The sequence below is a fragment of the Argopecten irradians genome, chromosome 15 (genome assembly GCF_041381155.1).
Source record: "Argopecten irradians isolate NY chromosome 15, Ai_NY, whole genome shotgun sequence".
In the NCBI taxonomy this organism is placed as follows: Eukaryota; Metazoa; Mollusca; class Bivalvia; order Pectinida; family Pectinidae; genus Argopecten; species Argopecten irradians.
In genome coordinates this window covers 34,455,802-34,572,223 of record NC_091148.1, presented here as the reverse complement: position 1 = coordinate 34,572,223, position 116,422 = coordinate 34,455,802, and the positions used below count along the sequence as shown (strand labels likewise).

Genomic DNA, 116,422 nt, shown 5'->3' with positions numbered 1-116,422 from the left:
ATAGTGTTGTACCACTATCTACTGTATAGTGTTGTACCGCTATCTACTATATAGTGTTGTACCGCTATCTACTATATAGTGTTGTACCGCTATCTACTGTATAGTGTTGTACCGCTATCTACTGTATAGTGTTGTACCGCTATCTACTGTATAGTGTTGTACCGCTATCTACTGTATAGTGTTGTACCGCTATCTACTGTATAGTGTTGTACCGCTATCTACTGTATAGTGTTGTACTGCTATCTACTGTATAGTGTTGTACCGCTATCTACTGTATAGTGTTGTACCGCTATCTGCTGTATAGTGTTGTACCGCTATCTACTGTATAGTGTTGTGTACCACTATCTACTGTATAGTGTTGTACCACTATCTACTGTATAGTGTTGTACCGCTATCTACTGTATAGTGTTGTACCGCTATCTACTGTATAGTGTTGTACCGCTATCTACTGTATAGTGTTGTACCACTATCTACTGTATAGTGTTGTACCGCTATCTACTGTATAGTGTTGTACCACTATCTACTGTATAGTGTTGTACCACTATCTACTGTATAGTGTTGTACCGCTATCTACTGTATAGTGTTGTACCACTATCTACTGTATAGTGTTGTACCACTATCTACTGTATAGTGTTGTACCACTATCTACTGTATAGTGTTGTACCGCTATCTACTGTATAGTGTTGTACCGCTATCTACTGTATAGTGTTGTACCGCTATCTACTGTATAGTGTTGTACCGCTATCTACTGTATAGTGTTGTACCGCTATCTACTGTATAGTGTTGTACCACTATCTACTGTATAGTGTTGTACCACTATCTACTGTATAGTGTTGTACCACTATCTACTGTATAGTGTTGTACCACTATCTACTGTATAGTGTTGTACCACTATCTACTGTATAGTGTTGTACCACTATCTACTGTCTAATGTGAAATGTTCGTTTGTATATGTGGTTGAAAGCTTTCAAAGATGTGTAGAAATATATTATTGGCCGACTGCACAATGGTTTCAATAAAGCAAGTTTCATTTTTTAAATTTTCTTGGGTTCATTAGCAACCACAAAATTTATTATCACTACACAACAAACATTTCATATTAAACTGTATTCTGTACTTGATGGAAACAAAACAAAGGTCTCTGAGTAGGATCAACTTTTTATTACATGTTCCACAATATGAATACATCACAAATTACTGTATCATTCTAAAAGAAAGGTTGGATTTTCTTTGTGCCTTTAAACAATGTATTTATGTACAATGTACAACATTTCTATAGTGTTGAAAGTACACTACAAAAGGTTTTTTTTAATACAATGTTACACAATGTATATGAATATAATGTAGTGAAATAATAATGTTACACTGTACACTGTATTACAATGTTTTAAGTGTACTGTATTACACCAATAGAAAACATGAACACTAAATACATTGTATAGTAATTCTTTGTGTAAAACATTGTAGTAGAATACTTTGTATTACAATACTATGTATAACATTGTACTTAAATACATTGTATGACAGTACTATAGATTACTACTTATTTCACATGTAGGAGATGGGGAACTATCTTTGATTATACAATAATTATACACAGAAAGGCATGACAACATGTTGATTGACTTCATGAAATCTTTTCCTATCAAAATAAAAGTTTTGTTTTCTTTCAAATTGCTCTTTAGTTCAACACAATATTAATACCTTATATGTGTTTGGTGAATTTTTTTCTCTCCAAATGTAAATGATATTGAAATTAAAAGTTCAAATTTTCATATTTTTCCTTTGATTTTCACTAATTTTCAAGATAAAAATCCAGCTTATAGAGTAATTGAAGTATATTTAATACCTTTATTTCCTAGACTCAGTAAGCATGGAGTCTAGTGTAATATACTAGGTAGGTACACTTAGTCTTTATCGTTACAAAAATGGAATGAGAAAAAACAAGATTAAAAGAAAGAAATTGTCGAATTTTGAAATAATTTATCACATGTAAATCTACATGGAGCACAATTACATACATTTTTATTAATTACATTAAATCAAACAATTTATGGCTATTTCAAAGTACTGTTAAAAATAATGGTTAAATAAAACAAGAAACAGCGGAGTTGTCCAGAAACAATCTCAACTAACATATATTTACAAAACACCAATAAATAGATCATTTTGTCAACAAAATTCTTCATAAATAATCTTATTTTTCTCCCTATATTTACATTTCAAAACATATTCTTAATTCCCTGAGGTAGTTTTTATGCTTGAGGCAAGAATACATCGGTGTTGGTACCGATTATAATTATTTTAACATGATTGATAATAAATATCCTTACTTGTTTTTGATTGGGTTATATATCATACATCAACAAGTTTTCCAGTCAATATTTATTTTCAAAATGATAAATAATAGACGTTTATTTTGTCCCCAATCTGTGAGATCTTAAATGATAAAATCTGCAATAAGGGGATAAATCTCAACGACCAATGATCAAACAATAATTAAAAGTTAAATTTCTCTTCAGCCAAAAAAAAAAAAAAAAAAAAAAAATAGTCAAGATCATTAATTTCAACTTGGTGCAACAAATCTAGTTAAACAGAAATGATATGGAATGTCAAGAATTGATTTTTGAAAATCCATTGTAAAATTCAACAATAAACAAGATCAATTATAGTGATTGAAACAGATATTTTGATTAATTGATTATTATTTTAATAAATATGATATCGATTGAAACTTCAAATAGATAATTACAAAAATTAAAGTATTCAAAGTAACCTCCAAGACATTTTGATTATTTCATTGAATTTCAACAATAGTATGGCTCATTTTCTCAAAAATTATATTAATTTCACCAAAGAGAAAAAGAAAAAAATAACATGCAATTTTGCACAGTGCTTTAAATAGTTTAAATTCATGAGGTAATAGTTGTGTTTGCTAATGCCCTTAAGTATCTCCCTTTGTAAAGTTATTTCCCTTTGAAGCAAAGGCTAGCTCCACTTGTAGTAGTATCACCCTTTGGAGCCTAATTATCTCCCTTTATAACATTGATCTCCCTTTGGAGCACAGTAATCTCCCTTATTCTTGCAGGGAGAAACATACATTAATTTATATGAATTCTAATAACAGTAGTAAGTGACCATCAAACCCATTAGTTTAATAGCACTAACATCAAAGTACAATACAACATCAATAATTCTATAAGAACTGTTTTACGGTAAAACAAGAAAATCGGAAAACAAATTATTTCCTTACAGTTGATTATTAACATACATTGCAGTAGACAAATATCATTAAGAAAATGTTCAAATAAACATGTTTTTCCAAAATGCTGTATGAACCAATTTAGAGAAAACTCTACAAGAGGTTCAAGAGTGTCCAAATGTCCTTATCAGAGGTTAAAGGTCAAATACAACAGACAATGCAGCAATTTCTCTTGAGAAAAATATCTAGGTGAAAAAATAAAAGAACAAAATGAAAATATTTGTAGAAAATTAACTTTTAAGAAAAAAGCACCTATAAACAAAACTAAATGTTCTACGTCCATCAAATGTTGCATTCTTACTGTATTTCAGGTTTTGAATTTAAATGATATAGAAATACTAATTAAATGCTCTAATTACTGGACTATATAGTATATATCAACGTTACAAAATTTTAACGCATCAGTGACACGAGGTTTTGGGTTACTGGATGCCCTGCTACTTTTTTTTTTTTTTTTAATCACTGTTCATTTTTCCAAAATATGAATTTTACTTGTAACATCTCAAGTGATTATGTAGTCGTGAAATGCAGCCTTTGCCACAGCAATAAAGCAGGTAACCTTACCAACAAAGATTTCCATCAGCATAGCAACCATGGCTTCTGTTACCACAGTAACCAAGACGACGTGGATATAATTACTATAGACTTGGTCACAAGTCCAGTTAATGCAACATTTTGATGAAAGTAAACATTTAATGAAAAGCACCAGTTCTTTGCAAATCAATTGCAAGAACATAAAACAAAACAAAACATAATCCAACCAAACATTGTGAATACACTTGGATTAGCCAGAAGGATTGTGTAGAACATAATGAACCAGAAAAAAAGGATAAAATTTGCACCATTCGTATGTAAATGATTAAAATGGCAAAGATGTATGGGAGATGAATTTAGATTCTGATGTAGTAGTCCATGTAACAGTACATAAACCCCGCCCCGAGGCAGCATCTTGTACAAGTTGGTCATTCATAAAGAAAACGATGGCCGTTATAACTATGACAATATATAAACCCCGCCCAAAGGCAGCAACTTGTACAAGTTGGTCATTCATAAAGAAAATGATGGCCGTTATAACTATGACAATATATAAACCCCGCCCAAAGGCAGCAACTTGTACAAGTTGGTCATTCATAAAGAAAATGATGGCCGTTATAACTATGACAATATATAAACCCCGCCCAAAGGCAGCAACTTGTACAAGTTGGTCATTCATAAAGAAAATGATGGCCGTTATAGCTATGACAATATATAAACCCCGCCCAAAGGCAGCAACTTGTACAAGTTGGTCATTCCTATAGAAAATGATGACCGTAATGTTACTTAGTTACATGGATCTCGGCGAGGGGGTTACAATTGTATATATACAATAACATACAAATATATTACACTAATTATCAATATATTAATCAGGATAATGCGTACAGTGACGAATGACTAGTTGATTTAAAACATTAAACTAAATTACCGGGATATGGAACAAAAGCGGAAAAAAAAATTTATTGCATTTTAGTCTAAGCTATGATTACTAATTCCTACTACAAATGGTAGATTATAATTAATAATGTAACAACAAGGAGAGAAAATATAAACAATAATTTCAAACCTAAGTTTTAAAATGGAATCTTATCATTATTCATTAGATATATTCATTGCAAAAATAATCATGGAAATTTACATAATTTGGAAAAATTGTAAAAGTCGGTATTTAAAAAAAGAAGACTTAATTAAGATTTTTAACATTTATTTAAAAGAAACTGAAATATGTAAGTTTTTGGATTATATACTTAGTAAAATTAAAATGATATCTAAATATTTTCAGGGGAAGGGGGATAATTTTTTTTTTCAAAATTAACTTATAATTCAGTTTATAAGTAACATGATATTGAAAACATGAATAATATTAACCTTTAATGAAAAAAATAACTTGATTGAAAATATTATCATCAATTAACCCTTTGTTGTTTTCAAACATTGGTAGATTGTGCATGTGAATAATTGGTAAAATAACAGTCAATGATAGGGAAATATTTTTTAAAGATTCTACATATAGATATATATAAGTTATATGTACACGTGTATACACACACACCTATAAGGAGGATAGTTATCTACTCTATAGTATTACACAGGTGATTCAGAAATAATATAATCCATAAAATATGATATCTGTAGTCTGAGTTCAGTGTAGGAACATCCGTCCAATAGAATGACCCGTAGTATTGTGAGACATCCAATCAAATAACCCGTATTATCCATGGCCCCATCAGAAATATCATGTGTAACAAAATAATATCCAATAAAGATGATAAGATATTTTGACTAGCTGCCTTCAACAAAATGGTCAATGAGAAATGGAAGGGGGTACAACTCGATGCAGTGGGAGGATACATTTAGATCTCACTACACTAAAGTATTGCAGGATTGTGGTAATTTTCATGAGTTATCTCCCTTTCAACATGAAGTATTTCTTTTCTCCATTCTTCCTCAATAATGAAGTTTAAAAATCAAATAAGATATGACATCAATTGGGGAAAAATTATTTGAAGCTCCTGGAGGAATTCTTTATCCTATGGAATGGAGACGTAAAATATAGGCTATATACAAAATGATTAAATATGGATGATACACCCGTTTTAGATTTACAGCATGTGAATGTATTGCATTAAGTTACCACTGTGATAGACTAGGACAAATCTATGTCTGTAGGTAAAAGATATATATATATATAGTTAAAGATAATAATAAAAAAGAAATAAATAATTCAACAAAAATTTACAGTTATAAACAATGGTCACTTTTTACTCCCATGATGCACCTGTATCCTAGACCTTCATCTATTAGTCAAACATGAACACATGGCTTCAAAAAAGAAAAATAAACTTCCAAAGCATCACTCCTCAACAACTAATATAAGTCTGTCTTGAGGTGGGTCATATTTACTTGTAACAAGAATGCTGTATATACGACCAGGTTCAACAAAGTTATTTCCATTAGCAGAGTCAGTCAATTTTAACGGCAGCACTAAAAGTTTCATGGTGGAAAAAGTGACCAGTCGTCATTAGCAACAAATGTGCAGCCTTTGAGTTCAAAGGTTGGTTTCCATGGTTACACAACATCTGCACAATTCAGCAGTCAATTGTGAGCCTCACGAGCAATGTGCAGGAAAAAGTCCACTTTGTCACTGCAGGTCAAGCCACACATGTTACATTTGAATGGATTTCGGTAGCCATGGTAACCCATGTGCATGGTATACATAACACAGTTACGGAAAGATATCTCACAATAGCTACACTCGTATTTATCTACTTCTGGTCCGATCAATCCGGAACTCTTTGACTTCGGAGTACTAGTAATTAGAGGCATATGAGCATTGTCAGCAGAAAACCGGCCATGTAACATTTGTAAGTCTGGAGTTGACGGAAGGCTGTGACCGTTCAGGCCTCGAGGGAAGTAATGTGCTTTACTTGACTCGTTCCAAGCATGCATTGACATTTCCATTTCTCTCCTTCTTCCTGTTTCTTTCAGTTTTGTCTGTGCCATTTCCAGAGCTTTCTTGATATTCAAGTTCATCTGATCCGTTTGCTTTCCATTCTCTTCCATGTCCTTCACATCATCATCCTTTACCGATTCTCTTCTTTCCATTTCTTCCTTGTTTTCCTCATCAGGAAATTTACTGCACTTCCCGTTATTTAGAATGGCAAGATTTCTGTGAATGTCTTCAAAGTCATCAGTATGGATTTTCTCCTCTGGTTTATCTTCAGTATTATCCCCGTTACTGTTTTCTGTACCGTAGGGTTCCGATTCGCCATCTTGTTGAGCACTGATAGCCTCGTTTTCAACATACCCATCAGATCCGCTGTATGCATCCTCGACATCACTGTCCCCAGCTTTCTCCTGTAACTTCATACAAAGTGTGTCGAGTTTGAAAGCCTTGCCTTTCCTTGACCGTTTCTTTGGTGGCTCACTTTCGTATGTCTCCTGTGACTCAACATTCTCCATATCCTCTGTTGGTCTCTTCCTCTGCTGGTTGCTATCGTACATCTCGGCACCGACTGGCATACCATGTCTGTCCTGGAGAAGGTGTCTGTCTTGTGGGTGGTGGTTGTATCCCTCGGCTAGTGAAGGTGACATCGATGGGGACCTACGTTTGGTGAGATCTAGGGGTGCAGATTCACGGTTGACACGAGGACTTGTTGCTGGCATTCCTGATCCAAACTTGTCCATCATTTGTCTGATGATATCCTCCCCAGCAGGCGGGTCGGAAACCTTTAGTGGACTCTTCATACCATTTTTGTAGGAATCGTAGGACATCTTGCCCATATTTCCGTTAGGACTGTGTAGATACCTTGCTTTAGTTGGTGAGGCTCCCATGGGGTAGTCCTCTGGCCACGAAGGAGTGGTCGACTTGATGCTGTCTGGGGAAGGCTCACGTTTAATGTTCAATCCTGGATACTTCCCTTCTTCAGAGTGAATCTTGCTGCCTGGGCTGCCAAATTTATGCTTAAAGCGGTCCTCAAGAAAAGCTTCTGGTGATACTCCGATGATGGAAAAGAGATCTCTGTTTTCTGAAGCATGGACTTTCATGACGTGACGAAGAAGATCGTTTTTTATATCAGATGCGAAACTGCAGAATTTACATTTGAAGAGTGAGTTTGGTGACTGTTTGAGCGCTCCAGGACTGTGACCCATACTTGGTGTGGATGATAAGGGGAGGTTACGTTGAGCAAATTCCTGAGGTAGACTTCCTAGTGGGGAATTCATGGATACCGGGACGAGTGGAGGTGGAGCATGGAGGCCATTAGGGGGGAACTGGTTGAGCACAGGCCAATACGGGGACATCATACCACTGTTTATACCTGACGGCATACCGGGTAACCCTACGTGAGGCATGGTCAGAAACTGGTTTACAAACGGATCAAATTTGTCCTTCCTTGGTCCCCTTGGTCCTCTTGGTGGACCCCGTTTCTGCATCAGTGACAAACCGGATGCCTCCGCATCGATGCCCTGCGGCAGACTACCGTCCGAGTTCAATACTGTGGCAGGTTTGTGGTTGTATTTACGGAGATGAAGTTTGAGGCTGTGGCAGTACTTAGTGGCGTATGTACAATCAGCACATCTGTATTGGTAAACGTTGGTGTGGGATTTCATGTGACTGTTGAGCATGGATTTGTTCACGCATGAGTAGTTGCACTTGTTACACTTGAACGGCTTCGACCCGAAGTGATTACGGAGATGATACTCTAAGTGGTGTTTGTACTCAGTGACGAAGGGACAGCGTGGACATTGTAGAATCTTGTCTTCTTTGATGTGGCTTCGTGCGTGAGCCCAGAACTCCTCCTGGAATACATTTATGAAAATTGCGATGTATTAGAATGTTTCAATGGTTACATATCACTTGTGGCAAATGTGATTATTTCTATTGGGCAGAAAGACAATTAAATTGCTCAACTGCAATTCACACAAAAATTTTGTCAGAGAATACATAACGGTTATATGATTTATATATGTAAGTGATGTTGAGCAAAGTATCCCTCCCTTCATCTCATTACCAAATTTCCAAATTTTTGTCTTCCAGTTTTATATATCTTTGTTTAATGACAAAGTCATTAAATATAAAATGTCTTCATCATACATCAGTTTCCAGAAAACAAAGTGGATAAAGTATGTACGATTTAGCATCTATCAGTGACATCACAATCACTGTCAAACTTATCGAGAGTAAATCATACTACTAATATCATTTTGGTATCTCAAAACCTTATAATTGATGCTCATGACTTTGAAATATAAACTGTCATAGTTCAATGTCAGATTGAATTACGAAACTATATACTTTTGTCTTTTTTTTCTGAATTACTTTATCAATTGAATTACCTTCTCGACAGCAGAGAAATCACACTGCTTGCATCTGAAGACTTTTGGGCGACCCATGTTCCTTTTGGACCCAAATCCCTCGGGAGGATCCTCTGTGTGGAAATCTTTGATGTGACGCTTCAGACGTCCTTCTGTCCGTGATTTGTAGTCGCAATGAGGGCAGGTATGTTCAAAATGACAGGTCATGTGCTGTTCAAACTCTCCCTGGTTTCTACCTGTAATTACAAACATGATCACTCCATGAGTTTTAATTTAGAAATCATTATAATTATTTGGAATGTAAGCCATTCTTGCTATAGCAACAGTGCAGACCGGGCTGTTGCTCACATTCCTTGAAAACACAGTCTATGATGTTCATGAACATGATAAACTTCAATACTCAATATGATTAAGCTAATGCAGACCTTAGTTATCATTCTGACCATCTATTTGTATTCTATCGGGAAGTAAATTCTATTATAACATATTTTTTGTCTGCAAGCATTATGGTGGTAAGAAATACCAAGAAATGAAATTTGACATAGTTCATAATTTAACATGTAACCAGCCTTTCTCTACAAACAGTAAGATGATGGAGCACTTTTTCCTCTTTTATATAACTTTATAATACCAGTCCTGATTCAGGGTTTGACACATCAAGTGAAATTAAGCAGGATGCCAAATGTTTTGTTTATTTTTTTTTTCTAATCTTTTAGTTAAATTTATTTTTATAAATTTTGACGGTCACTATCAGTCTACCCATCAAGCGGAAGATGTTATTTATTTAAGATATTTGATAACCATCTACTTATTAAGCTGAAAAGATATCTATTTAATAATCCTATTTGGGCCATTTGTTTTGGCTATCAAAACAGGATATTAAATTATCCGCCTGTAAAGGACCTGTATGCTTTTGTCAGACCCAGAAAACTCACTCTCAAGTTTTCAAACTTTAGCATGATACCCTTGATTTATCAATATTTACTCAAGCAATGGGAGCGTTAAAAAATTTCACCATCCCTAGTTGTTTATTCCCTGTTAACCATTAGTCACAAACAATATACCATCCCTTCAATAAAACCTTCCACCATCTGTTTTTGTTTGCATTTTTTCTTTCAGGTTTGGAGATATTTACGTTTATTTGATTGTGTAATACAGTACAAGAAACTCTGATACAAGTACTAAAGATACTTCTGTTCTGTGTCTTAGATAAATGAATTATTTCCATATAAAGGCTTAAAACACAGGTATACAGAATTATACATTATTTCTACAGCTATCATCTATTTGTAATTTACCCCTAACTCTAGTTTTCTTGTAAGAATATCAAAATTACATTTTCTGTGTCTGGCATTAAACTGAAAAATATTTCTGTGTAGACTTTAAAGTGAATAGTCGGGAAAAGAAAACCAGTCTAAATGCAATCATTGGCTTTCCAAAAGTTCTCGCATATTAATTCGACGGCCAAGTTCTGCTTAGTTTCCCAGTTCTGACCATTAAAGTAAAGAAAAGTTGAAAGCATCGAAAGCGAGGCTGCGTGGGAATGTAACCACGGACATAGTGAGCCTGGAGGACGTTTTAGAATTTCCATACTTTAAATTAATTTCTTCGTACGCAGACAGATTTTGACTAGAGATTTCATTTTTCCATTTCATAAGAAATTATACTGGATACATTCACACCATTTTTACCGACTTTAGCCATCCTTGCCCGACTGTTCACTTTAAATGTACAAATGTTTTCTCTGTATACGCCCAAATGTCTTGTACGAATATCAGAATTAATAATAAGTTATTTATGAGAAAATAACACCAATAAAAAGTGTCAATTTATTTCACCTGTCGGGGTTAAGTACTTTATATGATGTTATACAACAGGTCCCCTCTTACCCCTAAACCACTCGAGTCGGAACAAAACAAAATTAAATCAATCCACCCCTGTTAAATTGGGATTAAATCAAGGATAAGTCTATCTCACACGTACATTTTGTGGCAGAAACTAGGCCACGTCAGTGATAAAAAGATCATAATTTATCAACAGAGTGTATTTTAGATAAGAATGTTTCTTAAACAAATACAGGTAAAGTTTTGTGCTTAAGGATTCAGGCAGGTTCAAAAAGCCAGGAGTGTCTTTTGAACGTAGGTAGAGTCGCGTGTTTTTGACATTTTTGTCGCGATAAGGTCACCACCTTTATATATTTACGTAGAACATTTATTTTTATCATGTTTTGCTGATAAGAAGAGTAAAAAGTTCAGCTGATTATATGTGGAAGTGAGGTCACAAACTTCCACCGAATTATCTCCCTTGATAAGATCACCTGACCTGGACTGATTGGCCAGATAAAGATAATAATACATTTTGAACAATAGATAATAATTATTACTTCCATTGTTTCGCCTATAATGTGAATGTGTATTGTTGTTTATTTTAGGGAAAGAAATTTATAACAATTACATATTGCGATACAACAATAAGGTCAAATAGTTTCAGATTCAATAATTGAAAAAGGTCGAATAGTTTCAGCCAATGCAGAGGACTAATTATAGACAATTAACCATAGCTAATGATTTCAACAACAAGAAGTTGTTCATTGACTGTATTGTCTTTAAATTTTACAGTTATCAGCCCTGAGATGAAGGTATTGTTTGGTGGTTTAATTGATATGTGAGAAAAACATTTTTGGCTACAACCCATACTAACCTACAATGAGAGGCAGATAACTCTGTAATATGCATGTAACAAATATCTTTGAGTAAAGTAAATGTTGTAAGTGTTCTATTCATGTATAAGATTCAAACATTTGCGTGACATTTCATTCAACTCACCTGAAAAACTACACAGATGACAGAAATAAACGCCTTCCTTATTTGGGACCAAATTGATGCTGTCTGTATCAAAACTGCTATTGTCGGAAATGTATGAAGTACTGTTAGGGTTAGGACTGTCATCATAGGGAGACACTACAGGGCTGGAACTATCCTCAAGGTCGTCTCTATGGTAACTAGTATTGTCAAGGTGATTGTCTTTATCCTGAATCTCATCGCCATGGTAACTAGAGTTGTTTAAATGATCATCCTCATTGACATGTTCCTCATACGATTTTTTCCAATCTTCCTGGTTTTCTATGAGGGTGTGATCCTCGGACATAACCTTGTCTACCCCATCAGCTATCTGAGGCGACACCGCATCCGCCCTGGAAAATACAAAAGTTTGTACACATTAGTCAATCAGTTTATCTACCTCATCATTGATTGTTCAGTTGCAGTACAGTGTCTGTCCCAAAACATTGAAAGCTTTTAGTGACGGAACAGCATCTGCCTCAAAAATACAAAGCTTTTAGTGACGGAACAGCATCCACCCCAAAAATACAAAGCTTTTAGTGACGGAACAGCATCCACCCCAAAAATACAAAGCTTTTAGTGACGGAACAGCATCCACCCCAAAAATACAAAGCTTTTAGTGACGGAACAGCATCCACCCCAAAAACACAGGCTTTTAGTGACAAAACAGCATCCACCCCAAAAATACAAAGAAATCAGTGGTAGAACAGCATCCGCCCCGAAAATACAAAGCTTATAGTGATGGAACAGCATCCACCCAAAATTACAAAGTCATCAGTGGTGGAACTGCATTCGTTCCAAAACATTAAAACTTTCAGTGATGGAAGAATATCCACCCTAAAATTACAAAATTTTCTTAGAAGTATTCATCCCATTTGGAGCAACTTCCCTAGAAGCTGCCCACATCCCGATCCCTTCATTCCCGACATATCAAAATGCGTAGAAATGCATCAATGTTACAATCCAATAAAGATCAATTTAAAAACAATGTACTTCTCACTAGAAAGTGAATCTAACATTCAGTCTTAATATCAAATCACTAAAAAATAGGTGTATCAAATAACCCACTTACCCCTGAGGATATATATGAAATCCTACAATTCTAAGGCTGGAACAGTTCATTGTGAAACTAGAGGGATGACTAAGTTAAGAATAAGATAAAAATCTCTGACAGAGAAATCACCTTCAATATCACACCCAATCAAAGTCTGATGGGACGACTGATCAGAAATTGTTTTTTTCATTGTGGTCCGTAAAAAATATTTGAAATTTATTCCTATTTTTTTTTAATCAAAAATCAATGAATTGAATCATCATTTATAAATACACGAGATTGAGCACAAAGTGCGGCATTAAATCCTAAGTAACTCAACTAATACAAATAAATTAAATCTATCTGTAAGAATTTCCCAAAAAGTTGTGATAAAAAGGTAGGAACACATTAATACATATGAAAGCAATGAAATGGTTGACGCCGTCAACGACATATCTGTCATAGGAAAATTTCATGAGAAGACACTCACAGTAACTATAAAACATTACAAATTCGAGACGACATGTTATCCAGATAAGAGTTTAATCCAATATCTTAAGTTAAAAACAAAAACAAGGAAAATTTATGCAGAAAAGCGTGACACCTTATCATGTTTACAAACATGCTAAAGATCAGGTGATTTTTTTAAAACTTGTATTATTTGTGAAGCTAAAGCATATATATAAATATAAGTAGTTTTTATTAAAACATGCTTAAGAACAAGTTGACAAATATCAATCAATTTTAATCTTTTCTATTACATCTTTAATCCCATTTAAACATTAATGATTCATTAAGATCCTACTAACTTTCAAACTTAAAAAAACTTTTACTCTTAGGGAAACTACAGCATTTTATATATAGAAGCCATATTTTTTTTATCAAAACCTGGTTTAGAACAAGTTGACATATACCAATAAATCTGAACCTTCCCTATTACAGCTTTAATCATTATCACACCTGAATCATTATGATATTATCCAAACCTTACACATTCTAGGTTCCATTTCCTCCTCTAGTACACAGTTTTCGTCCCCTCCTCCTTCGATTACAATCGTTAATATTAGTACTTTGACCTCCGACCTCGGAGACTGTTGGGCCAGCACCTTATCAGACTGTTATACAGGGTTTTTTACCTGACCTCTACTCACCTAACTGTGTTACAAATGTTTTATCAATATCTATCATTGTATACTGAATCTTCAAATCTAATATTTCAATTCAATCTAATACTAAAGCATTTATTTAAATTTGAATATCTAATTGATCAACATTAAAAAAAATATTTTATTGGTCAAAATTAAATAAAACTTCTTACCTGATTTCTTTGTATCAAATTTAAGATTTGAATTAGACTGATTATTCAGTTGAAGCAAAATGCCTGAATTTTCACTTTAAATGTAACTCATTAAAATGAAATTAATCATTCATTAATAATTACATGACGCACTATGCCCCAAAAGTGAGCAATCCAAAATCATTTGATAGTTTAATTGTCAGCCTAAAATTAGCAAATTCATTTTTCAAATTAAATATAAAATTATTAAGGGTGCAAGAAAAATTAACGATCAGAGTTATTTGATTTGATTTTAGCCAATATTGGCAGCGTTAATGAATACATTTGTAGATTTTGTAGCAATTTTGTGATTCATACACAAGGGATGGCCTCAATGTCCTCTTCTGATCAAATACAGACGTATCATTGACTTGATCAGATAAAACATTTAATCTGGGAATAAGAAGGAAATATAATGTGCTTTACTAACACTTATTATAGTACTCAGGATGTAGAACTGCCTTTTAATGCTTAAGTGATACATTCTGGTCAAATTATAAGTTTTATTTCGCTCAACTGATTCAATTTTTCACCAGAAGTTAATTGATAATTAAGTGATTGGAAATTAACGGTATTGTAGATTATCATTTGCACTATTAAATATTAGATACGTATAGGTCATGGAGTGATGTGAAGCGACCGGTAGTAATGTACTCTACCATCACTGAATTATCTAGATATTTTACCTGGTCAATGATTTATCTCTATTACTACAAAATCCACCATTAAGAAATGCAAGTCTGTAGCAACACTAGCTAGGTAAAAAGATAAGAGGAAAAATCTTACAAATTTACCTGTTTAGTCCTCAAACTCCAACAGGAAACAAGTTCATCCGTACTAATTAAGTCCAGGTGAAAAAAAAATTATTTCTGAGCATGTGCGATAGCATCAATGTTGTTCACCCTCCAGAATCAACAGTATCGGCTACACTATATCTTTTTTTTACAACCCTTGGTCCTCAGAGTTACCTGGCAGTATATGGATTTCGTGGTCATTTCTAACTGACCGTTATATCTGTCCAGCAACTTTAGGTGTATAGGGTTTCATGTCAATACCTGTTCTTACAAATATTTTATCCTGTTTTTTTATTATCCACTTTTTCCTCGACCCTGTGTCATAAAACCCTTTCAGCGAAGCCAATGATTGAATATAATCAATCTCACTTTTTTCCTTTAACCAATAAAATAAAACCCTTACTGACATAGAAAATGAAAGAAAAGCAACATCTGGGCTTCTCAATGGCTTTTTGTCCGAGTTGAAAAAATATTTACGATAGTGATTTGATGTTGTTGAAAGCGTAAATGAGATTTTTTTATCATCTCGATGAATACACTTGATATATAATCTTGGCAACATTTTGATAGTAAGCTTCTATAACAAAAAAGTTTTGGTATTGATTGCGTGGTAGCCATGTGTGACCTCTGTCAACAGGCCAGGATAACAGAAAACGCTATTCAATATTTTCTTTTCATCTAGTTTGTTTATTGAAAAACGCCAGCTTAAAAAACAGGCTTGGTCACTTTCAGCTGAGGCTTGACGTGTATATGTACATATACACAGGTTGATTACCAAGTGAGTGAAATCGAAATGAGAAATATCTGGAGATTTAAAATTCGGAAGACCTGGAGTGATTTATACATGTATTATGCTAAAATGATTTACTAGATCTGGTTAGATGAGAAATGCTTTGAATAGAAATCTTTGAGAAAAAAAATCACATTTGAATTTTTCCGTACCTTTGAATAAAGATCTTTGAGAAAAAAACCATTACATCTATGTCTTTCCACAATCTGTATTGAATTTTTTTCTTTAATTAAGTCCACAAAAAAGTGATGAATTTTACAAGTGATTATCTTATTATCGATATACTGACATTATGACACATCACTTTGGAGTACGGAATCAACATGGATAAGGAACTAGCACCAATCCAAAGTTTGGAAAAAATGTGAATTTGAGTATAATCATTTTTTTAAATAAATACACCATAGTGTGACATCCAAACTTATAAGGATTGACAGTTTGACAGAGCAACTGTCGATTCCTCGTCAAGTTATATGCTTTGTTGCTCTAAACATAAATATGACTTAGCTTGATTTATTTGTAGGAGTTCTGACAACTTTCTACAAGAGTTACTTCCCTTCCATTAACAAAATGTTTCTCCCTAGGTTAGTTGTACCTAAGATGCCTTCAGCAATGTCACTGAAGTCAAGTGAATTACTATGCATTCATGTTAATGAGTTGAATATCAAAAGCATGGATGTAATGTCATAACGTAAGTACATTATTGCTCAGAAAGAAAAAAATGCAGAAAAAAAAACCATGTAATTGTGGTTAAAAATAATTCTCACTTGTAATCTGGAATATTTTTATTTTTTTCTGAGTTTTTTTCTCTTTTGATCTTTTTCAAAATAACTGTTATCTGGAAAATTCATCAAAGAAATATATAAAACATTAATTTCACAATCAATGAAACAGCAGCAAAGTCTTACCTGTAGCCATATTAAAACGTCTGTTTCTCACAAAACACGATTTTTATATATAAACACCAATGTCTACTACAGTTTCAAGTGGACATTCGTCAGATATATTGGTGTGAACAACAATGTTCCAAGTTTATGGTTTTTTTCTAGAATCACACTTCCTGTTGTCCAGAAATAAGAATTAAGTTGAATACAGATCCCACCTTGTCCCTACTTTTCACTAAATAATTACGTTGAATACAGATCCCACCTTGTCCCCACTTTTCACTAACTGACAAATATGCCACAATACACATATCCTATATCTAGCTATTGTCAAAAAAATTGTTTCCGATATTTACAAACAAGGTAAAGTGGTCCCTTCCTGTATGGAAGTTATGGAGACTCCTAGTCCCAGTGGTAAACATGATCCGAGCGTTTGTTTAGGACTCATTTTTAATAGCTGAAAAACAATATACACCGCACCTACACTGTTTCACTATGCAGATTATATGATATCATCAAATTTGATGCAAATTTTGTTTGAATTTCGTCTAGATTAATTTTTGATATTATCCATGTTATTTTCGTAGTAACTTTGTATTCAAGGATGTCTGTTCAAGTTTAGATAATTTCTCTATTTTCCTTTATTCTTTCATTTTGTCATAGAACTTAACAAGTAACATTGGTTGATGTTTTTAAGGCACAATTTTCTCAACTAAAAGTATGTTTTTTGTTTGCTTTTGTTTTTCGTATTTTATCCCCTCAATTTCCAAATATTTTTTAATCAACTTTAAAATAACATTTTATACATTTATACCTTAATTAATTTCTTCAAAGACCTAACATTGGTTTTAAAAACTACTTACACAGCAATTTCACTCCAACATTCTTTATTTGTGCAATGTTAACAGTTTATGAATGTTTGGGAGTGAAAACGATTTATAGCTTTTCAAGAATACATTCAACAGCATAAGCATGTTTTTTTTCATATTTTGTAAATTTGTTTACATAAATAACTATGACTTTTGAAAATATTTTGTAAAATTGTTTATATGAAATAACAATGGCTTTTGTAATTATTTAACAAACAACAATGTTTCTTTGCTAGATGTTACTTATATTTTCAACAGCATAGCTAGGATGAATGACTTACCCTTGACCAAACAATCCCCTTTGGGGAGCCCCATCCCCATGGCCCATAAGTACATATATTTATGAGGGGTTTTTACTGATAGCAAAGCCCTGGGCAGCTGCCTGGGTATTTTTACACTGTTGGTTATGTAATACAATAACTAGGTCAAAAGCTAAGGCTGACCAACAAATAGATAAGAGGAGAAAAGTTAGTATGTACTGGTCAGTGATGTGTTAGCTTTAAATGACCCATTACTGGACACATTAGGTCACTCTAGTCCCACTTTAGGACCTCTATAAAAATAAAGCTTCACAAAAAGTGGAGATTTTACATCATCTGTACCAGCATTTAGAGTAAAACTTGGGAGTAATGAATTTTAGGGTCAAAAGAATGTTTAGAAAATAAGCTGGTCAAGTTTTAATGCTGGCAGTGGTCAGCAGGAATTGGAGTGGTCAGTAATAGAGAATTCCCTGATGGACAAGTCAGGCATGTCTTTACAGATAACCAAGTCAGAAAGGAACAACCCTACAAAAACACAGGGAACCCTGTCCAATTACTGACCACAGCAATACTGACCACAACATTACTGACCACAGCAATACTGACCACTACATTACTGCTCATTTACTCCAGCTCTTGTTAATTCCATTCCAATAATTAATATTCTAAAATGCTTCCATCAGTAGCCTTAATTTTTTGCCTATTTATAAGTTGGGTTTTTTTCAATTAAAGGGGGGGGGGAGTAAATGTGAATTCTGAGTCCATTCCAATAACTAGTATTCTAAAATGCCTCCATCAGTAGTCATAAATTTCTTTTCTGGACTTTTTTTTTCAACCAAAGAATACAAAAGAATTAAAAGTGATAGTATTTAAATTTATATATGGATTCTGTTATAAGAATGTAATGTCTGTATTAAAAGGCAAAAAGAATTTACTAGTTTTATAGAAACATCCAGTGTATCCGTTCAATATTCGTTTTACCCAACTTCTTTATCCCAAAAAATGTTGCTATTAATAAATCATAATTAAGTCATAAGGCTAAAATCATCTTCAGAATAAGGCACATACATGTGTGTCTAAATTGGTACACAAATTTAACTTTTAAAATTACAAAAAAAAAAAAAAAATATTGTTTCATCTTTGAAATTTGAAATCTTTGTGTTAATTAGTTCAGTTTAAAGAAATGATACAAAATAAAATTAACCCTTTTATTTCCTTATATGAATGAATATCCTATTTTGTAATTTTTATCATCACTGATTGACCCTTTCACAAAAAAATGATATACATCTCATCGATTGAATTCCCTTTTAAAAGTGTCTATGAACTTACCCCATATTATTAATAAGATTTGGACCAGGGCTTCCCTCCAACATGGTGAGTGGTCAATAGGTCTGGACAGTGGTCAGTTTATGTTTTATCCTGTAGATTAGGGGGTCAGTGACACTAAGCATTATGGGTTGTGATGTAGGTAGGGTGGCAGGTCTGAACCCAGTAGGGGTTGCTAACAGTGGGAGGGGTGTGTATACCTGTCATATACACAAGTGGAGCAGGGAGGGGGGCACAGACAAGTGGGAGGGTGTCGCCATAAATATATAGGGGAGGGGGATACACAGGGTGACATGTGTATACTGGAGAGGGGGGGGGGGTACAGAACAGGTAATACACAAGGTGTCACCATAGCAGGGTAGGACCCTTTGTGCTGTGGGTGGGAGGGGATGTCAGCATTACACTACACAAGCTGACCAGACAGTATTGTGTGATGGAGGTGTGACCCTTGGGGGGTTAGGGTAATATACACATAAGGTATGTGTCAATTGATAATAATTTTTTTAATGAAAAGATATGGTGAGCAAAGAACTTATTAATATGGGTGATTTTAATATAACAGACCATGATAATGAATCCCTTATTTTTTAACTGATATTAAAAAGATTTATCAGTCCATTTAGAAATTCTAGCCCCTATTGTTAACCCCTTCTATAACTTAAGAATTTTTAGCCCTTTTTATTAGCCCATACATGTTCAACCTCTGTGTCTCCTATTTTGATGTAATATAGCTCCCTCCCCTTGGATATTTAGGGTTTTCAATCCCTATCTATTAGCCTCTCTACATCCCATATTTTGAGGTATTTTAGCAGTTTTAGCCCCCTATTATTAGTCCTTTCACATCCCCTGTTTTGAGGTATATAAGGCCCTCCTCCCATTTCATATTTAGCAGTTTTAGCCCCCTATTATTAGTCCTTTCACATCCCCTGTTTTGAGGTATATAAGGCCCTCCTCCCATTTTATATTTAGCAGTTTTAGCCCCCTATTATTAGTCCTTTCACATCCCCTGTTTTGAGGTATATAAGGCCCTCCTCCCATTTCATATTTAGCAGTTTTAGCCCCCTATTATTAGCCCTTCTACATCTCCTATTTTGGGGGAGTGTACCCCATTTTGAGGTGATGAAAGCCCTGCTCTCATTTCATATTTAGGGGTTTCAGCCCCCAATCCTTCACCCCTCCCTCTATCTATCCTACTATACACTATCCCACATTTTTTCCTGTATACACATCATGCAATCTAGTTTACAAGCACCAAGCCACCTCCCACATTTTTACTATCATTGTGTTATTGAAAAACTGACCACAGGTCAGGCTGACCTTTGGCAGCTAGGCAATGGTGTATCTGGAGCACATGACTAAGATCACAGTACATGCCTAGTAATAAAATGAATAAATATTAAGTTACATAATGTCTGTTATCTCTAGTGGTCAAAGCTTTACTTCACATCCTTTGTGTGTAGTGGTCAGAACAATAAACCAGCTTTGATACACATATAAACTGACCACTGTCCAAGTTAGGTATAAATGTCTAATCAAATTATATTTATGAAATACATGAATGGATGAGTGTTTTAGCCAATGGCTGAATTAGGTTTTAACACATGATTTAAGATGAGATTTTTTTTGCAACTTTCTTCAAGTATTTATTTTTTTAACTATGTCATAATTATTGGATTTATATTCAAAATTTATGTTTATCTCTAAACTTTCATCTTTCTCTTACACCAGATAATGAAAGAAAATAAATAATATTACATGAAAAAGATTATTTTTTACTTAAATGACATTTTTCTTCATTTACTACACTATTGTTGTCAAAATGATCAAAACTATAACTTCATGTCTTTTTATATAGAAATTACAAATACAAAAAAAATCAACAACCCATATTTGTATGTATCAGTGTAAACAGAAATGCCTGATGTTTTACAACCTTCAATTTTTCTTTAATTACTTGTGTTCAGCAAAATTACACCAAACCTTTTAAAAAATTATTAGAATTCATTTTTATTTAATTTTTATCTTCAACGATTTTGCAATATTATGCAGTGAGTTTGTAAATGTGTACAAGTCAAACAGGGCACCTGTAAGATAATTATGAAGACATTCCTAAAACAATGAAGGTGTAAAAACAATGGATACCTGTGCTCCTCCTCCTGGCTCCAACGCTCACCACCTTCAGCATCTGTATCCATCATTTTCATATTTGTTAAAAACAGTCTAATGTCCAGTCCAACTTCCTATATAGGTCAACATTACAGAATCACACCAATAGGTCCATCCCTGTCAGCTTCACTACTGACCACTGACTACACAATGACCAATACTAACTGACCACTCTAATGTTGTGTATAGTGACTTATAGTACTGGTGGAGTAAAAACTGACCACACAACACTAGTACACACAGAACTTTTCTGGCTTGACCACTGTGTTGGTACTAACTGACCACTACACTAGTTTTGTTATCTTATCACACTACCTAGTCTGACTTTGAACAGAATGTGTACACTGTCCACATCATATCCAAATATGTATTTGAGAAAAAAGCCTGATGTCCAGCTAATTTTATCAATGGTCAGTGGGCGGTCACTCAGTATTACCTAATGGTTTCATGGCCAGAGCAAGCCATCATGGTCAAACCTTTTGTTGTACAAGACCCTCGGGCCAAAAAACATTAAACATTGAAACTTTGTTCTATTATAAACATGTAAAAATGTCTGTATTGTGGGCTTTTGTTGTTTGGTCAACATGTAAAACCCCAGTTTTCTGTCTTATTGTGTCAGAACCAGCGTATGGCCAGAGTAAACATTGTCAGTTTTTAAGTAAATATTAGGCAGGAATGTTTTCCTATAGCCATGATTGAAAGCTTTTAAACTGCCCCTGGATTGATAGGGTTATTAGATAGTGATATTGGATTCCATCTGGGAGGAACCACACAAACAATAAGAAAAGACCCTTTAATTATGTAATTAGTAATAACATCAAAGGGAACACGACTCAGACTCATATTTCCAAAGTCAATATTTTTATTTTGTTTTTAAATAGTTTTTGATCCAAAGTGTTTCTGTTTTTACAATTGATGATTTAGATTTCAAGATTTTCTTTGTCAGAAGTGTTAAACTACAGTATAGATCATAAGCTATTGTGTAAGGCTTTTAATCCTTATGTAATAATAATAAATCTATCAAGGGATCACCAGGCAGCATGAAGCCATGCCTCGCACATGAAACATGTATCTATTCAATGTTGGAGTAAATGTTGAAACTTACAAAATACAAAATACAAAATACAAAGTCATGTGTTGTTTAATTGACAGCTTGTAAACCGTCATTAATTGACAGCTTGCAAACCGTCAATTTTCATTGATGGTGTAATTCTAAATCGATAATGAATGTGAACATTTTTCTCACACATTTTTAATATCTTTAGCATATGATAAACCTTAACACGGAATTAATGAAAAAGTTAAACAATTTTTAGACTAATTTCTCCAAAAACGAATTAAGTTAATTATTAATCACCTATAGAAGTTGATAACATCATTAATTTGAAACTTTGTTAGACGGCATATCTTATACATAACCTGTTTTGTTACAACGTAAGTATAAAATGGCAATCAGGTAATTAATCTGGGGAAGCTGGATTGTTACATTTTTTTTTAACTTTAAGTGTTCAACTGCTTTATATTTACTGCAGTCACAGAGATTTTCATGTCACAGCTGACTTTAAAAGTGATTTGCTAAATATAAACTGTTACATTAAGTTTACTTATTGCCCAGATATTCCCAACGCCTTTTTGATAATTTTTGTCTATAAGGCCTATGTGATAAATCCACATGGGTTTTTGTGATAAATAGATAGGGTTTTTAATTTTTAAGTACACTATATCTCAGGTACATAAAACATGCCAATAAAATGTCAATTCCCTTATATGGACATAACTGTTAATTAGGAACTATTAATTAAGAGTTTAATCACGAACATATTTTATACAGTTTTTCCTACATCTCATGGAGAATACAAACTCATTATTTGTAGACGTAACACAATTCTTAAAATTTAAAGTAATTTTAATTCAGAGATCAATCTTTACATTTTTCTTCCTGAATTAATCTAAGATCACATTTTTCTTTCCCTTTTTTCTGATATTTTCTTCTAGAAAAGCATGTTTTGTCTTTAAAGAAGAAAAACAATAAGAGAATAGATTGAATCTATAATTAATATTTTAACATTGTTTCTGTCTTGATTACTCTTTTACACAGTTCCCATCACCGTTTTAAGCCTTATTTTCCACACTCTCAGACATCTTTGTGGATATCTTAACTTCCAATTCAACAACAAAAGCATAATTTTTTCACAGCAAATACGTTTTTTAATTTTTTTTTTAATTTGAACACCAAATATCTCCACTGTTTTGAACATGGGCTTACAAACATTTTTGCTTTGACAGATTTACCAGATTTATAGCTATGAATGTTTTTTTTTGGCAGCTAAAAATATTTTTTCAGCATTGTTTTTCTGTATATTTTCTCCTCTGTAACTTTCCTACAAATCCAATGATGAGCCTTCCCTTGTAATTGTTAAAAACTTGATGATGTTCATTTTGACAAATTGAAAGTTACATGGACTACAAAATACAAATCTGTACCATTTTGTGGCTGAAAATATAAATCAATTACATTTATTTTCAATAATTTTTTCCTCATTTTTTTTTCTCTTTGAGATTTTCAATGATCACTCCTAGATTTTGTACCTCGACATGTACGGATGTCCATTTTGACAAATATACTAGATTTACAAACATGAATAAAAAGATACAAGTAACATTTGTGTTATGCAACAAATTTATTTCTTTTCAGTGAATGATCTTTTCCATTTTTTTTGAGATAGATCTATAATGATCACTACTAAATTTGATACCTCAACATGTACAGCTTTTTGATGTTCATTTTGACCACTGTATTTACAGTTATATCCAAGTACCTTGAGGGAGAAAACCAAATTTAATCAGTGGGCAAGATTTCTTCTTTTGAATGTTACATCACTGGACATGTGTCAGACTGATGGTCATATTTGTCTGGTCACTTTATCTGACCAACATCTGGCCGTTCCCCTCGGGCCAACACTGGTCAACACGATTCTTATGCTTTTATATTCATTATCATTTACGCCGTAAAATTTCTTAATGGTGTCAAAGATAATGAATATAAAAGCTAAGAAACTAAAGGAAAAGTTTCTCATATTTTAAATTTATTATCATTTATGCTGTTAAATTTCTTATAATAACAAATATAAAAGCTTAAGAAACTTTAAAGTTTCAGACTCAAAACCACACTCGTCGTAATAGTAACATGGCACCCAAAGCATGGAAAGTTCTCTATGTTTTTATATTCAACATCATTTACACTGTTATGTTTCTTATTCTTTTATATTCATTTTATCATTTAAGCCATTCAATCTTTATGCTTTTTTATTTACTACAAATTCCAAATTGTTATTCTTTTCTATTCACTACTACTTATGCAATTCATTTCTTATGGTTTAATGTTAATTATCATTAAGTCATTATCTATGCACAATCTGAATGCAGCCTTTTTTTTAAGGAATTTTTGGATGGGGTTCAACTTCATGTTAAAACAATGGGATCCATTTGATAGCTTTTTTATGTGATACAAATGAAAAGAACTCATACCAAATAAATTGTGAATTGATCTTTGATTAATGCATGGTTTCTTTTTTCAGAGATGTTCCTTTCTGATATTCCAAACAGATACAAGATTATATGGAGAGAAGTCTGGCCACGGATGTCCAGCCTAATGACCAGTGTGATGACCAGTCCAGTATAAAGAATGGCTTGACCACTTTGGCCCTCCCTCCCCTTTACTTCCCTAACAAACATATTGGTTGGCTAGTATCCTTAATCTTGATCAAACCCACCCTATCATTATGTTAGATAAATGATCCCAGTGTTGTAGGGAAAAGATGGATTTTCCCCAAGGGTCGAATCCCTTCCACCTTTAGCCTTCTATAAACATTGTTTTCTTCATATTTTTCCACCAGAGTAACAACTAAAGAATGTGAATTGTGTTTGCGACCGGACATTTGATATCACGATGATGTAACAGCCTTCTAGCTACTAACCCTTTCAGCTTTACCTGTGTAAAATGGCCATAGGCCCATCAATAGCAATTTCTTTCAATTTTTATCTCACAAACGCCCCTGTGGTCACTTTAAAAACCTCAGTGGACGACAGAAACATTTTAAGACAGGAATGTACACATTGAAGATTTCCCATTATCATTTGGTCGAAACAGGCAGAAGGAAAGGCTGCCATGATATGTGAAATATGTTTATTTTTATTTGTTAAAACGCTGTTGACCAGTCCACTTTAATAGACAGATATAAAAGTAGATTTTTGTGGCCTGTCAAGATCAAATATCAGGTTGTGACATGTCTGTTACATTGTGTTTCCATGTTTGACTTCATACACATCATTACCTTAATCTTATATTCAATTGCTCCTCTTTGTAAGGAGTCTTATCACAAAATACATGATAAGGACTTAAAATTATGTTCTTAATATAAAAAGGATCCTAAAAAAAACACTTGAAGAGATAAACCGTAAAAACATGAGAAATTTAGAACATTCACAAAAAATACCAATTTTCACTAACTTAAACAATTTTCATCGCCTCAAAACTATTAGCAATCAAACAGAAATCTGCGAGAAAATATATTAAAGTATTACAATGACAAAAATGATTCTTTCTATGAACAAATGATCTTAACCTATTTTACAGCTTTAAATTGTATGACAGTTTTACTTGTCAAAAACAAGCCTTGTTTAATCTAGACCTCTGCCTATCCTGACATAATTGTATGCCACTTTCCTTCTTAATTTATAGAAATTACTAAAACCTGTGTAATCCAGAAACCTGGCTACATCAGTCACCTATACTGATCCCAGTTTAGACAGGTTACAATTTACTAAAGCAGTAACACAACAATAGATAAAGGTGACAAAGTCTGCATTAATATAAAACTGCCCCGTGTCTCTGCCATTTGGCATGCAGGGGCATGTTTCAGGCTATCTTATCCTGTAAAATGAGCCTAAAATACACCACTACCCACACTACATATAATACATAAATGTATATTTTATCACACATTTAATCTATGATTAATTCTGGCCATTAACTGACCCAAGGTCAGTATATAAAACAGCTGACACTCTGGCCACCACTGACTGACCATTAGTAATGAGTGGCCAGCATAAGTGACCAGCTGCTCTTGACCAATAGGATTTTTCTTTGTTTATTTGAAATTTGATACAGCCTCTCTCTGATGTAATGATATAAAGACTGCCATCATAAATTATGTAGAAGGCCCCAGGGGCCTGTTACTAATGAGTTATCTCCCCCTAGATTTTAATCACTTGAGCAAGTTTGGAGTGCTTTAGTGAGGTTTTTATTGTATTTACCTAGCCTGGGCTGTGGTGTCATAGCCAACAACAACAATAAAATCTAATTACCATGGAAACAGAAAATGACAAGATAGGAAAATGATTATACCAATGGTATTGTCCATGAAAAAGTGAAATTACAATTAAATGGCCATGAAAATGAGACTAATAGTAGAATGGCAGTTTCATGATCCAATTAAAAGGGGATATTTATCAAAGGATGAAAAGTACCTAAAATTCAATGTCAAAGAAAATATCAGATATTTTGTGGGGTTTTAAAGCATTAATTAATAGCTAAATAAAACAATTATTAGCAAAGAAAAATATACTTTGTGAAGGTTGTTTTTTCTTGTTCTTTTGTGTGGATTTTTAATGCATTAAATTAGCTAAATAAAACATTTACTAGCAATAAAAAATGATTTTTGTGAAGTTTTTTTTGTTGTTCTTTTAAAGTATCCAATTTCAACAAAACAACTTTTTTTTACCAAGAAAATATATTTCAAATTCTGTGTTTTCTAGCAAACATTTTATATTTACCACCATGGAAATAACAATTTTTGATCTAATTTTTTTAGTCTGAATTTTGGCTAAACACAGCATTTTATTACTACCAAATGAAATACAAGTTATTAATTCAATGATTTTTTTTAAATAGGTTTTAAACACTTTAACCTGCACTTATCCTCCCTCAAGTGATTATCAATCATTTTTAATATGTTTGGAAAAGAGGGAGAAAGCGCCTACATTTTTAATCATTATCTGTTTCAGAGATCTGTTAAACCTCTATAAGACTCTGATGCTTTAGATTGTATCTCAGTAATCTGGATCTTCACACTGTAGTTCTGTATAGCTGCTGTTTCTGGGTCTTGACCGTCAATCGGTCTTTTTACTGACCATTATCTTGTCTTTTACTGACCAATGATGAAGAACAATAAGCTTATTTATGTATTTTTCTTCTCTATTCCCCGGCCATTCATCATCTAAACCCGATTCTATATTTGCTAAAAGGGCCAACAAGTCACATTAGAATATAAAAGGCCAGCGACTTTCTTATAAGAACGTACAATATATCTATAATATATGGAGTGTTTTTATCCATAAAAAGGACTTTGAGTAATAAAACATGGATTCCTAAAAGCTTCTATAAATGAAGAGATACTGTCACAAACGGATTATTTATATCTCTACGATAGCGTCACTAAACTCCGCTCCGATTACCATAGAAATAGGATCCTGGAACCATTTTCAGATCACTATAATTCTGTTAGTAATGTATGAATGGGTATATTTAGGTATTTTGTTTTCAGATCACTACAATTCTGTAAGTAATGTATGAATGGGTATTTTTAGGTATTTATATTTATGACATATTTACTGTAAAACAGGAAAATTTTTGGTGTGAAAAAAACATTAATTATTTTTATGGATGCAAACCACAAACATCAGTATACAATAAATTGTTGCATAAATTACTTTTATTTTTTTTTCAGTTATAGATTTATTACTTTTTGTGCACGTATAAAGGAATAACGATTCACTACATGCAGGCATATATTCATTTTTCTTATCTTTCCAGGTATTAAATAATAGTTCAGTTCTTTATTCGATATTTAAGATAACTATGCTCCATTATCCCAGTGCAAATTCATTGCTTTACTTTTTCAGGTAATAGTTAGCAAATTTTATCTTTTTAACTTGATCACCTTTAAATGTATGAATTAATTATTCATTATCGTTACCTGTACAATAGGTATAAAGTAATTACATTATTGTTACCTGTACAATAGGTATAAAGTAATTACAATATTGTTACCTGTACACTAGGTATAAAGTAATTACATTATTGTTACCTGTACACTAGGTATAAAGTAATTACATTATTGTTACCTGTACAATAGGTATAAAGTAATTACATTATTGTAACCTGTACACTAGGTATAAAGTAATTACATTATCGTTACCTGTACAATAGGTATAAAGTAATTACATTATTGTTACCTGTACAATAGGTATAAAGTAATTACATTATTGTTACCTGTACAATAGGTATAAAGTAATTACATTATTGTTACCTGTACACTAGGTATAAAGTAATTACATTATTGTTACCTGTACAATAGGTATAAAGTAATTACATTATTGTTACCTGTACACTAGGTATAAAGTAATTACATTATTGTACCTGTACATAGGTATAAAGTAATTACATTATTGTTACCTGTACATAGGTATAAAGTAATTACATTATTGTTACCTGTACAATAGGTATAAAGTAATTACATTATTGTTACCTGTACACTAGGTATAAAGTTTGACATTATTGTTACCTGTACACTAGGTATAAAGTAATTACATTATTGTTACCTGTACAATAGGTATAAAGTAATTACAATATTGTTACCTGTACACTAGGTATAAAGTAATTACATTATTGTTACCTGTACACTAGGTATAAAGTAATTACATTATTGTAACCTGTACACTAGGTATAAAGTAATTACATTATCGTTACCTGTACAATAGGTATAAAGTAATTACATTATTGTTACCTGTACAATAGGTATAAAGTAATTACAATATTGTTACCTGTACACTAGGTATAAAGTAATTACATTATTGTTACCTGTATAAAGTAATTACATTATTGTTACCTGTACAATAGGTATAAAGTAATTACAGTATTGTTACCTGTACACTAGGTATAAAGTAATTACATTATTGTTACCTGTACACTAGGTATAAAGTAATTACATTATTGTTACCTGTACACTAGGTATAAAGTAATTACAATATTGTTACCTGTACACTAGATATAAAGTAATTACATTATTGTTACCTGTACAATAGGTATAAAGTAATTACATTATTGTTACCTGTACACTAGGTATAAAGTAATTACATTATTGTTACCTGTACACTAGGTATAAAGTAATTACATTATTGTAACCTGTACACTAGGTATAAAGTAATTACATTATCGTTACCTGTACAATAGGTATAAAGTAATTACATTATTGTTACCTGTACACTAGGTATAAAGTAATTACATTATTGTTACCTGTACAATAGGTATAAAGTAATTACATTATTGTTACCTGTACAATAGGTATAAAGTAATTACATTATTGTTACCTGTACACTAGGTATAAAGTAATTACATTATTGTTACCTGTACAATAGGTATAAAGTAATTACATTATTGTTACCTGTACAATAGGTATAAAGTAATTACATTATTGTTACCTGTACACTAGGTATAAAGTAATTACATTATTGTTACCTGTACAATAGGTATAAAGTAATTACATTATTGTTACCTGTACAATAGGTATAAAGTAATGAGATTGTTACCTGTATAAAGTAATTACATTATTGTTACCTGTACAATAGGTATAAAGTAATTACATTATTGTTACCTGTACAATAGGTATAAAGTTATGACATTATTGTTACCTGTACACTAGGTATAATGTAATTAGACAATATAGATAAGATAATTTATTAACGTCTCACCTTCAAAGATTTACAATCATATTAAAACATTTAATTGTACAAATCTTAAAAAAGCCACTTTAAAAAGAGTTATGAGAGACTACTCCTATTAAAAAGTCAATTTCAATCTTATTTACATAAAATATATTGTACTTTATTGTTACAATTACTCCTCCTTTTACACATATCAATTAACAACACATTGTACAGGGATGAATTAATAACCAAATTCCTTCTTGTTTTACCTGTCAGAACTGACCAACATGAGGTCTAGAATTGATGATGGTCCCCCAGCTGACAGTTAGCCATGTGTCACTGTCAAGGTAATGGTCAAACAGGTACTAGTGGACAGCACTAGTGGTCAGTAAATGACCAGCAAAGGTGACATACTACATAAAATAAACACCAAACACTAACAAATCTGACACGATATTAATTACTGGGGATAATAAGTAACAACACATATGTGTGTTTATAGCAGCACTGCCCAGTGGTCAGCCTGTCCCCTAAACTTGGGTTTTACTGACTTTGACCGTCCACCTCAACCACATAGACCCATCACATTGCCCAGTGGTTAGCCTGTCCCCTAAACTTGTGTTTTACTGATTTTGACTTCCAATCAATTAACTGAACAATGAACCTCTGCTTATTTTGGTTTAGTCCTTTAATGTCACACCGAGAAAAAACTACCAACCCGCAGTACCTTGAAATTGCCTTACATTGGTTTCAAAACTGCATCTCAAAGGTGGGGCTTATGTAACATTTTATTGGAACATCAGAACTACCAGTCACTGTGGTCAACATTTAGGTTAACGGGTAAATATGTACTGGGCCACCCAGTAACCAAGTACTTGGCCACCCGTTAACCAAGTACTGGGCCACCCGGTAACCAAGTACTTGGCCACCCGTTAACCAAGTACTGGGCCACCCCTTAACCAAGTACTGGGCCACCCCTTAACCAAGTACTGGGCCATCCGTTAACCAAGTACTGGGCCATCCGGTAACCAAGTACTTGGTCACCCGTTAACCAAGTACTGGGCCATCCGGTAACCAAGTACTGGGCCATCCGGTAACCAAGTACTGGGCCAACCGGCCATATCTTTGACTTGGTTCAGCCATCATTTAATGTTTTTATTGGATCCAGGGACCTTGAACTGGCGGTTTATGGCTCAAAACACATTCTGTCATGTTTCTGAACCATATATATATTTTAGATGGAGCGTGAAGAATAGGGTCATTTCTGGAGCTGTTGACAAACTCGTAAAGGCGACATTTGTAACAAACACAAAGCTATTTTGGAGGAGGGCCTCAGGGTATCATTTGTCCACACAAAATGGTGAATGAAGATATATTGTTATGTAAACAGGTGTGAGGGGACTGTAGCCCACCTGTCACCGATGTCATGGTAACAGAGTGGTCAGTGTGACAATTCTAGTGGTGGTCAGTAAAACATCTACACTATATATATCACGGTCAACAAGTACTGCATGTGATCTGGCTAAAACGTACAGTGTTGCTAGGCAACATTAGCACCTGAAACTGTTAACATCATGATGATGTTTCAGTAGTGATAATTAGTATCAGGATCAGGCATGATCTAACCTTTTTACACCTGCACCAAGTGATCTTTCAAATACAGCTTTCTTTCATAATCTACACAATGAAGCTCAGTGTTTAACGCTTCATTGGGTATGATAGGATGTTAGACATCACCAAACTCAGACATAGAGGGCTACTGGCATAATACAGCTTAACCACCCAGCCACCATTACCCAGAGGTGGAGGGCTACTGGCATAATACAGCTAACCACCAGTACAGGTAGAATATCAGACACCTTAACCACTCAGCCACCATTACCCAGAGGTGAAGGGCTAGTGGCAAAATATTAGACACCTTAACCACCCAGCCACCATTACCCAGAGTTGAAGGGCTAGTGGTAGAATGTCAGACACTTTAACCACTCAGTCACTGTGACCCAGAGGTGGAGGGCTAGTGGCAGAATGTTCGACACCTAACCACCAAGCCACCATTACCCAGATGGAGGACTGGTGGTAGAATGTCAGACACCTTAACCACCCAGCCACCATTACCAAGAGGTGGAGCTCGAGTGGTAGAAGATCATGACACCTTGACCACCCAGCCTCCAAAACCTAGAGTCACCAAGACTACTATTTTGGAGGGCTTGTTGAAGAATGTGTTTACCTCAATCTTTACCAGGCTTGTAAGGAATTGGATCCAGGCCAGATTATATCGAAAAACATTTACACAAATAAGTCCCTACTAGATTAGATATTTTTACTACTAGAACAGGTAAGTGTTGTAACCTTGTGCGTTAGCGAGCCTACGATAATCAATTATTAATCAAACAAACTGTTTTATGGTATGTATTCCGGACTCAAGGGTAAATGTACCTAATCTACCCGATCTATATATACATTTTACACAATTGTTTACCAAGTAAGACGTCAACATACATTTCATGTGTGAATAGACCAACAAGCAGACCCTTCACAGTGAATATCTAATGTCAAATTACCTCCCCTTAATTTAAACTTAAAAGACAGATTATCTCCCCTTCAATTGAGCTTAAAAACATATTATATCCCCTAAATTTGAACTTAAAAACAGATAATCTTCCCTGAACGTGGACTTAAAAGACTGGGCAACACACTCCATTGGCTTTCACTGATGATTCCTTATACAAGATTACCCCCCTTATGTGGAACTCAAAATGCTAGACAGAAGATTATCTCAGGTAATGTCAAATACTAGATTATCTCCCCTTATTTGGAACCTAAAATGCTAGACAGCAGATCTTCTCAGGTAATACTAGATTATCTCCCCTGATGTTTGAATCTAAAAGACTGTTCACCAGACTCAAGGACTTCATCAGAAGATCTGATACTTGATTATCTCCCCTAAGTGACTTATACTTGATTATCTCCCCTAAGTGACTTATACTTGATTATCTCCCCTAAGTGACTTATACTTGATTATCTCCCCTAAGTGATTGAACCAAAAAGACTAAGCACCAATAAATGTTAATTTTAATCTATTAAAAACAGGAGCAGGTGAATTAGTATTTTTCTTCAACAACAAAAGTTACTTACTTTTCACTAATAACATCATTGAAAAGTTTGAACTTTTTATCTTACTTCAATAAAGAAAAATTAAAATAATGAATTGCACCCTGAAAAAAACCATCCATGACACTTCCGCCCTATATGTACTGAGGTACTCATTGCACAACAACAAAAGCAATCATGTTACATATATTTTTGTGTCAATTAGACATATATACACTATTAATTATTATCTAAATGATAAAAATAATGAATTTTATGCTCTGTCTTTGGTGGGGCATCTTAATTCTGAAAATCTACCTTACTTGAGGTACCACCCATCACAACTATAAATGACCTTCATTAACAATTAAACCAATCGTTTGACCACTCAGGGCTGGTTAAATCAATCTGAACTGTTTTTAGAATGGTCATCGCTGACACAAATAGTTAGCTATGTCTCAGAACTGACCACAAAAATGACCAACCAGTGGCCAGAATACGAACAGAATCAATATAAGCAAGCCAAGTTCATAAAATACATCCACAAAGGACTGCCCTCAGCCAAGATTTTTACGAGGTCAATTTACACAATAGATTATCTATAAATTAAGTTTCAAAGGGAAGGTCAGGAGGTCAAGGATATGTATTCAATCGCTAATTACAAAATTTCTGAAAAATTGGATTAAATCTGGATAAAAGACCTACAAGTATTTTAACAATATTCTCTGTGAAAATAATTGGTGATATATTTGGTTTTATCGTTTCTAGATGAAAATTTCTACCGTCACTTCAGGATAAAAACTTTGAAGGTGGAGAAAAGCCAGAGTACCACTAGAAAAATCATTAACATATCGGCAATTTCCTGAAACTGTCTTATGTGGGTTAAATCTTGAGCAAACCACTAGGCCAAGGTGGTATTACTTAATTTTGTTTTCTATCCAAATAAGCCCCCTTTATGATATTTTTTTAAAAGCCAATTAAATAAATTAAACCTTTAATTAATTACTTCTCTCAAGTAAAAAATAAATTAGATAAATGAAAATCTGATTAAAAGCCAATTAAATAAATTAAACCTTTAATTAATTACTTCTCTCAAGTAAAAAATAAATTAGATAAATGAAAATCTGATATCAAAAGTATGAAACAAATCAACATTGACACAGTGGGAAAAAACAAACATCAGCATTCTTTACCAAGGGAGATAACTCAACAACGGCAATGAATGGGAAATTGTATCCATGAAGCGGATAGTAACAAGGTTACTCGCGTCAATATTGGAGACTGGCCGCGATTTGAACCTAAACTTTCTCCATGGTATGTCAGACTGCTTGCTAAAAACTATGATTCATATTAGATGTCCATGGCCACGCAAAATCAATATATATACCAATAACGCTCAGCCTATAAAACCCAAACTGCTGACCAGTGGTCAGGGTAGAGCCAAAAAACAGTCTAACGCACCAATTAGGAAAAAGGAAGTCAGCGAGTGGAGGAGGAAAGCAGCAATAAAACGGGCCGATAAAAAATTTACGCGCGGCAGTAATTTATATGCATGACGAGCTTTGAGTTAATACACTCCCTTACCTTGTAGGCTTGTCCAGCATTCTGCTTCCCACTGGATTTTTTCTATGGATTTTTGGGTTTTAATTTTTCATAATTTCCTGTATCCCCAAATTTTATTTCCTGATGTTCAATTATGTTTTAAGCTATCACAGATTTTTCTCTTTAGATTTTATTATCAAATGAAATTCTTCAAAGCTCCACCAATTTTTTTATTGATTTATTGATTTTTTTACAATCTTATTCTAATTTTTCATCATTTTGTTTCTTTTTTCGTTTCACTTTTATTTTTCATAATCTTATCTTTGACACTTTTCAAAATACAGATGAACATTTGATTCAACATGTTTAAATAAGCCCCCTCCAAACATAGCAACATCAAAGAACATTCATTTCAAATACCAGATTTTAATTGTCATTTTTAGAACATAACTGAAGAATAAAAGACTGCAGGAAACTAAAAGAATATACAGATCAAGCAAATTTAGAGATCAGAAAAAACATCTGCAACATATCTAAAATAGGCAAAAATTCCATAATGATATATTAATGAATATATCCAAAAAAAATCAAGCAAATTTAGATATCAGAAAAAAAAAATCTGCAACGAATCTTGAATAGGCAAAAACTTAATAATGATATATGATCGAAGCTATCCCATAAAGCTGCCATGCCGATCATTTGATTTTTGGCCAGGCGAGAGTGATTAGTCGGGGTTATATTTTAACACCCAGAGGATCGGCAAATGACATAGGTCATAGCCTTGTCTCAAATTGCCACACTACAGGTCATTTGACAAGTTTTGACAGTTCAAAATGTCTGTTACAAAGTCACCCCGGGGAAATTACCGTAGAGCCAACTACGATCCGAAAGAGAGCAGCGGTGATCGAGTTTTTCCCGAATTTAATAAAAAGGTCTGAAGGATTTGGCTAAATGAGAAATGAAGAGGAGCTTTGCAGACATTAGTTTTCTCCTTGATTTGATTTGTGACAATGTTTCATTTTCCATAATCTCGCGTTTCTTTCAGCAAGTACACTTTTGTGATTGTAGAATTGGTAGTGAATTACCGTGGTTCGACTCCTATTACTCTCCTAGCGACGCCACGACTGATATATAGACAATGGCTACGCTCGTAAATATATCGTAACTTTTATAGAAAATATCTCTACACGTGAAGAATTATCATCAAATCTCTCTTTCATATTTTGGTCTTTAAATTCCTACTCATGTAATTACTGTTTTAAAAAGAAAAAGAACTTTTTTGAAAGTGTTTAATAAATAGTAGTCTAACCTGTCTATAAAGACTACCCAAGAGATAAAGATAGGCAGACGACATTGTTCTTTTCCATTTGGGATCACATAAAAGAGGTCTTCTATAAAGGTCTTCTATAAGTAGGTGGTCTATATACTGAAGTGGTCACTAAGGCCAGTTTTGCTTTTATTCATTTCTAGTTTGACACTTTAGTTTCAAACATATCAGCTAATATTTATAAAAAAAATTTTTAAATGTACCACTCAATATGACACCAAATGAAATTGGCAAAGTCAAGAACTTTAAACAAATCATCTCAGAAGTTCTCCTTGTTTCTTTCTTATATTTATTCTAAAAATGATAAAAAATAAATTACCATGGTAACTAATACTTTGTATAAGATTTATTTAATGTCAATGTCATGTGTCAGAATTTTACTGAAATGAAAATGAATAATTCAATCATTCTTCATGTCTTGTCAATTTTTTAAGTATTATTTGTTTGTCTGCCTCCATAAAACATCACCTCTATTCAAATGGACATTGTTAAAAATGTATAACTCGTGTAGGAAACGCTGTCTTAAGTAGCATGATGGCCGCCACTCAATGTTTACACACTAAAATATCACTTAAAAAATCTGTTCTCGTCAAGAGGGTATCAATTTACTCTCAATCTGCTGTCAAATTCACTTCAACTACAAAACTTAAAACATTTCAGAAAAAGAAAAATGCCTCTTCATCAACTCTGCTTCTACATCTGCTGGATCCTCAACACATATGGAACTTCTTTCATATCCAAAATCAAAACACGATATCCTTTTGTGTGGACTCATGTCCAGAAGCATGTTTCCTATTGTTAAGAAAGTGATACAATATTTCTATTCTTTTTCATCTCATGTCGAAACCATACATGTTTTCTTTTCTTTATCTAAAAACAAATCTCCATGTCCGATGCTATTGACACTGCCATTTCTCCCCAGAAACTGCTGCCGTGGATGGTGGACGGGGAGGGGGGAGACGAGGAGCCTACACAAGCAATTGACATGCCGTTTATACAGTGATTAGAATATAATTGTTGAAATGGAAGTATTTGTTTGGCACGAGCCCGCTCCTTGGAGCATGCCAGAGTCCAATCAATGACTGTTTTGCTTGTTTATGTGCCCACACATCTGTTTTGTCGGCCATATAAATTTCACACCGCATGCTTTGACCACCGTGTAGACCTGCCTTCATGTCGAGGGGGCGTGATGTTGGCATGTGCTGAAGTTTATACTTAAATCAATTGGCCGTGAAATACTGTGATTTTATCTTCTTTTTTTCTGCTTGCCTCCCAAGCTGTTTTGGTATGCAGCGGAAATATGATAGTAATTTATCAGTCCTAATGTTTACAGTTAGGTATTTATGAAAATAGTCAAAATACCAGTCTTATAGTTTTAATATTATTTCAATTTAGTGGTAGTTTATTCCCACTTCATTAAGAATTTTTTTTTCTTGATTTAATTGTCCTATTTCAAACAATCATTTTTTTATGATTTCAGCTATTTATCCTTTTATTTTAGTTATTGGAAAAAATAACTTTATTTCATTAAGCGAAAATAGTTCTTTTTTTGCTTCATTGTTGGAAAATAGCTTTGGCAGCTAATGTTATTTCTATTTTCATGTTTCCTCTAACACAATAAATCCCTGAGTATGTTCTCAAAGACAAAGATTTCAACTTGTTGAAGGTCATTAACAAACATTCTTGGCAGTTCAAAGAACAGCTAGCTAACACAAATAGCTCTCCTTCAAAATAGAAATTCTTAAATTGGTCACTTCTTCATGATAAGACTAAGTTTTCCTGATAAGCCCTAGCCCCCTACCTAACTTTAGCATCCTCTCCTGGGACCTATAAGGGCCAGAAAACATGTGAAGCATGACAGAATAGATCAGTCTGTCCTCCCCTGGGTAAAGAGTAGCCTCCCCTGTGTACAGACATCCGATCCCCATCCTGTCAGTGTCAGACACAGCCAAAGTATTTTTCTTCAATTTGAAATTAATTGGGATACGGATGTGTTGATGACATGTTTGTGTACAGGTTAGGAGATGATATTCTCCTGGACAGCTCTGACAAGTGATTTGGTGTAGAGTAATTTTACCAAATTATTTCCACACACAAGTGACTTTTCATTGACATCTAGCTCCCCCTGGTGACCTTTGAATTGTACTACTTAGCTCCCTTTGGGACCCTTGAAGTTAATCAGGATGATTTCAAGCTCAATTTCAAGAGTACATTTTTGTACCTTATATCAGCAGATCATACTAATAACTCAGTCTTTATTTCCCAATGGTGGATCCTCTGTTTTGTTCCCTGGTGTGTCTAGGCCAAGTTTCAATAGTACTTTTTTGTTCCTGGCTTCAGTAAATTATACTTATAACTTATCCTTTATTCCCCTATAGATGCTTTCCTTCTAGTGTGGACTTTTTGCCCCAATCCCTCCCCTCCCTTTTCTTGTTTCTCCATGGATGTATAGACTTTTTTTTTTATTCTTTTAAGAGTTTTTGTTGTCACACTTTTGTGCCTTTTTTCTTCCTGTTCTCACAGATTTGGTTTTCCACCCTTTTGTGGCTCCCCCCCGATTACCTCCCCTGTTTTCACTCCCTTCCTGATGGCCTTGCCTCTCCTTTTTTATTCCCCTAATGGCATCCACTGTCACTGTAACATTTTGGTTCCCTCTACTGATCTCCCCATTACTATTCTGGCTTCCCCTAGTGGCCTCTCCATTACTATTTTGGCTCCCCCTGGTTGCCTCCGCATTACTATTTTGGCTCCCCCTGGTGGCCTCCCCAGTACTATTTTGGCTCCCCCTGGTGGCCTCCTCATTACTATTTTGGCTCCCCCTGGTGGCCTCCCCCTGCCAGATTCCATGCCTGTTACATAAGCTGCTGATCTGTTTTGCTGCCCATCACTGTCAGGGTCTGAGTGACCCACAGCAGCTGGCCTTGACTGGGAGGGATGCTGGTACACAGGAGGAGTAGGCAACGGAGCCACACAGCCTCACAACACAGGAGGAGTAGGCAACCGAGCCACACAGCCAAGTCACAGCCTCACAACACAGGAGGAGTAGGCAACCGAGCCACACAGCCAAGTCACTCACTTTCACATTTCTCATCTAATACAGTAAAACCTGCCAAAAAAACATCTGTCTATAAAGGATATATCATTACCTCTATATAAAGGACACCTGTCTATAAAGGACAATTTTAACCTATATATAAAGGATATCTGTCTATAAAGGACACCTGTCTATTAAGACACCTCTCTTTACTGACATTTTTGCTACCTCTAAAAAGGACACTTGTCTATAAAAGACACCTCTCTTTACTGACATTTTTGCTACCTCTAAAAAGGACACCTGTCTATCCAACAAAGCTAACATAATATACTCCTACTTCATGATAACCCTGTTTGAGAGACCACCTCACTATAGTGACCACCTGCTTAATATGACCACTTTCTTTGAGTCCTGATGTCCATTTTTAACAAAGTTTTACCTGTATATGAAGTTTAATTACATAATTTTTTTTCCTCTGTCTGTGTTGTTTTTACAAAAACTGAATGTCGTTTAAAAGGTCCTTTTTTCAGTATCAAAATTTTCTAGAATTACTGACTTTTTCAAATATTTTTTTTTTATAATTTTGTAGTACCATGAATATTGCATGTTTTGAAATTCAACCAGTGATTCATATAGATTTGCATTACTTTAAGAATAGATCTGTGCCATTCAGCTTTTACAAAAGTTTTATCACAACAAAACGTGTCTTGCTCTGTGTATAAAATCACCGTGGTACACTATCTGTTAGGGTGGGACTATCTTCCTATTTTGTACTCTTCTACAGGGTAAATACTACAGAAATATTTGTATTTTTCTTATCAATAGCTAGATAGGTCAACATTGGCTGGAGGCACTGACCACTGAACTGACCAAAACACACTGACCAGATGGCCACTTCCATGTAAACAATTAAAGCCACTTTTTTTATCTGACCCAGGGCAAACTGACCATTTAATTTGTCCATCAACCGAAACAATAAAACAGTTATCTGATTGGGTCTATTTCTGTAAGATATCCCACGATACACCCCTATGTCTGTTTACAATTGCTTGGTGAAAAAGCTACTGTGAAACCTGCCTAAGTGACCACCCCTGTATAAAGACCACCTGCTTAATTAGATCACTTTATTGGAATCCTGAATGGTCAATTTCAACACAATTCAACCTGAGTATGAAGACAATTTTCCATTGTTCCTTGGCTGGTCTTTAAAGAAATGTTTCACTTTTGATTTTATGATAAAAACCATAGTGTATTTTCAACAATAAATGATTATTATCTCAAGAAATAAACATGTTCTAGTATAATTATTTTATCCAATTCTAAGTCTTATTTTTATTCCCGTTTTCCTATATCTTTAGCTATATTTTCTTATTGTTTCAAATCACTTATTAGACATTGTATTTAATTATTATCCCACATTATTAGAATCCTTAGATTATTTCTTTAATTTAACCATTGTTAGAGAGAGAGAGAGAGAGAGAGGGGTCAAAAGGCCTTTTTATTTTTCTGAACTTCTACAAAAATATGACATAATTTCCAGCAAACACATGTTACAATACATTTGCCGGTTAATCATCTTTATATATGGCTTTTTGTTGTATTTAACCAGAAATATTTTCTGAAATAGTCAAGTATGTAGGTGGAATAGTGAATTGAGTTAATTCTGTGATTGTATTAATGAGGGACAACCAAGTCCTTATAGCAATCCCAGAATCCCTCAGTAAACCCCTGATAATGTAGACTTTGGACAACCAAGTCCTTATAGCAATCCCAGAATCCCTCAGTAAACCCCTGATAATGTAGACTTTGGACAACCAAGTCCTTATAGCAATCCCAGAATCCCTCAGTAAACCCCTGATAATGTAGACTTTGGACAACCAAGTCCTTATAGCAATCCCAGAATCCCTCAGTAAACCCCTGATAATGTAGACTTTGGACAACCAAGTCCTTATAGCAATCCCAGAATCCCTCAGTAAACCCCTGATAATGTAGACTTTGGACAACCAAGTCCTTATAGCAATCCCAGAATCCCTCAGTAAACCCCTGATAATGTAGACTTTGGACAACCAAGTCCTTATAGCAATCCCAGAATCCCTCAGTAAACCCCTGATAATGTAGACTTTGGACAACCAAGTCCTTATAGCAATCCCAGAATCCCTCAGTAAACCCCTGATAATGTAGACTTTGGACAACCAAGTCCTTATAGCAATCCCAGAATCCCTCAGTAAACCCCTGATAATGTAGCCTTTATCTTTTCTCCTAGTATTGATTAGTTAGCGTTAAGCAGATGATATCTTTTCATGTTATTCCAATGGTTGCTACAAAACATGGCATTGTCGATAATGATCTCATCCATGTTGGTCCAAACTGACCAGTGGTCACTCTAATCATATTTCAGGCCTTGCCAACTTAACTTTGTTACCACCGGACTCTTCATTATACCTCACTTCATACAAACCTTACGCGATAAAATCAGAATGCTCTCTTATTGCTGTTTTCGTAAAGACTTAACAGTTTTTTTACTTTAAGACATTAATCTTTTACAAACATTGATAATGTTTTAAATACTTGCTTGTTTTTTTTTTTTTTTTTTTTTTTTTTTGCAAGCTGACTAAAAGTTCAACAGCTGGGTCAAGTGCAATAGTGACCAGTGCCCATGGTCAAGCTGGCCAGAGTAATTTCCATTTTCGTTCTGATCGTCATGGAAACCGGAAAATATTCATTGCAATCAAGACTAGTTACTGGAATATAATAATTAACATTTCTAAAAAGGAAGAAATACTAAACCACAGATAATATTCGTGGTAATTACCATAGAAACGAGAGCCTAGATGGTCAGCAGCTTACCAACACTTTCCTTCAATGGTCAAGGATTTCAACGTTCATGAGATAAAATTGTGTTTACTGTTATTGAGGTTTTCACTGAAGCGTTGCAAAGATCAAAATCATTTTTTCAAAATCTTTGGTTCTGCTCCTATTAAAGCTTTTGTTTAATTTTTGCAAGGATTGGGTTTTTTTGTTTTTTTTTAATTCTTTGATTTTCCTGTTATTGAAGTTTTCATTTGAATATTGCAAGAAATAAAATTATTTTTCAACTATTTTAAATACTTTCAGAAAATGTTTTTATGGAAGGACAAATCATCAGAACTCCAAGATCAAAAATGTTTCTATGTATGAAAACTTTCAAAATTGAAAACTATATCATATCTCTCCTTTTAAAATCAACTGAATGAAAACAAGAAAAGGGAGTATTTAATAACGTTGAAAAAAGCCATCATAAACTTCTTTAACATATCTCTTGTTTATTCTGTAAATCTGCATATATTGTAAGTGGAATATTTCACTCATACATTTGTTCTCTCTGATACTAATTTTTTGGGGTATAACTGTCAGTTCTGAATACTTGACTTTTTTTCCAAAATCCACAGCCATCTACCCAGTAAAGGATATGATTAGAAATAGCCATTATTCATTTTCATATTTATCTCAATCAATCACAATCTGAATCAGTGAAATTTTATTATTTTATACGTAGAAATAAACACATTACTATCGCACAAACAATAATCTATAATGTGAATTGTTGCATTCAAGAAAAGCCTATTTCAATGAAAGACATTATCTTTAGTTCGATATTTCTGTACTAAATCAATTATTATACTAAAATGTTAACTAATATTAATTCAATATGAAATTAACATTTAAATTACATGTATAAAATTAATTAATTTCAATTTGGTACAATGACCGTGCTGCTAAATTAAGTCAGTTATCAGGATTGTTTAATATAAAATCAAGCCTAAAATTTCTTACCTTGTTTGTTTTAACAATACACAGGTTTTCTTTTGTTATAGATGAACTTTTGACATGTAAAGCTGGATGATAATCAAAATATATTGTATATTTCCTTCCTGTTTGTAGTGAAATAACATTGAACCTGCAGGGCCGGTAGTGTCATTGTTTTAATACACATCACTAGTCAACATAAATCACTATATAAAGCCTAAACTAAGCGCTATACGAGTACTGAAAAACATGTATTTAAGTGGTGATTTTATTTTGACCAATCAAGGGAATCATGCATACAAGTGCTTTAAAACCTTGTATTTTGGTGGACATCTTATTCTCATCAATGTGAAAAGTACTGTACAAACCTATATTTTAGTGGTGATATTGATTTTTTTTTAAATTTGCATATTACAAAGTTATCTGCCCCTGTTAGTAAGCATTAATTTCTATGTTTTTATGCACAGTGTCAAATAAAACCTAACATCATTCACAAATTAATAACAATTAATGACTATTAAAACTCACAAGGGCAGATAACTCCGTAATATTCAAAGAATAAAAAGAAGCTAATTTGTTACATATTTCAGATATATACACATAAAAATTCTTTACACAAATTATATTATGCTTTATGATTTTGTTTCTAGAAAATATGTCCAAAACTTCCAAATTCCCAAAGGGGAGATAATCTTTTCTCTAGAAATATCCAGCCCTCTTATCATAGCTGTTATGCACAAAGAGGAAGGGGAGACAATCTCATTCTGGATGACTAAAAAGTTCAAAGATCATGTATGGAGATCATTATAGAATCCATATCCTTTATATATCGAATCAGTCACTTTGCCTGCCATGTTGTTGGAATTCCATCTGGTTATAAATAATCTGTTCACTTTGATTTGTTGGTAAAATGATTAATGTGTGTTGATTGGTTAATTGTTGTTGATGATGTCATGTTTGTAAGGGGTGCCAGTGAGGAATTATTACAAACAAATTATCATTAGATAAGCCCTGAGAAGTCCAAAGGTGGGTTTTTTTTTTGGTAGTCGGGCATTATTCTCAGAAATTACAAAAGGCGGTGGCATAGCAGAAACCATAAGGCTAGAAAGCTGCAAATGTTTTGAAGGTGCTGTGATATTCATGGACTAGTATAAGCAATTTATATAAGTCTTCATATAAGGTGATATTCATGGAAGTGCATGAGCTAAAATGCAGTTTCTACTTCATCAATTTATCAAATTCAATTTAACAAGATTAAACTCAGATTTGTTTAACTTTTCTTTAATGAAGGGTATGTAGTCTCTCATCGACAAATGTAAATTAAATGTTTAAATGTCAAACCATATCTTTGTAGAATTTTTCTTTTGTTTTGTCATTGGGTTTCTACTTATTGTTATGGTAATTAGGTGATAACCCTGTTGTTAGTTACTTCTTACATTCTCTATAGATACCATCTACAGTTAGGTGGGCCACAAAATATTAACTCCCATTTTACATGTCCAGTTAGATAGGAACAACTGGTCCTAATGCACTTTCTCTGACCACTGTCCACTGGGAATTCATTTGACTGACCACTGGTCAAATTTCATGAAGATTGATAGCATATTCTTGCTGATCAAGTCCAGCACTAACAGCCCTATATGATTGAAAATTACATCCCTCTGGCCACAGGAAAAAATGGCTACTGTGGAAAACAGGACAGAGAACAAATAGGAAAAAAATTATGGAAAAATTAATATCTAAAATCCTTAATGGGATGATAATATCACATCCTACAGACAAATCTTCAAAAAAAAAAAAAAAAAAAATCTCAATCAACTTATTTAGCTCCAACTTAAAAAAATATTTTTTTTTTTAATTCCTTAGCCATGAAATAAGTGATTTTTTTCGCCATCCTTAATTCCTTAGCCATGAAATAAGTGAGTTTTTACTCGCCATCCTCTAATTTCTAACCATGTACAATAAAAAAAGTCTTCGCTCACTCACAATCTCCCTCCCATGGTCAGTGTTACAGTCTGAAATATTATCTTTTCTCCATTCACTATTTCATAGGGCACATAATCATAGCTCTGTTTATTTCCTACTCCTAAATCCCTGAATCAGATGAGAAAGCTTGGCTGACTAATACACATACAATCTACAAATTCCAAGGTCATGGCCAAATAGCCATGTTTTTATTTCCCTGAAAATGGAAATTAAGAAAATAAAATACTCAGGATTGACAGGACCTGACTAATTCAGTTTACACCCACTAAAAACGGAGCTTGGTCAAATTGAACTTTGACCTCTGGAAAAACTACCCGAAGGTTGGTATCTGTATATCTACACAAACATAGAGTGGTCAGCCCACATCTCTGTATGTTCTGTAGTGAGGTCATGTGGTACATTAATCACAGGTCAACAGATATACCAATCCCTAATAAAACACCTTTATTTTAATTCATTACGTAGAACACCTACTTCACATGCTGGGTTACGTATGTGTTTAGGGGCTTATCTCACCTATTGTTACATATCCTCTAAAATCAATAGGGTTTTTTTAATTAGTAATTTGAGTATATTTGTAACTTGATGGTTAAGACACTCTTGTGTAATTAACTGTTTGTCAAAACAATAAAGAGGTGAACTAGGTTCATCAATATTATTTAATTCAATTAATCTTATGTTACATCAATCATTACATGTAAATATATCCAGGTAAAAATTTGGCCTAATCTACATATCGTCAAAAATCAATGAGAGTACTTTAATATATCAGACCCTCCCCTGTGTATTATTTGTGTTACACATAGAAGGCAACATAACTTTGGTGTTTTGTACCCTTAGTTATTGGTCAAAATACTACTGAGGTTAACTAGGTTAAACTCAATTAAATACTTCCTTATTTATCAACTGGACATAGTACAGTACAATGCACAGTAGAACCTTGTTAGTCTGGACACTTTGGTTTGTGTGTACAGTAGAACCTTGTTAGTCTAGACACTTTGGTTTGGTTTGTGTACAGTAGAACCTTGTTAGTCTGGACACTTTGGTTTGAGTGTACAGTAGAACCTTGTTAGTCTGGACACTTTGGTTTGAGTGTACAGTAGAACCTTGTTAGTCTGGACACTTTGGTTTGAGTGTACAGTAGAACCTTGTTAGTCTGGACACTTTGGTTTGTGTGTACAGTAGAACCTTGTTAGTCTGGACACTTTGGTTTGTGTGTACAGTAGAACCTTGTTAGTCTGGACACTTTGGTTTGAGTGTACAGTAGAACCTTGTTAGTCTGGACACTTTGGTTTGAGTGTACAGTAGAACCTTGTTAGTCTGGACACTTTGGTTTGTGTGTACAGTAGAACCTTGTTAGTCTGGACACTTTGGTTTGTGTGTACAGTAGAACCTTGTTAGTCTGGACACTTTGGTTTGTGTGTACAGTAGAACCTTGTTAGTCTGGACACTTTGGTTTGAGTGTACAGTAGAACCTTGTTAGTCTGGACACTTTGGTTTGTGTGTACAGTAGAACCTTGTTAGTCTGGACACTTTGGTTTGCGTGTACAGTAGAACCTTGTAAGTTTGGACACTTTGGTTTGTGTATACAGTAGAACCTTGTTAGTCTGAACACTTTGGTTTGTGTGTACAACAAAACCTTGTAAGTCTGGAGACTTTGGTTTGTGTGTACAGTAGAACCTTGTTAGTCTGGACACTTTGGTTTGTGTGTACAGTAGAACCTTGTTAGTCTGGACACTTTGGTTTGAGTGTACAGTAGAACCTTGTTAGTCTGGACACTTCGGTTTGAGTGTGCAGTAGAACCTTTTTAGTCTGGACACTTTGGTTTGTGTGTACAGTAGAACCTTGTTAGTCTGGACACTTTGGTTTGTGTGTACAGTAGAACCTTTTTAGTCTGGACACCTTGGTTTGAGTGTACAGCAGAACCTTGTTAGTCTGGACACTTTGTGTGCAAAATATAACCTTGTTAGCTTTGAGACTTTCCATCTTTCCAGCGTCAGGTTTGATTGAAATCGTGCAAAATATCTTTTCTTTATGCTGTTTTCCTTCCCAACTGCATACCTTAATTGTGCAAATAATCTTATTTTCACAATATGATAAATTTGAACACCATGTCGGTCTTATCAACCATTCTCATCTCACAGATTTAAACAAACAATTTAGGGAACAAAGTCTCCTAATATTTAAGACAAGAAAATTTTTTTTTTTTTAAAAGTGCAAAAAATATATAAAACAAACAAATAAAAAACAAAATGAAAACATATAAAAAAAAAAATAGAAAAAAGATAGCAGAGAGATGAAGAGAGCTTTTTTCAAAAAAGATTTTGTAGATTATTTGTTGTACTTTTAAAGTTTTTTATTTATTTTTTTTTTTATTTTTCCCCTATAATTTGTGGCATATGTTCAATTCAAATCAAAATTCATTCTCTAGAAATATTTCTGCTTGACTATGTCAGCATCTTTCTTCCCTTAAATCTAAAACATATTCTTTTTATAAATTGTTCTGCTTGACCATGTCAGCATCTCTCTGGGAATGAATCTCTATTATTGACTCTAAACATTGCTTTGATTTTCCATGTTAACCTGTCATCACTCCATTTACCAGTGAAATCAACATTGTTATGGTGGACACAGAAAAATAGTAACATCATAGCCGCAAATAAGGATAATAACATATTCACGTTAATACTGGTACACAGTTCTTCTCCTAAAACATGTCAGCAAACATCACATACGGGGTATCAAAAGTAATGGTAAATGACTTAGACAAATTCTAGTGATGGGATAACAGAACACAAATTAAATGAAATCTAAATAATAATTGATAAGTTGATGGATAATTAAAAAAAAATAATTTAGTTAATTTCCAAAAAGATAAACAAATAAATAAAGAAATAAATAAATGGATGAAAATATAAAAGAAAAAAACAGATAAGCAAGAATTTAGGCTGAAAGTCAATCAGAGAACACCTAAAATATCATGTAACATTATGTAATAGATCAGAACTTGTAATTATGACAAACCTCTGTCCACTGTGCATTAGGCCCTGTCCGTTCTGCATCAAACCTTTCCCATCCGAATGCATCTTGAGGCTGGGTCAGTATAACACTGGTCACTACCGGTCAAGGGATTAAAATAGTCTGTTGTTGTTGTTACCATTCAGGAAAACTTACTAATACACATATTATTACTAGGTGTTTGTCCATCACAGACCATTCAGCTGTTTATAAACGTCCCAGAGAGAAAGCCAAGATACAAGGCTGGTCAAGCTTGGCCGGAGAAATGGTCAAGGTTTTTTTTAGATATAAGATGTTTCACTATGTAGAAACTTGATACTAGCAGTGGTAGTAGTAGTCTAGTGTGTATGTGTGTAGGCAATCATCACATCAACTTTATCTATTAGTATGGCTTATAGCGTAAACCAATGTTTTATCACAGGTTATGTAAACATGACTGCCCGTCGACTGACCAAGGACTGACCAAAACACAACACTGTCATATGTCCGTTCACCAGAACTCACTACCTGTTTAGTTACCAAGAAAACGCATCAAGTCTTATTTCCAGATATTTTCATGCAAACAATTATGTCTCTAGTGTCCAGTGGTCATTCAAAGGTTGGAGGTCAAGCTGAAGTGTGGCCGATAATATAGCTTGTCTGCCATTGGTCAGTAAGGGCGAGAGAAACACCTCCTCTAATATCATCGGCAGTCAATAGGACTGCAGTGACAGCTATACAGGAGGTGCTAACATCGTTAATATAGACAGCCAGTGAAATCTGTATCAGCTACAATTATTGTTTTATATTCCCTTTCACCAATCTTTTCTCACCTTGACTAAATCCTTTTCACATTGCCCTACCACTCCTTTTATTCTGGTAACAGAAACCCTATCATTATTTTATTCCACTATTTGTTTTACATACCTTAGATAATTATTCACTAGAAGTAGAACTGAAATAACTACACCGAATACTGCATTATAACTATTTTCCACATTTTTACCTGTTTTATAACGCTTTAAAACTGTCCCTTCAGTAATTTTTATTTAATATCTAAAGCAAACAGAAAACCTAATTAGTCATAAAAGACATTATCCTGTAATTAGCAGTCATTACTTGGCTATATTTCACCAATGACCTAGTTTTTCCTTTGGTTAACGAACCAACTTTTCTATATATGAGTTGTTATTATAGTCAACGTCTACAATTCTGATGAAAAATCAGAAAACAATATCAACGAAGAATTCCAAAGACGGGAGATCTCAGTGCAGGTAGATATCCACAGCATTATAGATCTAAAACTTCTTGCTTGAGCAGCAATTATATCATTAATCATTTTAAAAGCGGAAATAATGTTGCTTTCTAACAGAGATGAAAATGGAAAATCTTGAAAAAAGGTGATACATTGCATTTACCTTTTCGGAAAATAATATGAAATTACGTGAACCAGGAAGCTATATTCTGAAAGTCGATGAGGCTGAAATATTAGACAATCGAGTGAATATTTTCTTTTTTTTAATGAAAAAATTATTAAAACATATGTGGAGATAACTTTTTTTTATATATTCAATCAGTAGATAATTGTTTTATTTTAAATTATAGATCAATTGTTAGGTCTTTATATATCACAGAATTATCTGGTTTTCATTTTATACAGTTCACATCCTTTTTCCACAAAGTATGACATAATGCTAATGAAGAAATTATTATCAATATACTCTCACACAAGAACAAACAAATAAGTATAATGGTAAAACACTAAATAATTCTTTAAAATATCAAATCGCATTCTAAAAATAACCACTAAAATTCCATCCATGACAATTTATTTTAAAATATATATTTTTTTTTAAGTGGAAAAAAAAAGAAAGCTTTTTGATTCTGTTTTAATCAATTTAATTATGATCCATAAATGAACGAATATTTCCAATTATCTTAGTTGTCATTTCGGAAAGTGTGCTTCCTCATACCATTCAATGAGGACTTGTGCCAGACACCAAATTTTACAGCCAGTGCACACGAATATTTTTGAAGCATTATTATTAGATATTCTGGTTTATGGCTATTAGCCACTGCCGCCACAAATATTCTTGACCACTGCCCAGCGTGAAGTGACCACTGCCTCCCTTGAGTTGACCATCAGCCATTTGATGACGCTGTATTGGTCAGCGTGCTGAACAACAAAAGAGATAATTAAAGTTGACCCAGCGGTCACACGAGCCACCTTTATTTTTACAGACTGAATGTTAAAACACCTGTCATTTGACCTCCACACAGGCGTTTTACCTGACCACTGGTCAAGCCAGGTGACCCTTGTGGTCACTTTTACACAAAGTGACATGTGTTTCATTATGATTCTGTGTAGATATTAGCAGTTCTTGTCCGTTACGTTGTGGTGCCAGTCTCCTTTGTGTCAGTCGGCTGTTGGTTTTTTTTGCCCTTTGTACTTATCAAACGTGTTAAACAGTAGTTGAGTTCATGAAGGTTTTGTCATAAACATCATACATATTTATCATTTGTATTTCATACCTTAATTATCAATACCATGTATGTATAATGGAACTCATTGACCCCTGAAGACACATTTAGATTCTTCTAAATCAAAGCTTACACCAGTCCATTATGATATTTCAGTGATGGAGGAGATCATTTTGGCTCATATTTCTCAAATTTGTGATTTTTTTTTTTTTATCTAAGTTTGTTTTTCCTGAAAATTGTACTTTAACTCTTAAAGTAAAACAGAAAATGTTCATACCTCCATGTCTTTTTTTCATGAAAATATTTTTCAAAGAAGGTTACTGTGTATTTCCCAGGGCTTTTATGTATGTTTATGTTGTATATTAGTTGTATGCCAATGTTTTGTATTTCCCAGGACTTTTATGTATGTTTATGTTGTATAATAGTTGTATGCCAATGTTTTGTATTTCCCAGGGCTTTTATGTATGTTTATGTTGTATAATAGTTGTATGCCAATGTTTTGTATTTCCCAGGGCTTTTATGTATGTTTATGTTGTATAATAGTTGTATGCCAATGTTTTGTATTTCCCAGGGCTTTTATGTATGTTTATGTTGTATAATAGTTGTATGCCAATGTTTTGTATTTCCCAGGGCTTTTATGTATGTTTATGTTGTATAATAGTTGTATGCCAATGTTTTGTATTTCCCAGGGCTTTTATGTATGTTTATGTTGTATAATAGTTGTATGCCAATGTTTTGTATTTCCCAGGGCTTTTATGTATGTTTATGTTGTATAATAGTTGTATGCCAATGTTTTGTATTTCCCAGGGCTTTTATGTATGTTTATGTTGTATAATAGTTGTATGCCAATGTTTTGTATTTCCCAGGGCTTTTATGTATGTTTATGTTGTATAATAGTTGTATGCCAATGTTTTGTATTTCCCAGGGCTTTTATGTATGTTTATGTTGTATAATAGTTGTATGCCAATGTTTTATATTTCCCAGGGCTTTTATGTATGTTTATGTTGTATAATAGTTGTATGCCAATGTTTTGTATTTCCCAGGGCTTTTATGTATGTTTATGTTGTATAATAGTTGTATGCAATGTTTTGTATTCCAGGCTTTTATGTATGTTTTGTTGTATAATAGTTGTATGCCAATGTTTTGTATTTCCCAGGGCTTTTATGTATGTATGTTTATGTTGTATAATAGTTGTATGCCAATGTTTTGTATTTCCCAGGGCTTTTATGTATGTTTATGTTGTTTAATAGTTGTATGCCAATGTTTTGTATTTCCCAGGGCTTTTATGTATGTTTATGTTGTATAATAGTTGTATGCCAATGTTTTGTATTTCCCAGGGCTTTTATGTATGTTTATGTTGTATAATAGTTGTATGCCAATGTTTTGTATTTCCCAGGGCTTTTATGTATGTTTATGTTGTATAATAGTTGTATGCCAATGTTTTGTATTTCCCAGGGCTTTTATGTATGTTTATGTTGTATAATAGTTGTATGCCAATGTTTTATATTTCCCAGGACTTTTATGTATGTTTATGTTGTATAATAGTTGTATGCCAATGTTTTGTATTTCCCAGGACTTTTATGTATGTTTATGTTGTATAAATAGTTGTATGCCAATGTTACTGTGTATTTCCCAGGGCTTTTATGTATGTTTATGTTGTATAATAGTTGTATGCCAATGTTTTGTATTTCCCAGGGCTTTTATGTATGTTTATGTTGTATAATAGTTGTATGCCAATGTTTTGTATTTCCCAGGGCTTTTATGTATGTTTATGTTGTATAATAGTTGTATGCCAATGTTTTGTATTTCCCAGGACTTTTATGTATGTTTATGTTGTATAATAGTTGTATGCCAATGTTTTGTATTCCCAGGGCTTTTATGTATGTTTATGTTGTATAATAGTTGTATGCCAATGTTTTATATTTCCCAGGACTTTTATGTATGTTTATGTTGTATAATAGTTGTATGCCAATGTTTTGTATTTCCCAGGACTTTTATGTATGTTTATGTTGTATAATAGTTGTATGCCAATGTTTTGTATTTCCCAGGACTTTTATGTATGTTTAGGTTGTTTAATAGTTGTATGCCAATGTTTTATATTTCCCAGGACTTTTATGTATGTTTATGTTGTATATTAGTTGTATGCCAATGTTTTGTATTTCCCAGGACTTTTATGTATGTTTATGTTGTATAATAGTTGTATGCCAATGTTTTATATTTCCCAGGACTTTTATGTATGTTTATGTTGTATAATAGTTGTATGCCAATGTTTTGTATTTCCCAGGGCTTTTATGTATGTTTATGTTGTATAATAGTTGTATGCCAATGTTTTGTATTTCCCAGGGCTTTTATGTATGTTTATGTTGTATAATAGTTGTATGCCAATGTTTTGTATTTCCCAGGACTTTTATGTATGTTTATGTTGTATAATAGTTGTATGCCAATGTTTTGTATTTCCCAGGGCTTTTATGTATGTTTATGTTGTATAATAGTTGTATGCCAATGTTTTGTATTTCCCAGGGGTTTTGTATTTCCCAGGGCTTTTATGTATGTTTATGTTGTATAATAGTTGTATGCCAATGTTTTGTATTTCCCAGGGCTTTTATGTATGTTTATGTTGTATAATAGTTGTATGCCAATGTTTTGTATTTCCCAGGGCTTTTATGTATGTTTATGTTGTATAATAGTTGTATGCCAATGTTTTGTATTTCCCAGGGCTTTTATGTATGTTTATGTTGTATAATAGTTGTATGCCAATGTTTTGTATTTCCCAGGACTTTTATGTATGTTTATGTTGTATAATAGTTGTATGCCAATGTTTTGTCTTGTCATATCATGAAATATTTTTTATTTGCCCTTTAAAATGTATGTCTTAATATTGACATCTCATAAGAGTTTATCCTGTAAATATTGAACATTCATTCTATAAAATATTAAATAAATACACTGCAAGATGATGTTTTTTTGTATTCTGTGAAATTTCTTACTAAAACACTTAGTAAACCTTTGAACAGGATTTAATCTATTTTTTTCCATAGATTGTATAACCTGCATGATTTTATAAGACTTCAAAATTTATCTATATGTTAAAAGATCATTTATGTTCTATAGAAAGAACTATAGAACAACTCATATACTTACATGATAATTCTTTACTTTGAGATATGAATGACAATAAGGCTTTATTTTTGTTACATCAAAAACTTTTTTTATCTCGTAGATAAGAACTTTTTTTATCTCGTAGATAAGATATTTAGACTTCTATTTTTAAGAGATTATCAGCTGTTATTTCACACACCAGATGTGATGTTTCCTCAACCAAGTAAGGTTACATAAAGTGCTCTTTATAAATATAGGGTCAAAAGGTCAAGTAGTGCAATTTTTACCTTTTATAGAAAATCTAGGTCAAAATCAGAACTATCGAGTTGTTTCAACTTTCTTTTTTCTTATTTGGCTAAATTATTGTTAACGGCCAACTACTTTTCCGAAACTGCTTTTTATGTTTAAAATGGGAATGTAAAACGAGATTGATAATTTTGTAGAATCGTAAAAGTTACTACACGTATCATCACCTTCCGAATAATTTGATTAAAATAAATAAAATGTTAATTTTCCTCTCAAGGGTTATACTATGTTTCCCGCCGTCGTCCTAAATACAGCGTGGTAGTTTACTATCATTGGCAAGATGGCAAAACAGCAAAATGACTCTCCACTTTTATCATATATTACGCAGGAAATCTTACATATGGTATGGTTGGTGTTGTGACTTAGGCCATCAATATCTATTTTCTGATATAACTAATGTTTTTAAGAAACCTTTATGTTTTGCTCCAGAAAGGTAGTGGACCTTTAAGGACTTTTACAACATTAACAGTCATACTGTTATTTCAATTAATTCTGATTAAACTACAATAAAATCCCTATAACTCGAACAGCAAGAGACAAGATCATAGTTCCAAGAATACAGGGTATTTGACTCATCCCAGGTTATCATTGACAGTCAAAATGTCGGGTCTCAAAATATGACAAACAATGTATGACATTTTGATAACTGTGATTTTCAGCATTTTGGATTTTTATCTGAGTGGTTTTTTATAGCAATATCAAATTGGAAAAAAATGTAATACATAAAGTGACTTTTGAAAATTTCTCAAGGGACAAACACCTGTTCGACGAATACATGGTTAGATACATTTTTGTTCGAGGAAAAGGTGTATTCGATGAATAGCTGTTCAAGCTATCCAGGGTTTTGTTACATGAAACAAATATAGCCACAGTTCGGGAATCAGTTTGATGAATAGGGGGTATTTGAGGAATGCAGGTCCTAGAAGGGTTATACTGTAATAATCTTAATTGTATACATATTTATATCTATATATATTACATTAAGCAACCTTTATAAGAATATCTTTTTAAGTTGATTGAACTTCACATCTTTCCAGATTTAAAATCAAATTCAATTTTCACAAGCAATTATATCTGAAACGCTTATATAAGCGTTTAACTGACAAAAAAAAGCAAAATGACGTTAACCTGGAAATTTAGTCTGTCAGAATATTTTGTGATTTTAATTGCTAAAGGAATTAAATTTAAAAATTTCATAATCTGAATACAAGGGACATGTGACCGTAGCCATGTCCCAATAAAGCAAGAAAATATTATCAATGTGAACTGGCTACAGTATTTGATCCATGGAGAGAGGCTATATAAATGTGTTTAGTTTCTAGTTATATATTTTATTGTTTTTTTTTTCTATGTTTTTCTTGGTCTCCCTATTTTTATGTCATCTTCACCAAAACATTTTATTTTTGTTTTTTTCTTTTACCAGGTTAGATTTCCCAAATTTTTTGGTTTACAAATACGTATAAACATTTGCTGTTGTCTATCATTTTAACAGAATTAATCACAAAATGATGGAAAATGACTCCATTTATCTTTAAATGATACAGAAAAAAGCTTTCAAATTTACCAATTTAAGCTTATTTGAATATTATAAACAGGCGCAACATCGTTTTATTTGCACGAAGGAGAGTCACTACTTTTGCGATGATTAGTTTTCAGATTAGATACAAATTTTAATTCCGTTTCTTTGCTAAAACTCCACAAATGTCTATTAATTTTTTTTCATTTATTTCCCCATTCAATAGCAATGAAGCATCTAACAATGCTATCACATGCTTTTTGTATGGGTTGGTTTTTAATCACATTTTCCCCTTTGTGCTGGCCCCACCAGACATTTAAATTTGGTCATAAAACATGAACACAACACTTGATCTGGTGACCCCTACCTTTTTATTGCGCCTCCTAAATCGTGGATAGATTCGCTGCAATCTTCTGCTCCATTATAATCAGGCTCATCCCCCTGCATCTTCTCCCGACCTTTGACCTCACAAAACAGCTCCTGTGAATGGCCACTATCTGTTGGCGGGTCACAGTGACCGTTGGGGGTGTCATCCTCGACTGGAAATAAAAATGATGTACATAATTAGGGAGGCCTTTCATCAACTACAGATGTTTTTAAGTGAAGGTGATGGGCATTATCTTGATATGAGATATTCCTTCATTCTACTGGGAGGTCCCCAAAGGGGACTTTTTTTTTTAATATGATAAAAAAGGATTTTTTTTCTTCTTTTTTTCTTCTTCACATATCACATTAAAACAAGTAATTGTTGATTTTGTTGGAATTAATGAATTACTTTAAGAAATACATCTTTTATTTTCTTGTTGTTTATTTTCTTGTATTCATTATTTTTTTTTTATTTTTTTATTTTTTTTTTTTACATATCAATTTTTTGCCATGAAAAGCTAGGGCTATTTTCTTTCCTTTATTCTGTTAATATTATTATTGTTTTTGTAGAAATCAAGTCTGATTTGTTTTTTGTATATGTCCAGACATATAATAAAATCTACTCAACAGATGAAAAGAGACCTGTCCATTTTGTGTAATATCAAGCATGATTACAGCTTTGATGGTCGTTACCTGTACCTTAGCGCATTACGCTCATTGTTAAAACTGGCAATTTGACATGCAAATACATTATTCCTATAGAACTACCCGAGTGAAAAACCCGGAGTGCAAATGTCAAAATCCAATTATAAAAATCCCTGATAACAATGTTTGTCTCACGCAATCGGCTGAAAAGGAAAATGGTTTTCGTGTAACATGGAAAGTGTAATAATAGTGGGACAAATGGACACGAAAGAGACCAGTTGGTACACAATAGATTCCCTCACCTAATCCACCCACCGCTATTTCACTTAATCAGGGTCAGACCCGGGTTTGATGGCTTTTTATGTCAAGCCTTTTAGTCTCTAATGTGTTATTATGTCACCTGGTCAGCTGGTCATCAAAAACTGACCAGTGTCATCATTATACAGAAAACTGACCAGTGTCATCATTATACAGAAAACTGACCAGTGTCATCATTATACAGAATACTGACAAGTGTCATCATTATACAGAAAACTGACCAGTGTCATCATTATACAGAAAACTGACCAGTGTCATCATTATACAGAAAACTGACCAGTGTCATCATTATACAGAAAACTGACCAGTGTCATCATTATACAGAAAACTGACCAGTGTCATCATTATACAGAAAACTGACCAGTGTCATCATTATACAGAAAACTGACCAGTGTCATCATTATACAGAAAACTGACCAGTGTCATCATTATACAGAAAACTGACCAGTGTCATCATTATACAGAAACTGACCAGTGTCATCATTATACAGAAAACTGACCAGTGTCATCATTATACAGAAAACTGACCAGTGTCATCATTATACAGAAAACTGACCAGTGTCATCATTATACAGAAAACTGACCAGTGTCATCATTATACAGAAAACTGACCAGTGTCATCATTATACAGAAAACTGACCAGTGTCATCATTATACAGAAAACTGACCAGTGTCATCATTATACAGAAAACTGACCAGTGTCATCATTATACAGAAAACTGACCAGTGTCATCATTACAGAAAACTGCCATCATCATTATACAGAAAACTGACCAGTGTCATCATTATACAGAAAACTGACCAGTGTCATCATTATACAGAAAACTGACCAGTGTCATCATTATACAGAAAACTGACCAGTGTCATCATTATACAGAAAACTGACCAGTGTCATCATTATACAGAAAACTGACCAGTGTCATCATTATACAGAAAACTGACCATGTCATCATACGAATACCAGTGTCATCATTATACAGAAAACTGACCAGTGTCATCATTATACAGAAAACTGACCAGTGTCATCATTATACAGAAAACTGACCAGTGTCATCATTATACAGAAACTGACCATGCATCATATACAGAAAACTGACCAGTGTCATCATTATACAGAAAACTGACCAGTGTCATCATTATACAGAAAACTGACCAGTGTCATCATTATACAGAAAACTGACCAGTGTCATCATTATACAGAAAACTGACCAGTGTCATGAAAACTGACCAGTGTCATCATTATACAGAAAACTGACCAGTGTCATCATTATACAGAAAACTGACCAGTGTCATCATTATACAGAAAACTGACCAGTGTCATCATTATACAGAAAACTGACCAGTGTCATCATTATACAGAAAACTGACCAGTGTCATCATACATTGCATACAGAAAACTGACCAGTGTCATCATTATACAGAAAACTGACCAGTGTCATCATTATACAGAAAACTGACCAGTGTCATCATTATACAGAAAACTGACCAGTGCTCATCATTATACAGAAAACTGACCAGTGTCATCATTATACAGAAAACTGACCAGTGTCATCATTATACAGAAAACTGACCAGTGTCATCATTATACAGAAAACTGACCAGTGTCATCATTATACAGAAAACTGACCAGTGTCATCATTATACAGAAAACTGACCAGTGTCATCATTATATACAGAAAACTGACCAGTGTCATCATTATACAGAAAACTGACCAGTGTCATCATTATACAGAAAACTGACCAGTGTCATCATTATACAGAAAACTGACCAGTGTCATCATATACAGAAAACTGACCAGTGTCATCATTATACAGAAAACTGACCAGTGTCATCATAACAGAAAACTGACCATTTATACAGAAAACTGACCAGTGTCATCATTATACAGAAAACTGACCAGTGTCATCATTATACAGAAAACTGACCAGTGTCATCATTATACAGAAAACTGACCAGTGTCATCATTATACAGAAAACTGACCAGTGTCATCATTATACAGAAAACTGACAGTGTCATCATTATACAGAAAACTGACCAGTGTCATCATTATACAGAAAACTGACCAGTGTCATCATTATACAGAAAACTGACCAGTGTCATCATTATACAGAAAACTGACCAGTGTCATCATTATACAGAAAACTGACCAGTGTCATCATTATACAGAAAACTGACCAGTGTCATCATTATACAGAAAACTGACCAGTGTCATCATTATACAGAAAACTGACCAGTGTCATCATTATACAGAAAACTGACCAGTGTCATCATTATACAGAAAACTGACCAGTGTCATCATTATACAGAAAACTGACCAGTGTCATCATTATACAGAAAACTGACCAGTGTCATCATTATACAGAAAACTGACCATGTCATCATTATACAGAAAACTGACCAGTGTCATCATTATACAGAAAACTGACCAGTGTCATCATTATACAGAAAACTGACCAGTGTCATCATTATACAGAAAACTGACCAGTGTCATCATTATACAGAAAACTGACCAGTGTCATCATTATACAGAAAACTGACCAGTGTCATCATTATACAGAAAACTGACAGTGTCATCTTAAACTGACCAGTGTCATCATTATACAGAAAACTGACCAGTGTCATCATTATACAGAAAACTGACCAGTGTCATTTCATTATACAGAAAACTGACCAGTGTCATCATTATACAGAAAACTGACCAGTGTCATCATTATACAGAAAACTGACCAGTGTCATCATTATACAGAACTACAGTGACCAGTGTCATCATTATACAGAAAACTGACCAGTGTCATCATTATACAGAAAACTGACCAGTGTCATCATTATACAGAAAACTGACCAGTGTCATCATTATACAGAAAACTGACCAGTGTCATCATTATACAGAAAAACTGACCAGTGCCATCATTATACAGAAAACTGACCAGTGTCATCATTATACATAAATTGTACAGTGTCATCATTATACAAAAGTCTGACCAGTGTCATCATTATAAGAAAACTGACCAGTGTCATCATTATACATTAAAACTGACCATGTCATCATTATACAGAAAACTGTAACATGTCATCATTACAAATCTCCATGTCACATTATTAAGGTACAGTTCACACCCATAAGTCAGGTGCAAGTCACAGTAAGGTAACATACACCCTTAAGTCTGCATGTCAAAGTAAGGTAACATACACCCTTAAGTCTCCATGTCACAGTAAGGTAACATACACCCTTAAGTCTCCATGTCACTGTAAGGTAACACACACCCTTAAGTCTCCATGTCACATTAAGGTAACACACATCCTTAAGTCTCCATGTCACAGTAAGGTAACATACAACCCTTAAGTCTGACCATGTCACAGTAAGGTACACACACACCATGTCATTAAGTCTGAAGTCTCCATGTCACAGTAAGGTAACATACACCCTTAAGTCTCCATGTCACAGTAAGGTAACATACACCCTTAAGTCTCCATGTCACAGTAAGGTAACATACACCCTTAAGTCTCCATGTCACAGTAAGGTAACACACACCCTTAAGTCTCCATGTCACAGTAAGGTAACATACACCCTTAAGTCTGCATTTCACAGTAAGGTAACACACACCCTTAAGTCTCCATGTCACAGTAAGGTAACATACACCCTTAAGTCTCCATGTCACAGTAAGGTAACATACACCCTTAAGTCTCCATGTCACAGTAAGGTAACATACACCCTTAAGTCTCCATGTCACAGTAAGGTAACATACACCCTTAAGTCTCCATGTCACAGTAAGGTAACATACACCCTTAAGTCTGCATGTCACAGTGTAACAACACCCTTAAGTCTCCATGTTACGTAAGGTAACATACACCCTTAAGTCTCCATGTCACAGTAAGGTAACATACACCCTTAAGTCTCCATGTCACAGTAAGGTAACATACACCCTTAAGTCTGCATGTCACAGTAAGGTAACATACACCCTTAAGTCTGCATGTCACAGTAAGGTAACATACACCCTTAAGTCTCCATGTCACAGTAAGGTAACATACACCCTTAAGTCTCCATGTCACAGTAAGGTAACATACACCCTTAAGTCTCCATGTCACAGTAAGGTAACATACACCCTTAAGTCTGCATGTCACAGTAAGGTAACATACACCCTTAAGTCTGCATGTCACAGTAAGGTAACATACACCCTTAAGTCTCCATGTCACAGTAAGGTAACATACACCCTTAAGTCTGCATGTCACAGTAAGGTAACATACACCCTTAAGTCTGCATGTCACAGTAAGGTAACATACACCCTTAAGTCTCCATGTCACAGTAAGGTAACATACACCCTTAAGTCTGCATGTCACAGTAAGGTAACATACACCCTTAAGTCTGCATGTCACAGTAAGGTAACATACACACTTAAGTCTCCATGTCACAGTAAGGTAACATACACCCTTAAGTCTCCATGTCACAGTAAGGTAACATACACCCTTAAGTCTCCATGTCACAGTAAGGTAACATACACCCTTAAGTCTCCATGTCACAGTAAGGTAACATACACCCTTAAGTCTGCATGTCACAGTAAGGTAACATACACCCTTAAGTCTCCATGTCACAGTAAGGTAACATACACCCTTAAGTCTCCATGTCACAGTAAGGTAACATACACCCTTAAGTCTCCATGTCACAGTAAGGTAACATACACCCTTAAGTCTCCATGTCACAGTAAGGTAACATACACCCTTAAGTCTCCATGTCACAGTAAGGTAACATACACCCTTAAGTCTCCATGTCACAGTAAGGTAACATACACCCTTAAGTCTTCGTGTCACAGTAAGGTAACATACACCCTTAAGTCTCCATGTCACAGTAAGGTAACATACACCCTTAAGTCTCCATGTCACAGTAAGGTAACATACACCCTTAAGTCTGCATGTCACAGTAAGGTAACATACACCCTTAAGTCTCCATGTCACAGTAAGGTAACATACACCCTTAAGTCTCCATGTCACAGTAAGGTAACATACACCCTTAAGTCTGCATGTCACAGTAAGGTAACATACACCCTTAAGTCTGCATGTCACAGTAAGGTAACATACACCCTTAAGTCTCCATGTCACAGTAAGGTAACATACACCCTTAAGTCTCCATGTCACAGTAAGGTAACATACACCCTTAAGTCTCAATGTCACAGTAAGGTAACATACACCCTTAAGTCTCCATGTCACAGTAAGGTAACATACACCCTTAAGTCTCCATGTCACAGTAAGGTAACATACACCCTTAAGTCTCCATGTCACAGTAAGGTAACATACACCCTTAAGTCTCCATGTCACAGTAAGGTAACATACACCCTTAAGTCTCCATGTCACAGTAAGGTAACATACACCCTTAAGTCTCCATGTCACAGTAAGGTAACATACACCCTTAAGTCTGCATGTCACAGTAAGGTAACATACACCCTTAAGTCTCCATGTCACAGTAAGGTAACATACACCCTTAAGTCTGCATGTCACAGTAAGGTAGCATACACCCTTAAGTCTGCATGTCACAGTTAGGTAACATACACCCTTAAGTCTCCATGTCACAGTAAGGTAACATACACCCTTAAGTCTGCATGTCACAGTAAGGTAACATACACCCTTAAGTCTCCATGTCACAGTAAGGTAACATACACCCTTAAGTCTCCATGTCACAGTAAGGTAACATACACCCTTAAGTCTCCATGTCACAGTAAGGTAACATACACCCTTAAGTCTCCATGTCACAGTAAGGTAACATACACCCTTAAGTCTCCATGTCACAGTAAGGTAACATACACCCTTAAGTCTGCATGTCACAGTAAGGTAACATACACCCTTAAGTCTCCATGTCACAGTAAGGTAACATACACCCTTAAGTCTGCATGTCACAGTAAGGTAACATACACCCTTAAGTCTCCATGTCACAGTAAGTAACATACACCCTTAAGTCTCCATGTCACAGTAAGGTAACATACACCCTTAAGTCTCCATGTCACAGTAAGGTAACATACACCCTTAAGTCTGCATGTCACAGTAAGGTAACATACACCCTTAAGTCTCCATGTCACAGTAAGGTAACATACACCCTTAAGTCTGCATGTCACAGTAAGGTAACATACACCCTTAAGTCTCCATGTCACAGTAAGGTAACATACACCCTTAAGTCTGCATGTCACAGTAAGGTAACATACACCCTTAAGTCTCCATGTCACAGTAAGGTAACATACACCCTTAAGTCTCCATGTCACAGTAAGGTAACATACACCCTTAAGTCTCCATGTCACAGTAAGGTAACATACACCCTTAAGTCTGCATGTCACAGTAAGGTAACATACACCCTTAAGTCTCCATGTCACAGTAAGGTAACATACACCCTTAAGTCTGCATGTCACAGTAAGGTAACATACACCCTTAAGTCTCCATGTCACAGTAAGGTAACATACACCCTTAAGTCTCCATGTCACAGTAAGGTAACATACACCCTTAAGTCTCCATGTCACGGTAAGGTAACATACACCCTTAAGTCTGCATGTCACAGTAAGGTAACATACACCCTTAAGTCTCCATGTCACAGTAAGGTAACATACATCCTTAAGTCTGCATGTCACAGTAAGGTAACATACACCCTTAAGTCTCCATGTCACAGTACGGTAACATACACCCTTAAGTCTCCATGTCACAGTAAGGTAACATACACCCTTAAGTCTGCATGTCACAGTAAGGTAACATACACCCTTAAGTCTCCATGTCACAGTAAGGTAACATACACCCTTAAGTCTTCGTGTCACAGATAGGTAACATACACCCTTAAGTCTGCATGTCACAGTAAGGTAACATACACCCTTAAGTCTCCATGTCACAGTAAGGTAACATACACCCTTAAGTCTGCATGTCACAGTAATGTAACATACACCCTTAAGTCTCCATGTCACAGTAAGGTAACATACACCCTTAAGTCTCCATGTCACAGTAAGGTAACATACACCCTTAAGTCTCCATGTCACAGTAAGGTAATATACACCCTTAAGTCTGCATGTCACAGTAAGATAACATACACCCTTACTTCTGCATGTCACAGTTAGGTAACACACACCCTTAAGTCTGCATGTCACAGTAAGGTAACATACACCCTTAAGTCTCCATGTCACAGTAAGGTAACATACACCCTTAAGTCTCCATGTCACAGTAAGGTAACATACACCCTTAAGTCTCCATGTCACAGTAAGGTAACATACACCCTTAAGTCTCCATGTCACAGTAAGGTAACATACACCCTTAAGTCTCCATGTCACAGTAAGGTAACATACACCCTTAAGTCTCCATGTCACAGTAAGGTAACATACACCCTTAAGTCTCCATGTCACAGTAAGGTAACATACACCCTTAAGTCTCCATGTCACAGTAAGGTAACATACACCCTTAAGTCTTGCATGTCACAGTAAGGTAACATACACCCTTAAGTCTGCATGTCACAGTAAGGTAAACATACACCCTTAAGTCTCCATGTCACAGTAAGGTAACATACACCCTTAAGTCTGCCATGTCACAGTAAGGTAACATACACCCTTAAGTCTGCATGTCACAGTAAGGTAACATACACCCTTAAGTCTCCATGTCACAGTAAGGTAACATACACCCTTAAGTCTCCATGTCACTGTAAGGTAACACACACCCTTAAGTCTCCATGTCACATTAAGGTAACACACATCCTTAAGTCTCCATGTCACAGTAAGGTGACATACATCCTCAAGTCTCCATGTCACAGTAAGGTAACATACACCCTTAAGTCTCCATGTCACTGTAAGGTAATATACACTCTTAAGTCTGCATGTCACAGTAAGGTAACATACTGCATGTCACAGTAAGGTAACATACACCCTTAAGTCTTCGTGTCACAGATAGGTAACACACACCCTTAAGTCTGCAAGTCACAGTAAGGTAACATACACCCTTAAGTCTCCATGTCACGGTAAGGTAACATACACCCTTAAGTCCCCATGTCACAGTAAGGTAACATACACCCTTAAGTCTCCATGTCACAGTAAGTTAATAACACCCTTAAGTCTCAATGTCACAGTAAGGTAACATACATCCTTAAGTTTGCATGTCACAGTAAGGTAACATACACCCTTTAAGTCTTCGTGTCACAGATAGGTAACACACACACCCTTAAGTCTGCATGTCACAGTAAGGTAACATACACCCTTAAGTCTGCATGTCACAGTAAGGTAACATACACCCCTTAAGTCTTCATGTCACAGTAAGGTAACATACACCCTTAAGTCTCCATGTCACAGTAAGGTAACAACACCCTTAAGTCTCCATGTCACAGTAAGTAACATACACCCTTAAGTTTGCATGTCACAGTAAGGAAACATACACCTAAATCTTCGTGTCACAGATAGGTAACACACACCCTTATGTCTCCATGTACAGTAAGGTAACATACATCCTTAAGTTTGGCATGTCACAGTAAGAGTAACATACTTAAGTCTTCGTGTCACAGAAGGTAACACACACCTTTAAGTCTTTGTGTCACAGATAGGTAACATACACCCTTAAGTCTCCATGTCACAGTAAGGTAACATACACCCTTAAGTCTGCATTTCACAGTAAGGTAACCACACCCTGTCTGCATGTCACAGTAAGGTAACATACACCCTTAAGTCTCCATGTCACAGTAAGTCATACACCCTTAAGTCTGCATGTCACAGTAAGGTAACATACACCCTTAAGTCTGGTTACTTCTCCTGCTCGGGTACTCATGTACTCATAACAGCACTAGAATGACAATCTATTGTATTTTTAAAACAGTCTTACTCTGATTATGTGTTAAACAAACGACTACTTCCATACATTTTAAAAATTGATAGCCACCACATATTATGATAAGAGCATACTAAAGTACACAATGGACGAATGGTGTGAAACACATAGCTCGATGACTTTTATTCCCTTTTAACCTTTTGTAAAGATTTTTCGCTGCATTGTTGAACATATTTTGTTTCCTTTTCTAGGGAATGGTCTTAATCAATTGACAAGTCGATTGATTTCTCATGTCCGACAATGCTAAATGGCTGCTAGCCAATTATAGGAACAAGTCATTTTAGCTGTAACTGACCAATCGTTCTGGAGTCAGAAAGGTCAGGTGAAAAATGACTTGCTTTAAAATTCTCATCTGTTATGGGACAAAATCTTTTCTGTAATTTTCCATCTGAAATCCTTCCAACAATATATGGAAAAACGAGAATGATTTGAGTGATTTGAGTTTGTATAATTGTATCCCTGCCATGAGCTGCTGATTCAGATCCCCTAAACACTCTAACTAAACATCCTTCCTTTCTCTAAACTTCCTCCTCATCCTCTTCCCTTTCTTCACTAAACTTTCTCCCTCCTCCTTCTTCTACCTTTCTTCCCTCCTGTTCTCCCTCCCATCTTCCCTTTCCTTCTCTAAACTCTCCCTCCCTCTTCCCTTTCTTCTCTAAACTTTCTCCCGTCCTCTTCCCTTTCTTCACTAAACTTCCAATTCCCTCCCTTCTTTCCTCTCTATAAAATTTCTCCCTCCCTTCTTCTCTTTCTTCTCTAAACTTTCTCCCTCCTCTTCCCTTCTTCTCTAAACTTTCTCCCTCCCTCTTCCCTTCTCTTCTTCATCAATAAACTTTCTCCCTCCCTCTTCTTCTTTCTTCTTTTTCACTAAACTTTCTCCCTCCCTCTTCCCTTTCTTCTCTAAACTTTCTCCCTCCTTTTCTCTTTCTTCTCTAAAACTTTCTCCCTCCCTCTTCCCTTTCTTCTCTAAACTTCTCCTTCCCTCTTTTTCTTTCTTCTCTAAACTTTCTCCCTCCCTCTTCCCTTTCTTCTCTAAACTTTCTCCCTCCCTCTTCCCTTTCTTCTCTAAAACTTTCTCCCTCCCTCTTCCCCTTTCTTCTCTAAACTTTCTCCCTCCCCTCTTCCCTTTCTTCTCTAAACTTTCTCCCTCCCTCTTCCCTTTCTTCTCTAAACTTTCTCCCTCCCTCTTCCCTTTCTTCTCTAAACTTTCTCCCCTCCCTCTTCCTTTTCTTCTCTAAACTTTCTCCCTCCCTCTTCCCTTTCTTCTCTAAACTTTCTCCCTCCCTCTTCCATTTCTTCTCTAAACTTTCTCCCTCCCTCTTCCCTTTCTTCTCTAAACTTTCTCCCTCCCTCTTCCCTTTCTTCTCTAAACTTTCTCCCTCCCTCTTCCCTTTCTTCTCTAAACTTTCTCCCTCCCTCTTCCCTTTCTTCTCTAAACTTTCTCCCTCCCTCTTCCCTTTCTTCTCTAAACTTTCTCCCTCCCTCTTCCCTTTCTTCTCTAAACTTTCTCCCTCCCTCTTCCCTTTCTTCTCTAAACTTTCTCCCTCCCTCTTCCCTTTCTTCTCTAAACTTTCTCCCTCCCTCTTCCCTTTCTTCTCTAAACTTTCTCCCTCCCTCTTCCCTTTCTTCTCTAAACTTTCTCCCTCCCTCTTCCCTTTCTTCTCTAAACTTTCTCCCTCCCTCTTCCCTTTCTTCTCTTAACTTTCTCCCTCCCTCTTCCTTTCTTCTCTAAACTTTCTCCCTCCCTCTTCCCTTTCTTCTCTAAACTTTCTCCCTCCCTCTTCCCTTTCTTCTCTAAACTTTCTCCCTCCCTCTTCCCTTTCTTCTCTAAACTTTCTCCCTCCCTCTTCCCTTTCTTCTCTTAACTTTCTCCCTTCCTCTTCCCTTTCTTCTCTAAACTTTCTCCCTCCCTCTTCCCTTTCTTCTCTAAACTTTCTCCCTCCCTCTTCCCTTTCTTCTCTAAACTTTCTCCCTCCCTTTCCCTTTCTTCTCTAAACTTTCTCCCTCCCTCTTCCTTTTCTTCTCTAAACTTTCTCCCTCCCTCTTCCCTTTCTTCTCTAAACTTTCTCCCTCCCTCTTCCCTTTCTTCTCTAAACTTTCTCCCTCCCTCTTCCCTTTCTTCTCTAAACTTTCTCCCTCCCTTTTCCCTTTCTTCTCTAAACTTTCTCCCTCCCTCTTCCCTTTCTTCTCTAAACTTTCTCCCTCCCCCTTCCCTTTCTTCTCTAAACTTTCTCCCTCCCTCTTCCCTTTCTTCTCTAAACTTTCTCCCTCCCTCTTCCCTTTCTTCTCTAAACTTTCTCCCTCCCTCTTCCCTTTCTTCTCTAAACTTTCTCCCTCCCTCTTCCCTTTCTTCTCTAAACTTTCTCCCTCCCTCTTCCCTTTCTTCTCTTAACTTTCTCCCTTCCTCTTCCCTTTCTTCTCTTAACTTTCTCCCTCCCTCTTCCCTTTCTTCTCTAAACTTTCTCCCTCCCTCTTCCCTTTCTTCTCTAAACTTTCTCCCTCCCTCTTCCCTTTCTTCTCTAAACTTTCTCCCTCCCTCTTCCCTTTCTTCTCTTAACTTTCTCCCTTCCTCTTCCCTTTCTTCTCTAAACTTTCTCCCTCCCTCTTCCCTTTCTTCTCTTAACTTTCTCCCTCCCTCTTCCCTTTCTTCTCTAAACTTTCTCCCTCCCCTCTTCCCTTTCTTCTCTTCTTTCTCCCTCCTCCTCTTCCCTTTCTTCTCTAAACTTTCTCCTCCCTCTTCCCTTTCTTCTCTAAACTTTCTCCCTCCCTCTTCCCTTTCTTCTCTAAACTTTCTCCCTCCCTCTTCCTTTCTTCTCTTAACTTTCTCCCTCCCTCTTCCCTTTCTTCTCTAAACTTTCTCCCCTCCCTCTTCCCTTTCTTCTCTAAACTTTCTCCCTCCCTCTTCCCTTTCTTCTCTAAACTTTCTCCCTCCCTCTTCCCTTTCTTCTCTAAACTTTCTCCCTCCCTCTTCCCTTTCTTCTCTAAACTTTCTCCCTCCCTCTTCCCTTTCTTCTCTAAACTTTCTCCCTCCCTCTTCCCTTTCTTCTCTAAACTTTCTCCCTCCCTCTTCCCTTTCTTCTCTAAACTTTCTCCCTCCCTTCCCTTTCTTCTCTAAACTTTCTCCTCCCTCTTCCCTTTCTTCTCTAAACTTTCTCCCTCCCTCTTCCCTTTCTTCTCTAAACTTTCTCCTCCCTCTTCCCTTTCTTCTCTAAACTTTCTCCCTCCCTCTTCCCTTTCTTCTCTAAACTTTCTCCCTCCCTCTTCCTTTCTTCTCTAAACTTTCTCCCTCCCTCTTCCCTTTCTTCTCTAAACTTTCTCCCTCCCTCTTCCCTTTCTTCTCTAAACTTTCTCCCTCCCTCTTCCCTTTCTTCTCTAAACTTTCTCCCTCCCTCTTCCATTTCTTCTCTTAACTTTCTCCCTTCCTCTTCCCTTTCTTCTCCAAACTTTCTCCCTTCCTCTTCCCTTTCTTCTCTAAACTTTCTCCCTCCCTCTTCCCTTTCTTCTCTAAACTTTCTCCCTCCCTCTTCCCTTTCTTCTCTAAACTTTCTCCCTCCCTCTTCCCTTTCTTCTCTAACTTTCCTCTTCTCTAAACTTTCTCCTCCCTCCCTTCTTCTTTCTTCTCTTAACTTTCTCCCTCCCTCTTCCCTTTCTTCTCTAAACTTTCTCCCTCCCTCTTCCCTTTCTTCTCCAAACTTTCTCCCTCCCTCTTCCCTTTCTTCTCTAAACTTTCTCCCTCCCTCTTCCCTTTCTTCTCTAAACTTTCTCCCTCCCTCTTCCCTTTCTTCTCTAAACTTTCTCCCTCCCTTTTCTCTTTCTTCTCTAAACTTTCTCTCTCCCTCTTCCCTTTCTTCTCCAAACTTTCTCCCTCCCTCTTCCCTTTCTTCTCTAAACTTTCTCCCTCCCTCTTCCCTTTCTTCTCTTAACTTTCTCCCTCCCTCTTCCCTTTCTTCTCTTAACTTTCTCCCTCCCTCTTCCCTTTCTTCTCTAAACTTTCTCCCTCCCTCTTCCCTTTCTTCTCTAAACTTTCTCCCTTCCTCTTCCCTTTCTTCTCTAAACTTTCTCCCTCCCTCTTCCCTTTCTTCTCTAAACTTTCTCCCTCCCTCTTCCCTTTCTTCTCTAAACTTTCTCCCTCCCCCTTCCCTTTCTTCTCTTAACTTTCTCCCTCCCTCTTCCCTTTCTTCTCTAAACTTTCTCCCTCCCTCTTCCCTTTCTTCTCTAAACTTTCTCCCTCCCTATTTCCCTTCCTTTCTTTTCTTTTTTTACCCCTATGCTTCACTCTTTCATCTCCACAATGGTAATGGTAAATTTCTGTTATGACTATAATACCAACCAAGTTAGGTACTGGTTTTTCACCTTTTCTATAACAAACAAGACCCTGTTCACATAGTGTTGGTACCTCTACATGACTAACAATTGCAGGGCTTTGTCTTTTCGATAACAAACAAGACACCATTCACACAGGGAGTAAGTTTTTATAAATCAATAGCTAATGAGCTGACCAGTGGCTGATTGGTTTGATTCTAAGGTCGTTTATAAAGCCATATTCATTAATTATACATATATTGATCAGACCTTCACTGACCATCACCGTCAGATGTCCAGTAATTACTATTGGCCTTTTTCTATTATGTAACACTGCTCAGGACCAGATTGTGATCAGCATCTGGCCACTGGGCAGTCGAATGTTCAGTGATGGATCTTGGGTCCAGTCAATCATGTATCCAGTCATCACTATCTAAAGCATCTGTGTCAGTGGTCATTGAAATGCAGTGGTCAAGGTTTTAGTCATAACAACAGTCTTATTGGTCAATAAGGTTGTTCTTAATGCCTTTATTTTACATGTACAGCTGTTGTTAAGGAAAATTTAGGTTTTATTGTAGTGGCATTTTATTTTAGAGGTTGTCAAGGAAAATTTTTATTTTATTTTAGCGGTTCTTGAGGAAAATTTTGATTTTATTTTAGAGGTTGTGATGGAATTTTTTTTTTTTTTTAAGTAATTGAGGTTTTATTCTAAAAGATGCCAAGTGAATTTAGGGTTAATTTCAAAATTGAGGTTTTATACTTATGGTAACCAAGGAAAATTTTAGGGTTTATTCATAAATTTAGGTTTTATTCTAATAGTTGCCAAGGAAAATTTAGGTTTTATTTCAATGGTTGCCAAAGAAAATTAAGGTTTTATTTTAATGGTTGTCAAGAAAAATTAGATTGGCCAAACAAAATTGATTGGCTTGGCCTGATGTAAAAGCTACACTGAAATATTAGTTGTATTAAGGGGAGATAACTATCAAAGACAATTGATTGGCTTGGCCTGATAGGAAAAGCTCTTACTAGCTTGTTTACTATGATTGTTTTACATAACACTGACCAGAGGCCTTGACTGACCACAGAACTCTACAGCCATTCCCGCAGGAGGAAAACAGGACGATTGAAATAAAATCCTGGCCAGAGAAAGCACTCCTCGGACTACTGTTCTGGTCACTCAGGTCCGGAGAGGCTCGGTCAAAATGGATTAGTATTGACCACGAATGATAAGGCTAGATGTCTTGGGTATATTAATATTTTATTGATGGGTCAGTCTAGCTGACCAGGATGGACAGAGTTGGACAATAGGCCTAATTGCTTTTCAAATTAACACAGTAGAGGGTAACATGGTTTGTGATATGTATGTAGATGGTTACATGGCTGATTAATGCCGCAGCAGACTCGCGGACTTGGGGGTAGTGAATGGTCATAGGCTTGACCACTACAGAAAATATTCATAATCATGAGGGGGAAAAAGGTTCAGGTCCAATGAATATTCATTCTCATCTTAAAAAGTGACAAATTGTGACTTTTTGAACCAATCTATATTGGGTTTAATTCATTGATACAATTTTATCTATAAAGGCTATACAAGGGCCAAAATAACAGACTACTTTTCCATTTTTGTTTGAATATATCAAAAGTTATATATGCCATAACTCTGCGAAAATTTTGACGTGATATTTTTTCTTCAGTAATCTATTAAAAACCATCAGATTTTAAAATAAACTGTAAAAATCATTCAAATGGACATATGTATGCTGTCATTTTATAGATAACTTTAAATCAATAATGAAATGTCAAAATTTATTAAACTTGGCAATGGGGACATACAGCTTGAAAATGTGAAAATACCGAACGCATTTCAACATATTATAAAAGAAACTGTAGACTAAGTGTATTTGGAAAAAATGTCAAATAAAAATCTATCCTCTGTAAAAACAAACTTGGGGGTCATATGATCATAATTTACAAGACAGAATTTAAACACTTTGAAATCCATGTTTTAATGCTTTGTGTAGGTTTAGATGCAGCAGAAGTCACAATGATTTATCACATTGGAAAATTATTAAATGAAATGTAGACATGGTCTGACCGTATGTACTCATTCCACTGAATAAATATAATGATTTTTGGTAGTACTGCAGCTCTTTTTGATTTGTGAGTATAAAGCTTACGCCACAAATAACTTTAAACAATCATTGGGAAACGTGACATAAAGTCCACATAGAAGCAACACACTTCATTTGTCAAATTCAAAATGGGCACCATCGGCCATGTTGTGTTTGAATTTGTCCCAAAATGGATATTATACCATACAGACCCTACACAATTTGGTGAAGACCTCTTCAGTACTTTTCGAGTAAGATTTGAGACAGATTTCTTCAGTTCTTTTTGAGTATAAGATTTGAGAAAGATTCCTTCAGTACATTTTGAGTATAAGATTTGAGACAGATTCCTTCAGTACTTTTTGAGTATAAGATTTGAAACAGATTCCTTCAGTTATTTTTGAGTATAAGATTTGAGACAGATTCCTTCAGTGCTTTTTGAGTATAAGATTTGAGACAGATTCCTTCAGTACTTTTTGAGTATAAGATTTGAGACAGATTCCTTCAGTGCTTTTTGAGTATAAGATTTGAGACAGATTCCTTCAGTACATTTTGAGTATAAGATTTGAGACAGATTCCTTCAGTACTTTTTGAGTTAAAGATTTGAGACAGATTCCTTCAGTACTTTTTGAGTATAAGATTTGAGACAGATTCTTTCAGTTCTTTTTGAGTATAAGATTTGAGACAGATTCCTTCAATACTTTTTGAGTATAAGATTTGAGACAGATTCCTTCAGTACTTTTTGAGTATAAGATTTGAGACAGATTCTTTCAGTACTTTTTGAGTTAAAGTTTGAGACAGATTCCTTATTTTAGTACTTTTTGAGTATAAGATTTGAGACAGATTTTCTTCAGAACACACAATTTTTTTCCAGAAAAACAGTTTTAGCTAGTGATAGTTGGAACACTGACTTTTAATAATTAATCCTTTTTCAGATAGTTCGAATATGTTAAATTATGAATGTTAATGTAAGATTTTTGTTTGCAAATCAGCGAAATGGGGTCTCAAAAAATAGTGATATATTTTGCATATTGTAACAAAAATGTTTGGAATAAAGATTGTATAAATGATCATTATACAATGACCATATTGATGATTATGAATAAAAATGAACAAATTCAAAATTACTTATGCCGGTATATCGTACTCAAAACAGCAAGGCCAATAATCACTAAATGAGGCTACATATATTTGCACCTGATGACAGGGCTAATTTGTTTTCACTTTAACAATGCCTTTGTAAAACAATGAGCTTGGTGATGTATTCAATAAAAGGATGTTATTAACACCCAAATATGGCTGAGATCGTGTAACCATTAGCTCGTGTCACTTAAAGGTAAGTCCCCCCCATTACTTACGTAAATGATTTGCTTTTATACTTATACACACAACTACATAGCCTTGCAGACAAATTCTTGTATTAGATAATCTACCCTAGTATAAAACTCAGACTTATATTAGATTATCTCCCCTAATGTGAAACTCACACTCGGTCTTTTACTAGCTTTATCTCCCCTTTTAGCTCAAGGATTTATACTAGATTATCTCCCCTGGTGTGAAACTCAGACTGGGCCTAATACTAGAATATTTGCTCGGGACTGACACTATATAACATTACCAACCAAAAAGAAAATTGATGAGATCATAATTCTCCTATAACTCCCGTTGGTGTCATGATATGTATAACATGTATTGTGACGTATTGCACATTTTTTGTGCTTACTTGTGTGCTACCAGAATGAAAAATCCCAATTTGTTCTATGTTATTCGAAAAAATATTTGTACCGTATTTTCCCTATTAAGAGCAGCCTCATCTCTAATAAGGGCGCCCCCCTTGACGTTTTCGCTGAAAAAAATCAGCTAAATTTCATACAATTTTTGTGCCAGATTGTGGACGATTTGTCTTTGGCAGACGCTCTAATAAAATACTGTTTTCACATCAATCTGATGTGCTTAACAGATTATCCGATCAGCTATAAATGTATTGCACTGGGCAACTTTAGGACATCTTTTGGCCAAGTGGATTACACATAGAAACAGCAAAAAGGGGAAGAAAAAGAGAATTTCCATGTTTCAAATCACAAAAACGTGTCACTTGAATGCCCCACACAAAATCACGTGTATGGATGAAGACTAACTGGCAACAACATTTTTATTAGCGATGTCTATAAACAGTTATTTAAAGTGAATATTACACTATGTCTATGATAAAGTGTTACTTAGGTGTGATAACATTTAGACTATGAGCATTTGCCTCCGGATTCGAAAATAATGTTATTCGAAAATAACTATTATATTGTAGTTATGATTTTTTTTGACTTACTGGATGTTGATATTGTTCCTGTTCTCACTATCCGAAAAAATATACATAAATCCCTGTTTCCTATCCTAAGTTTCATTAAGCTTCGATCATATTCACACAAGATTCAAGATTCAATAATTAAAAATTAAAACCCTCTTCTCTTCCCATTCAGTCCACACAAACATTTAATCAACAAACATTTAATCAATCAAAAGAAACCTCTGTAAGTAACCTTTCTCTCCCTCTTTTAGGTTTTCCCAGAAAACATATTATCCTTCCTTATAAACAGAAGCCCCCTGTAGGTAACCCCTGATGTTCCCTCTCCATTTCCTTATAAACAGAAGCCCCTGTAGGTAACCCCTGATGTTCCCTCTTCCCCTATAAACAGAAGCCCCTGTAGGTAACCCCTGATGTTCCCTCTCCCCCTATAAACAAAAGTACCTGTAGGTAACCCCTGATGTTCCCTCTCCCCCTATAAACAGAAGCCCCTGTAGGTAACCCCTGATGTTCCCTCTCCCCCTATAAACAGAAGTCTATGTAGGTAACCCCTGATGTTCCCTCTCCCCTTATAAACAGAAGTCCCTGTAGGTAACCCCTGATGTTCCCTCTCCCCCTATAAACAGAAGTCCCTGTAGGTAACCCCTGATGTTCCCTCTCCCCTTATAAACAGAAGTCCCTGTAGGTAACCCCTGATGTTCCCTCTCCCCCTATAAACAGAAGTCCCTGTAGGTAACCCCTGATGTTCCCTCTCCCCTTATAAACAGAAGTCCCTGTAGATAACCCCTGATGTTCCCTCTCCCCCCTATAAACAGAAGTCCCTGTAGGTAACCCCTGATGTTCCCTCTCCCCCTATAAACAGAAGTCCCTGTAGGTAACCCCTGATGTTCCCTCTCCCCTTATAAACAGAAGTCCCTGTAGGTAACCCCTGATGTTCCCTCCCCCCCCCCCTTTAAACAGAAGCCCCTGTAGGTAACCCCTAATATCCCTCTCCCTTTCCTGATGACTGGATATCCCCTTATCATATCCAGAAGATAAACAGACATTTGGACAGTGGAGTAAAATAATGATGGTGTCAGTATTATGTTACCATACCATCACTGACCAGTGGTCATCAGTGGAATTCTTATAGAAATACTAATCAGAGAAGTCATGCTGTCAGAAAACATAATTATAGAGAGATAGGGCAGTGTATTATGTCATCAGAGTTAGGGAGGTGAGGGTGGAGAGGGGGGATACCAGAATCAGATCTGTAGATCTATAACTGGTCAACATGGTAAATGTAAATGCAGGTATCTTTGTCCTGCTGTCAGAAAACACAATATAGAGAGATAGGGCAGTGTATTATGTCATCAGAGTTAAGGAAGTGAGGGTGGAGAGGGGGGATACCAGAATCAGATCTGTAGATCTATAACTGGTCAACATGGTAAATGTAAATGCAGGTATCTTTGTCCTGCTGTCAGAAAACACAATATAGAGAGATAGGGCAGTGTATTATGTCATCAGAGTTAGGGAGGTGAGGGTGGAGAGGGGGGATACCAGAATCAGATCTGTAGATCTACTACTGACCAACAATGTAAATGTAACTAGGTAGTTTTGTTTGTCCTGCTACCAGAAAAGTTAATTAGAAATGTAAAGATATTCTACAAGACGTGATGGCAACACAGAGAGGAAGCTAGTGGAATGTGAGGACAAAATTACTCAACAAGTTTTGTGCATTTCTTGGCCATTAGAACTTATGTATTAGAATTCCTGTGATGTAGTCTATGTGGAAACTTTTCAGCTACAAATACTAAAGAGTTTTTATAGTAAGACATAAAATCGCATCACAGTGAAAAAGTAGCTATTAAGGTAGGAAAATACAAAAACAAGACACCATATCTTACATGTGTTCCTAACAAATAGAAAATGTAACAGCCAGACTGGCGCTCGAACCCAAGACCTCCGAACACTAGCCAGATGCTCTACCGATTCGAGCTACCTGGTCTCGATGATTGAACCAGTCCTATTACACATGTAATGCATTGCCATAGGAAACCAGTTTTAGGGGAAGGAAATTTTAAATAATGAGAGGAAAATATATATTATATAAAAATATGAGGTACCCTACGTGGATCCCCCCTAATAACAGAGATATAGGGAGGTGTTCTGCTGTCAGAAAACATAATTAGGGGGTACTCAGGGTTATATAATCCTACATACTGTAGAAAAGGAGAAAATATCACATAAAATATGAGGTACCCCATGTAGAGCCCCCCTAATAACACAGAGATATGGGGAGGTGTTCTGCTGTCAGAAAACATAATTAGGGGGGGGGGGGACTCCAGATTATATAATCCTAGATACTGTAGCTATGGTGAGGAAAAACACAGGCCAGAACCCAAACTCTTATATAACCCTGGACACTGGTCAGAGATAAAGCCACAGCTACACAGATATTTTATACTGACCATTAACTGACCAGTGGAGATAACAAAGTAATGAATTGACCATTTAAAAACTTTCAGCATGTGGCAATTTTGTTATTGATTTAATAATAGCATTGAGTGGGAGGAGGGGTCAAGCATGTCTACAAAAGTTGTCTTCAAGGGGATCATGATTTTAAAATGTCTTCAAGGGGATCATGATTTTACAATGTCTTCAAGGGGATCATGATTTTAAAATGTCTTCAAGGGGATCATGATTTTACAATGTCTTCAAGGGGATCATGATTTTAAAATGTCTTCAAGGGGATCATGATTTTACGTCTTCAAGGGGATCATGATTTTACAATGTCTTCAAGGGGATCATGATTTTACAATGTCTTCAAGGGGATCATGATTTTACAATGTCTTCAAGGGGATCATGATTTTACAATGTCTTCAAGGGGATCATGATTTTAAAATGTCTTCAAGGGGATCATGATTTTACAATGTCTTCAAGGGGATCATGATTTTATAATGTCTTCAAGGGGATCATGATTTTACAATGTCTTCAAGGGGATCATGATTTTAAAATGTCTTCAAGGGGATCATGATTTTACAATGTCTTCAAGGGGATCATGATTTTAAAATGTCTTCAAGGGGATCATGATTTTACAATGTCTTCAAGGGGATCATGATTTTAAAATGTCTTCAAGGGGATCATGATTTTACAATGTCTTCAAGGGGATCATGATTTTACAATGATCATCCTAAACACTTCCCTTTTAATGCTATATGTCATTAGTTTATTTTCTATTAAATACAAGTGAACCCTACCACAACAACCACCTCTGTATAAAGACCACCTGAGGGTTAAGATCACTTCTTTGGGTACCAAAGGCAATTTATAATACAATTTGACCTGTGTACAAAGATCACTTCTTTGGGTACCAAATGGCAATTTATAATACAATTTGACCTGTGTACAAAGATCACTTCTTTTGGGTACCAAATGGCAAATTTATAATACAATTTGACCTGTGTACAAAGATCACTTCTTGGGTACCAAATGGCAATTTATAATACAATTTGACCTGTGTACAAAGATCACTTCTTTGGGTACCAAATGGCAATTTATAATACAATTTGACCTGTGTACAAAGATCACTTCTTTGGGTACCAAATGGCAATTTATAATACAATTTGACCTGTGTACAAAGATCACTTCTTTGGGTACCAAATGGCAATTTATAATACAATTTGACCTGTGTACAAAGATCACTTCTTTGGGTACCAAATGGCAATTTATAATACAATTTGACCTGTGTACAAAGATCACTTCTTTGGGTACCAAATGGCAATTTATAATACAATTTGACCTGTGTACAAAGATCACTTCTTTGGGTACCAAATGGCAATTTATAATACAATTTGACCTGTGTACAAAGATCACTTCTTTGGGTACCAAATGGCAATTTATAATACAATTTGACCTGTGTACAAAGATCACTTCTTTGGGTACCAAATGGCAATTTATAATACAATTTGACCTGTGTACAAAGATCACTTCTTTGGGTACCAAATGGCAATTTATAATACAATTTGACCTGTGTACAAAGATCACTTCTTTGGGTACCAAATGGCAATTTATAATACAATTTGACCTGTGTACAAAGATCACTTCTTTGGGTACCAAATGGCAATTTATAATACAATTTGACCTGTGTACAAAGATCACTTCTTTGGGTACCAAATGGCAATTTATAATACAATTTGACCTGTGTACAAAGATCACTTCTTTGGGTACCAAATGGCAATTTATAATACAATTTGACCTGTGTACAAAGATCACTTCTTTGGGTACCAAATGGCAATTTATAATACAATTTGACCTGTGTACAAGACAAGTGAACCCTACCACAACAACCACCTCTGTATAAAGACCACCTGAGGGTTAAGATCACTTCTTTGGGTACCAAATGGCAATTTATAATACAATTTGACCTGTGTACAAAGACCACTTGGCTATAGAGATCACTTTCCTCTCGGGTGGTCTTTATAGACAGGTTTGAATGTACACAAAATTTCTAGACATGCGAGTTTTGTTCATGATTTTCGGTTCCGAATCCCGAGGGTATATAGGTTGATCGAGAAGGAATTCTTGTTTATGATTTCCAGGCTAAAAACTGGTGTATATAAGTATATTTCGTAGAAACCCATCCATCACTCTATCAACGAGGGTAGTCACATGTTTTTGACACAAACCCGACGTGACTTCCTACTACGGACATCAATCAACACTAACATGACACAGCTTCGTCTCGCTTTTTACTGTACTTTCAAAAATCCATCCGCAGAGTCACCTGGAAATTCACCCGGATGGTTAATGATAACGAAAATTCTTCCAGAGATTCCTAATGATAATGATCTTTGCAGTTTAAAAATTTCTGAAAAGTTTAAAGAAGACAGCTAAATATTATGGTTTTTTTTTCACCCAATCTTGATCCATTCCCAAGACTCACTTAAGGGAAAAAATACAATTATTGGTTTTAACAAATCTCTGAACGAAAAAGAAGAGCTTAATAATATCCTTAATACCCTATTTTGGGGAAATAAAAAAAAGACTACATTTTTGGAATTAAAACATCTTAGAGTGGAATAAAAGAACAAAATGCTGCCTTAAACATATTAAAGGTATAAATAAAGAAATAACAGTTAAGACCGAGGACAGTTGATTATGACTTCCTGTTTCACTCACGACTGAATCAACATCCGCGCCAATGCCAACATGACTTCATCACGAGGCCGTGCACTATAGACAATCAAAACCAATCTACATTTTAATTAACACTAAATATCTGGACATTATTGTTGTTGACTATTTTTCACAGTTTTTTCTGGAATCTTTGCCAGACCACAGGAATGGTCTATTACCTTACCCACACACCAATACCTTGACCACATGTATAGGTAAGATGGCCTCGGGCTAAAGTTGTAATGGACACCCGATGATTGACCACTTCCTAGAAAAAATTAATTCATTCACCCTTGAAAAACACATGTAGACTCTTCTAAATCAAAGACTAGACCAGTCCATTATAAATCAGAGGTGAATAACTTAAAATCATGGACTCTCCACTCATTATAATTAATTATAATATAAACTTTATTTATTTAACATCGATTAAGAAACAAGTTATACAACTTATGCAAATCACTTTCGATGTTCCCGGATGTAAGAGCATGAGGGATCTTAGTGTGGGAGGAAACCGGAGTGCCTGGAGAAAACCCACATGATTGGGCAGGTGACCCCTAACTTTTTCACATCTGTGCCGGGGATCGAACCCCGGCCGGCTAGGTGAAAGGCGAGTGGCTTAACCACTACACCACCCAATCACCCTGATAATTAACTAAGGTTCAAATCTTGATAATTATAATAAATTAATATCAATCAAAACAGTTGAACGAGGTTTTCTTGAAATCCTTTTACAGTCTATAAAGACAACACTAAAGACCATCAGCTTTAAATAGCTTTATAACACAGTGAATTTCAACTTGTAAACCTTATACAATATCCCAATGAAGTGTATTGCTTATATATAAATGTAAATCATAAATATAACTGTTTACAAGTAACATATATTCTTTCACTATTTGCACGAATTTAGCATGCATGTTATGATTTAATTGTTTATGTAATCTATTCTGTGTATGAAATCTTCACATTTTTGGAGGAAATCAACAGAATAGTAATAATAATAATAGAATAATAATAGTAATGTGATAAATAGAATCTTACATTTGTTACTAAATAACATGGAATTTATGAAACTTGTTCAAAAAAGATTTGTTTATATAGTTTGATATGCCATTCGCTTATAGGCGTGCGGCATATCAAATTATTGAACTTGTTAAATAAATTTCATATTAAATAGTCACTTGTGTAAGATTCTGTATTATTAAATAATTATGATGTCCTATCTGATGTAATACATACCCTCCATTGTGTGTGAAACTTCCTCTCCTAGTACCCTATATATCTCAACTCACAAACGCACCAGAGGTTTTTGACTTGAATTTTTGGTGGAACTGTCTTCCAAGAAATGTGTACACATAAAATTGAAGCCAATACACATTCTAAGTGAGACGTTTTTAGGATAAATTAACATCTATCCCGGTACTGACTAGCCTACAGCCATACCTGGCCAACATGATCATCTAAACTGCATATTGATATTACATACCTCAAATTACCATATACACCAGCACAGCATGCTGACCAATTTGAAAAAAATTATGTTATATATGAAAATAATTTTATCAAAATGAATAAATTAGAACATGTAGAAACAGTTAGAAAAACCTTTCTTTTTTTTTTTTTGTGGGGGGTTTTGTGGGGGGTTCTAATAATACGATCTTGCTTGTGACGAGCATTTTCATTGGCTTAAAAACATTATGTTATTGTCTCATAACATTAAATGTTGTCCTTTATATAATGCCTTCTCTGATTGGTTAATGGCACAATGATTTCATAGATTAAAAAAAGAGAGAAAGTATTTTCAAGACATACAGGAAAATATAAAGTATGTTTAACTCAAACACCCCTATAATTCTAAAATGGGCTATTCCAGACTTTAAACTAGAAGAATCTAAAAGCGTTTTCATAGGTGAATGGGTTAACGTACATAAGTACAAGATTAACATGTGCACACCTGAAATAATTGACCTGTGCATACCCCGGACAGTTTAACTGACAGGAAGTTTCAGGTAACAAAACAAATCATTCACACCGCTGACCAGTTGACATTTACGCGTGGACATTTCTATAAGTCAGCGACCAATCACATCGTTAGTATGTGCATATTGATTTAGATTTTTTGCTCCATTGGACTGTTAACACTAAATTGGATGTCCCTGTATCTTTATTTTACCCCTCTGTAAAACAAACTTTCGATGAGAAATCCAAGGTGCTTGACTGTCCACAAATGGTTTTTAGTTTTTATTAATAAAAAAAAATTACAAGAAAATTTGAGATTTTGTTATGTCACCTAAGCTTTAGATACTTTATATTTTTACCTTCTTTGAAAATTAAAAAAACCTGCCTTAGTGGCCACCTGTGTTTAAACTGCTTTAGGGACCACTTACTCAGGGTACAATGGTCAATTTCATCACAATTTGATATTCATCAGCATTGTCTTTGGCTGTACATATGCTCCAGTGAGATAGCACTATATTTACCAATTAAATGGCCACAATACACTCATACTGCAGCCTCCCAAAACACACAGACACTTCCACTGCACATGTTTCACATCTTAGAGAGCATATCCTTAAACGACTTCAGTTGTTCAAGCTGTGAAATCAACTTATTCACCTCTGAAAGTAGGCTCTTCTAAATCAAAGATTAAACCTTATATAATTTCAGGGGTGACTCAACTAAATTCTTATTTCTGTTATGAATTTTTGTCATTATTGGAATCATGCCATATAAAAAACAAAATTGAACTCAATATGTTGAAGCGAGGTTAGTAAGTGCTATCACAAGTAAAATCTATTTCGACACAAACGCCTTTTTTGATCTCAGTTTACATTGAAGACAATAGCGGGTGATTTTAGATCTCAGTTAACATTGAAGACAATAGCTGGTGATTTTAAATATTCTCAGTTTACATTGATGACAATAGCTGATGATTTTAGATCTCAGTTTACATTGATGACAATAGCTGATGATTTTAGATCTCAGTTTACATTGAAGACAATAGCTGATGATTTTAGATCTCAGTTTACATTGAAGACAATAGCTGATGATTTTAGATCTCAGTTTACATTGATGACAATAGCTGATGATTTTAGATCTCAGTTTACATTGAAGACAATAGCTGGTGATTTTAGATCTCAGTTTACATTGAAGACAATAGCTGGTGATTTTAGATCTCAGTTTACATTGATGACAATAGCTGGTGATTTTAGATCTCAGTTTACATTGAAGACAATAGCTGGTGATTTTAGATCTCAGTTTACATTGAAGACAATAGCTGATGATTTTAGATCTCAGTTTACATTGAAGACAATAGCTGATGATTTTAGATCTCAGTTTACATTGAAGACAATAGCTGATGATTTTAGATCTCAGTTTACATTGAAGACAATAGCTGATGATTTTAGATCTCAGTTTACATTGATGACAATAGCTGGTGATTTTAGATCTCAGTTTATATTGATGACAATAGCTGGTGATTTTAGATCTCAGTTTACATTGAAGACAATAGCTGATGATTTTAGATCTCAGTTTACATTGAAGACAATAGCTGGTGATTTTAGATCTCAGTTTACATTGATGACAATAGCTGGTGATTTTAGATCTCAGTTTACATTGAGACAATAGCTGGTGATTTTAGATCTCAGTTTACATTGAAGACAATAGCTGGTGATTTTAGATCTCAGTTTACATTGATGACAATAGCTGGTGATTTTAGATCTCAGTTTACATTGATGACAATAGCTGGTGATTTTAGATCTCAGTTTATATTGATGACAATAGCTGGTGATTTTAGATCTCAGTTTACATTGATGACAATAGCTGGTGATTTTAGATCTCAGTTTACATTGATGACAAAGCTGGTGATTTTAGATCAGTTTATGATTTTAGATCTCAGTTTACATTGATGACTATAGCTGGTGATTTTAGATCTCAGTTTACATTGATGACAATAGCTGGTTGATTTTAGATCTCAGTTTACATTGATGACATAGCTGGTGATTTTAGATCTCAGTTACATTGATGACTATAGCTGGTGATTTTAGATCTCAGTTTACATTGGAAGACAATAGCTGGTGATTTTAGATCAGTTTACATTGATGACAATAGCTGGTGATTTTAGATCTCAGTTTACATTGCTGACTATAGCTGGTGATTTTAGATCTCAGTTTACATTGATGACAATAGCTGGTGATTTTAGATCTCAGTTTACATTGATGACAATAGCTGGTGATTTTAGATCTCAGTTTACATTGAATGACAATAGCTGGTGATTTTAGATCTCAGTTTACATTGAAGACAATAGCTGGTGATTTTAGATCTCAGTTTACATTGAAGACAATAGCTGGTTATTTCAGATCTCAGTTCACATTGATGACAATAGCTGGTGACAACAGCTATGTAAACATTACATGTGATTACAAAACCAAAATACTTTATATAACATTAATTCGTGACAAGTGTTTAGTTTTTCTGTCATATGTGCAATAAACAATACAACCCGGAAGATGACCTCATTTTTCCACAAAATTACACTATATTAATTAACTGTACCCCGTGATCTAGGTTTTTTGGCCTAAATTGAATTTAGCCATAATTCCTATTCTATCTTTGCATTCAGAGTAAACCCCCGTTGTGGATCGGGATCAATAATGACATCAGTATTTTGTGAGAACAATTCAAATTGTTTTCTCTGAAAAGTATGACGTTCTGCTCACAAACACATGACGTCACAATCAATACCTACACACAAGAATACATAATTATGTAACATACAAATACAGAATAAATGGTTTATCCGATGGATACAGTAGAACCTTGCATACCTTACTAAAGAGCCAAGAACAGAGGTAGAAATTTAGCAAAGACCCAGTACGTTTCCAAAACAGCTGTTAATTTTTTAATGCTGTACTGTTAAACGAGGTTGATTAATTTTTTAAAGTTCTAAAAGTTATTAAGTATACTTTTTTTTTTATAATTATTTTATTTTTCCAAAGCATTTTTACAAATACAAAACAAAAGATTATCATCACTCATCATCTGCCACATCAGTTTCATTCACCATCATCATCATAATCTGATGCATCAACTTCATTCATCATCATCATCATCTTCATCATCATCATCACCATTCATCATCATCACTATCACCATTCATCATCATCACCATCACCATTCATCATCATCACCATCACCATTCATCATCATCATCATCACCATCACCATTCATCATCACCATCACCATTCATCGTCATCATCATAATCATCATCACCATCACCATTTATCATCATTATCACCATTCATCATCATCACCATTCATCACCATTCATCATCATCATCATCACCATTCATCATCACCATTATCATCTTCACTATCACCATCACCATTCATCATCATCATCATCATCTTCAGCAGCAACATTCATAATAGTCATCGTTATTACCATTCTTCATCATATTCATCATCACCATCATTATCATTTACAATCACAGTTTCATACACCATCATCATTGTCTGATGCATCAGCTTCATTCATCTACATCATTATTGTTCATCATCATTCATCATCATCTGCAGTAGCAGCTTCTTTTTACGAACATGGTCCTCACTCCCACATCCACACAGACACACATACGCCACACACGCCTACATACACCCCCTCGCACGCAAGTTCTTACACAAGCACTCTAAGGAAAAGGGTATGATACATATTAGAGAAGGAGAGAAAGAGGGAGGGAGATAGAGAGAGAGAGAGAGATAGAGAGAGAGAGAGAGATAGAGAGAGAGAGGACTAGAGGTCGAAACAAGATTTATGTGGTGTTATAAACTCCAGGAGCTCAATGAAGGATAACTAATTTATGTACATGGTAAAAAAGTTATAGTACATGATACATAGTTACATGTATATAACATAACATGACTATCATAGATTGTCGCATTAAATAAAGAAACATACAAATAGTTAACTAGTCAGCTAAATCAATAAGTTTTTCCCATTTTCTCCATTCATTTTCACATTTCTGCTGAGCACCTCCACCTTTACTATTGGCAATATGTTTTTGAGAAATGTAATGTTCTTTAATTAAGTTGAGTAGAGCATGTGGACTTAAAATTTTATGCAAACATCTGGTTTTGTATATGTAATACTTAATAATAATCAAAATTTCATTGTCTACTCTATTTATAGTATGATATCTATTTTGTAAAAACAAACCAAAAAGAAAGCTTTGTTTATTGTATTGAAAAGGGATATAGAGTGCATCCAGGAATGTTATTAAGTATACTTATCACATTCTGAATAATTTTAAACACAGATATGACTGTCTTATTTCTATATCGGTTCATTCTTAATTTGATATTAAATTAGTAAAACTCCAGACGTCTAAATCACAAAATTAAATCTCCATAGAAACATCCTTAAGTATAGAAACACAAATTAAGTCGCTGCGAAAATAATGTACAGAATATTATTGATGATGAGCTTATTTAATAACAAGTTAACTTGAAAGTTATAAAATACCTGATAGTTCAATCAACTACCTCTTATTACAATGTTTGTGTATTATTTGATTAACATAATTAACAGGCTTTTAACTTTCAGTATTATTCCTGTTTGTATCTCATTGTCAGGATCACATCTAATTCCTATAGAAAGGATTGACTTATTTCTACAGTGGATGCCAAATAAGCTTTATTTCTATATACAGAAAAGGTTGCCTATCGTACTTGTTAAAGCAGATTAACTCAAAATGAATCCTCACATATTATTAACAGAATCTAGTAAATAAGGGGATAGAAAGAACAGATCCTGATCATCTAAGAGATAATTGGATGAGGTAAAAGATTTATTTATAAATCTGGTCCACGTAATGAGGAAAAGAGATCTGAAGTCAAGGATAATAAGTAAACATCCTCACTCTACCAAATAATACCTTTAAACATTAAAATATTTCATAGATACCTTTAAACATTAATGAGATAATACAGTTAAAATATTGGCTTCCTGTTGCCTAATTTCTTTGTTTCTAAACTGCTATTTCTAAATTGTTTCTAAACTGCTATTTCTTTGTTTCTAAACTGCTATTTCTTTGTTTCTAAACTGCTATTTCTTTGTTTCTAAACTGCTATTTCTTTGTTTCTAAACTGCTATTTCTTTGTTTCTAAACTGCTATTTCTTTGTTTTTAAACTGCTATTTCTTTGTTTCTAAACTGCTATTTCTTTGTTTTTAAACTGCTATTTCTTTGTTTTTAAACTGCTATTTCTAAATTGTTTCTTAACTGCTATTCCTTTGTTTCTAAACTGCTATTTCTTTCAAGAAATCATGACTTATTTTAATTGTTAAACTTTAATATACATGTAATAGCAAGAGTATTTCTCACTCCTTCTGTCGCTGTTCAATAAAGGTGAAGGATTCATATTAGTTTTTAATTAAGCCACAATTTACTTAGAAGATAACAAGAATAAGCGATGACCCTGTACATCACACACTATAGCACCCTAAGTAACTACTTACTAAATGTTTCATTGCTAATTTTGGCTGACCAATCCCCACCGAGAAATTTTTCGTAATCTTATAAGCATGATCATCTCAATTTAAAAAAAATCTTTAAGGTCTTGGAAATATCAAAGTCACAGAATTTTACTATCTGTAATAATTTCTTCTTTAGAACCAGCTACAAAAAAAGGATGGTGGAGTTTCCGTGACGATCATGACATGAGGTGACACCAATTACACCCACCCATCTTGACATTCCCAGCGTGGACAATTGTCGGTCACTTAACACTGGTCACTACTTGTTTTTGCTCCACTAAATATAAAGATGACCTTTTAACACAACCATATAAAACAAGTACTTAAGCTTTTAAGTAGCAAACACACAAACAGGAATGTGGATATCGTGGGTTTCTGATACTGGGTTTATCATACAGTTGGGAGGGGCTATACTAACTGTACAATTTAACAAAATAATGGTTTAAACATTTTTGAAAATAGATAAGTACACTGTCAAGATGGTATGGGATGTTCACTTTCACATCCACTTAATTCAAGGTTTGATACTTGATAACAAGATGCAGAAAGGTACTTCTAAATATAGTAACGCTTTCTTCTTAAAAGTGCATCCATTTTATTTCCTTTGCTATGCAATTAACTTTTGCTGTACCCTGTTTCCTTTTCCAGAACCTACTGCTGTATCCATTTGTTCTTGTCAGCAATGACTGCTTGCCAACAGTTATTTCCTTGCCAACAAATATTGCTGTAACCTGTTTCCTTGCCAACAAATATTGCTGTAACCTGTTTCCTTGCAAACCAATTTTGCTGTAACCTATTTCCTTGCCAAGAGCTACTGCTGTACATCTGTTTCCTTGCCAAGAGCTACTGCTGTACATCTGTTTCCTTGCCAACAATTACTGCTTTGCAACTGTTTCCTTGCCAACAAATATTATTTCAACCTGTTCCCTTGACAACAACTATTTCAGTACTGTTTCTTTGTAAAAAGCTGTTTTCTTGTAAATGAGTATTGCCTTACTTAAAGTTATCTTGCCAAAAAAATTATTGTTGCCTTTGGTTTCTTCATCGTAATTTTAACTGCTGTACCCAATTTCCTTGACAACTAGTACCCAATTTCTACCTGATTTCCTTGACAACTAGTACCCAATTTCCTTGACAACGTCCGATTTCCTTGACAACTAGTACCTAATTTCCTTGACAACTAGTACCCGATTTCCTTGACAACTAGTACCTGATTTTCTTGACAACAAGTACCCAATTTCCTTGACAATTAGTACCCGATTTCCTTGACAACTAGTACCTGATTTCCTTGACAACTAGTACCCCATTTCCTTGACAACTAGTACCCGATTTCCCTGACAACTAGTGCCCCGATTTCCTTGTGCCCAATTTCCTTGACAACAATTACTGGATTTCCTTGACAACTAGTTATGACTAAATACATAAACATTTAAGAACACAAGTTTGTGTTATAATCAAACAGTGGTCCAAACATGTGTTTAGACCGGTTCAAGTGTCACGCTACGTTTGGCCGGCTGGTCCACTACGATAAGATGACCAGTTGACCAGAGTGGAGTCCGGAGGTCATTCTCAAGTGTTTTATTTTGCTGACCGTCACAGATAATACCCTTTACTTTTTGATCTGTTTTCTTGTCACACACGAGTTTGTATGGAGCTCCTGTGGACTGGACAATGGCTGACAGTGGGCAGTAGGCTGACCACATGAAATCCATCATAATTACCGACAATGAGCACGGTTGGGGTCAGCTTATGGAAGGCTGGTCAACTTTAGTCCTCAAAGAAAGTCTCTCATCCTGTACAGAGTATTCTTATTAAAGGTTTATATTTCTTAACTCTATTGATTTGATTAGTTTAAGGTTTTCTGTACATTAATAATTGTATCAGGCTAAGTTATGTGAAGGTCTGAATAAAGACAGTGCTATCGTACCTACATGTTTTCAATTCCAAACTTAGTGCAAGTCTTGATAAAGAAGGTGTAACAAACCATTTTCTCCTTTACACCGTACATAATGCTAAGGTGTAACAAACCATTCTCTCCTTTACACCGTACATAATGCTAAGGTGTAACAAACCATTCTCACCTTTACATCGTACATAATGCTAAGGTGTAACAAACCATTCTCTCCTTTACACCGTAGATAATGCTAAGGTGTAACAAACCATTCTCTCCTTTACACCGTACACCTACATAATGCTAAGGTGTAACAAACCATTCTCTCCTTTACACCGTACATAATGCTAAGGTGTAACAAACCATTCTCTCCTTTACACGTACATAATGCTAAGGTGTAACAAACCATTCTCTCCTTTACACCTATATAATGCTAAGGTGTAACAAACCATTCTCTCCTTTACACCTTATATAATGCTAAGGTGTAACAAACCATTCTCTCCTTTACACCATTACATAATGCTAAGGTGTAACAAACCATTCTCTCCTTTACATCGTACATATTGCTAAGGTGTAACAAACCATTCTCTCCTTTACACCGTACATAATGCTAAGGTGTAACAAACCATTCTCTCCTTTACACCGTACATAATGCTAAGGTGTAACAAACCATTCTCTCCTTTACACCGTACATAATGCTAAGGTGTAACAAACCATTCTCTCCTTTACACCGTACATAATGCTAAGGTGTAACAAACCATTCTCTCCTTTACACCGTACATAATGCTAAGGTGTAACAAACCATTCTCTCCTTTACACCGTACATAATGCTAAGGTGTAACAAACCATTCTCTCCTTTACACCGTACATAATGCTAAGGTGTAACAAACCATTCTCTCCTTTACACCGTACATAATGCTAAGGTGTAACAAACCATTCTCTCCTTTACACCGTACATAATGCTAAGGTGTAACAAACCATTCTCTCCTTTACACCGTACATAATGCTAAGGTGTAACAAACCATTCTCTCCTTTACACCTTATATAATGCTAAGGTGTAACAAACCATTCTCTCCTTTACACCGTACATAATGCTAAGGTGTAACAAACCATTCTCTCCTTTACACCGTACATAATGCTAAGGTGTAACAAACCATTCTCTCCTTTACACCTTATATAATGCTAAGGTGTAACAAACCATTCTCTCCTTTACACCGTACATAATGCTAAGGTGTAACAAACCATTCTCTCCTTTACACCGTACATAATGCTAAGGTGTAACAAACCATTCTCTCCTTTACACCGTACATAATGCTAAGGTGTAACAAACCATTCTCTCCTTTACACCGTACATAATGCTAAGGTGTAACAAACCATTCTCTCCTTTACACCGTACATAATGCTAAAGTGTAACAAACCATTCTCTCCTTTACACCTTATATAATGCTAAGGTGTAACAAACCATTCTCTCTCCTTTACACCTACATAATGCTAAGGTGTAACAAACCATTCTCTCCTTTACACCTTACTATATGCTAAGGTGTAACAAACCATTCTCTCCTTTACACCCATACATAATGCTAAGGTGTAACAAACCATTCTCTCCTTTACACCGTACATAATGCTAAGGTGTAACAAACCATTCTCTCCTTTACACCGTACATAATGCTAAGGTGTAACAAACCATTCTCTCCTTTACACCGTACACCGTACATAATGCTAAGGTGTAACAAACCATTCTCTCCTTTACACCGTACATAATGCTAAGGTGTAACAAACCATTCTCTCCTTTACACCGTACATAATGCTAAGGTGTAACAAACCATTCTCTCCTTTACACCGTACATAATGCTAAGGTGTAACAAACCATTCTCTCCTTTACACCGTACATAATGCTAAGGTGTAACAAACCATTCTCTCCTTTACACCGTACATAATGCTAAGGTGTAACAAACCATTCTCTCCTTTACACCGTACATAATGCTAAGGTGTAACAAACCATTCTCTCCTTTACACCGTACATAATGCTAAGGTGTAACAAACCATTCTCTCCTTTACACCGTACATAATGCTAAGGTGTAACAAACCATTCTCTCCTTTACACCTTATATAATGCTAAGGTGTAACAAACCATTCTCTCCTTTACACCGTACATAATGCTAAGGTGTAACAAAACCATTCTCTCCTTTACACCATAATCTAAGGTGTAACAAACCATTCTCTCCTTTACACCGTACATAATGCTAAGGTGTAACAAACCATTCTCTCCTTTACACCTTATATAATGCTAAGGTGTAACAAACCATTCTCTCCTTTACACCGTACATAATGCTAAGGTGTAACAAACCATTCTCTCCTTTAACCGTTAATGCTAAGGTGTAACAAACCATATTATAATGCTAAGGTGTAACAAACCATTCTCTCCTTTACACCGTACATAATGCTAAGGTGTAACAAACCATTCTCTCCTTTACACCGTACCGTATAATGCTAAGGTGTAACAAACCATTCTCTCCTTTACACCGTACATAATGCTAAGGTGTAACAAACCATTCTCTCCTTTACACCGTACATAATGCTAAGGTGTAACAAACCATTCTCTCTTACACCGTACATCTCCTTTAACAAACACCACACGTACATAATGCTAAGGTGTAACAAACCATTCTCTCCTTTACACCGTACATAATGCTAAGGTGTAACAAACCATTCTCTCCTTTACACCGTACACCGTACATAATGCTAAGGTGTAACAAACCATTCTCTCCTTTACACCGTACATAATGCTAAGGTGTAACAAACCATTCTCTCCTTTACACCGTACATAATGCTAAGGTGTAACAAACCATTCTCTCCTTTACACCGTACATAATGCTAAGGTGTAACAAACCATTCTCTCCTTTACACCGTACATAATGCTAAGGTGTAACAAACCATTCTCTCCTTTACACCGTACATAATGCTAAGGTGTAACAAACCATTCTCTCCTTTACACCGTACATAATGCTAAGGTGTAACAAACCATTCTCTCCTTTACACCGTACATAATGCTAAGGTGTAACAAACCATTCTCTCCTTTACACCGTACATAATGCTAAGGTGTAACAAACCATTCTCTCCTTTACACCGTACATAATGCCAGGTAAGCAGTGTCTGATGTACTCAATAAGGAAGCCACCTAACACATGGAATCACAAAGTCATAATAAAGTTAGATTTCCATACTTCTGTTGATCTCTGATCTCATTGTTAATTGATAGAGTGGAACGCATTCGGCTGAAATGCCAAAAATCAACTCTTTCTCTCCTCTTCAATACACCTTTGAATTGAAATATTTAAATTTTCTGACCATGTATTATATTACTGTAGAATATGAAATGACATTGGCAAACAAATGACCTTGGCAAATATAAAGTCTTGGTTTAAGACCTTGGAAATTGTATTAGCAATTGTACTTTATACATATAATGACCTTGACAATTGTATGACCTTGACTAACAGAATCATGACCCTTTATATGAATATGACATTGGCTTGCTTATAAACTGTAAGTATTAGGTAGTTCTTGCAAAGTGAAAAACTGACCAATATCATCATACTCCCTTGAGCTTGCCCTTGAGCTTGACCTTGAGCTTGCCCTTGAGCTTGACCTTGAGCTTGACAAACATACATTATAGTTATAAGAACCTCAGGAAATTAATTCATTATAAACATAGTACATTATCCACATATTGCAATAATCTTATAGGACCTTTGAGGACCTTTGACGAGGAAAGAAAAATTCTGTTATAACCATGAGTTGTTATGTCTGTTATAACCATGTTTTAATATAAAACCCGATACACGTTTGAGTATGCAGATAATATTTTCCTGCAAAGTGGATAATCATATTACTCTTTACAAAAGCCCATACAAATACTCTGCTAAAGTACATATCGCCACAAAAATGTTGATTATCTGTAAAATAGAAAATGGCTGAATAATGATACAGGTGTGCCTGAAATACGGCCAAATTGTCCAAACAAACTGGACAATGGTCAGTACGATCAAACAGTGGACAATAATTTTTACACCAGGTGTAAATTGAATCAATCAGAGACACAGGTAACGTTTTTTAAAGGCCAGACGCCAATGTTGTTACACATGGGATTCAAAAAATCTCTTACGAACAAACTCTTTAACCGGTCATTGTGAAGAGCTGAGTGGACAATGGTCAATACCAAAATGGTTGATGTGGTCTAGTGGTCAAGAAAAACTACTTTGATGTTACTCAATCAAATCTGTGTCCAAATTATCAAAAATAAACACAAGGTTTTAGGTTTAATGAAATATTTGTCCTCTTTTCAGAATGTACTTTTAAATTACTTTTTCCAGATGGAAACTTGTGGAAAAATAACTAACAGTGCGTACATTCAACACACACTACTTATTATACCATCTCCATTAATCACCAACTACCCACAATAAGTATTTCATGAAATTTTAGAATGAAAAAACTAATTTTAGAAAACACATTACATTTATAGGTTTTTCTTAGAATCAAAGAAAACACATTACATTTATAAGTTTTTCTTAGAATCAATTTTTGATAATTAAACCTTTAACATTTATTTTTTTTAATCATGACCAAAAACACCACCAAAACATGATACAATTAAAGGACACAAAAGACACTTCATTTTAAATCTTCCTTGCAAATATCAATGATATCATTACCATGTTGGATCCATCATTTTCTTTTTCAAACACAATCAGCTAACCTTAATAATTAGGTTTTTTTTTATTAAAATATAACTTTATGCAAATTCTCTTATTCATTATATCATATATCTATAAGCAAATCCCCCCCCCCTAATTATCTGAATATATAATTTGCAGAATAAATAATAAAACTTATTTATATGTGAATCAACAACAAAAACTAAAATTATTTTTTATCAACTCACTTCAGTGAAAAAGTACAACCCTGATAGCATATTTCTTTTTTAATTAACAATAACTAATGAAAATAAACTGCAACTTTTTTTCCATTTCAGGCTGTAATTGTCTTGTAATTATACTGATTTTCCTTTAATTATCTTTTTTTTCTAAATTTTCTAGAATTTATCTACTTTTTGACTTTGAATTTTTGTAAAGAAAAGTATTAACCACCTACCGTGTAATCCTGTACTGTTTGTTCCTTCCATGGTTTAATGCTGCACCCTAACGTACAATGGTCAAATATCTCTTCTTTACACCATCAAAATGTCTAATAATATTTCTCACGATGCCAAATGTGAAAATAATTGCCAATGATGTCACAAAAACAATCAATATAATAGTTTATTTTTCTTCTTTATATTTAGTTATAGTCACTCATTTTCACAAAGGATAAAAGTATGTTTTCCCAGCTTCAGGAGCAGAATATGAAGCTAAATTGTGAGGTCAATATTACACAAAGGTGACCACACTTTACTTATGGTCAGATAAGTATTACTACAGCAAGGACAACACATGGTCACTCTAAACTGCCCATTGGTCAAGAGTAAATAGCCCTGGTGGTTGGTCAATGATTATGACTACAGACCACGCAACCTTTGGACATTTTTTATGGGTCACTAAAACTCAAGTGAAATAACAGTGTTGTTTACACATGGACGTCCACACACAAAGTAAACAAAGCAAGATTGACCAACTCTGTCGGACTGGTCAGAAAAATTAGCCGCCCATTCAGAATTACATAACACCGGGTTGGTCCATTTGGCTATCCCCAGGAGGGGAGAACCAACTCTTTGTATACAGATAGCTTTGTTGCGGCCAGTTATCATTTAATTGGTTCGGCTAATCAATTTGTGGCCAGAAAAACCCAAACGTTATGGTCAGTTCATTACCTATGTACCCTACAATTTATGTACACAAACTCACAGGCCACTACCAAATACAAAGTCAATATGTGTTTTAGGAAAACAAGATTGGGGGATGTTTAAAATATAAAACCCTGATGTTTGTATTGACAATAGTATGGGCCAGATTGAAGTGGCCTGGACAAGAGACTGGACATGAGACTGACCCAGTGTATATACTGAGTCTTTGATGTGCCTGACATGTCCAGGGTTATTTAGATAAAAACCCACAGATGATAATCAAGGGCTCAATCAAATAAGCTTGTGTCCACACTGGCCGTTATGTAATATCCTCTCCCCATAGCTTTATTACTTACAAATACATTTATGATGCCACATAGTGTAAACTGGACACTCCGTTTTTATGAAGGGATTTTACGAGCAGTAGGGGGCATCTAGGGGGGAATTTAAATCCATTTTGACATTTCTAAATGAATTTAACAACTGTCCAATAGGACTATAATTTATCAAATTGTATGAATCTATAGGATATATCCCATAAGCCACCAGAGAAAGACTTCAAATTTTGTGTTTTTACATTAAAAGAAGGGAATCACAAATTTTCAACATAAAGAAAAAAAAATCTGTTCTTTTTTAATTTTAAATTTATCTTTTATCTAATTAAAAGAATATTCAAAGTCCATATGGAGGGTGCAAAACAGCTTTTTTTATCGTCCAACTAACAAGTTAAAACATTAATAACTACAAACAGACATTTTTTTTCTATACACAGAAAGTAAAATAATACTAATAAAAAGATTTTATAGTTGCAGAAATATTTACTTGGTGTAAATGTTTACAGACGATTAAACAAAAGTAAATAGGATTAGAAAACAAATTAATAGTTTTATCAATTCCTGTTAATGTAACTGGAATTGTATGTTTGTTAGAAAAATTAAAAAAAAAAAAAAAAAAAAAAATATCAGGAAATATAACTATATAGACAAATCATAAAATTGGTACAATACTCAGTTTCCTACCAGGAAATAAACGGTGATAAAATTAATCCACTTCAAATATTACCATGTACCATTAACTTATTCACTCCTGAACTTTCATAATGGACTATTCTTTGATTTAGAAGAGTCTATGTGTCTTTCAGGGTAAATAAACTCAATTGGCTTATCCTTTTACAAACATGTAAAACAAATGAGATTTATTGTATATATATTATATATATTGTAAATATATATAATATCAACATTGACTTCATTTGCACTATGGACTTATTCCATAATAACTACAAAACTAAGCATTTTCTAAATATCATAAAAAATTGAAAAAAGGAAAAAGATATAGAGAAATGAACAAAACTAATGTACAAATGAAAAAATGAATGTATGGACAAATCATTCAATCAATCAATTAATTATATGTTAATCAATCACCCAATCAATTAATCAATAGTTAAAACAATTGCTCAATAAAACAAGAGAATCAATCAATGTTTTATTGATCATTCAACCAATCAATAATTCTCAATCTATTGAATCACTTAATCATTCAATCAAACAAGAAAATCATCAATGTTTTATTGAACACTCAACCAAACAATCAATAATTCTCAATCTATTGAATTACCCAATCATTCAATCAAACAAAAAAATCAATCAATGTTTTATTAATCATTCAACCAAACAATCAATAATTCTCAATCTATTGAATCACTCAATCATTCAATCAATGATCATACAGATGTGTCCTTATAGTATCAATTCAATTTATTAATGTTTGGTCATCAACAGGTTTGATTTTTTTTACCCCCAAAAATATTATTTGTTATTTTCTAAAGTCTTTTTACATGAGATACTTAATTCTAATTTCATTATTTTTCATTGAAGAATGTATCTCATTAAATTGCTTATATTATCTTTATCAAAATAATTTCAATGCTTTATTGAAGGTTTAATCAATCATTTAAGTGGCATAAGTCCAGTTTGAATGGTTTGACATCTGTCTACAATTAATGGGGTGGCATCAGTCAATTTTTAATGGTTTAACATCTGTCTACATATAATTGGGTGGCATCAGTCAATTGTTAATGGTTTAACATCTGACTACATTTAATGGGGTGGCATCAGTCCAGTTTTAATGGTTTAACATCTGTCTATATTTAATGGGGTGGCATCAGTCAATTTTTAATGGTTTAACATCTGTCTACATTTAATGGGGTGGCATCAGTCAATTTTTAATGGTTTAACATCTGTTACATTTAATGGAATGGCATAAGTCAATTTTTAATGGTTTAACATCTGTCTACATTTCATGGAGTGGCATCAGTCCAGTTTTAATGGTTTAAAGTCTGTCTACATTTAATGGGGTGGCATAAGTCCATATATCATGGTTTAACATGTCTTAATTTAATGGGGTGGCATAAGTCCATTTTAAATGGTTTAAAATCTGTCTACATTTAATAAGATGGCATCAGTCAATTTTTAATGGTTTAACATCTGTCTACATTTAATAAGATGGCATCAGTCAATTTTTAATGGTTTAACATCTGTCTACATTTAATGGGGTGGCATCAGTCAATTCTTAATGGTGTAACATCTGTCTACATATAATTGGGTGGCATCAGTCAATTTGTAATGGTTTAACATCTGTCTACATTTAATGGGGTGGCATCAGTCAAGTTTTAATGGTTTAACATCTGTCTACATATAATTGGGTGGCATCAGTCAATTTGTAATGGTTTAACATCTGTCTACATATAATTGGGTGGCATCAGTCAATTTGTAATGGTTTAACATCTGACTACATTTAATGGGGTGGCATCAGTCAATTGTTAATGGTTTAACATCTGTCTACATTTAATGAGATGGCATCAGTCAATTTGTAATGGTTTAACATCTGTCTACATATAATGGAGTGTCATTAGTCCAGTTTTAATGGTTTAACATCTGTCTACATTTAATGGGGTGGCATAAGTCCATTTTAAATGGTTTAACATCTGTCTACATTTAATGGAGTGGCATCAGTCAATTTGTAATGGTTTAACATCTGTCTACATTTAATGGAGTGGCATCAGTCAATTTGTAATGGTTTAACATCTGTCTACATTTAATGGAGTGGCATCAGTCAATTTGTAATGGTTTAACATCTGTCTACATTAAATGGAGTGGCATCAGTCAATTTGTAATGGTTTAACATCTGTCTACATTTAATGGAGTGACATAAGTCCAGTTGGAATGGTTTAACATCTGTCTACATTTAATGGAGTGGCATCAGTCCAGTTTTAATGGTTTAAAGTCTGTCTACATTTAATGGGGTGGCATAAGTCCATATCTCATGGTTTAACATGTCTTAATTTAATGGGGTGGCATAAGTCCATTTTAAATGGTTTAACATCTGTCTACATTTAATGGAGTGGCATCAGTCAATTGTTAATGGTTTAACATCTGTCTACATTTAATGGGGTGGCATAAGTCCATTTTCATGGTTTAACATCAGTTTTTATTAAATGGGGTGGCATCAGTCCATTTTCATGGTTTAACATCTGTCTACATTTAATGGGGTGGCATCAGTCCATTTTCATGGTTTAACATCTGTCTACATTTAATGGGGTGGCATCAGTCCATTTTCATGGTTAAACATCTGTCTACATTTAATGGGGTGGCATCAGTCCATTTTCATGGTTTAACATCTGTCTACATTTAATGGGGTGGCATCAGTCCATTTTCATGGTTTAACATCTGTCTACATTTAATGGGGTGGCATCAGTCCATTTTCATGGTTTAACATCTGTCTACATTTAATGGGGTGGCATCAGTCCATTTTATGGTTTAACATCTGTCTACATTTAATGGGGTGGCATCAGTCCATTTTAATGGTTTAACATCTGTCTACATTTAATGGGGTGGCATCAGTCCATTTTTAATGGTTTAACATCTGTCTACATTTAATGGGGTGGCATCAGTCCATTTTAATGGTTTAACATCTGTCTACATTTAATGGGGTGGCATCAGTCCATTTTAATGGTTTAACATCTGTCTACATTTAATGGGTGGCATCAGTCATTTTAATGGTTTAACATCTGTCTACATTTAATGGGGTGGCATCAGTCCATTTTCATGGTTTAACATCTGTCTACATTTAATGGGGTGGCATCAGTCCATTTTATGGTTTAACATCTGTCTACATTTAATGGGGTGGCATCAGTCCATTTTAATGGTTTAACATCTGTCTACATTTAATGGGGTGGCATCAGTCCATTTTATGGTTTAACAATCTGTCTTTATTTAATGGGGTGACATAAGTCCATTTTTAATGGTTTAAAATCTGTACATTTAATGGGGTGGCATAAGTACATTTTAAATGGTTTAAAATCTGTCTACATTTAATGGGGTGACATAAGTCCATTTTTAATGGTTTAAAATCTGTCTACATTTTAATGGGGTGACATAAGTCCATTTTAATGGTTTAACATCTGTCTACATTTAATGGGGTGGCATCAGTCAATTTTTAATGGTTTAACATCTGTCTACATTTAATGGGGTGGCATCAGTCCATTTTCATGGTTTAACATCTGTCTACATTTAATGGGGTGGCATCAGTCCATTTTGAATGGTTTAACATCTGTCTACATTTAATGGGGTGGCATCAGTCCATTTTCATGGTTTAACATCTGTCTACATTTAATGGGGTGGCATCAGTCCATTTTCATGGTTTAACATCTGTCTTCATTTAATGGGGTGGCATCAGTCCATTTTCATGGTTTAACATCTGTCTACATTTAATGGGGTGGCATCAGTCCATTTTCATGGTTTAACATCTGTCTTCATTTAATGGGGTGGCATCAGTCCATTTTCAATGGTTTAACATCTGTCTACATTTAATGGGGTGGCATCAGTCCATTTTCAATGGTTTAACATCTGTCTACATTTAATGGGGTGGCATCAGTCCATTTTCATGGTTTAACATCTGTCTACATTTAATGGGGTGGCATCAGTCCATTTTCATAGTTTAACATCTGTCTACATTTAATGGGGTGGCATCAGTCCATTTTCATGGTTTAACATCAGTCTTTATTTAATGGGGTGGCATCAGTCCATTTTAATGGTTTAACATCTGTCTACATTTAATGGGGTGGCATCAGTCCATTTTCATGGTTTAACATCTGTCTACATTCAATGGGGTGGCATCAGTCCATTTTCATGGTTTAACATCTGTCTACATTTAATGGAGTGGCATCAGTCCATTTTAATGGTTTAAACATCTGTCTACATTTAATGGGGTGGCATCAGTCCAGTTTTAATGGTTTAAATCTGTCTACATTTAATGGGGTGGCATCACGTCCATTTTTAAATGGTTTAACATCTGTCTACATTTAACGGGGTGGCATCAGTCAATTTTTAATGGTTTAACATCTGTCTACATTTAATGGGGTGGCATCAGTCCATTTTCATGGTTTAACATCTGTCTACATTTAATGGGGTGGCATCAGTCCATTTTCATGGTTTAACATCTGTCTACATTTAATGGGGTGGCATCAGTCCATTTTAAATGGTTTAACATCTGTCTACATTTAATGGGGTGGCATAAGTCAATTTTTAATGGTTTAAACATCTGTCTACATTTAATGGGGTGGCATAAGTCCATTTTTAATGGTTTAACATCTGTACATTTAATGGGGTGGCATAAGTACATTTTAATGGTTTAAAATCTGTTACATTTAATGGGGTGCATAAGTACATCTATTTACATTTAATGGGGTTTAATGTTTAAATCTGTCTACATTTAATGGGGTGGCATAAGTCAATTTTTATAATGTTTAACATCTGTCTACATTTAATGGGGTGGCATAAGTCCATTTTTAATGGTTTAACATCTGTCTACATTTAATGGGATGGCATAAGTCCATTTTTAATGGTTTAAAATCTGTCTACATTTAATGGGGTGGCATAAGTACATTTTCATGGTTTAACAATCTGTACATTTAATGGGGTGACATAAGTCATTTTTAATGGTTTAAAAATCTGTACATTTAATGGGGTGACATAAGTACAGTTTTAATGGTTTAATATCTGTCTACATTTAATGGGATGACATAAGTCCAATTTTTATGGTTTAACATCTGTCTACATTTAATGGGGTGGCATCAGTCCATTTTCATGGTTAAACATCAGTCTACATTTAATGGGGTGGCATCAGTCCAGTTTGAATGGTTTAACATCTGTCTACATTTAATGAGATGGCATCAGTCCATTTTCATGGTTTAACATCTGTCTACATTTAATGGGGTGGCATCAGTCCATTTTCATGGTTTAACATCTGTCTTCATTTAATGGGGTGGCATCAGTCCATTTTCATGGTTTAACATCTGTCTTCATTTAATGGGGTGGCATCAGTCCATTTTCATGGTTTAACATCTGTCTACATTTAATGAGATGGCATCAGTCCATTTTCATGGTTTAACATCTGTCTACATTTAATGGGGTGGCATCAGTCCATTTTCATGGTTTAACATCTGTCTACATTTAATGGGGTGGCATCAGTCCATTTTCATGGTTTAACATCTGTCTACATTTAATGGGGTGGCATCAGTCCATTTTCATGGTTTAACATCTGTCTACATTTAATGGGGTGGCATCAGTCCATTTTCATGGTTTAACATCTGTCTACATTTAATGGGGTGGCATCAGTCCATTTTCATGGTTAAACATCTGTCTACATTTAATGGGGTGGCATCAGTCCAGTTTGAATGGTTTAACATCTGTCTACATTTAATGAGATGGCATCAGTCCATTTTCATGGTTTAACATCTGTCTACATTTAATGGGGTGGCATCAGTCCATTTTCATGGTTTAACATCTGTCTTTATTTAATGGTGTAGTGTCAATTAGAAGATAAAGTCTTCAGTGAAAACATAAAAAATTAATTGACCTTGTTAATGACCCAGAATGTCACAAAATTATGGATGACATTCTTCTAAGAAATGAAATTATTTTTGTGAATGGCCTAATTATTGACCCCCAAAAGTCAGCAAGAACCTGATGATATCCTTAGAAAAGAGAGTATATAGAGGTATGGCCAGGACCACCTCTCCACATGTACAGTAGGACACATTTTGTTGTAAGTTATACACATTATATAACCAAGTGTATATACTTAACATCACATAAAATGGGAGTAGATCAGGCTTAATGTGGCTGTGGCTGATAATTGATGTTCTGTACAGCTTTGACAGAGAACAGGAAACACATGGCTCAAGTCACTAGTTATGATTGTCATGACAACTGCAGGATGCCAACAGTTCTGTAACTGACCAAAGCATCAGAAACTGACCATTGACCGGCCACCAAGTCCTGTCTCTAATCATAACACTGAATATTCCCTAAACTACGGCCAGGCTATCATGTGTTATTATTTATTACAAAGAAGATCAAAGCACATGTACATCCCTTTTCTGACCATGTGGTTCCTCCTTGGCCCCGCCCCCTTTCAGCCTCATGACAGCTCTGTATCTTAATTAACATGACATGGTCGTTAAAAGCATGCCTAGCCTATTAATGACCTTTCTATATGTAAATGTGAAAAATCCAGTAAAAACAACATGATCTACTTCTATAATGAAGAGAGCTATTTGTGGTTCATTACCACTATCATATGTAAAACAGAGAGAAAAGGCCAAAATGACCTGTAGATTCTAAAGAAAAGGCCAAAATGACCTGTAGATTCTAAAGAAAAGGCCAAAATGACCTGTAGATTCTAAAGAAAAGGCCAAAATGACCTGTAGATTCTAAAGAAAAGGCCAAAATGACCTGTAGATTCTAAAGAAAAGGCCAAAATGACCTGTAGATTCTACAGAAAAGACCAAAATGACCTGTAGATTCTAAAGAAAAGACCAAAATGACCTGTAGATTCTACAGAAAAGACCAAAATGACCTGTAGATTCTACAGAAAAGACCAAAATGACCTGTAGATTCTAAAGAAAAGACCAAAATGACCCGTAGATTCTCAAGAAAAGACCAAAATGACTTGTAGATTCTAAAGAAAAGACTAAAATGACATGTAGTTCCTAAAGAAAAGCTTAAAATGGCCTGTAGATCCTTAAGAAAAGTTCCTGTTTAATGAAAGATAAAGTCTTATTGGTCTGTTGAATTTCCCAAAGGACTTGCTTCATCTTCAGAAAAGGTTTAGATACAATAACAACAATTAAAGAAACGTTTTAATGACCTTGTCAGTCATATTAGGAAGAGGCCCAAATGGCTGTAAATCCCAAGAAAACATAAATGGTTATGCTTTCTAACAAAAGGTCCCATTATCCACTCAACTCAGGGAAAAGGTCTAAACGGCTGTACAAACCAAGAAAATGGTAAAATAATACATGAACCATGTAAAGAAATACTTTGCTGACTTGGGAGTAAACAAGTTACATTACTGGCAACCAGTATTTAACTTAATGTCAGTAGATTCAAATCTTTTCTAATCTAGCTAAATATTCAAAGACTAACGTATATTCCTTGAATATGAAAATTCCTTGAATATGAAATCTAATTTGGTTATATAATCTGGCATAGGTTTCAATTCATCAATATAATCACCGAACTTCCCCAGTGTAAAATAATTTTAAAGAGGGAAAAAATGATCAAAATTTCAACTAACCAAGGATGACGTATCTCCATTCAGTTATACCGTTCATCAAGAGGCTGAAAAAATACAAAAAAAAAAAAAAAAAAAAAATCAAAAGTTTATATTTGTATTAATCTAATAAGTTTTACTCCTAAACACCAATGAACTCAACTAGATAAGACTGGAGCTTGACTTAATGTAATTACCACCCGAAGTCAAATCAATTAACATAATTAGATACAGTTGTGTGTCAATCAGTGAAGATTTTATTTCAATAAAATGAATCCTCTGTTTTCCAAATGAATAACATTTCTGTGAATTGTGCCAATGTTTATATTTGTTTTGAATTAACTGACAATTCTTTTGAATTAAATCCCTTTTTAAATTCAAGATAATGAAAAATTGTGAAAATTAAATTCTTGACACAGAAGTTTGATAATTTCAAAGACCTAAACATTAATATGAAGGCATCAAATATATAATAAAACAACAATTCACATAACTGAATGAATTATTCCTATTCAGGTATTTGTTTAGGATATTTTACAGGATATCATAACTGCATTTTTGGCTGCTCAAACAAGGATGTAAAATTTAATGATAATTAATTTACCTCGTCAGGTATCTTCGATGGTGGGTGCTGGTGTTCAGTAAACGTTTTACCTGAATGTTTGTATCCGACTCAGGTACAATTTAATGTGTTTGATCCTTATTTACAGGTAAACATATGACACACCTGTAGCCCTACCTTACATACCTGTGTCCTAAGGAAATCACATCACCTACATCACATGATCGTACATTAGGATATGTAACAGAATATGTTTTATAATCGGCCTGTTTAATAGTTTTTCTGATAAGAGACCTAAAATGTATCAATGTTAAAGAATATACGCTGGGTCAGGGAGTGTGTACTAATATTGATAAGATTACAAAAACATGTTTATACACAACCAGAGGTCAGCAATACGATTCACAAAGATAACCAAGTATTACAGTCAAGTGGTATTTCTAAATAATGTTCATCTGTGTCACATGATAATGTAGACTGTATTACTCTGTAGTGTGAATTATTCATTCATTCATTCATTCATTCATTCATTCATTTATTCATTTCATTCATTCATTCAATCATTCATTCATTCATTTATTCATTTCATTCATTCATTCATTTCATTTACTCATTCATTTTTTTACTCATTCATTCATTCATTTACTCATTCATTCATTCATTCATTTACTCATTCATTCATTCATTCAATAAATCAATCAATCAATCAATCAATAATAAATTTATTCAATATGAAATTCCTCTTATATAACAGATATAGGAAATAAATTGATATAAATACATAAATTATTCAACTTTTACAGTCCATGAATTTCATTATATCTACATTGTATATAATACATTGCATATTAAGAAATAAAAGAACTAATTTTTAAATCCCATTGAAATAGTTGTGTTTAAGTCTTTAGAATTATCATCATCATGCACTGTACAAGATTTGGCCTAAATACAGACCCTGGCTCAGAACGTGTTTGTTTTTAAAGTAATCCAACAACTCCTTCCTCATACAGAACTCACCCCTGAATACTCATAATGAAATGGTCCTGCCTTTGAATCAGAAGAGGTCAAATGTGTCTTCAGGGATGATTGAGTTAAGGTTATAAAAGCAGCGAGCCATCAGTAGATACTTAACCTCTTTTTCTAATTTTATTTTTTTCATTGCAGGTGCTCAACTTTAATGTCAGTAACACTAAAACAGACCTTATACAAGAGTAATCAAACCAATGGCAATTATAATATTGGCATCCAAAACTGGACAAATGACAAAACTCTTCAAGAGCAATAGACTGACAACACTCAACAAATAGCAAAGGATTCTTAATACTGTACAAATAATTCATAACGCTGGGCAAATGACAAAAATATTGGCAACAACCGGCAAAGAATCTGCATTTAAAACTGGACAAATAGCTGATTGACAAAACTCTCCAAGACGACTGGGACAACAGATTGAAAACACTCAGCAACTGACAAAAGGATTCGCAAAGACATAAGGGCAACCAAAATTTATTTATTAAAAATCCCCAATGCCGAACAGGATAAAAATATGGGGTTGGGGGGGGGGTGGGGGGGGGTGGGGGGGGACAAGGGGGAGCTTAGGGGTTTGTGCCACATGAATCAACATGGCTTACGGTACAAGATAAAAAATGACATGAACATCACTATGACCAATGTCTTAAAGAATTCACAGGCCAAAGGAAAAATAACTCTGGACTCTCGCAAAGGATTCACAACATTGGAACATTGACTACCCTTGAAAAATTAGTAGTAAACAACTTTGGATTAAGAACAAAGGATAAACACAATGAACAAGTTACATAAAAGATTTATGTAACCCTTGAGAAAAGACAACGACTTAACAATACTAATTTGTTCGACTTTGATTGTCGTATACCTCCCATACACTGTGTAATTTATCTCATTGTCTTCATTCTATGTATTGTACTGGCCAAACTAAATTACTGATGCGACAAATAATAAGCTAAAAATGTGTAAAGCACTTATCTGACCTTGGTTTTGTGATGTGCTAATGAAAGGTCAAATTCATCAGTCAGTTCTCGAAATTGTAAGAATTATTGGATAAATAATTTTGATGGTTATTGAAAGGTACAAGTTAATCTGATTTAGATGGCCACCCTCTCAAAGAGGATGTTCTTCGATTAATCAGCGAAACCGAACAAAGCGGGCTGGACACTAGTGGACACTTGTCTAAAAACATGTTGGATATTTGCCACAAAAAGGAAATAAAAAGAGGCACATTTCTATGTGGCCGCGGCCTGTATAATCAGGTTAGGCACTATGGATTGTACTGTAGAGAGATGTCTTTATATTTGACAAATTGAATTGGAAGTGAGATTTATCACATTAGAGAATGCCTCGATGGACACAGATTACACAAATTATCTGTTTTTCAAGGTATCATAATCCTTGCACCCGACCCTATGTCCAACTCACTAGCTTGCTAATGGCTTAGATGAAGCTGAAGAGTTCGGAATTCAAACCTCATGTCGTCATGGTTTAAGCAGGAGTGACGTCATCTGAGCATTCATACCAGTATTTGATCGACCTTATATCACCAGTAAGTACAACAAAGTGACATCATCTAAATGTTTGCTCCTACCAGCATCTTGATGTAATTATCTAAGTGTCCCCATGACCTTGGTGTCATCATTGTTTTAAGCTCTAGTAACATCAACAGGGTGTTTGTACCAGTCTCCAATCACTATGTCATCAGCAAAGAGTCCCTATGACCTTAATACCATCAGGGGTTTATTCTCCAACAACATCAGAGCGTTTGTACCAAAGCTCAATCCTTCTATTATAAAACCTTAATGATCTCAAGGTCATCGGGAAACTTTGGCGATGCCTCATTAAAATTTCAATTCTTATGCAGGATATAAACAAAATATTAATGGTTTATTGGCAAAAAATAATTAAACAATAATATGATTTTTTTTTATTTGATTTTTTTTTGCAATTTTTTTTGTAATCAAGTCTAAATATAATCTCTTCTGGATAACTAATTAAGATTACACTATGTCACATTGATATACACTTTTAAGTAATTACAAAACAAAACAATCTATCACCTCAGAACAAAAGAAATCTACATAAAACTTAAACTGCAACATTGGTGAATTGACTCAATGTATACTTTTGTGACCAGGGTTTATCTACATGACGAGAGATCAATGGTCAGAGTTTAATGTTAGGTCAAAACGGGAGATTGTGTAAACAATACTTGTACTTTGTATGGCTGGACGATAGATAGGGCAGCACTGTATGTGGGACTGGGAGGGGAAACAGTTGTCCACGATAACAGCTGGTTACAAATCAGTCGAGGTCTTCATGGTGTAGCCAAGGTCAAATGCAAAATACTTACACAGTTATGATAGTGTTTTGTTAAGTTCGTTACCGTAGGCGAGGTAACTCTTGTATACAATGACAAACTTTTATACACTTGACCTGTTACACGATACCTCTTGTAATATCATCAGACAGTAAAATATTACAGAATTCTTTTCAATATCTTTTGGGTTTATGAAGTTATAGACAATATTGGAAGGACATTTCCCATCAAACACACAAGGTTACTGTAGGCAAGGTTACACTGGTACTCAAGGTCAAGTTACTGTAGGCGAGGATACTCTGGTACTCAAGGTCAAGTTACTGTAGGCAAGGTTACTCTGGTACTCAAGGTCAAGTTACTGTAGGCAAGGTTACTCTGGTACTCAAGGTCAAGTTACTGTAGGTAAGGTTACTCTGGTACTCAAGGTCAAGTTACTGTAGGCAAGGTTACTCTGGTACTCAAGGTCAAGTTACTGTAGGCAAGGTTACTCTGGTACTCAAGGTCAAGTTACTGTAGGCAAGGTTACTCTGGTACTCAAGGTCAAGTTACTGTAGGCAAGGTTACTCTGGTACTCAAGGTCAAGTTACTGTAGGCAAGGTTACTCTGGTACTCAAGGTCAAGTTACTGTAGGCAAGGTTACTCTGGTACTCAAGGTCAAGTTACTGTAGGTAAGGTTACTCTGGTACTCAAGGTCAAGTTATTGTAGGTAAGGTTACTCTGGTACTCAAGGTCAAGTTATTGTAGGTAAGGTTACTCTGGTACTCAAGATCAAGTTACTGTAGGCAAGGTTACTCTGGTACTCAAGGTCAAGTTATTGTAGGTAAGGTTACTCTGGTACTCAAGGTCAAGTTATTGTAGGTAAGGTTACTCTGGTACTCAAGGTCAAGTTACTGTAGGCAAGGTTACTCTGGTACTCAAGGTCAAGTTACTGTAGGTAAGGTTACTCTGGTACTCAAGGTCAAGTTACTGTAGGCGAGGATACTCCTCTGGTACTCAAGGTCAAGTTATTGTAGGTTAGGTTACTCTGGTACTCAAGGTTAAGTTACTGTAGGCAAGGTTACTCTGGTACTCAAGGTCAAGTTACTGTAGGCAAGGTTACTCTGGTACTCAAGGTCAAGTTACTGTAGGCTCTAGGCGAGGATACTCCTCTGGTACTCAAGGTCAAGTTATTGTAGGTAAGGTTACTCTGGTACTCAAGGTTAAGTTACTGTAGGCAAGGTTACTCTGGTACTCAAGGTCAAGTTATTGTAGGTAAGATTACTCTGGTACTCAAGGTCAAGTTACTGTAAGTAAGGTTACTCTGGTACTCAAGGTCAAGTTACTGTAGGTAAGGTTTCTCTGGTACTCAAGGTCAAGTTACTGTAGGTAAGGTTACTCTGGTACTCAAGATCAAGTTACTGTAGGTAAGGTTACTCTGGTACTCAAGGTTACTCTGATTCTCAAGGTTACTCTGGTACTCAAGGTCAAGTTACTGTAGGCAAGGTCACTCTGGTACTCAAGATCAAGTTACTGTAGGTAAGGTTACTCTGGTACTCAAGGTTACTCTGATACTCAAGGTTACTCTGGTACTCAAGGTGAAGTTACTGTAGGCAAGGTTACTCTGGTACTCAAGGTCAAGTTACTGTAGGCAAGGTTACTCTGGTACTCAAGGTCAAGTTACTGTAGGCAAGGTTACTCTGGTACTAAAGGTTACTCTGATACTCAAGGTTACTCTGGTACTCAAGGTTACTCTGATACTCAAGGTTACTCTGGTACTCAAGGTTACTCTGGTACTCAAGGTTACTCTGATACTCAAGGTTACTCTGGTACTCAAGGTTACTCTGATACTCAAGGTTACTCTGGTACTCATACTCTGGTACTCAAGGTTACTCTGATACTCAAGGTTACTCTGGTACTGACTCTGATACTCAAGGTTACTCTGGTACTCAAGGTTAAGTTACTGTAGGCAAGGTTACTCTGGTACTCAAGGTCAAGTTACTGTAGGCAAGGTTACTCTGGTACTAAAGGTCAAGTTACTGTAGGCAAGGTTACTCTGGTACTCAAGGTCAAGTTACTGTAGGCAAGGTTACTCTGGTACTCAAGGTCAAGTTACTGTAGGCGAGGATACTCTGGTACTCAAGGTCAAGTTATTGTAGGTTAGGTTACTCTGGTACTCAAGGTTAAGTTACTGTAGGCAAGGTTACTCTGGTACTCAAGGTCAAGTTACTGTACACAAGGTTACTTTGGTACTCAAGGTCAAGTTACTGTAGGCAAGGTTACTTTGGTACTCAAGGTCAAGTTACTGTAGGCAAGGTTACTTTGGTACTCAAGGTCAAGTTACTGTAGGTAAGGTTACTCTGGTACTCAAGGTTACTCTGATACTCAAGGTTACTCTGGTACTCAAGGTTACTCTGATACTCAAGGTTACTCTGGTACTCAAGGTCAAGTTACTGTAGGTAAGGTTACTCTGGTACCCAAGGTTACTCTGATACTCAAGGTTACTCTGGTACTCAAGGTTACTCTGATACTCAAGGTTACTCTGGTACTCAAGGTCAAGTTACTGTAGGCAAGGTTACTCTGGTACTCAAGGTCAAGTTACTGTAGGTAAGGTTACTCTGGTACTCAAGGTCAAGTTACTGTAGGCAAGGTTACTCTGGTACTCAAAGTCAAGTTACTGTAGGTGAGGTTAACTTCTGTAACTGAAGAACAAGAGATCCCAGAGGAATCTTGGCGCCCACCAAAGAATGATCTGGGTCTGACAATGGAAAGAGGGATCTTTTCCCTGCTTTTCAAACTTTTTCAAACACACTATATATAAAATTTGAGACAGATCGCTGTAGTACTTTCTAAGAAATAGCGATAACAAACTTTAAGTATCAAAATCCAAGATGGCCACCTGTCGGTCATCTTGTTCACCGATTGGTCCCAAAATGCAATATTGCAACTAGGGTCCTAGGGGAACCTGTATATGAAATTTGAGAAAGATCCCTTCCGCACTTTTTGAGAAATAGCGGTAACAAACTTCAACTATCAAAATCCAAGATGGCCGACTGTCGTCCATCTTGTTGACCGATCGGTCCCAAAATGCAATATGCACAACTAGGGTCCTAGGGGAACCTACATATGAAATTTGAGAAAGATCCTTTCAGCACTTTCTGAGGAATAGCGGTAACAAGAATTGTTAACGGACGGACGGACGGACGGACGGACGACAGACCACAGACGAAAGGCGATTTGAATAGCCCACCATCTGATGATAGTGGGCTAAAAATACTAATTCGTCTGTTCCTGTTTATGATAGAGAAAAATTACCATTTGTCAGCGATGGAGTATCTTTAATTCAAAAGGTACAGGCCCAGTAATTGATCAGATATGAGATTCACTGTTTTATATCTTGACAAGCCTTCAATTACAATACATTTTAAATTGCTAAACCCATTAAATAACTCTGAAACAAAGACAACCATTTTACAAAGGAAACTGTAAAATCCTGTGTTATCTAGAATAGGCATGATCTATTTGGTATTGTTCATCTTTGGATGATTAAAACGCCAAAAATGCAGGGCGACCTTGAATGACTAATAGCAGATTTTTAAACATTTGTGACTTTAGTAATAATCAAACTCTGATGACTCAATTTAAAAGCATAGGCGACATGAACCTATTGTCACCGCCAGGAAAGGTATGTAAAAAGAGCTGTCATTACGAATCCAACTGAACACATTTTAAAACCATGATACACAATTGATAATAGCCAATGGTCAACTCGCTCTGATGACCAGTTTCTGCCCCTCGGGACTTAACTCATATAGCAACACTTGTTTAATGAACCCCATTTAATTTCAATACATGTATAGTTTTCCTACACAGAGAAGCCGTTGAATTATTAATTTTTTTTATCAGTCGCGGGACGTGTTATTCCGTGAGCGAGATCATTAATGAAGATAAGTCAGTTGAAAATGGATCTGGTCGGTGAATAATTATAGTTGTAATGACTGCCAGTGGTCATCGCCAGGACTTGCTGGACGATTGAATCACTGACCAATATATGTGATTGAGCAAGTGTTTGTGCCATTTCCATCAATTTTTTATGCAATCTGCCATTACCAGATTGAAAATATCAATTGTGGTTTGTGGTTCCTTAATAGGTTTTGAGTCAAAAGTTCAGGTAAACCTTCCACCTCACCAAGCTTTGTCAACTCAAAATTTGCTTACAAAAAAAATGTCTACTTATAGCATTTTCATTTAAAGAAATATCTTGCAATATTCTTCTTATTCATGTAATGTATTTTTAAAATGTAGTTTGCTGAAATGTAATTTAAATATTTCAAATTTTATATTTCAGTTAAGAAAACAACCTATCATATACCGGAATTCTTTGAAACTGTACACTAAAATATTTTGTTTACAGGAATTTGTTGATTTATCTTAATTTCATTTTTTAAAGAACACTTTGACAATATACTCTTTCATATTTGAAAGCACACACTTATTACAGTTTACTTTCACCATATTTTTTATTTCTTTTTATAAACATTTTTTTTGATCAGATGGTTTAAATTATGCCAATCAATTAAACACATGGATATCTTCAGTACTTTTTATTCATTTATTTATAAACAAAGAAAAATCCAGAAACGTTGTATGAAATCTCTTCTCTTTTTATATTTTTTCTTGCAAAATAAATTTAAAAAAAAAGAAAATCCATTTTTTAATGATCTTTAACCTTTAATGAAATAAAAACATGGTATTTAAAACTTTACTTTTGTATGTATAAAATTTAGCGACTGTATACAGAACTGTAAATAAGACGATCCTAGAACTATACCAACAAGCTGTTAATACCCACAACTAACATGGCTACACATTTGTCTATTGATCCTCGTCGGAAATGATTCAATTTTATTTTCCTGCAAAGTGCTTACAAATTCTGGCTCTTCCCAATGACACAAACATCAGATAATTAATGCAATGACCACTGACCACTGTCCAGAGTCATTAGGGTCAGCCGTCCACTTTAACTATATATCAACAAATGTATTAAAAATGCATTAGATGGCTATATACAAAGACTGGCCGTAATCCCGTGATATTGGCTCCAGATAGCCATCTTGTTTTGGTGAAAACAAAACTGAAATTAGAATTTAATTGATCTTCCATTGTTCATAAGGAGTGGCAGAGTAAGTGCTTTAAGGACAAATGAACTCTACACAAACAACAACTTGTTAATTAGTGATTTTATTGTCTGCAAAATGTGGAAAAAACAGTTTGAAAATACTCTTTGAGGGGGTTAGGTTTTTATCTCCTAATAAGAAAATTGAGAAACATTCAGAAATAATCTTTAAGGGGACTCTACATTCAATATTTTTAACCCAATTTCCAGACAAATACGTGTTTATTAAATTTGGGGTTTTTTTCAATGCTTTTTTCAAAGTAAGTTATTGTGAAATTGTGCTAATAATTATTTTTATTCTACACAAAGATATATTTAAATTATCATATTTTTTCTGGGTTGTGAAATTACTAAGCATTAAATTGATACAGAAACTGACAGTATTAGATATTAAAAGATACTTTCAGGATATGATGTACTAGAAATTGTTAGAAAATGGTTATTATGAACATATGCTTAATTTTTTCTATACAAATATGCTTCATTTTTTGTATCTTCCCAAACCATTAATACAAAATTGATAAGGCAACTCAAAACATTGGATATTAAAAGAAATTTTCAGAATTATTTCAAACCAATAGTAAATAGAAAACAATTAATATTCATTATAAATAACAATGCCAGTTACAAATTTGGTACTAGTTTGAGTTTTATTAAAGTTGGATGAGAATACAACAGCAACCAGACCTAAATATTGTTGAGTTCAATTGTACAGTTTATTCTTGACAAACGTTATTACATATCTAGCATTAGTTTATTCCCGAGTACATTTGATAAATGACATTAATACGTCTAAGTATATTAGGACGAAGGAATTACCAGTATAACAAATAATTATCATGGCGACCAAATTACAATGGCAGCCTGCTTTTCGGTACACTTAATAGGAAAAGCAGAGAAAAATTGCATAACACCCCAGCAAAATTACTACTAATATGATTTAAAGGATAATTGATTTGGAACCAATTTTTCACTGTCTCATCTGAACTACCAGATACTGGGAGGCACCTTTGGGGAAAACCAATACATCAAACACAATTTTCTTAATTAGGAAACTGGTTGACATATTTTGACCTTTGTATATAGTTTAATCAATATGGACATTGTAACAGTACCAAGCACTAGACCACAAAATTATCACTTTTACCAAGACTACAAAATCATCACTTTTACCAAGACCACAAAATCATTACTTTTACAAAGACCACAAAATCATTACTTTTACAAAGACCACAAAATCATTACTTTTACCAAGACCACAAAATCATCACTTTTACCAAGACCACAAAATCATCACTTTTACCAAGACCACAAAATCATTACTTTTACAAAGACCACAAAATCATCACTTTTACCAAGACCACAAAATCATTACTTTTACAAAGACCACAAAATCATCACTTTTACAAAGACCACAAAATCATTACTTTTACAAAGACCACAAAATCATTACTTTTACAAAGACCACAAAATCATCACTTTTACCTAGAACACAGAATCATCACTTTTACCAAGAAAGAATCTGAATTTCCTGACTATTAAAAAAGAAATTAAATTTTAATTTACTCTGATACTTTACCTCATAGGGGTAGACAACCCACGTGATTCAAAGATGCTTTACCAAATAGGGGAGACAATCCACATTTAACAATTAACTGATTCTTTACAAATTAAAAGTGGCAATCCATAATTATATAAGTTCATTAATTTGGCTCATCACAAGATCTTTATATATCCTTAATTTGCCTCATTACACTATATTTGAAAGCCTTATTTTGCCTCATAACAATTCATTGAAATTCTTTATTTTGTCTCATAACACAATATTTGAAATCCTTATTTTGTCTCATAACACGATATTTGAAAGCCTTATTTTGTCTCATAACAAGATATTTGAAATCCTTATTTTGTCTCATAACAAGATATTTGAAATCCTTATTTTGCCTCATAACCTGATATTTGAAATCCTAATTTTGTCTCATTACATGGTATTTGAAATCCTTATTTTGCCTCGTAACACGATATTTGAAATCCTTATTTACCTCGTAACCAAATATTTGAAATCCTTATTTTGCCTCATAACACGGTATTGGAAATCCTTATTTTGTCTCACAACAAGATATTTGAAATCCTTATTTTGTCTCATAACAAGATATTTGAAATCCTTATTTTGCCTCATAAAACAATATTTGAAATCCTTATTTTGCCTCATAACACAATATTTGAAATCCTTATTTTGCCTCATAAAACATATATTTGAAATCCTTATTTCGTCTCATTAAAAGATATTTGAAATCGTTATTTTACCTCATAACACGATATTTGAAATCCTTATTTTGCCTCATAAAAAATATATTTGAAATCCTTATTTCGTCTCATTAAAAGATATTTGAAATCGTTATTTTACCTCATAACACGATATTTGAAATACTTATTTTGCCTCGTAACACGATATTTGAAATCCTTATTTGCCTCGTAAAATGATATTTGAAATCCTTATTTTGCCTCGTAACACGATATTTGAAATCCTTATTTGCCTCGTAACATGATATTTGAAATCCTTATTTTGCTTGTAACAAGATATTTGAAATCCTTATTTTACCTCGTAACACAATATTTGAAATCCTTAATTTTGCCTACTTACACGATATTTGAAATCCTTATTTTGCCGCATAACAATACATTGAAATCCTTACTATGCCTCATAACAAGATATTTGAAATCCTTATTTTACCTCATAACACGATATTTGAAATACTTATTTTGCCTCGTAACACGATATTTGAAATCCTTATTTGCCTCGTATCATGATATTTGAAATCCTTATTTTGCCTCGTAACATATTTTAAATCTTTATTTTGTCTCTTAACACGATATTTGATATCTTTATTTTGCCTCATAAAAAAGATATTTGAAATCCTTATTTTGTCTCATTACAAGATATTTGAAATCTTTATTTTGCCTCATAACATGATATTTATAATCCTTATTTTGCCTCATAACAAGATATTTGAAATCCTTATTTTGTCTCATTACATGATATTTGAAATCCTTATTTTGCCTCATTACACTATATTTGAAATCTTTATTTTGCCTCATTATGCAATATTTGAAATCCTTATTTTGTCTCATTACATGATATTTGAAATCCTTATTTTGCCTCATTACACAATATTTGAAATCCTTATTTTGTCTCATTACATGATATTTGAAATCCTTATTTTGCCTCATTACATGATATTTGAAATCCTTATTTTGTCTCATTACACGATATTTGAAATCTTATTTGCCTCGTAACACGATATTTGAAATCTTATTTTGCCGCATATAATACATTGAAATCCTTACGTTGCCTCATAACACGATATTTGAAATCTTATTTTACCTCTACACGATATTTGAAATCCTTATTTTACCTATAACAAGATATTTGAAATCCTTATTTTGCCTCATAACAATGCATTTGTATCCTTATTTAACCTCATAACACAATATTGAAATCCTTATTTTGTCTCATTACAAGATATTTGAAATCCTTATTTTGTCTCATAACAAGATATTTGAAATCCTTATTTGTCTCATAACACGATATTTGAAATCCTTATTTTGCCTCATTACAAGATGTTCAAGTTTCTTATTTTGCTTCATAATGAGGAGACATTTGAGTAACTTATGTCGCCTAATAATGAGAAGCTGTTTCCCCAATTGTGCCCCATCATGTCCAATCTGTTTACAACAGATGTATCATTGAGCCTTACTAAAGTCCCAATCCTCAGGGTAACAGTGATGGGTTAGTTAATATGTATTTAATGATTGTATACAAAATCCTACCAATACAATAGGATTACAGAGATAATACAACAGACTTAATGCTTGTTTTATACATATAACACTACATTATACAGTTATTGACTGGGGTTTAGGGTAATAGATGATTTGATGGACCCAAAGACAAACTGTTGCCCGAGGACGAAGATCGAGGGCAACAGTTTGTGTGAGGGTCCAACAAATCATCTGTTGCCCAAAAACCTAGTCCATAACATTTTTGTTATACCCATTGACTCAAAACAATGCATTGACGTCATGAATTGTATGTGTGACATC

At 34.6% G+C, this 116,422-nt stretch overlaps 1 protein-coding gene across 5 annotated transcripts; it reads right to left on the bottom strand.

The window, feature by feature from the left end:
• Nucleotides 1-1,146: 1,146 nt before the first annotated feature.
• On the bottom strand, nt 1,147-103,964 carry LOC138308506 (protein hunchback-like). Of its 5 annotated transcripts, XM_069249512.1 has the most exons (6): nt 103,860-103,964; nt 103,280-103,323; nt 55,714-55,885; nt 11,941-12,308; nt 9,137-9,351; nt 1,147-8,599 (listed from the first exon to the last, which is right to left on the bottom strand). In XM_069249512.1, the coding sequence occupies exons 2-6, from the start codon at nt 103,314-103,316 to the stop codon at nt 6,395-6,397; spliced, it is 2,997 nt and encodes a 998-aa protein (XP_069105613.1). In that variant the 5' UTR covers nt 103,317-103,323; nt 103,860-103,964; the 3' UTR covers nt 1,147-6,394. The 5 variants fall into 5 exon arrangements, with proteins under 5 accessions (XP_069105613.1, XP_069105614.1, XP_069105616.1 ...); XM_069249513.1 differs by lacking the exons at nt 103,280-103,323; nt 103,860-103,964 and adding an exon at nt 93,949-94,405; XM_069249515.1 differs by lacking the exons at nt 55,714-55,885; nt 103,280-103,323; nt 103,860-103,964 and adding an exon at nt 47,972-48,505.
• Nucleotides 103,965-116,422: the final 12,458 nt, after the last annotated feature.

Bases quoted from the DNA above. Each gene is read 5' to 3' on its own strand.
- LOC138308506 (XM_069249512.1), bottom strand. From the start codon at position 103,316: ATGAACGGTATAACTGAATGGAGATACGTCATCCTTG. The intron at 12,309-55,713 runs GTAGGGGTCACC...TGTATTTTCCAG, and splicing joins TTAGGAGGCGCAATAAAAAG to GGCGGATGCGGTGTCGCCTC. The intron at 9,352-11,940 runs GTGAGTTGAATG...TTGTAATTACAG, and splicing joins TCATCTGTGTAGTTTTTCAG to GTAGAAACCAGGGAGAGTTT.